General features: G+C 40.5%; 2 protein-coding genes and 1 long non-coding RNA gene across 3 annotated transcripts in view; 2 read left to right on the top strand and 1 right to left on the bottom strand.

Annotated features, from left to right (window-relative positions):
* Positions 1 to 28,772: 28,772 nt before the first annotated feature.
* Positions 28,773 to 89,266, top strand: LOC140211408 (uncharacterized). The gene is made up of 3 exons (XR_011889453.1): positions 28,773 to 28,892; positions 78,348 to 78,445; positions 89,189 to 89,266. It is a non-coding gene; the product is annotated as an uncharacterized lncRNA (long non-coding RNA).
* A 7,030-nt stretch (positions 89,267 to 96,296) lies between these two features.
* On the top strand, positions 96,297 to 123,824 carry LOC140211409 (spindlin-Z). The gene is made up of 5 exons (XM_072281091.1): positions 96,297 to 96,490; positions 113,086 to 113,134; positions 117,142 to 117,392; positions 117,512 to 117,748; positions 122,460 to 123,824. The coding sequence occupies exons 1-5, from the start codon at positions 96,436 to 96,438 to the stop codon at positions 122,660 to 122,662; spliced, it is 795 nt and encodes a 264-aa protein (XP_072137192.1). The 5' UTR covers positions 96,297 to 96,435; the 3' UTR covers positions 122,663 to 123,824.
* Positions 123,825 to 137,007: 13,183 nt separating this feature from the next.
* Positions 137,008 to 144,179, bottom strand: part of nxnl2 (nucleoredoxin like 2) — a 17,142-nt gene continuing 9,970 nt past the window's right edge. Inside the window, exon 2 of the mRNA XM_072281092.1 lies at positions 137,008 to 137,654. Within this exon, the coding sequence (XP_072137193.1) occupies positions 137,483 to 137,654 (172 nt within the window). The 3' untranslated portion in view covers positions 137,008 to 137,482. The remainder of the gene's footprint in view (positions 137,655 to 144,179) is intronic.

The raw sequence follows: 144,179 nt of genomic DNA on the forward strand, positions 1-144,179 counted from the left end.
GTAATCTAGAGATGATTTAAAGTATACAGGAGGATGTGCGTAGGTTTGGTGCGCCGCTGGGTCCTAAAGTCCACAACGCTGAGACAGGTTAAATAAGGGACTTGAGTATACGTGTTTTTTGGTATCGGGGGCGGGGGGGGGGGTTGAAATCCAAAAAATTCTGAATTCCAAAATGCAACTGGCCCCAAGGATCTTGGACAAGGGATTGTGGACCTGTACTACACTCTTATCCAACAGATGGATATTCACTAAGCCTATCCCTAAACTTTAGGAAGTCGCTGTCCTGGGTTAGGAGGCTTATTGCTAACTTCAGCTTGTTTTAGCGCAACAGAAGAAATTGTCTAAGGTTCAAGTGTTTATCGTTAAATAAGATGAATCGTTAACTAATACTTTTACCAATCCTCTTGAGAAACAATGTTGTTCATATTGATCTAACCAAAGAATCCAGTCACCTGACCTGATCAAAGGAGTTGTGAAAACATTAAATGTGATGAGATCATTGGTAGATGGCAAACAAAAACAAGTTATAAATATTAGAAGGCAGTGAGGATGGGGGGTGGGGTGGTAGGAGTGAAAGAGATGAACTCATTGAATCCATTCCTCAGATTTCTTTCAGAGCCTTCTTTTTGCAATGGATGACATGTTTGTCTGCAACTCAAAAACATGGCTTTCTAGTTTCTAAGATTGTCCTTGTGTTCGAAAATCCTTTCTAGAGTTATAATCTCTGTTTGAATTTACTATTCAAATAAATGCACCCTATTTAAAATAGATAACTGTGTTTTATCTACTTTATTAGCTGGAAATATCTACTCCTTAGTTGTGAGGGGAGACATAATGATTATTGACAGCTAAACCTCTACAGAAAAGAGAATAAAATAAACACAAAATACTCTGCAGATGCTGGGGTCAAAGCAACACTCACAACACGCTGGAGGAACTCAGCAGGTCGGGCAGCATCCGTGGAAACGATCAGTCAACGTTTCGGGCCGGAACCCTTCATCAGGACTGAAGAGGGAAGGGACAGAGGCCCTATAAAGAAGGTGGGGGGAGGGTGGGAAGGAGAAGGCTGGTAGGTTCCAGGTGAAAAACCAGTAAGGGGAAAGATAAAGGGGTGGGGGAGGGAAAGCAGGGAGGGGTTAGGCAGGAAAGGTGAAGAAGGAATAGGGGAAAGCACAATGGGTAGTAGAAGGAGGTGGAACCATGAGGGAGGTGATAGGTAACTGAGGGAGGGGGCAGAGTGAAACTGGGATGGGGGAAGGGAGGGGGAGGAGGGAATTACCGGAAGTTGGAGAATTCAATGTTCATACCAAGGGGCTGGAGACTACCCAGACAGTAAATAAGGTGTTACTCCTCCAACCTGAGTTTAGTCTCCAGCCCCTTGGTATGAAATGATGACTGTGGAGCTTTGGGGTGTGGAGGAGAACAGAGAGGATGAGTCAGGCTATGGTGCCGGAATGAGAGGCTGGGGAGATCTCAGCAGACAGAAGGCCTCTTTTCTCTACCTAGTGGTGCCATTTTCCCCAGATTCTGTGGGTATTTGATATATGTGTGTCGGCGCCTCTGCAGTAAGTTCTCAAGTTGTTTCTCCACCAACACTTTTGCTCTTAGGGGTTAAGGGAACTCTCTCTTACCTGCATGGGTTCAGGATGTGTTGATGATGTGGGTCTGCAGCTAAAATGGTTCCAGTAATGGAACAGTGGTTCTGGCGGATGATGCAGAAGGTTATTCCATAAGACGCTTATCATTTCAGAGGGCTAGAATGGTGAGGCTTTCGAGGTCAGAGGACATCTCGACAGTTCGTCTTTCAAGTGCTCTTAGAGGCCGTGATGGTAGTGCTTCCGCATTCCAGCTGCACTCCACTGCAAGGGCCCTGAATTCCATGCTGTAATCCAGCACTGAACATGAGCCTCGACGCAGGCAGCGTATCCGAGTCACTGCCCCCCTTCTCCTTCCCGGATGGTCAAAAACCTGACACATCTCAGTGGTGAATTCATCACGTTTATTGCAAATGGTGGGTTTATTGTCTCATTTAGCAGTGTCCCAGGTCAGAGCTCAGCCAGAGAATAGTGAAATGGCCTACAGAGATAACATACAGAGATGGCTGGAGCTTGATGCATGTCAGATGCACTAGGACAGGAAGTTGTGGCATCGGGATGGGATCCATTACTCAGGCACCGGAATTTGGGGTTCAGAATGAAGAGGTTGATTGCGACGGGGTTGCTCTTTTGGGGTGGAGAGAGCGGTGAGCAGATGGTCAATGGTTTCCTGTTGCTTCTGGATCACTGATCATGTCAACGGACGATTTCCTTTAGGTAAGCAAACTCTGCTGGGTCAATCAAAGGTTCACTTATCCTGCTGTGAAAGTAGAGGAGGCTTGAACCAAAAGCAGAGCAACAGAGATGATTTGGCGGTGAGCGATAGCTTTACTAATTAACTGCAAAATAACAAGCCAGGTGGGGCCACAGAACAAGAGAGAACAGATACTGAACTCACAGTCGACAAGGTAACCAAAGGCTAGGAGCAACTGGTTGAGGTTGGCTGGTTCAATGAGTGAACAAGGATTGTGGGTGAGAGCTGGGTTTAAATAGGAAGCAGATAATGAGTTGCAAACAAGTGGCTGGTGACTCCTTTTAGCTGGGAGGAGCCTGCATGTACAGGCCTGACAGGGAATGCCTATGAAGAAGGAGATTCCTGTGAAAAGTAACTGATTATGTGCTTTATTTTAGAGTATCCATATACAGTAGTGGATTGTACTAGGTTCTGAGGATACTGTGGTAAACTGTAAAAATATGTTGTAACTGGGATAACTGTCTGGACGTGCCCCTTTGTTGACTGCCCCTGTGGCTCCTCCCACAGATTCCTGTATAAAGGTGTTCCGCCTTGCCCCTCCCCCTCAGTCCGGGGGCAGACACTCACCGTGGAGGTCGCATTGTACAGCGAATAAAAGCCTTTCAGTATTTACCCAACTTCAGTCTTTTGGAGTTATTGAAGGTGCTTCAGGTACTTTACCACATTCACAAAAGTTGAGTTTCCTTCTCTATGAGTTATGTCTCTTTCAAGTGCCTGAAGGTGCAGAGGTGTTATCTCTCATGTTCTTGTTAATAGTCATGGGTGTCCAAATGTGCTCAGACCTTTCTTCCTGCAAGAATCTCGCCCAAGCAGTCAGGCACATCTTTTCTTTTATCTGCAGATAAGCAGCTTCAACAGAATAGCAGCTGCTTTTGAGAAATCTTCCGGAGCTCAGTTTTGTTCCATGCAAACCATCTTTGTGGTCATAGAGGCAAAACATAAACACAGAGAGTCTGCAGATGATGGGATGTGTGCTACAGCAGAACCAAAGTGCTGTCTTCCGGACGGGCTTACCAGTGTCATTGATATTCACTTTCTGGTAGTTATACCTGATGTTTATTTTATTTGCATCCTATGGTACAATATCCCAATGGGGTACTGCATGCTGCAAAGCTGATGCCAGTTAACACAGAATAAATACTTTTGACCCTGAACAAAGCAAAACCTGTGTTATCTGGAATTTAAGTAGCTCCACTTTACTACGAGTATGAGGAGATTTGGTATGTCACCAAAGACAAATTTCAGCAGATGTGTGGTGGAGAGCATTCCGACTGGTTGCATCACAGCCTGGAAGGTCTGATCAGCGAAGATGCATACATCGGGACTCTCTTCATTGACTACAGCTTGGCATTCAGTACCATCATCCTCTCAAAACTCATCAATAAGCCTCAGGTCCAAGGCCTCAGTACTACCTTGTGCAACTGGATCCTTGATTCCCTCACTTGCAGACCTCAGTCAGTTTAGGTCAGTAACAACATCTCCTCTACAATCTCCCCAGCATAGCTGCACCACAGACTTTGTGCTTAACCCCCTGCTCTACACACACTATATTTACGACTGTGAGGCTAAACTCAACTCCAATGCCATATTCAGTTTGCTGAGGACACCACTGTTATTGGCCAAATCAAAGATAGTGATGAACCAGCACATAGGAGAGAGATTGAAAACCTGTTTGAGTGGTGCCATAACAATAACCACTCACTCAATGTCAGAAAGACCAAGGAGATGATCATTGATTCAGGAGGAGAAACGGGAGATCCAAAAGCCAGTCCTCATTGGGCGATCAGAGCTGGAGAAGGTCAACAACTTTAAATTCCTCACTGTTATCACTTCAGAGGATCTGCCCTAACTCCAGCACATAAGTGCCATTAGGAAGAAAGCATGGCAGCATCTCTACTTTCTTAAAGTTTCTGAAGACTCTGCATGTCATCTAAAACTCTGACAAACTTTTATAGACGTGGTTGCATCATGGAACACCAATGCCCTTGTATAGAAAACTCTACAAGAAGTAGTAGGTATGGCTCTATCCATCACGGGTAAAGCCTTCCCCACCGTTGAGCACATCTACACGGAGCGCAATCTGAGTAAAGCAGCGTCCATCAGCAAGGATCCCCAGCATCCATCCATGCTCTCTTCTCACTGCTGCCATCAGGAAGAAGGCTCAGCAGCCTTAGAACCTACACCACCTATTTCAGGACAGTTATTATCCCTCAACCATCAGGCTCTGGAACCAACAGTTCAATAGTTTAATAGTTCCATTTAATATCAGAGAATGTATACAATATACAACCTGAGATTCTTACTCTCCACAGACATCCTCGAAACAGGAGAACCAGAGGGGATAACTTCATTCAATTTCACTTGCCTCATCACTGAACTGTTTCCAGAACCCATGGCTCACTTTCAAGGACAATTTATCTCATGTTCTCAATATTTATTGCTTATTTATTTATTATTATTACTTTTATTCTTTTTTTCTCTTTCTTTTGGTATTTGCCCAGTTTGTTGGATTTTTTTTGCACATTGGTTGTTGTCCATCCTGTTGGGTACATTGATTCTATCATGTTTTTTGTATTTACTGCGATTGCCCCCAAGAAAATGAATCTCAGGGTTGTATATGGTGACATATACGTACTTCAATAATAAATTTACTTTGAACTTTAAAAATGAATGACCAGTCGACATATTGGGGCAAGATCATTCACCAGGACTCGAAAGGAAGGGGGAAGACACCAAAGTAAAAAGCTGTGGTGTGGAAAGCTAGAAGGCGATAGCTGAAGCTGGGTGGATGGGAAATGTAAAGGGCTGGAGAAGAAGGAATCTAATAGGAGAGGAGAGACAACGATGGGAAAAATTTACCTGTGACCAATTTATCTATTCACAAGAGAAGCATAAATTAAACATAAATAGTACACAATTTTTGCAAGAGAATACGCAATTAGAATAGTACCATTAGATGGCATGGCCCAGATAATGGGTATTGCCTTCTTGAGACAATGTCTTATGTTGATTCTACCACTGGTGGAGAAAGTGCTCTATCCTTGTTTCCCTGCAAGAATTACCCAAAACAGACAGCTGTGTCTCCGTTCTTATCTGTGGTAAAACAACTTCAGCAAAACAGCCTACAGGAGGCCTTAAGAATTCAGTTTAAAATTCTGTTGGCTTCACAAGCATTTAGTAAATTTGCTGAACTTACATGAAACCATTTCTACATGTGTTCTTAATTCCACCAGGTTCTGGTTCTGAAACCTATAGTTTTCAAACACAATCATTTTCTACCACAGTGTAATGTGTATTCAGCTAAATATACGATTACAGATAATTTCCAGAAGATAATGAATAAGATAATTTGGGCTATGTGAACCCAAGAAACAATGTGTTTGAGACTATTTTACAGAATGCAATTGAATTCAGACAGTATTAGTGAGTAACTTATTATGCAGTTAACCAAATATCGCAGAAGACTTCAACTCATTTTTAATGCCTTTAACTTAAAATCATTTATTCCCTAGTTTGTTCACTAGTTTAAGCTTCAATTTCAGCTGGGTCATCTTGGTATAGTAAATTTCAGCAATGGGCACTATTTGTACAAAAAGACATTGCCCGGAACTAACAATCAGCAATGGTAGAGAGGGAACTTCAACCATCAACCATAAAGGTGATGTACAAAATGCCAGAGTGTGCATATGGTTGGCATGAAGCATCCTAGTCAAATGTGTTTCAAGTGTTTGGCGCAAGGTACTTAATACAATCCAGGGAACATTTTTCAGGAGTTTGACTGAGCAAAGTTGCTTTCGAGCTACATGTCAACAAGTCTCCTTCCTTTAAAACTAATTTTCTGCCAATTTGGAAGCAGCTGTGTGGCGGATACTAAGAACATACAGCATGCACAGATAACTTTGGACCTTGAGTAGACATGAACGGGTGATTGGATGCCTAGTCCATTAGTTGGTATACATTTCGGTACAATCTTCTTTAATCATCTTGGGTTATTTTATAGGTGAACAGTTACTTGAATGAATCAATTATTTTTGCAGCTGTCATGGCCTTTCTACAACAAAATCATTGTTGTTAATTTACCATGAAAATGAAGGCTTTCTGACCTTCATTTATTGGCTTATTGCCAAGCTTACAGTGCTGCACTCTACTTCGGAAAAGATACCTAGCCTTGATGATTTTTCTATGATTTGGCAGAAACTGGACAGTTTTCAATTCACCATCAACAAGTGCGAACTATATAATTTGTTATGGCTTCTAACCCCAAGGGTGATCCATCTGTTCATTGTTAGATTTGCTGTTACCAGTTGGGAAAGCCTGCAGTCTCAGCTACACCCTATGGATCAGGTAAATTTGATCAGAGCTCCTTTTAGTTTTCCACTTCATTTGTTGCCAATTAAGTACTTTCCTCTGGCATCAATTACACCCTGGTGCAGAACAGCTTACAGTCTGATTTTCTTCAATGTGTTCCTCTGAGAAAGATGTCTTGTTTTTTTCTTTAATGAATAATTTTCTGATATATTAGTCATATTGCAGGAGTTGCATCTTGCAGTCATGATATCATGACGAATTGTGATTAGTTCTAGTCTCACCAAACTCAAGGAAAGAAATCCTGAAGGATTTCTTCTTTAAAAACCTTGATTACGAATGCATTTCTTTTAATATCCCAAAGTGGAATTTTGGTATCGTTTGGCTCAGGTTCATTTTGATATTAGTTTTATTTAACCTTAAGGTATTGAAGATAATTAAGAAACTCGGTAAGTGACTATTTATTGTAGAAACTGTTTCTTTATAATTTTTTGCTATAGTTGTATGGGTTGTATTTACCAGAGTAATTTTGCTTTTCTCAATCTTGCCTGATCTCATTACATAGAATTCTGAACATAAGAAATTATCAAAATTAGAACAATGGAGACAATGTAGAGGGAAGCAAGATGAAATTCAGGAATATCTTTTCATGCTATTTGAATCTGAATAATTTTGAATAATAACTTATTTAAATTTGAATATATTTTCAGTACATTCATGATGGGAAGAAATAGCCCAATGTACTCTTTCACTGGCATAGCATCTGAATGGATGAGGAAGGCCATTTTAAATTTGAACTATGGAAATGGTATTTGATTTCTGACTATAATGAGTAAATTTTGGTACTCTTGATTGTATATAGAGCATGGGGAATTTTTCAACGTGCAGTTAGGGATATGTAGTACCTCACACTGTATGGGGAGAGGTGTCTGATTTCTGACTATTGTGAGTGGTCTATTTACTGTAAGCAAAATAATGTTTTAGCTCTGACCATTATGAGAAGTGTGCACTATTTCTGATTGCAGTGGGTGAGTGTCTGATTTATGACTGTTTAGTGAGGTGTTCTGTACTTCTGAATGTTTAGGGAGAGGTATCTAATTTTTGACCGGGGCAGAGGTATCTGATAGCTGATGGTTAGGAGGAATATGTTTTACTTCTGTCTATGTAAAGAGATAAATAATTTCTGACTATGGGGAGGGTTGTCTGATTTCTGATTTTATGGGGAGAGGTGTCTGATTTTTGATTGGATGGGTAGGGGTGTCTGATTTCTGACTGAAAGGGGAGGGGTGTCTGATTTCTGAATCCATGGGGATGGATGTCTGATTTCTGACTGGATAGGGAGAGGTGTCTGATTTCTGAATCCATGGGGATGGATGTCTGATTTCTGACTGGATAGGGAGAGGAGTCTGATTTCTGAATCCATGGGGATGGATGTCTGATTTCTGACTGGATAGGGAGAGGTGTCTGATTTCTGAATCCATGGGGATGGATGTCTGATTTCTGACTGTATAGGGAGAGGAGTCTGATTTCTGAATCTATGGGGAAAGGTGTCTGATTTCTGTTTGCACATTAGGCAGTTTCTAATTTCTATGTAGTGGTTAATGTCTGATTCCAGACAGTATAGGGATGGCTGATTTCAGACAGTATAATAAGGAGTGTCTGGTTTCTGACAGGATACTGAGGACTACCTTATTTTGGATTACCTTTCAAGGATAGTTTGATTTCTGACTGTAGATTGAGGATTTCTTCATTCCTCACTATGAAGGGTAAAATCAAGATGCCAGAAATACTCAGGCAAGATCTGTGCAGAAACAGAATTAATGATTGGTGTCCATGACCTCCTGTCTATTGCTCTCACCACTGACGCTGCATGACCTGATAATTATTTCCTGCATTTTCTCCTCTTATTTCAATTTCCAGCATCCACTTTCTTTATTTTTTCAATTAGTTTATAATGAAGTGTGTCCAACATCAAACTACATAAAATTACACAAGGTCAGACCACAGAGGCACACCATTTGGATCATCAAGTCATTTTCTGCTATTGTTTTTCCAGAGGGGATTTCAAGGCCAATCCTCCTCTCTCATACATTTCTGTATTCAATTATATCTTCTTAAGCGATTGTTTAATTCCCTTCAGAAGAATGGAAGGTTTTGTTTCAAAAGCAGGTTATATAATGAATTTAAACCTTTATGGTGATTAATATTTCATGCTGGCGACATTTTATTTTGTATTTTCAACATTTATTTGAGAATTGTGAGATGATCCTTGATGATGCAATTTAAGTTTGAACACTGGTCAAGGTGATGCTAGCGAACAATGTTTCCTCGGGCAACATCTTCCAGCCAGTCCATGAAATGGTTTGCCTCACTTCCTTTCCAACTTCTTTTTATCTTAAACATGTTTCTGGAACTGTTAGGGCCTGCGATTTACAGTTTGGAGAAATATTAAGTTTTGCTGTCTCTGAGAAAATTTCTGGAGGCAAGTGGCCTCAAGGCGCAAAAGATGCGGGTAGGGATGGGGTACGAGGCCTCGATTGACTCCATTTCTCGCCAATTAAAGCTTGGTGGAAGATTGAAATATTGAGGCAAATGTGGAAGGCGAACAAGTGTTCAGTGCCAACTACCTGCCTGTTGCTTGCTGCTGTGACAGATCTCTTGCTTGCTGCTCCCAAGTGAAGGCCTCTGTGTTTGAGTGGTCTCTCTCTCTCTCTCTCTCTCTCTCTCTCTCTCTCTCCCTCTCTCTCTCGCTCCCTCTCTCCTCCCCTCCCTCCCCCCCCCCGATGCTGTTACTGAAGTTCAGCAATTTATGGATTGTACTGTAGACTGTAGTTCAAATTGGGCTCTTGCAGTTTTATGTTTTTTTTATAGTCTGGGTTTTCACTTGTGCTTTCTTGTTGCCATTTGGTACGATTTGTTAGATTTTTTGTGCGGGGGTTGGGTTGGTGTTTGGCATTTGATGTTCTTGCCACCATTTGCACATTTTTTTCACATGAGGGGGCTTGATGATCATGTTGCCACTGGTGAGACTTCTGTGCACCAGGAGGGGTTGATGCTTTCCTTTGAATGACCTCCATGGTTTTCTTTGATTCGTGGCTATCTGGAGAAGACAAATCTCAAAGTTGTAAACTGCATACATACTTTGATAATAAATGAACCCTTGAACCTTTGAACCAATAGTAAAATAGTTCAAGTGACATCACTGCTACATTCACTTTTATCATAAAACATCAAGATCCCTACTTTTAACTAACATTAATAAAAATAATCCGGAATGGTGTAGGTAATCTTCAGATTTGAATCTTTGTCACCTCCTCGTTGGTTCCCCATGATTGGGCAAGCAACCCCTTCCGCTTTTCATCATCATCTTCACATCTTTCCATGGATTGTGGTCCCTTCCCCATGGATCTCCTCCACTGTATCTTCAACACTGGTCTCCTGTTTGTGAAGACTATATCATTTCCTGTGAAATAGAGAGGATTGTTTGACTTCTGATTGTGTGGTAAGCACCGTATTATTTCCAGTATGTAAAGTTGGAGAGGGTACAGAGAAGATTCACTAGAATGATTCCGGGAATGAGAGGGTTAACATATGAGGAACGTTTGTCCGCTCTTGGACTGTATTCCTTGGAGTTTAGAAGAATGAGGGGAGACCTCATAGAAACATTTCGAATGTTAAAAGGCATGGACAGAGTGGATGTGGCAAAGTTGTTTCCCATGATGGGGGAGTCTAGTACGAGAGGGCATGACTTCAGGATTGAAGGGCGCCCTTTCAGAACAGAAATGCGAAAAAATTTTTAGTCAGAGGGTGGTGAATCTATGGAATTTGTTGTCACGGGCAGCAGTGGAGGCCAAGTCATTGGGTGTATTTAAGGCAGAGATTGATAGGTATCTGAGTAGCCAGGGCATCAAAGGTTATGGTGAGAAGGCGGGGCAGTGGGACTAAATAGGATAAAATGGATCAGCTCATGATAAAATGGCGGAGCAGACTCGATGGGCCGAATGGCCTACTTCTGCTCCTTTGTCTTATGGTCTTATGGTCTTATGTTTTGATTTCTAACTGCGCAGTGTATGGTGTCTAATTCTGAATGGGGAGGATTTCTTCCTGTTGTGAGGGCTTATAAATGGTTAGTAATTCCTAAATATGGGAATAAGGACTATCAGAGTTTCAATTATGTATCGATGATTATCTGATTTCCTGCCAAATCATTGAAATTATTTGATCTAAATGAGATAACTGACTTGATTTCTGACTGTGTTATTTTAGTGTTGACTGTAAAATAGTAATGCGTTTGTTTGCTTGATTGTCATTTGCATAGTGATACCTGAAACGGAAAAAGATGTTAAGTGCTCAGCAGATCTGATTTATGACTCCAAGGTTTGTATAATTTAGGATATATAGAAGTTATTGTTTGATGATGCCTAATTAGTGAGAGCTGTTAGATACTTAAAATCACTTCTTCAGAACCTAACAATAACGATAAGAATTACAGTACAGAATTGTTGAATTTCAGCACTTGTTTGGAATATCTTTGCTGTAGAGTTACCAAAATATTTTAGACTAGTGACAGGCATGGTACTATAGTTGGCTCCAGAATCTGTGATGGACTTTAAAGGGTCTGAGAGGCTTATTGCTAGCCTCAGCTTTCTTGCACAACAGGTAGCTGGCTGCTAAGATGCTTGGTTTGCATAGTGAAGTGACAAGGAGGTTTCTTGTCTGCATTAGCCAACACACAAAACGACGGGGTTTTGTCGTTTAGTACATAAGACATGATTACAAGTTGCGATGTTTATGTACTCAAGGGGGTCACCACTTTTAGTGGATGTTTGGGTCTCTGTCACCAGAAGCTTTTAAGATCATCTGTGTGAGTTACTTTCTCCCAGCAAGGTATCTGGAAAGCATCACATGAGATAATGTCACCCAGCAAAAAATACTATAAATGTCAGAAGAATTGGCAATTCTTTGCAATGACAAGGAGAATGCCAGAAAGATGATGGTGACAGAGAGAAAAACTAGTATTCATTCCTCAACTTTTGGTTTCTGTGACAGATGACTCGTTCGTCTGCAACTTGTTGGTATGCTCTTCTAGTTTGTTAGGATTGTCCCTGTATTTGGAAATTCTTCGCAGTTTGTAAGTCTTCTGTAATTTGGAAATCTTTTATAGATCAGAGATCCTTTGTGAGTGTTGAGTGTGTGTTAAGAACTATTCATTCAAATTTAGGATGTTCATCATTAAAAATAAAATAACTGTGTATAAACCACTTCATTAGCTGGAATTCTCCTCCTTGGTAGGATGGGGGGGGCAGCTAAACCTCACTGTAGAGACCATTCAGGGAAGTAAGCTAGATCTCAAAGAGTAGGTGGATACAGTATAATCTCCCTATAGTAAGGGGACCCAGAGATATCTACTGTATATCATATAGACTTAAAATATTCTTTTGAGTTTCGGGCTTTGTGGACAGAGAACCCATCACTAGTCATATCAGGGATCCCTTTCAGCTTTTTTAATATAGGGAATCTTTCCTGCATGCATCAGAGGAGTGTGTAAAGAAATATCCTTCCCTGTGTCTTCATTGAATCTTGATGCTTCTTGTCTATGAACGAGTACTATAAAGCAACATTCTTAAACTCATTTTGACCATTGGTTGCAACCCAACTTATGCCATTACACCTTACTGTCATATCACACAGGGGTCAGCAAATCCTTATTGTAGAATTCTTTCTAGGGCAATCTTGCACATTGTCTTACTTTGAGTTTATCTCTCTGTGAAACATTATCTATGGTTAGAGTTGTGATGCCAAACCAAGCTATCGGACGATTAATGCTAATAAGAGAGATAAGAGAGACAATGGAGAAACATTCAAAATGCTAATAAGAGAGGAGAGAGGGATTAACGGAAAAGAAACAGAATTCAGAATATTGACAGACCGGTTGCTTTGAACCTGAACTGTTTGAAGTTTGATGGACAGGTGATACACCAGCAGGGGGATAAAAAGAGCAGGTTCGCTAAGGCATGGGACACCATGAGACCACGAGACAATGAGACCCTGGAAAGAGCGGTGTGCCCCCACAAGTGGTGGGAGCTTGGAGGTCCGGTTCGCGGGAACTGACCATAGGCTCACAGGGTGTAAATGTACGATTGGTGGGAACCTGGTGTGTGTGTCCACCCTTGCCTGGGTGCCGGGTTCACCATGGAAGAACGATCGTATCCGAAACGGAGGGGTCACAGTCGGTGACCACAGCGGGATAGAAAACATCAAAAAGGGTCTGCCCGAAACCAACTGTGAAGACACCAAAGGTCTGCCTGAACCAAATTGCATCCCCCTTCTCTCTCTCTCTCTCTCCAACGGTACAACAGCGATTACTGCAAACTGCACTAAGCTGAAATGAACTCTGCGTCACTGTAAGACTGATCATTTTACCCCTAGACTGCAATATAGCTTGGTTGATTCCTATTACCCTAGTTCTGTGAATAGGTGTGTATTATCATTGCTAACCTGTTACATTTATATCCTTACGATTAGACTACTATATTATTTGTTTCTTTAATAAAACTTTATTAGTTCCTAGTAATCCAGACTCCAATGAGTGTTCCATTTCTGCTGGTTTGGCAACCCAGTTACGGGGTACATACCAGAGTCCACTTGTCATCTCACTTTTCCTGAGTTTAAACATTATTGTCTGGGTCTGATCCTTTCCCACAACTGACAGTCAAAGAGCACTACAACACAGAAACAGGCCCTTTGGCCCATCTAATTTGTGCTGAACCATCAACCCCCACCTGGACCATAGTCCTCTATACCTGCCCCATCCATGTACTCACCAAACTTCTGTTAAGTGTTGTAATTAAACCCATATTCACCACATCCATTGGCAGCTGATTCCATACTCCCACCATCTTCTGAGTGAAAAAGGTCTTCCTCACTTTCCCCTTAAATATTTTATCTTTCACCCTTAACCTATGGCCCCTAGTTCTGGGCTCACCAATATGAATGAGAAAAGCCTGCTTGCACTCATCCTACATACGCCTCTCACCAAGTCTCCCCTCATTCTCCCAAGCTCCAGAGAAAAAAATGTTCTAAACTATTCAATATTTCCCTGTAACTCAGTTCCTCTGGTCCTGGCATCATCCTCGTAAATTTTCTCTTTGAACCTTATTGATATCTTGCCAGTAGGTAGTTGAACAGAACAGCACACAGTACTCCAAATTTGGCTTCACTACTTCAATTTAACATCTCAGTACTCTAATTTATGAAGGCCAATGTGCCAAAGCTCTCCTTATGACCCTATCTACCCGTGATATATCACTTTCAAGGAATTATGGATCTGTATTCCAAGATCCATGTATTCTACTGCATCCTCAATGGCCTATCATTCACTGTATATGTCCTAATATGGTTTGTCTTCCCAATGTGCAACAGCTTACATTTGTCCACATTAAATTCCATCTGCCATTCTTCCAGCTGGTACAGATCCCACTGCAAGTTTTGGTAGCCTTCCTTACTATGCCCAACACACATTACCATCCAAGTCATTAATTGCATCCCTGTTTTGTCATAATAGTTCAACTATTCCTTATATTGTTAGATACATTGAACAAATAATAAAACAACCAATTTAGAACATTTTTATTTACAAAGATAGGAAAGCATATGTATCAGTTAATTAACCTTTTATTTTCTCACAAAGGTGTCAATTCTGATGATATACGAGGGGTGATTGATAAGTTTGTGGCCTAAGGTAGAAGGAGTCAATTTTAGAAAACCTAGCACATTTATTTTTCGACATAATCCCTTCCTACATTTACAGACTTATTCCAGCGGCCGTGGAGCATACGGATCACTTCTTTGTAGAAGTTGGCGTCTTGGACCTCCAGAAAGTGGTCCACAGCAGGGATGATTGTATGTTCGTGGCCTAAGGTAGAAAGAGATGAGTTATTAACTTCAAACTTGCTGCATAATCACTCAAAGAGTGAACTGCACGTGCATGTAACAAGAGCTGTATAACTCATCGCCCTAGGCCACGAACTTATCAATCACCCCTGCTGTGGACCACTTTCTTGAGGTCCAAGACGCCGACTTCTACAAAGAAGGGATCTGTATGTTCCACGACCACTGGACTAAGTGTGTAAATGCAGGAGGGGACTATGTTGAAAAATAAATGTGCTAGGTTTTCCAAAATTGCCTCCTTCTACCTTAGGTCACGAGCTTATTAATCACCCCTCGTATTCCACAATGTCACAACCTTGGGTCATTGTTAGAGTATTCTGAGTGCTCTGAGGTTTTTTGCTGTTACTGTTGTATTTTCTGCATTTTCCTAATTATAAATATATGTATTATTGTGCTTCAGGTATTTTATGTGCTATAGTTAGGTCTTCCCTGGTTTACATTTAAGTTGCAATTGTCCTTGGATATTTCCAATTAATTCTCCTCGAGAGTATTGCAGATGTCCAATTAAGTATCCTTGGAATTTTGTCTCTTATCAGAATGGTTAAGCTTGTCAAGAGTCTGGAGTTTTAATTAGCTGGGCATGGATTTCTCTGTGCCCTAAAATATATTTAAAGGGTTTGGTGGTCCTTTTCTTGCCTTGTGAAGTTCTGGATGAGTTATGCGAGACCTTGTAAGTTCTACTTTTTTGTTTTGTCTCTTTTGTTAATAAAATTCCTAGTTTCCCTTCCCTTCTAAGTCTCTGTGTGATCCTGCGCTTGGGTCCGAAGATGCAGCTTGACAGTAATATGGGCATCTAAGATCTAATTGTGCAAGGTGAATATCTGAATTTTAATTAGGTAGAGAAGTCTTTTTAATTTTTTTGTATCTCCGTCTTTTCCAAATTTAAAACCTCTAAATCCAAATCCTGAATTTGTATGATGACTATTTTATATCTTTTTTTTGCTCTTTTAAATCTTTGTTGTTTCTTCGCAATATTAATTCTCTTCCTCTTGTCAATTAACATGCCAAACAAAGAACCATTCAAATCAATTATACTTTAAGGCTATTATTATAGCTTAATACTTACCTTAGATGCCTACAGGTATTTCCACAACTTAGACCCAGGTATTACATAATCTAGAGAAAATGACAGGCTGATTCCAAGAGCAAATAGCTTTTTCTGAGCTCTACACTTGGGGAGTGCTTTTTTACCATGAGTAGTCTCAAGTTGTTGCTTCTTGTATCTCTGCGGTCCTAGTTTTATACTGACAGTCCCTAGGCTGTGTCGGAGTTCTGTTTCTGGGAACTGCTCGTAACCTAATTTTTTTTGTAATTCAGAAATGAACTAAAGTAGTGTGTGGAAGAGGTTCACTCAGATAGTTCAGATATGAGAGCAAGCATGCGCAGGAAGAATGGTCATCAGCACCTCATTGTCAATGAGTCTTCTCCTGCCCTGTTTGACTCGACCCAGCCACTGTTTGTGGCAGCTTGAGGGTTTGGTGGTAGTGGAGGGGTGAAATGGGGGAGAGAAAGCACATGGGAATGCCCCATTCTCACCTGAAACAAGGTGCCTACAATCACGCAGAAGTCAGCATATCCTTCCCCATCTATCAGTCTTCCATCCATTCTGCCAGTTTTCCATCTATCCCACCCACATCCTAGATGCAGTGTGTCTTTAAGTTCAGCATTCGTAATTCGTGTCAGGCCTATATGTTTATTTCAGATTTCCAGACTCTGCAGCATTTTTGACTTTCGCTTCTACTTTTTTCCATCCTAAGAAGAACCTTATTGAATCAGAGTGGCAATTTTTTACATCAGCCTTAAGGCCAATTTATACTCGTGCATCAAATCGATGCCGTAGGTACGGCGTAGCTGCGTACCCTAGGCAGTACTCTACGCCGAACCCTATGCTGTAGCCTGACGCTCACCTCCCCAAAAATGTAACTATGTGTTGCGGCGACGCAGACCGCAACAACTGTGATTGATTTGCTTGGTAGCATCGCATTTCCTCCTACGCTGCAATAGCTTCCTATTGGGCGACTGAAGGGCAGGGAAGGAACTCTAGCTGCAATGCTTTCCATAAAGCTTCACAGACCTCTGAAATTACGGAGGACCCTGTGCTTGACGCTAGTGTGTAGCTAGCTGTTACAACCTGTTGACTTCCACCTGAAGCTAAAACTCGAATAGTGATTGTCAGTCTCTGAGTATACTGTGCATACACTGATGCGAAATAAATGGTTGGAGATGATGAACCAAATCGTCAAATCTACCTGCCGACATCCAAAAATATTTGAAATGCCTTTCCTCGTCCATGTCTCTTAGTGGCCGGACAAGCACAGAAAATTCACCCTCCTTCAGTTTCAGTCGCCATTGTTTGAAGTTTGAGTTTCTTTGTGTTGAGTTTCAACACGAAGAAACTCAACGCAGTGGCATAGAAACCCCACTGCAACTAGCGTTTTGGCGGTGAATTGCAGAGAGACGCAGACACACCAACGCACAAGTATAAATGCTCACAATGGTGTAGGCTACAGCGTAAGCTAGTACGTGCAAGTATAAATCAGCCTTTATTCTGGCCTGTCTGACTTTATGGACAGTAACATCTCTAGCATCCCTTGAGTCCATCTGGATCCAAACCCAGACACAAGCAGAAAAAGATCATCATGTGATAGATCTCTTTAACACTATTGAAATTGTTAAGGGCAAGATCCATTCAGTTTTGAACTAGTCTACTGAGAATTATATCTTTCTGATGAAAAACTGACATTTTTGGAGTGAAGCACAGATATCACTTGTGTAACGAAAATTATTTAAAAATTCGTTATGTGTCCTTTTCTGATTCAGCTCAGGGCATTCGCAAATGTGTTTGCAAACAAAGGGAGGAACTGCAGACATGTTGAAGGCCACAAGAAAATGCTTTATTAGAACTAGCACAAATGCAAAGCAGAAAGAAAACAAGGGTCTACAGTAGTAATACAGAAAACACAATAATACTTCTCATCCACTAAACAAGCCGATCTATTTTCGCACAGCCTTTCCTCTCTCTCTTTCTTTCTCCAACTCTGACTCAACATACGCAAAAGTTCTTGATGTAATTATCCCTATCTTCTCCTTCTCTTAGCACTTGCACTGGCCGTGATTAGCCTAAGACAAAGTTCTCCCTCTGCACCAAGAAATGCCCTTTTTTTATACCCGTCAAAACCCCTTACACTAATACTTTTCCATACATGTGGGGTGGGAAATTGCAACAGGTACTTCCATTTGTGAACTGGGTAAATGCACGTCAGATGGTCGATGCATCAGATATGACATTAAGTGCAATATTCAAATGGAGAGTTGCCGCAAAAAATGGGTCATATTCTCTTACTTTGGACAATTTGGTGACCATTTACAAAAAAAAATGCATACTTTCGGAGAGCAAACACAGGCTTGCATTCAGAGCTTGTAAATCTTCCCTTTTCTCACTGTTACCATCAAGTCGGAGGTATAGAAGTCTGAAGGCTCTCACTCAGGAATTCAGGAACATCTTCTTCCCCTCTGCCATCTGATTTCTAAGTGGACATTGAACCCTTGAACACTACCTCACTTTTAAAATATTTATTATTTGCCATTTTTGCACAATTTTTAATCTATTCAATATATGTATACTGTAATTGATTTACTTATTTATTATTATTATTATTATTTTTTCATTAGTATGTATTGCATTGAACTGCTGCTGCTAAGTTAACAAGTTTCATGACACATGCTGGTGATAACAAACCTGATTTTGATTCTCATTCTGATTCATGAATTGCAAGGATTGCCAGTTCTTGAACAAGCATGTTGATGCTGATCGTAATCCCTAGGCTCAGAGAGCCTGCATGAGATCTTTATTCTTATGAGGTCTGCTACTGATATTCTGAGGGAACAGGGCTGCCCTTCCATTTTTGACCTTCGACTCCTCTACCCAGAAAGGTGTGCTCCAGCAAGTTTCAATTCAGCCCTGATATAAAGATAGTGGAGATGCTATCATAACCACTGGATTCCTTGAGATGAGGAACACAATGAAATATTCTTCAGATAGTGCATCACACTGAAGACGATGAAAATAAACCCATTATAGCGCAGTGAGGTGGACAGTATGGGAGAGGATTCTTGGAGACAGGAATTTTGAGCATTTGGAGAAGCATAGTCTGATTAAGGATAGTCAACATGGCTTTGTGAGGGGCAGGTTGTGCCTCATGAGCCTGAATGAATTCTTTGAGGAAATGACAAAACAAATTGATGAAGGTAGAGCAGTGGATGTGGTGTATATGGATTTTAGTAAACCATTTGACAAGGTTTCCCATGATAGGCTCATTCAGGAAGACAGAAGACATAGGATCCGGGGAAACCAGGCTGTGTGGATTCAGAATTGGGGTGTCCACAGAAGGCAGAGGGTGGTAGTAGATGTAGTGTATTCTGTCTGGAGGTTGGCGACCAGTGATGTTCTGCAGGGATCTGTCCTGGGACTCCTACACTTAGAGATTTTGATAAATGACTTGGATGAGGAAGTGTAAGGGTGGGTTAGTAAATTTGCAGATGACATGAAGGTTGGTGATGTTTTGGATAGTGTAGAAGTTGGCCGTAATTAGAATGGGCATTGTTAGTATGCAGAGCTGGGCTGAGAAGTGGCAGATGGAGTTCAGTCCGGAAGTGAGAAGAAGTACATTTTGGTAAGTTGAACTTAAAGGCAGAGTACAAGGTTAATGGAAAGAATCTTAGCAGTGTGGAGAACAGAGGGATCTTGGGCTCCACATCCATAGATAGCTCAAAGTTGCCGCAGAAGTTGATAGGCTGGTTAAGAAGGCATATAATGTGTTCAAGAGCCAGAAGATAATGTTGCAGCTCTATAAAACTCTGCTTAGACCACACTTGGATATTGTGTTCAGTTCTGAGCCCTCATTCTAGGGAGGATGAGGAAGCTTTAGAGAGAGTGCTGAAGAAATTTACCAGGATGCTGCTTGGATTATTTTTATTTTTTTATTTAGAGGTACAGAGTGGAACAGGTCCTTCCAGCTCAGTGAGCCACATTGCCCAGCAACCAGGTATGTAACCCCAGCCTAATCACGGGACAATTTACAATGACCAATTAACCTACTAAACAGTAAATCTTTGGAATGCGGGAAAAAGCGGAGCACCCAGAAGAAACCCACGTGTTCACGAGGAGGATATACAAACCTTACAGGATGGCGCCAGAACTGAACTCTGATGCCCAGAACTATTATAGCATTGTGTTAACTGCCATGCCACCATGGTGCCCCCTAGGAGCATGTCTTTTAAGGACTAGTGAAGTGAACTATTTGGAGTGAAGGAGAATGAGAGGTGACTTGTTAGAGGTGTATAGAATAAAATTGCTAGCCACAATTGCAGATCAGCTTCTGCAGTGGGACAACACTTCCTGGCTTCCTACAGTTTATTAGTGACAAAAGGGAGACTCTCATATAGCTTAACATCAGCTAATTTCTACAACTAGTAATGGTAAATCTGAAAATGACAGACAGAATACTGAAACAATCAAAAGCAGCAATGATTACACAGATCTCTCAGTGTACAAAGAGGAATCATTCAATGTAGTGAAGTGGGATCATTAAGGATCCTTGCAGACAATAGCTGTTAATGAAATATAAATCCCTAAAGAACCATTATCAGTGATGTAATTGCAATCTAATTGAAACTAGAATTTGTGATAGCTTGGTTTACAGGTGCATTGAAGCCATGTATTTATTTTTTACCTGTTTTTAAGTTGCAGATTTGAGTCTGGAAGGATCTGTTACCTGAGGGACTAGTAAGGTGAAAACTTCACATTGCACTCCGAATCAGAATCAGGTTTCATATCAGAATTAGAATCAGGCATATGTTGTGAAATTTGTTGTTTTGCAGCAGCAGTACATTGCAATACATAATTTAAAAACTATAAATTACAATAAGAAATATATTTTTAAAAAATTAAATTAAGTAAGTAGAGCAAAAAGAAATTTTTAAAAAATAGTGAGTTCATTGTCCATTCATAAATCTGATGGCCGAGGGGAAGAAGATATTCCTGAAATGTTGAGTGTGTCTCTTCAGGCTCCTGGACCTCCTCCTCGTTGGTAGCAACAAAAAGAGGGCACATCCTGGGTGATAGAGGATAGGGTGATGGATGCCGCCTTTTTGAGGCATTGCTTTTTGAAGATGTCCTTTATGCTGGGGAAGGCTAGTGCCCACAATGGAGCTGGCTGAGTTTACAACTTATGCAGCTTTTTCTGATTCTGTGCAGTGGCCCCTCCGTACCAGATGATGATGCAACCAGTTAGAATGATTTCTATGGTACATCTGTAGAAATTTGCTAGAGTCTTTGGGTGACACACTAAGTTTCCACAAACTCCAAATGAAATATAGCCGCTGTCGTGCCTTCTTTGTAACTGCATAGATATGTTGGACCCAGGATAGACCTTCAGAGACGTTGCACCCAGGAACTTGAAACTGCTCGCCTTTTTCTACTGCTGATCCCGCTGAGCACTGGTGTGTGACCCTCGACTTCCCACAGAAACGTTAAGTTGTCACAGGCATAACACAAAGTCACCTTCATCATCAGAAACAATGCCGCACACCAGGGCAAACAGTGATGCCGGCAGAGCAGGTAATAAAAAGATGCACTTATCCAGCTTTGCAGATGACTTTGGAAAGGCAGTCAATGATGGTAATCCGGCACAGTCAGCATTGTATCAGCATTCATCCAAGGAAACCTTCAAACACATGGCTTAAAGCATCATTAACAGTCATTTCACAAAATGAGCTAAATGAACTGGAGCTCCAACCAGGTCTGGATTCTCAATAATTGTGCAGACATAATATGAGAAAGGATTGTTCCCTCTACACCATTTGTCTCAATTAATATGCAATTGAGTTATAAGGTCATAGAGCTTTGCAACAGGCATCAGGTCACAGTGTCAATGCTGGCCATCAAAAATACCTCACTGTACTAATTCCATTTCCCAGCATGCAGTCTGTTGCCTCCTATGCCTTGGCATTTGAAGTGTTTCTTAAGTACTTCCTAAATAGTTCTTAAATATGGAAGACCACGTCCAGCTTTCTCTCAGGGTGATTATTTCAAATTATCAACTAGTTCTTCCTCAAATCCCCTCTGAACCTCCTTCCACTTAAACCTACGTCCTCTGGTCGTGGGCAGATCTACAAAGTGGACATATTTCTCATTGTTTAGTTCGTCCATGCCCCTCAATTTTGTAGACTTCATTCAGGTCACCCACCGGCCTTCTCAGCTCCAAAGGGAAAAAAACCTACCTTATCCAGCTCTTCTCGTAGACAAAAAGTTCCATCCCAGGCCACATCCTGGTGAATCTCCTTCAAATCCTCTTCGTTATATTCAGATAAAGTATTGTAATTTAGCACAGAGCCAAGTAAACGTCACTGAGCAGTGAGCTGAACCGGTCTGTCCCTCGCCTCAGGCCCTGACCCCTGGCCCCTGACCTTTTCAATCTGGCCCTGCGCCTGAATCGATGTCCAAACATTGGGTTCAATTGCCTCGATACACTCTGGTGACTGGACCCCGATGCTCGATTCAGCCTGTACCCGACCTTTCTGATCTGGCATGGCACTTAAATCGATTGAACCTTGGTTCTTCATCATCCTCAGCATCGGGCCCTCTGCCTCACTGCGGTTCTGGAACATCTAGCTGCCTCCAAGTCCAAAGCGAATTACAGACTATTACTTGCGTCTGCCAGAAAATGTGTGATTAACAAAGTGCTTAGTCATTTTCCTTATTTCGTTAGCCACCGGACAGAAGTCGCTGCAATTCACCAGCACCATCTTAAAACCAGAAGTCCTCTCTAAATGTGACGTTTCACACATTTCAGGATTGAATTCCAGCTATCATTTCTCTACCATTTTACCAACTAATCAATATCATACTGTAACCAAAGACTGACTCCCAACCACCACTCCACTGCCAATGACACAGTCAACTGCCTGGATTCTCTTTTACAACTACAGTGACATTTCCTCAAGATCTCCATGAAATAACTGATCACAAATGACTTTCAACAGAATCCTCCGTAACTCCTCAGGGCAAAGGGAAGTCTGTTCAGCATGTGCTTCCCCTGAATGCTCTGAGCAAGTAACTGACCAACGGTGTGAAGAATAAGGGGGGGTATAGATTTTCATCACTCAGAATACCACACCAGGACTCTGCAGCTCCCTGTCTCTGGTAACAGGTCTGCCAGATGATTTGCACAATCCTGCATACTTCTATCTCACACATGGCAAAGGCAAAAGAAAGCTGCCTTTTCAACTGACACACTTTAAATTAATATGTTAACCGAAGCACGTATCAGCTTTCAAGAGCATAGAAGAAGAAATGATATAGATTCCACTTAAGGACAGCACTACATTATGTAATACTCTATAGTCTCCCCACTCACAGCACTTCTCATAGAATTCCTGACACATGACTGATTGAAATAAAAAGTTTTAATTCATAAACAATCAGTAAGAGAAAGGAAACTTACTACTTATACATTTATAATAGCCTTCATACTAATATTTCTCTTTATGCGTGCTTTCCAAATAGATTTATTGCACATACTACTACGACACTGTGCTCACAACTAAACTTTCTCCATTGCCCCCCACCCACATTTCAGTTGGATGGATTATAATGTCCAGAATGTACGAAGCTTCTCAGAACAAATGGCAGTGGCCTTGGGCAAGGCCAATGATAAGAGGAGAAAGTGAAGATATCCTGAGAGAGCATAGTCTTTCATGCCTCACAATGCCAGTGAAGATCTTGAAGCAGCGACCAAGCAACAAACTCTTGTGCTTGCTGCCGGTCACTGATCTCACAGCTGCTGTCAAGGCCTCTAAGCAGAGAGTTGTGGACAGAGCACAGCTCATCACCAAAACCAGCCTTCTCCCACGGACTCTGCCTATACTTCTCACTCCCTCAGTGAAGCAGACAGCATTATGAAAGACCCCACCCAACTTGACATTCTCTCTTCTCCACTCTCCCATCAGGCAGAAAATACAAAGGTCTGAAAGAATGTACCACAGACTCTTCTACCCTGCTGTTATAAGACTGTTGAATGGTTCCATAATGGACTCTTGACTTCACAATCTACGTCATTATAAACCTCCACCTTATTGTCTGCCTGCGCTGCACTTTCTCTGTAGCTGTTACACTTTATTCTGCATTTTCTTATTGTTTTGCCTTGTTCTGCCTCAATGCACTGTGTAAAGAATTGATCTGTATGAACAGTATGCAAGACAAACTTTTCACTCTATCTCAGTACAAGTGACAATAATAAAACAATTTCACTTCCAAGCTTCTGCCAGTAGCAAATGATCCCACCAAGGCAACAGTGTTTTCCCTGAATGGCAATCGTCTGCTCCTGATTGCTAGTTCCCTGATCTTTCAGAACAGGAGTCTACTCTCAGTTGGCAAAAATCTTTTCTAGGTTGGCACCATTCACTTGTTGAAGAAACAGAAATCTGTTTCTGGTTAACAACATGCTGTTCCTTGGTGGCATTTCTGTTCTTGCTGATCAATATCTATTCCAGAGAGACAGGTGGAGCTCTGATTGGAACAGCTTTGAAAATCCACTGAGTCACCAAGACCTTGGATAGCCTCCTCCTATGTTTCCATGGAAACTAGAACCCGCTCCGTCAGCTGGTGCAACAAGGAAATATTGTTGCTGGGTACCACAACAGTGTAAAGCTCTTTCAGAGTTGAAATGATACACCTGCCCCCAACCCCCCAATTCCATGTGAACATTTGTGCAAGGCTAGAGATGAATTCCTTCATACTTCTGATTATCTCTAGCATTCTGTTACACAGGATGGAAATGCTCCAAGTATGTGGACTTGTCTCATCAACACACTTTCTCCTTCACTACAAGGATTGGAAGGTTGTGTTAAGTAAAGTGGATCTCCCTCCTCCACTGAACCTTTCTTCCATAGTACAAAGCACTTGCCATAGTGTTGCAGCTTGTTTATATGCCTAATGCTTGGAGCTCTGTTGTTATAGAAAACCATAGAAACCATAGAAAAACTACAGCACAGAAACAGGCCTTTTGGCCCTTCTTGGCTGTGCCGAACCATTTTCTGCCTAGTCCCACTGACCTGCACACAGACCATATCCCTCCATACACCTCCCATCCATGTATCTATCCAATTTATTCTTAAATGTTAAAAAAGAACCCACATTTACCACCTCGTCTGGCAGCTCATTCCATACTCCCTCCACTCTCTGTGTGAAGAAGCCCCCCCTCAATGTTCCCTTTAAACTCCCCCCCCTCACCCTTAACCCATGTCCTCTGGTTTTTTTCTCCCCTTGCCTCAGTGGAAAAAGCCTGCTTGCATTCACTTTATCTATACCCATCATAATTTTATATACCTCTATCAAATCTCCCCTCTTTCTTCTACGCTCCAGGGAATAAAGTCCTAACCTATTCAACCTTTCTCTGTAACTGAGTTTCTCAAGTCCCGGCAACATCCTTGTAAACCTTCTCTGCACTCTTTCAACCTTATTTATATCCTTCCTGTAATTTGGTGCCCAAAACTGAACACAATACTCCAGATTCGGCCTCACCAATGCCTAATACAACCTCATCACAACATTCCAGCTCTTATACTCAATACTTTGATTGATAAAGGCCAATGTACCAAAAGCTCTCTTTACGACCCTATCTACCCATGACGCCACTTTTAGGGAATTTTGTATAGAAACCATAGAAAAACTACAGCACAGAAAATGCCTTATGTAGCATTTGAAAGTGTTGTTAGCTGTGCTTAAGTAGTAAAGGTCAGCAGCAGCTCGGGTTGCCATTGAATGAAGCATTTTTCACTGAAGCTACCTCCGAATGTTTTCATAACTGTGATTAAAAAGCACATTTTGGCTGCACTGGCATGATTAGGTATAAGTTAATTATTCCAAACTGGATAGATGCTTCTGTTTGGAATAATCCAATTTCTAGGCAGTCTTATTAGCGATTAGTGATTAGTGATTAGTGTGTGGAAATATCTTTAAAGGTGATCTGAATACACAAGTCCATTTCTTAAAGGTTGGCTATTTTTTTCCTTCTGTGATTTACGATTTTAAAATTTTAATGGCTAACATTTACAATGATGATGGTCAATATTAATGCTGGTAAAGTAAATATAAATGAATCTGAAATCAACCTTGAGCAGACCTGACACTTAACAAATCCAATTACGACAAAGTAGCAATCAATAAAACAAATTGAATGTTGAACTATGTGGTTAAGAAGTACATATTAAAGAAGATCATGGTTAAACCGTGCAATGGATGCCTTGAGTACCGTGTTCTACTTTGACTTCAGAGATGCAAGGAAAGCACTTAAGATATTATTTTTTATCTTTTGTGAAACTTGTCTGTGTTCAAATTACCCTCCACATTGGACTGCAAAACTGTGACTACACTTCAATTATAATTCACAATGGAACACCGTAAAATGTATTTCACATACTGTACATGCCCAACTTTCTTGGGGACATTGAAATAATGAGCCACCGGATGGATCCTTTGCCAGGTGAGATTGGAAAAATTGGGGATATTTTTGGCTTGAGATGAATGTAGCCAAACCTGCATCAAGTATGCATTTAACTAAACTTATCATAAAGGGATTGAATGGAATTTTGTAGCCCTTACATATAAAAATTGATCATGCTGAATATCCTCGCAGGCAAGGATTTGTTACAAATAAACTGTATGCTGAAAAGTAGCATTTGGGAATATTAATGCTCGGCTGACAGCCAGTGTGGAACCCATTCATTATTGACAAAACAAGAACCATCTTGATATCTTTGTGTGATAATAGCCAAACATAAATCACAATGATATTTCCTCAGTTCCAGTGGACTGGATAGCTCATAGAGTATGGTAGGGCACCATCTTAGTGTAGTGGTTAGCCCGAAGCTACTACAACTCTTGGCCTCAGAGTTCAGAGTTCATTTCTGGTGTCCTCTGTAAGGAAGGTTGCATGTTCTTTCTATGTGCACAAAAGCTTTCTCTAGGTGCTCTGGTTTCCTTCCACTGTCCAAAAATGTGCTGGTTAGTAGCGTAACAAGACAGCCAAGGATGGTGGTGAACCCAAGTGCAGAGTAAGGTCTAGAATTAGCACAGACTAGAAATAAACAAGACCACACAAATGAAATCCAAAGGTAAAATCACAAACACTGGTACGAGAAATGGGACTCTTATGGTTGAGCACTGAGTGCTCAGCATGAGGCCTTTAAGTACAGACTTTCCATGAAGGAATGTGGCAGACAATAATCTAAATCCCTGTCTGTTATTAATATAGGAGGTTTAATGGAGATAGTTGTCCTATTATACAATACCAAAACTTTTGTGCAGCATAGATAAGTATTTAATCTAAAATCTGATAGTTAATTTAGGTTGTATCCTTTGCACAGAATTTACAGAGTCCCCAAACTTATATGCATGGCTGCAGCTGAACATCACAGTGATTTTAATGGTGTACGATATATACAAACGTTTGTACTTTAATGTTATTTGCATAAAAATAATTTGCCCAGCTAAGATTTGTGAACATCACTGGTTTCTATCACACCAGACTATGTCATGCAATAGATCAGGGACATCATACCTCAACAACTTTTTCTTAGAATTTACTTCTGCTTTCTTCATTTCATTCTGGGCATTTTCATCTCCATCCTCCACCTCTTCCCACTTTTTTTTGTCTTGTTAGTCTCCCTTCTCACTGCATGACACCCATATGTCCCTTTATTAGGGACAGGAAGAGCCTGTGATATGTCAAATTGTTGGGTGAACAATTAGTTTTGCCGTATTGCAGATCATGGTCTTTCTTGCGGGTTTTGCTATTGCTAGCTTGGTGGGTGGTAGGTGCTGATGCTTTTTTGCTGAAGTAAGGGGGGGGGAGGATCGTTGCTCTGCTGTTGCTTGTCCTGGGGGGGGGAGAAGTAGGGGGCTTTGGGGTTCTAACAATTTTACTGTCACTCATTCTTTGGGGCGCTTCTATTTCCGTGGATGTCGGCGACAAAGAAGAATTTCAGGTTGGATATTGTACACATTCTCTGATAAAATGGAACCATTGAACTATTGACGCCTTGCTCCTCAGTGTGCTGACTTCAGATTCACCCACTAACATTTCAAGATCTGGCAAAGTAAGAAAAAATTTAAAATTATTAAAAAGCATCAAAATGCATAAAGCATTTTCACCATTAAATGCTATGCACAGTTCCAGTGAATAACAAAAATTACGATTTTTGAAACATAAAAGAAAGTAAACATCAAATGCAAATTTCTAGGCAATGTAGTAAGGTCAAAAAGATAATTTAAGAAACAGTAGGATTCCGTGTGGGACACTAGGTGGTAACTAAGTTTACATGACATTCATCAAAGACCATTAGATCCCTCAAGGCCCCTCTGCCATTCATTGAAATCTTCTGAACTTGGTTAATGCAATGCCTCCTCGCACATGGTAGAATTAGACTTAAAGAAGGACATGAGAAGAGAATCCTCATGTGGCGGTGCTGTGGTTCTTTTGTCACTATTCTAAATTTACTATAAACTGCAGCACACTGAAGAATTTGTTCAAGATCTTTGTCGTTGCTTTGGTTTTCAATTTTAACTGTAACACGTCTTGCTTTGGATCTTTGCAACAGGGCAAGTGTTGTACTTTTCTGACTTCTTCAAAAGTAACGTCGGGTTATTCTGGAATGATTCGAGCTTTTGCTCAAATCACGCTGCCTGCACCTGTATTACATCGATGATAAAGGGTAACTTGTAAGAGACTTTGATGGACGGCTGTATCACTTTAAAATAAAATAATTGCAATGGTTTGCGACGTTTCGAAACTGTTCTTTGCAGCAGACTGAAACAATTGTCCCCATTAAATTAACCGGGACAAGCGATTTCAAACCGAACAAAAGAAAACTCGGGGCTTTAAATTCCCGCGCGTGCGTACAAATGAGGAAAGTCATTTGTATCAATGCAGCGGCTCGTATGTGCATAATATTAGTGAAAGACGTGCAAGCATGCTCTTTTCGCGGCTGCTTCCCGAACAGAGAGCAATGTTAGAGACACTTTGTGGCAGGAAGTCGGTATTACCGGCTTCAGTTTAGCCTGAACTCCCGAGTGGGAGCTCACAATCTGGCAGAGAGGAAAGGGAGGGAGTGAATGAGATTCACCGCTGGCGCTGCTGCAGTGAGTGCTTGTGTGAGACCGTGAGGTGGAGTTTGTTTGCGCCCGGGACACGCACTAAGACTCCATAATTTTCTGTGTATAAAGAAAGGTAAAGGAAATTGATGTCTCTTTTTTCCTGGCTTAAGTTGTACGTAGTCGGTCTGGTTTTCAGAAATGGAGTGGCGCCGGGCGAGGTAACGGAATGGGAGAATACGAAGGGAGAAAATGCCGAAGCGTGAATGAATAAAGCGAAGAGCTGGAGAGAGCGGGCGGGCGGGCGGGCGACTGCAGCAGCAGTTCCTTTGTTTAAGCACGCACGATAGAAGGCGAGTCTAGTCGCTGCTGGTTCCACTGCTGCCGTGGAGGCAGATTGTGCGGCATCGGTGCTCTGCAGAACCCATGCCTCTATGCTGTTGTGATTTATAATAATTCTCTGATGCTGTGGGCGCTCAGCGACTTTACCGAAAGCGGGATTGTGCTTTACATATTTGATTTGCCAGACCGTGAAGGTTTATGTTGTACTTGCCTTCCCACATTCACTGAACCGTATTTACCGTGTCATTGAAGGTTTTGTCGAAACAGGAGGGGGAAAAATGCTCGTTTTCCGTAAATCGAATGCATCAGTAAATGTATGCCTTGGGAGGACGTTAATGTGTAATTTTGTTTGGCTGTATAACGGAATGTTAGATTAAGTCAGCTGGATTCGAGTTCTGTTTTTGGAGTCATATATTCCGAACTGCAGTTTCATTACAAAGGATGTAAATGTTCTGTTTACGGTCAAGCCTAAATATTTTTTATTTTTCCTGCAACTTGAAATCTCTGTGATTTTAGAACTGGCAGTTGATGGTGCCTCTACTGCAAATTAATACATCTTGGGGTATGATGTCAGTGTGATGGATATGGTGCATGGAGGAGAGGCGGCTGCACTGTTTCTGCTGTCATCAAGACAGACGTGTATAAACAAATTATTGAGGGATTATTTAAAAATTCAGATCACAGCATCAGCAGACCATGTACATAACCTATGCGTAACTTTGAAGGAATTGAAGGCTTCTAAACTTTGTATTTTGCGATCTGTAACTAAAATGATATATTTTAAATTGAACAGAACACCATAATATTATATGAAGTCCAGTTCTTTGAAGGGCTGCAGAAAGGTTGAAGGGTCTCGGCCCGAAACGTTGACTGTGCTCTTTTCTTTCCCCCATAGATGCTGCCTGCCCTGCTGAGTTCTTCCAGCATTTTGTGTGTGTTTCTTGGATTTCCAGCATCTCAGATTTTTTTTCTTGTTTTTGGCTGGGTAATAATCAGATTAAGTCCTCTCAACTAAATGTTGTAATGGATATATTGCCACATAGCCATATCGAATTGCACTTCAGGTTAAGCATATACACATTTCAAATCAAATGATTATTTGCACTTCTTGAAATATAATTAATGCAGTATTGAAATTCTATTTTCTAATTTCTCCTTCTGATGCCACTAGCCTGTTCAAGAATGTGGTTTCAAGGGATTGGTCACTTAGTAGGGTACCATTAAGCATTCTCTTTCCCATTTCTGGCTAGGTGAGGCAAGTCCAAGCCTGATCTTATACAGATGTCTGATTTCAAGTGAATTAGTGATGGGGAATCCTGATGATTGTTGTATCTTTCATCTGCCCCTCTCCACCCACAGTCCCAAGGCTGCTGGCAACAACTCTAATGGCCTTAAAGTTTCGGCTGAGATGAATTACCAAGCACATTGAGAATCAGATCTAATGTGTTATTAACCATTAGATCAGATGGAGTTTTTAATGACCAGCGAAAATATATAGCCTTGGATTTCTTGAAGTCAACCAATGAAGTTGCTCTCATAATCAAGACAGTTAATTTCCAAATGAGGTGTTTCATTAACATTGCATCTATTAGAAGAACTCTCCTTTGAAGTTCACCATCATGCCAGTCAATTGTTGTACCTCTTCAGGACATGAGCCAGAGTATAGTGATGAAAGCACTATTGGATTGGCGCATAATGATTGTTGAAAGATGAAGATGTTTTAATGGGCGTGCAAGGTGCCTAGAAGGGAAATGGATGTGTGATTGGATAAGTGTGTGATTGATGTTCTTTGTTGGTTGCAAGTTCAGGGAAACAGAAGTGGGAAGATTGGCTTGGAAGAGAAGTAAAACATGAGATAATAGAAACATTGGATAGACTTCAGAGTTTGTGGATTGGCAATAGTATTTGGTTTCTAGCATGTTTAACTTGAAATGTAGAACAATCTGAGGTATTGGACTAGCTTGCCAGAGATGACAAAATTTATTACCTTTGTACATTGCATTCCGTGCCATTCAGCTAATGCATGCACCTTAATGCTGCCTCTGCAATATTGTTTTAAGATTAACAAATTTCTGCAGATTTGCAGACTTGCAGTTGCTATGTTGCTGTCTTCCATTTGTGTAAGTCTGCAAGTTTTATGTGGATAGGTTGAGTAGATAAAACATGAAAGTGATAAATTGCTTTTATCTCACAAATTAGGATTGTGAAATGCTGACACCACATTAGACTGCTTGGCCAAATTTCAGAGCTGAGTTGGAAAAGCTTTGTATTGTTTTGGCAAAGTTCCACGAGTAATTCTGGGTTTCTTTCCACAGAGGAATTGCACTTGCCCCGCTTGGCTAGAGCCTTGGAAACCAAAAATTATTATTTTGAGAAAGTTGGCATTGGTGTAAAAGTGGTAGAATTCTTATCTTCAAGTGAGAAGGTCATGGGTTTAAGATGCCTAGAGACTTACTCTTGGTTTGGTAATACATTCCAGTACCTAGTGACTTTGGAATGAAATGGTAAATTGGTTTATTATTGTGACATGTACCAAGATACAATGGCAAAGCTTGTTTTGCATACTGTCCATACAGATCAATTCAGTACCACAGTGCATTGAGGTAGTACTAAGGGAAAAATTGTAACAGTATGCAGAATAAAATCTTGCAAAGAAAGTACAGTGCAGTTGGACAAAAAGGTGCAAGGTCATAATGAGGTAGATTGTGTGGTCAAATCCATTTTATCAATCTAAGGGGACTATTCAGTTGTCTTAGAACAGAAGGATAGCTACCCTTGAGCCTGGTGACATATGCTTTCAGACCTTTATCTTCTGCCCAATGGGAGGGGTGAGAAGAAAGAATATTTTGGGGTGGGGGGGGAGAAACTTCTTTGACTATGTTGGCTGCTTTACTGAGGCATAAAGAAGTATCTCAGTTTATGGCACAAGTTGCTGCATTATCCATTTCCAGGACAGTCAGCAGTAGGTAAATGCAGATCATGTAACACAAAAAATGCTGGAGGAATTCAGCAGGTCAGGCAGCATCTATGGAGGGAAATAGACAGTCAGCATTTCAGGTCAAGACCTTTCTTCATCTTAGCATCATATAATCTGTCAGCAGAAATTCCAATACAAATCGTGCTGTGCCTGAAGAACACGAACTTGAAGCACAGAAAGGATCCCAGATGAAGTGATGCTACAGAAGAGCGTCAAGATTTTGATATCTCTCTGTGCTCACAGAGTACCTTTCCAGGAGGGAGAGCGCTGATAGAAACAACAGCAAATGGGTTCACTATGATAGTATGTACATGGTCATATGATACTGATAAATTGGTTTGTTGTCACCTGTACAACGGTACAGTGAAAAACTTGCAAGGTTTTCATACAGATACATTCATTAATACGTCACTACGTCGCAAGGTAGAACAATAACAGTGCAGAATAAAGTGTTAGTTAGAGTGCAAGTGCAGTGTAGGTAAAAGGTGTAAGATCGAAACGAGGTAGATTGTGAGGTCAAGAGTAAGGAACCATTGAAAAATAGTCTATAACAGCAGGATAGAAGCTGTGCTGTGGTGCATAGGTAAAAATTGGCAAGGCTGAAAGGGGACGTGTCAAATATCTTTAGCCGCCTGAGGAAGATCAAGGTCATGTTAAAGTAAGTTAAATTGTGTGCATCTACCATCATCTCTTGGGCAAATATGATAAATCCGAAGATACTGTTTTTGAAGGAAAACAGTTTAGAGATATTGGCCCTGATATCAGGGTTAAATATTTAGTCTGAGTCAGTTTTACTGAATGCTGCATCATCGTTCTTTTATTGTCTGTAGACCATAGTTCTGTAAACTGTACCCAATAAAATTGTGGGACTACCCCACCAGAAAGGCTACAGCAGATAAAGAAGATATTTCACCCCTGCCTTATCAAGGATAATTTAGAGATTGGCTGATCTTCCTAATCAGGACTAGGACTGCAAGACCTGGTAACAGCTTCTTTGCTCAGGCTGTGACACTAATGAATACCTTGCCACCACTGCGGTTTCCTCACTAGGACAGCGAGATGTTAACTGTTTACCTGTTCTGAGCTTTGCTGTAGGTATTTTGAATTATATTTTAATTTATTTATAACATAAGATTTTGGTTTCTATGCTGTGTGGGTGCACTGTGGTCCAGAGGAATGTTGTTTCATTTGGTTGTATGTATGTACAGTTAGATGACAATAAATTTGATCTTGCCAGTAGTGAAAAGGAATTTCAAAAGTGTATACAATTTTATCTTGCCATCATCTCTCAATAGCTAACAGTACAAAGTTACTTTAATAGCTCTAAGATGCTTTGGAACATCCTTAGATTATGGAAGGCACTATATAAATGCAAATACAATCTTGAATCTCTGCCAGTATCTGAATTTGACAGCTGGGCATTACTCTCAATCGACTTGGCCTTTCTGGTTGTGTGTAATGGAAGGTCGAGTCTAGTACATTGTTTCATTTGTCCTTGCATGTTGTTCAGGCCACTCAGTTGGTGGGTTTCTCCTAAAACATAAAAACAAAAATTTGAAAAATGTTTTTAGTTAAAAATTTAGTTAAGAGACAATAGTTTAGAAAAATTTTAGCAAAATTATGACTAGCTTGAAAAGTTTAATTGTTCTGCAAACAGGAAAGGAATATATGGAGGGAATTGTTTATTTTGGGTCAACAATATTGTATTTTCCCTGAATATCTTGAGTAGCTTGGCAATGTTAGGTTTGTTATTTAAAGGGATCTGGCAGTGCCATTTATGGGATGATTATTTCAATATGTCTGAACGAGTATCTTGAGTGTGGGAGTGCTTGGTATTCATTCTGGGTACATGGATGTTACTGCCAGAGCCAGCATTTATTACCCACTTTTAATTGCTTTTGAACTGAGTACCTTGTTAGCCCATTTCAGAGAGCATTTAAGACTTGGCTAGGCTTGCAAACGATGGAATAATTTCCTCCTGTTAAAAAAAAAACTGGCACTCCACTTGGCACTCCCTGTGAATCGCTGATTGGATGTAGTGCTTGTCATCCTCCTGCCTGAAGCTCCACCATATGTGAAAATAAGCATCTACTATGTCTGACAGACCACCTGCAGACTACAATCTCTCTCATCACCTTCTGGAAGCTGCTATCTCCAGTCTTTATTTGGCTGCTCAACTTTCCCAAGCCTGGAGATTTTTTTCTATGATAACCGGCTTAATGGTGGGCAGCTTCCATCACATCTAGCAGGAGGTGTTGAGAGAGATTGTAGGTTCCATATGAGTAATCAACCACTGGCAGTCCTTGGCAATGGGTTGCGGTCAGCACGCTGGCCAGAGTGTAACAACAGCTCCACATCTCATCACTGGCTTTGACCCACTCAGCTCTCTTCACAAGCAGCCTCTCCATACAGAACAGTGTAATTCTGTGTGGTCACATTTCAATATTAGGCATCTATTCTCATAAGTTCACAGTTGAAGCACTTTTCATCTGGGAATGACCTGAATCTGCTGCAATCTCCCTACCGACACAATAGGCCAATAGTAGATGTCATTTAATTGGCTCTTCTCTCAGTTTTGGAACACTTGGCCAATGAAGATGCATAAATTAGGATGCTCTTCATTGGCTACAGCTTAGCAGTCAACACTATTATCCCCTCGAAACACGTCACTATCCAAGGCCTGGGCCTTGGTACTTCCCTGTGCAACTGAATTGTTGATTTCCTCACTGGCAGACCACAGTTAGTATGTGTTGTGTATATAATATTTCAGTAGCATTTTAGTAATATTGTACATATGTTGTTTGATTAAGCATTCTTTGTTTAAATAATCAATTACAGGTTTATACAAAAGTACACGAATCATCACACCACCATGTCATATTGCGCACATCTCACTAAAAGTAAAAATGAAACTAAGAAGTGTATCTCTCAAGCTCCCTTGTTTTAATTTCAATCAGTTTTATGTTTTGGAGTTGCTAAACATAACAGTGGCAATGAGGAAGTTTTAAACAAACCTGAAATAAGTATCCACCTGTTGAAGTACAGTGAAATGTTCCAGTTTTTAAAGTGCAACGGGACATTAGGTTTTTTGAACAAATGAATTTACGGGTTCATAAACTGAGTACTGGGTGATTTGTTTAAAAAAGAAAGCAGAAATGGCTGACTACATTAGAAAGATAGATGTGTTTGATTGCATAAGAGATAACTGTATATTGTATACTGAGTGAATTGAGCTGTAGTTTAAAACAAATGAATAGCAAACAATAAGTGAGTGCTAGCTTTGCTGAATGCATTGAGTTTAAAGGTATACAGTTTGCTTAGAAGTTTAACTGCTCCAATCAAACCAGCCAAAATGAGCTTTGCTGATATCATGAAAGTAATGCAGGAACATTTAGAATCAAAACCATTGTTGATTGCAGAATGCTTTAGGTCTCATCAGCAGAGTTAAAAAGAAGGGGAGTCCATTTCTGCATATGTGGCTGAATTGAAGAGATTGTCTGAGCATTGTCAGTTCATTGAAAAGTTTAATAATGCAATGTGATATCATTTAGTCCGTGGAATATTAAATGAAAGCATTCAAAATTGGCTCCTAACTGAAGCACAGATTACATTTAAAAGAGCAGTTGAAATTCCTGTATCAATGGAAACAGCAGCCAAAGACACAATTGAATTGCTATCAGGAATGAAAGTGATCTTGAACAAAATTGCAATGCCTAATCAGAACAAGCCTGGCTGAATAAATTATCGAAGGGACTCACATACACCAGTCTAACACAGACTTAAAAGCAAAACTTCCATAAAATGCAATAAAGTAAGGCACATACAAGGAACATGTTGAGCAGACAAAAATAAATGGACTGCTGTTGGAAGAGAAAAAGCTAAAAAATTGAAGTTGCAGTTTCAAAAAGAGTACTAATCTGCATGCTGTTGATTTAAAAAAAATAAAAAATCTGATAATTATAAGAATGATGCAGGATTGGGTAGCCTTGTGATTTACAATGTGAAAACTAAGAGAAGCAATATGGCTTACACCAGAAGTGAATGGCAAACTAATAAAATGGAATTGGACAGTAGCTTGGCTGTTTAAGTCATTCCATGAAATGAGTTGGAATGGCATTTCAAAAGTATTGAACTTAAGCCTCCAGATGGCCAACTAAGAACTTGTACTGGAGAAAAGATAAATCTTGTGGAAATGACATTTGTAACGATGAAACACAACAATCAACAAGCCACATTGGGCTTGTATATGTTTAAAAACAGAAGGGTCAGCAATGTGGAGCCATGATTGGCTGAGACAACTACAGCTTGATTGGAGATCCATCAGCCATTTGCATTTCACATCCCCTGTAATGGAATCAACTGAAAGCGAATTAGGCGCTGAATGATGCCACAGCAGTGTTCAGGAATGGCTTGGGAAAACTCAATGGCATCAAGGTAAATTGGTGTTAAATGAAAATGCCACACCCAAGTTTTGCAAAGTCTGTCCAGTTCCTTGTGCCATCCATGATATAGTAGCCAGTGAGTTATATCGCATTGAGACTCAAGGAATTCTTTCCAAGGTTGCGTGGAGCCAATGGATAACACTAGTGATCACAATAGCCAAAAAGAATGGGTCTGTCAGAATCTGGTGATTTTTTTTTTAATCAGGGCACCATCAAACCAGTACTGAAAGTAGATCAATACCCACTGCCCTGGATAGAGGGTATCTTTGCAAACCTTGCTGGAGAGAAACACTTCAGCAACATGGATGTAGCAGAGGCCTACGTACAGATGGAGATGGAAGAAGTCATCCAAAGTGTTTCTCACTATAAACACTCACAAGGGCTTTTTTGCTATAATAGGCTTATCTTTAGAGTCACATCTGCACCTGCCCTCTGGCAGAAAGCTATGGGCCAGATGCTGCAAGGCTTCCCAGGCACCTAGTATTGTCTGGATGATGACATTGCTACAGGAAAGGGTGACAACGGACATCTCCAAAGTCTCAAGGCATTGTTAAAAAGATTAGAAGATTATGGGCTTTAGAGCATGACACAACAAGTGTGAATTCTTTAAGCCAGCATCCCTTACTGTGGTCACAACATTGATACACTAGGTTGACACCTGAGAAAATTCAAGCATGTTAGATGCCCCAAGGCCAAGGATATGCCACAGTTGCAGTCCTTATTAGGATTTGTCAATTACTATAGCAGGTTCCTGCCAAACCTGGCTACTGTGCTCTACCTTTTGTACTACAGATCGGGAAGAAATGCAACGGACAAAGCAGTTTAATATGCCTTTCCAAAAGACAAAAGAAATGGTAACATCAGACACTGTTCTCACACATTATCATCCACATTGCCCAGTGAAGCTTGCCTGCGATGCCTCGCCTCATGGTAAAGGAATCTTGTTGAACTATAGTATCTCTGAATAACATTAATAAAAATTCCAGAATCATCCCCCTACTTTTAGTCAATGTAAAGCATAATTGCATAAATTATGCCCTAGTGGAATTGTAGCTTCTGAACTCAAGCACAATGTAGTGTCTACAGTGAACACTTTAAAAGATTTAATGGCAATGTCATGAACATTAGATGCAGATACAATTGGCCCTCCTTACCCGCGAGGGATTGGTTCCGGGATCCCTGGTGGATACCAAAAACAGCGGATGCTCAAATCCCTTATTCAACCTGTCTCAATGCGGTGGACCTTAGGACCCAGCGGAACCCCGGACCTTATTTAACCTCTCTCAGTGCAGTGGACATTAGGACCCGGTGGCAGAGCTCTGAATCCGCAGTGTTTCTGTTCACGAAAATAATCACGATTGAAAATAAAGTGGAAATAATAAAGCGATCAGAAAGAGGTGAAATGCCATCGGTCATTGGAAAAGCGTTAGGCTGCAGTCGGTCAACAATTGGAACAATTGTAAAGGATAAAGTGAGAAAGACCCTGCCCCGATGAACGCTACAATTATTACTAAGCAATGCAGTGGTTTAATTATTGGGTTTTGGGGTTTTGATCCTTCACATCAACCCGGCATGGATGGAGAGCGCGCTCGGGAGCGGTTTGTCATTGGATCAAACTCTGCGCTGAAATATACGTTTTTTAAGTGTTTTATATGTATAGAGAGGTAAAATATATACTATATACTAAGACAAATGTTTGACTAATTGACGCTAAATAATACCGGATGTACCTGTTCCGACTTACTTAGTAAGAGAACTTCCGGTTTTTTTTTGACCCTGATCTACGATAACCTACGCACATCCTCCTGTATACTTTAAATCATCTCTGTATTAGGTATTATAAGTAATCTAGTGTAAATGCTATGTAAAATAGTTACTATACGGCATTGTTTAGGGAATAATGACAAGAAAAAAACTCTGTACATGTTCAAATAACAAGTGCTGGAAGAACACTTCCGGGTTTTCTTGATTCGTGGTTGGTTGAATTCGCGCATGCGAAACTCGCGGATAAGGAGGGCTGACTGTATAGAGATATCCCAGGATAAGAGATAAATAAGGTAGATATGATAACGATTTCCTAAATCAGTGTTCTCAATCTTTTCCTCCTTGTGCCCCACATGAGGCTTTCATTTGCCTCCGTGGCCCCCACACTCTATAGTCTCCATTAGCTGCTAAAGCATTTTTTTGGTCAACTGTACTAATTATTCAAATATACAGTCAGTATTTATGTTCCAACAGGTTATAGGTATTGTATGTTAAATACATTGTTGCAGGTTTATATGAAAAATAAAACTCTCAAACCTCTGACTAGGATACTGTGTTTATAACATATACTGTATAATCTTCTAACCAGCATTGAAAGCGTTATATAAAAGTGAAATATTGTTACCTTGAGTATTTAGTGAGATCCTTATGCCTGTGTGAGAAACTAACAAGTTTTTGAACATCTATTTGTAACTTGGTTAAAGATAATTGAAAATCACTTTTCACAACATCAAGATGGTTACAAGCTTTTTGTAGCAGGTGAAGAGCTTGACTAAAACCATATTCGATGAGATAAGAGGTGGGAAATCCATTTTAAAAACAACTCTGCTTTCTCCCAGAGATGTGGAAACTTATTTTAAATATCACTAATTGTCTAGAAAGTTTGCTTGCTACATTTGAATTTTGCTTGAGCTAGTATATCACTCTGCAGCTCAATAAGACATTCTGGCGATGTGGTGTGAACATCATTCACACTCACCCCAAATGGATCCACCACCCAATCTGGAACATGCATCTCCAGCAGGTCTCTGAACCAAAATTCCATGTCAGTGTGCAGTTGTTTCAGGTGATCAAAAGATACAATCAGATCATCATCTTGTAAATTCTATTTTAAAAGTGGCCAGTAAATTGCATTAACTCGCAACATCCAATATTGCTGCTGAAAAGTTTGAATTTTCCAAGGAAAGCAGTAATAAATTCGTCGCATGATATGAGATTGCAGGTTCTTTTCCCCTTTGTTTGTATAATAAATTCAGTTGTTAAATTGTATCTGACAGGTAAAATATGTCAGACTTAGCAGTGACAATTTGTTCTCCAAGCTGCTTATCACATAAGAAATGGTGCAATACTTTCCCGACGTGCAACAAAGTGACAAAGATAATTACCTTTTGATAACCAGTGGACCTCTGTGTATATATTAGTTAACCGTTCAAAATCATCTTTGGTTTCCTCATAAATTTGTCAAAAAAAACTATCCTGTCGTGCATTTGATTTGATGAAGTTGGTGGCCATTATTACGGCAGTAAAGGTGTCAGGCAAACATCCTCCCTCTTTTTTTGCAACCAAATGCTGATGGTTGATGACCCAGTCTATGCAAAAAATGTCATCCAATTATGATAAGTATATTCTCATGTAGGAAAATTATCTGTATTGAATATACATGTATAAATAAAATTAGCTTTTTCAGGCTGCATTTTAAAAAATTGAATTTTTAAGCAAATATTTTTAAATGCGATTATATATGCAAATATATATTCAAAATATAACAGGGATTTATGGAGGTTGTAGTGGTTGATAGTGAGGCAGTGGTAGACTTCAAGTGTTCTTGTCTCTCTGCAGTTTATCCGTTCCTGGCAGATGATCCCACTGCAGTAACTGCAGCCTTCATGTCACATTTTAAGTATTATAACACGTAGGGGTTAGTGGAAGACAGATGGGACGTTCTTGCTGCAGACAGCCCCATCCCAGTTGCATTTTGTGATTTGGGGTGGATGTGGAGTGGGGCAAGCTTGGCACACACAGGCTAAACTGTTTTGTCTGCCTTATTTGCACCCTCTTGCATTTTCCCATTCAGTGCTCCTTTTAAATTTCATATTCATTTCTTTATATATTTTGGTAATATTTCATTAAAGCAGTAAACTTAACATGGCCCTTTAAGAAACTCCTATGGCCCCCAGAGTCTTGTATTTTTACTTGTGGCCCCTATGAAATCCAGCGTGGCCCTTGGGGGGCCATATGACCCATGTTGAGAACTACTGCCCTAAAACGTGCTGATTATATTCACATAAATAATTAATTCAAGATGATATGTGGGGGTCATGATCATCGTACATTTACGCCTCCCCTGAGTATAATAAATCATGGGCACAATGTCAAAATCGCCATTGCTGGATTGTGATAATGAACTTTGCTTAAGGAAGAGGGTGCATGTGTGTTCTGGGTCTGCAGGGATGTCTAGCATTGGTGAATATTTTGAAGGGTGCAGTATATATTGACATACTCAACAGCAAGAGATTATTATGAGTCATCTCAATTGGAACATTGCAAGTTGGGAAAATTGACAAAAATATAACAAATAGAATAAATTTTGTAATGTTCGGAAGCTGTTGACTTGCTTGATGTCTTCTATTTGGTTAGTGATTTGCTCACTATAGCACTGAGTCAGCGGTTACTAGCATACTAACCACAGTGCTTATTATCCTCATCGGGTACCACTTTGGCCTGTTTGTAGTAGCTGAAGTGTATTCAATTACTTCTACCTTCTGCTTTCACCAGCGAGTTAGTAATTAACAGCACTTGATAAGGGCCTTCCCATCGAGCGTCCGGTAGTTCCTTATGCAGTTTTCAGTCAGAATCCATTCACCAGGAATCAGATTGTGTCCTCCTCCTCCACTCAGAGCAGCAGAAAACTGTTAAGAAGCAGACTGTACAGCTTGGGTTAATTTCACACAATAGTTAACCAAACTATCAGTCATAATATGCATATTGGCCTCTGTGAGATCAAGAGGTCCCAGCAGTGACTTGGGATGCCCTGTTACAACCTCGAATGGACTTAGTTTAGTCTTGTTGGGGACTGCTTTGGTGCTTCAGACTATAGGAAGAGCTGTAGGCCATGGTGCCTGTTCCTCATGATACTTGGTCATTGCTTGATGATTTCATTTATTCGTTCAACTTGTCCTGATGACTCTGGGTGATGTGGACATTGGAAAGACCACTCAATGTTCATCACTTGACATAATTCCTGACAAACGCACCCAGTGAAATGTGTTGTTGGTCAGAGTCAATGTGACATGACAATCCCCATCTAGGAATATAGTCAGAATTTTTACTCTGTGTGTGGCAGTGGCTTTCCTTGCTGGAATAGCTTCGAGACATCTTGAAAATTTGTCTACTATTACCAGTCTGAGTATCGTTGATACGTTGAGCACTTAATTATGATAACTTTTCTGCTGCTCTAGGGTTCAATTTCTGGCAGGTCATAGATTTTTAAAATGTTTGTGGAGATTGTGCCTTGTACTTTGGATTTCACCATCACTGGAGGAATCTGCTGATCATCTTTTCCACGCCAGCATGTCCTAGGGAGTGTGGTATCTGTAAAGTTTGGGCCAAAACATCAACAGTGCTCTTTTCTATAGATGCTGCCTGACCTGTTGAGTTCCTCCAGCATTTTGTGTGTGTTGCTCGGATTTCCAGCACCTGCAGATTTTCTCTTGTTTGTAGATGTGAGGTGTTGAAGGGGTTGGGGGGTGGTTTTCGGACCCTTGTGTGGAGGGGTTGCTCGGACTTCTGTTCTGTGTTGTCTGCCTGTGTTGCTTTCAGACTAACAATTTTGCAGAAGTTATGTTTTGTGAATTGGGTTCTGCTTTTCTGTCTTTGTCTCATAAGCTAGTTCTATAAATACTCTAAGTTGGACAAAGATTCAATATGACCTTGCAATCCTTGTTTCACTTGCAGGACAAGATGTAGTAATTTAATTATTCTGTCTAAAAAATGTGGAACTGCGGTTGAAAAATGAGGAACTATCTCATCGTGCACATTGTTTGAGTTTGGCTTTGGCCTTTGAAGGTAACTAAGGGGTCTTTGTCTCAAAATACCACTGTTGCTGGGCTGTGACTATGAGGGTAGCTTAAAAAATTGTTTCTTGCTATGTGACAAAAAGGGTATAAAAAGACCCTGTATCTGTGTGCTGGTGGGGGGGGGGGGGAAGAGAGAGAGAGAGAGAGAGAGACACCCCACTGGTACGGGCCCTTGTGTGTGCCTAGGTGCTCTCTCTCCAGTAGTGAGCTACTAAATAAAAAAAAGCTGTTGCTTTATCTTCTGTAGTACTGTGTGTTCTTGCATCGGGTAACGGGTAATAATTAGAAGTAAGATTTAACAGATGGAGCTACTAGTCTAGACTAGTGCCATATCTCCATGCTCCATCACATTTCAGTAACCTTCCATCTTCCGTCCAGAACCACTTTTTTCTGGTTAGAGCCTTGAGCTTGCCTCTAGCAAATATCTTGTATGTTTGTCCATGATACAGAGTCCAACTTTGTTTCCATAACCCCAATTGCTGGTTTGTATGAATTTTAATTTGAGTACAATGTTAATTTCAGTGATGGTCCGATTCTTTTCAAAACCGCAACATATAATAGTTTTCCTTCACTTTTAACTTTCTACTAGATGGTGTGCTAATGTGACAACTAGGCAATGTTCTTGGAAATTTGGACATAAAAGGAAGCAAGGTCTCCCTCTTAAGTTTACGCAGAGAAAGCTCCCACTTCATCTGGGATTCTTCTGTGTCCTTATATTTTCACAACCATTTAAACAAAAATTGTTGAATTCTGATGTTTTTGATCAGAGGTTCTTCAGAAGTCAAGAATGAGGTATAAAACTCGGACACAGTCGCTTATTGAGTGCTAAAAGAACAGAAGGATTGGGAAAGGAGAGTAGTGAGAGAGAAGGCTAAGGCAGGAGAAGAAAAGAGAGCCAATGTGGTCTGCTTTTTTAAAGCCAGTTTGCTAATTCCATTGAATTTCCATAACAGATATTCCATTCAAACTTTATCAATAAGAGTTAGCCAATCAGTAGTCCATATTCAAATAATGAGATCCCCCAAGAAGCTCCCAGAATAATACAGAAGAGCTGTAACCATTTGGAGACGCATTGAACAATTGTATATACTTAGGTAATTAGATAAAAATACAAACAAGCATAGGATAGTTAAATTGCAAGGGAAATAACAATTATACAGTCTAACCCAACAGCTCCCAACAGAATTGATTATAAATTGACTCAAATGGTAGAGAAGCTATAAAATCAAGGTTTAAATTAAGACTGGCAGCCATAAAATTTTGCATTTTTCTAAATTATCTCATCTGGCAATGATTTGTTAGTTCAATGTGAATTTTATGTTGATGAGATGTGCCTTGATTTTTATTTATGCAGGCTTATTGAGCCTTGCTTTAATAGTACAATATTTACATAGATACTTTAAGCTAAGAGTAGAGGGATAGTTAAATGTGATGCTAGTTCAAGTTTATAGTTATTCAACCATACACGTGTAAGACGATGTTCCTCTGGACCAAAGCGCACAACACAGTACACACATAGCACATAAAGTAATATTACCACAGATAAATTCACAAATAATAAGGCGCATATGTGATACAAATGAATGAGTAAACAGTATAATGCTATTGGTGCTTCATACATGGGTGGTAGCAGGCAGCCTAGTAGTTTTACAGCCTGTATCAAGTAGACTTAGTGATAAGTTGAGTGCATAACAGGGATATTTTAAAGGAAATGATTTCAACATTTTACAATTTTAGTTTGGTGAATGAGCTGTTAAACTATGTAGATTGGTTGGTCTACTGAATGAGTTGTTTCTGTCCTGTGAAAGAGACTGTTTTGTGGTTGAACGCAGTAGGTTGTATCTGGTGTTGACCTGGCTGTGGGATTTTGTTGAACATGTCTGTTAAGTGAATTAGAGTGCAAAAGGGTATTGTAAAAAGTAAATATGGAGGCAAGGATTCTAGACGTGAAAATGCTGATGGAAGTTTAATAAAATAGCAATAATTGGATTGTGCAGTTTAATTTGAACTCTTAGTTTTTAATGTACTCTAAAATCCCACCATATTCATTTATTGATTAAGCATTTGAACTTTACTCTCAATTTTTTGACTTCTGGCACCTGATGTAGAAGGCAAATGATGTGGAACCAACTGCTAAAAGCAGCAGAAAATGTTAATAATTTTTTCTCTTCCATGGGTTGGAATAACTTGTTGCCTCCAAATTGAGATTAGCCAGTAATGTTGAGCATAATCCCAGTTGTAAAACTATCCTTTCCTTTTAATGTTATGATAGTATAACAACGGTACAGCTAGAGGTAGTTGTTAAGGGAAAAATAGGACAAAATTAGCACGATGATAGCTCTCGGAGATAGTTATGGAGACATGGATCTTGTAAGCCTGGTATGTTTTAATGGACAAAACAATGAAGTTTCTGTAAAAGTTTATTAACTACAAAATTCTATACTTGAAACAATTGATGGAGGATCTTGTAGAAGTTAGTCCCTAGAGCTCCTAAAATTATATCACTTGTGTCTTTTGGTCTGGTGTCCTCTTGGCTGTTTTCTCATGTGGTCTTTAAGTGTATGTGAATCTTTCTTCCGAGAAACAATCTACTAGATGATGCTACCTTTGTACAGTATGTTTTGGGTCCAATCAATGTGTCTGAGAAGTTAATTTATTAAGTAGGATATATAAAATATTTTATATATATTTAAAAAAAAGAAACAAGTACTCAGGAAAGAGCAATCCAATGGCAATCTTTAGATTACACTATCAAAGAAAATCACACAGGTCTTCACCATGAGAGAAATGGACAGGGTTGTCACACTTTTTCCACTATCAGAGGTCTATTTTGACAGGGAACGTACGTATTTCCTGTCATCAGAATCAGGTTTTTTTTATTGCTGACATATGTCATGAAATTCATTGTTTTGTGATAGTAGCCCTGATCATGACTTGTGACCCCAGTTTGAAGGAGAAGTTGGCTTAATCAATCCAGAAGCTGGAGAAAACAAACAAGAGGAAACAATGTCCTGCATTACTTCTGCTGTCAGAGTACCCTAGGAACAGCAAATAGGACACATACTCCATTGTCCTTAGCACCACTCTTGAACCTGCTCTAAGAAGGTGGAAATTTTCAGTGGAGGTTTTTCTGTATGCACTTTAGATCACATGACAAGTCACTAGCTTTGCCGGAATGTTAAGCACATTCTTGGCACAAAAATAACTATCACACTTGTGGATTTTACATGTTGCATAATGAATTAAGTAGGATGTACAATATCATTATTCTTAACTCATTACGAAGTTCTTGCCACCTTCTATATCTTGCTACAGAACTTGTGTTTGTACGTGTCTCTATGTACCAGAGAGCAGCTGCCCTTGTTCTTGCTGTATTCGATTGCTATCTAGTCCTTCGTCATACATGGCTCTTTCCTGTGATAATTGAATAGAGACCATTTTGATTTCATCACTCCCTTGTATTTTGGGAGTGGAGAGCTAGGAAATTGTAGACCACGGAATCGTTCAACTATCATTGATTCACTGGTGAATTGATTTATTAATATAGAACATAGAAAGTACAGCACTGGAATAGGCCCTTTGGCCTACAATGTAGTGCCAAACCAATTAAATTAGTAATCAAATGGCTAACTGAATTAATCTCCTCTCTGCCTAGGAATGTCCATATCCTTCCATATTCCTCAATTGTTGCATCTAGCTAAAAGTTTCTGATGTTTTTGCCTACACCACCAGCCCCTGCAGTGCATTCCAGGCACCCACCACTCTGTGTAGTAAAAAGAAACTTGTTTCTCACATTTTCTTTGAAATTACCACCTCTTGTCTTAAATGCATCCCCTCTGTTATTAAAGATGTCAAACACTGGAAAAATGTATTGTTTGTCTATTCTTTTTATCTATGCCTCTCATGATCTCAGGAACCTCTATCAGATCTCTGCTCAGCCTCCTCTGCTCCAGAGAAAACAGCCCAAGTTTGTCCAACCTCTCGTTATAGCACGCGCCTTCTAATTCAGACAATATCCTGATTAGACCTCTTCTGCACCCTCTCCAAACCTTCAATATCCTTCCTATAACGGGCCGACCAGAACTGTATAGAATATTCCAGTTACAGCCAAACTGGAGTTTTATAAAGCTGCAACATAACTTCCTGACTTTTGAACTCAATGCTTTGTCTAATAAAGGCAAGTATGCTGCTTTAACTGCCCTATCAGTTGTATAACTGTATATACTATAGTATATAATCAATGAAAAGATTAGGTTGGCTGTACATCAAAATATACAGTGATATTGGTTGTTTGTGTCAATGACCAAGAAAGTCCAAGGATGTGTTGGGACAGCCCACAAATGTCACCATGCTTACAGCATCAACATAGCATGCCCACAATTTACTAACCCAACCCGTGCGCCTCTTTGGAAAGTGGGAGGAAATGCACACAGTCATGGGGAGAATTCACAAACTCCTTACAGAAAACAGAGGGAGTTGAATCCCGATCTTCTGTTTGCTGGCACTGTAATGTGTTATGCTAACTGCTACGCTATAGTGCTGCCCACAAAGTGGTCCCTATTCTACAAAGTGCGCTATTTGTACAGAGGCCTTTGGACCGGTACTTGGAGCTACTGCTTTCAAACTCAAGAGGTGATAGTACTACATGCTGCGCTGTCGTTTGTGTCATCAGGAGAGAAGGTAGAAGTACTAGAAAGTCCTGAGAGCAGGAGAAAGTGTTGCACGACAGAGTAGCTGAGTATGTAAACTGACTGTGAAGAAACTGTTGTATCATTTTGTTTTTAAGAAGAGTGTGTGTTAAACAGAAGTCTAGACTATGGATGCTATTGGAAGAGATTACTAGATGGAAAGTTTAGAAATGAGCCGAGGGTTTTGGAAAGAAGTACCACGATGGTATGAACCAGTTGGGGAGTGGCAGCAAATCACAGTAAAGTGAGAAACACTTAATGTGCAGGTTCAGGATTGGAGGTAGGAGTGAAAATGTGTTTCGAATAGTGAGGTTTCATTAGTGTGGTACATGATGAAGGAGAAATAAAGTCAAGCTCCTTGGACTGTGCAAATACTGTTGTTTTGATTAGTGTTGGGATTTGAGGTTCACAGTAGTCTTGCCTCAGGTAAGTATTGCTTATATAATGGGGACCAAAGCTCTATATCTGGCAAGTTAAGGAGGAAGATGTAGAAAAAAAAAGAATTAAAGCGCAATTGGTAAGTTTATTGGCAGGATTCCATTTTGGTTTTGACTTAAACAATATTTTTTTGGAAATGTTTGGGAAGATGGTTTTGATTTTATCTTTCTCTAATAGAGCTTCATCATTGGAGAATTTGCTTCAGTGCAAGTAAAATTCAAATGTGCACATATATCACTGATCAATCTGCGGGACGCACAGGTTAGTTTCCTGATGGTAGTAGTAAATACTCAACTGAAAATTAGATGAGGTAACAAATGAATACATCATTATATAAAAGAACAGAAAGATTTGGAAGAAAATAATTGAGAAAAATGTGTGTTGTGATGCACTGCAAACATTAATAATTAAAGTGAGAACCTTTACCTTTTGAAAGCCCTAAAATGAATGGAAATCCAGCCAAGTATCCTCCATATATTCTCCGATGAAGTGAGCAAAAATTAGGACTGCTGTAATTAATAGTTGCTAGGAGAATTGTGAAAGTGTGCCATTCCCTGTCCAGCAAATTAACAAAAAAGTATTGACAGAACATCACACTCTGTTTACAGAGGCCAAAAGCTTGTCCATTTCTTGATTTACCATTTTGAACAATCAATATTTATTTTTGTGTGGAGAATGGGTGTGGAAGGACCAAAAGCGAAATACCAGGAACAAAGTTTAAAAACCAAAAGGTCAAAGCTCTACTTGTGTGTTAGTTTTAGTGTATTTTGTTTGAGTGTATTTTAACATGGAAAATGGATTGCAGGAAAGTGGAGGGTGAAGCAGTGTTGGTATATTTTTTGCTATACAGCCATTGACGCTTTAGGTAGGTACCTTAATTTATGAAGCTATTTGATTATAATGAATGCACTGGTATTAATAGGCGGAGATGGTCTAGGAGTCATTAATAATTCCTATTTTATAGCAAGAGACTATATTCTAATGTATTTTTGTGCATTACTGGTACAGTTTCATTTACTGCTGCTGCAGTAGTTTATTAGTGCACCTGCATCAACAAAGGTATCTCAGCTATGTTGACAGCTGCACTGAAGCAGAATGTAATTCCATCAAAAATCTTGCATTTAATAATTTTAAGAAGCAGGTGTTAAGAAACTGATTGGCATCTTGAAGATGACAGTCTTAGTATGGAGCACAGGTTTAGATAAGTATGATGCTAATCTTTGCTATAGAGAGCTGTGTTAGATCAAAGATCTATTTGGATGGAAGTCAAAGCTTTTTAAAGACTCACTGATGAACCATCTGGAAAAGGTAACAGGAAGAACCCTCACAATTAATATAACCTTCTTCGGTCTTTGATTCATCAGCATCTCCATCAGGTAAACACAAGTATTGCTGAGATAAATAATCGATTATTGAACAGTGAAACAGAAGCGAGGGTTGAAATGGCCTCCTGCTGCATTTGTTTCTTATTTACTGATGGGAACATTTATTATGGCAAAATTATTGGGGGATGGGTGTAAACATCTATGCTGCATGTGATTGGAAGGTTTACTAATGAATATATTTACATGCTTTTGTTGGTGAGCTAACAAATTTAATATAAGCAATTAGAACTGTTGTAGCGTGGATGAAATTACCGGAGAGACAGTCACTAGTAGATACAAAGCAGCTTCTTTATTCGACACAACAAGGTACAGTAGGCATCTTACGGATGGAGACGCTTTCCGCAAAAAAGTCTGCTAGCTAAATGTGGGCTCGATATTTATAAGCTAAACACAAAGACAATCGCTACTTAAAAAGTTACAAACAATGCATAGACGATGCTTCCTGTTGAAGCTACATACAAAATCTCACACCATCCTTTCCTCCCGACGCCAATGTGTCTGGGTTGGTATCTACAACCTTTAGGAAGTTAAGTCTACGATACATTTATTTGGCATTTCCCGTGCTAACATAGAAGACAATTAATACAATTAATATTTAAATGTATAGGTGATATTGCCTTCGAAACTACAGTGTCAGGTCAAACTACCAGAAGTATCTGGTATTTACACCTTTTAGGAAGCCCATTGTGGTGGACTCAATCCACAGTCCTTTGTCAAACAGTTAAAATAGAAGTCTGGTGGCCAGAGTCATTTAAGTGTTAAGAAATCATCTACCCAAAAAGAAATCCACTCTAACAGTCCCTCCTCTTGGCCCTCCTGGACAAATTAAATTTGTATCAGGAAAGGCCAACCTAGGAGGATCTGCTCAAATAGGGCAGCAAAAATGCCCTGTCTTGAAATTCCCCCCCCCTCCCCAATTTTACGTACCTCGATATCTATCCTAGCATTACCTTTGTTCCAAGTCTTTAGGAATGCGGCTCCTTTGTTGTGCCTGCTCTTTCCCTACAGGCTGACTGCAGCTTAAGTACATTCTTTTGTCTTCAGCCCTTTATCCTCTGGTCGCTGAAACTCTCCTTCCAGGAGCATCCACAGGCTCTCTCATCGACGTACAGGAAGGGGTTGGGGTGGCCTCTATGTAAATGTCTGCTAGGACCTCTCCCTGGTGGCACCCCCTTCTGAACTGTCCAGTCGATCACTGGCTCAACTGCTGAAAAGGGCCCAGCTCCTCAGACTCGGGGTGACTGCTTCCAGATGCCGTGTGCAGTCTGAAATGCCATCGAAGTGGTGGAACTTGCCATCTCTGCTTTAACTCAAAAATCCCTCCCCATCTATTTCCCAAATAATTTTCTATACTACGCTATAAAATTAATGATCTACCTTCAGCAACCAGCTTTCTTTACAGAGTACCATCGTCATCACACTTTAGCAGGCTATTCATGGTTTTCCCAACACGTTCTCGGTGTCTTCTGCCATACTCTCAGTGTTTTCTGCCTTTGCGTTTACTCTGGGTATGTTTTCATCAGCTGTGGTCAGGTCTGCAATGGCCGGCTGGTGTTCCTCTCTTAGATTCTCTGTAATTATATGGTTACTGGGTACACTTGGTTCCCCACTCCATCTGTGGGAGCAACAAGAGGGTGAGTTGTATGCTTTAACCTGAGTCCAGTGTTTCCACTGGCTGCCTCGCCGAGTCTGTACACAGACACACGTATCATTGGTTAAGAGTACCGTCTGTGCTCCTATCCACCTGGGGGCAAACCCCGGCCTTTCTGGCAGCACCCTCACCATAACATGGTTGCCGGGCTGTGGAAGAACTATCCCCTTTCCCTCTGGCTCTCTCTGATCAGCGATTCGCTGTTGTTGTTTCACTTGATCCTTTAATACTTTAAGTTGGTTACCAAGGTCTTTCACATATTGGGTCATTCTATCCCTGTAAGCCCCAGGCTCCCCGCAACCTGTAATTACCCCTTAAGGCAGTCGCATTGCTCGCCCCATCAATAATGCGTAGGGGCTGAGACCCAAAGTGCAGTTCGGGGTTGTGCTCAATCTCATCAAGATTCCTGGTAATACATCCACCCATGTCTTTCCTGTCTCAGCTATAGCTTTGGCTAACACATTCTTGATTGTTTGGTTCATCCTTTCTACCATCCCTGAACTCTGGGGGTGGTAGGGTACATGGAACCGTTGTCGAATCCCTAGTAGCTGGCACATTTCCTTCATCACTTTCCCCGTGAAATGTGCTCCCTGATCTGAATCCACCTGAATTGGGGTTCCCCACCTTGGGAGGATTTCCTGAACTAGGATTCATGCAGCGGTGCGGGCGGTGCAGTCCCTTGTTGGGAAAGCCTCTACTCACCGGGTGAAGTGATCCGTGATTACTAGACAGTAGCTATTCCCCCTGCTTTTTGGCAGGGGCCCTGTGAAGTCTATCTGGATGTTTTCCCAGGGTCCCCTCGGCTGTGGCTGATTTGCCAATTGTAGCTTTCTGCCGTTACCAGGGTTAGGCTGGGCACAAGTGATACAACGGCGGCAGAATTTCTCAATATCCCCGCCCATCCCTGGCCACCACCAGTCCTGCTGGAGGGTTGTGATCATGCTCTGCCTTCCCTGATGCATCTCCCCATGATATAACTTTAGTAGTATCTGTCTAATACGGGGGGGGGGGGGGCCACCGTGACTTGTTCATATTATTTCTCCCTTTCCTAAATCTATAACCGCTCCTGCTTCCCTTAAGATGTCTATTCCAAGGATCGTACCCTCATTGTTTGGACATACCCAGAAATACACTGGAAGCTGCACTCCCCCGATTTCTATATTTGCTTCTCACTTCTTTCTGCTTTTACTGTTTTCCCTCCTATGCTCCTGATATAGCTGGCCTGTCCAGTTGTTGGTAAGGGTAAGTGGTTATCGATACTGATGCCCCTGTGTGCACTAACATACTGCATTGCCGTCCCCCTAACAATGCCGTTATGTGCATCCGTGAGAGAGCAGCACTGCCAGTGGACCCCGCTGCCACATCTTTTTCTGCCTTAAGAGGCGCTGTCACTAACTCTTTGATCTGATCGACAGTCAGACTGGTTTCTGATGGGGTGAGTGACTGGGTGTCTGCTGTGACCTTTGCCTGGGTTTTCCCCCTCCCTTTTGGACACTGTCTCCAGCCATGTCCCGATAGGCCACAGCTGTAGCATATCAACTCCTTCACTGACTTATACCTGGTCCGGCAGTCCTTTGCTCAGTGCCCTGGCTGCCGGCAAGCAAAACAAACTCTCCGGGACATCACAGCAGCCGCATCCACTATACCCACTTTACGATTTCTCTTGCCTTTTCTTTGGTCTATCTCACTGGCCCATGAAACTATCTCAGAGTAGTTGGACCTTACCATTATGCCTAAATCTAAAATGTCCTGGTGGGCTGAGCTCAGCCCTTCCTTCAGCATTTTTAGGAAGACTGGGTCATCCCTCCCTGGGTTATCCAACCCGGAATACTCCTCGTACTTACGTTCTGCATAATCCATGGCTGTCTCGTCAGCCTATTGAATCACTGCCATTATCATTCCCCAGCTACTTTCACCTCCCTCCCGGGCGCTGCCTCACTTTCCCTTTAAAAGAGCGATATCTTTCTTCATCACTGCCGCTCCCGGTAGTTGCCCATGTACCATCCCGCACCCCCTGGGCCATCCTGTCCCACATATTCCTTGGGCCCTAGGCTTTCACTAACACATGTATATCTTTAGGGTGCATCTGGTGAATTTCAACCATTTCCTCGAGTTTGCGCCAGAACTCTGAATTCCCACAGGCGACTTTAAGTGAGGGCAACTCGGACAAAATGCTCCGTTTCTCCCCGGGGGTGAAGGGCTTATGAATAGTCGTAATCAAGGTCAAGGGCTGGCTTGGAACTTCAGGGTTCTCAACCTGACGTTGCCTGACTTCAATAGGTGCCATTCTGGTAGATCTACCTGGGTAAAACCTCTCCCTGAGATATCTCCATACGAATTCCCACACTACGCAAAATATAAAACCGCAGAGCATGTATTCCACAATCTGCCTATTTTGAGTACCTGAACTCATGATGCCTGCTGTATTCCCTTGCATCACACTTGCACACATATACACTAAAACGCAGCTCCCTGAACGAGTATACACGCCCCCATGCTGGCGTCTCGAACCGTTGGTTACCACCTTTCGCAACTGGTAGTCCAAGTTTAACATGCAAAGATTCCTCACTTACATAAACACACATGCACACGCACACACTACTTTAATATCTACCAGTCCAGCTCTCCACGTTCGTGATACCTCGTGTTCCTGTGTGTCCACCGACCAAACAGATCCAAGTGTGAGTGTTATTTTAGAAAAATACTCACCAACTTAGACTGCTAGGAACGCTGGCCACACGACGGGTCACAATGGTATCCCACTTCTGACACCAAATGTGGTAGCGTGGATGAAATTACCGGAGAGGCAATCACTGGTAGATACAAAGCAGCTTCTTTATTCGACACAACAAGGTACAGTAGGCATCTTACAGACAGAGATGCTTTCCACAGAAAAGTCTGCTAGCTAAATGTGGGCTCGATATTTATATGCTAAACACAAAGGCAATCGCTACTTAAAAAGCTACAGACAATACATAGACAATGCTTTCTATTGAAGCTATTTACAAAATCTCACACCATCCTTTCCTCCCGATGCCAATGTGTCTGGGTTGGTATCTACAACCTTTAGGAAGTTAAGTCTACAATACATTTATTTGGCATTTCCCGTGCTAACATAGAAGACAATTAATACAATTAATATTTACAATGTATAGGTGATACTGCCTTCGAAACTACAGTGTCAGGTCAAACTACCAGAAGTATCTGGTATTCACACCTTTTAGGAAGCCCATTGTGGTGGACTCAATCCACAGTCTTTTGTCAAACAGTTAAAATAGAAGTCTGGTGGCCAGAGTCATTCAAGTGTTAACAAATCATCTACCCAAAAAGAAATCCACTCTTAACAAGAACAACACACACAAAATGCTGGAGGAACTCAGCTGACCAGGCAGCATCTATGGAAAAGAGTAAACTGTCGACATTTTAGGCTGAGATCCTTCATTGGTTTTGGGGGGTAAAAAAGATGAGAAGAATCGCTAAACTCAACAGGTGGACATTTAGACTTATAGGAAAGGTTTGGAGAGATACCAGTCTACCTCAGTTAGGCATCTTGGTTGGCATGGGTTAAAGAGTCTGTTTTCTGTGCTGTATAGCTCCAAGTACAGTAACGTTTTCCCCAGATAAACATGCAAAGTTCTTCTCAGCATCTAGCGGCCGGGTGACTAAATTCGGAGAACTGTATTACAGGCTAGACATGCAACAGTCTGACATTGTCTCTAAGATATGATTTTTTGCTAATATAACAATATGCCATACTTCGCCAACACAATCATTGTACTTATCCTGTCACATGGACAGACCAATCAGATAATGGTAAATTGGTAAGCAAACTGCAAGGAGTAGCCTTAGACATCCTCAATATTGACTCCAGATCCTATTTAGTTTCACAATATTAAATCAAATATATGGGCACGGAAACCTAGTTTGTAGAGGGCATTGAAGTTGTTGGCCTTTTGGTCCCTCTGCCTTACTCTTCCAATCAATAAGATTCTCTGCACTTCCCCATATTCCCTTAGTCATCTAATATCCCAAAATCTATCAATCTCTACCTTGAAAATGCTTAGCAGCTGAACATCTACATACCCTCCCAGGTAAAGAATTGCTGTGTCCATGCTGTGTCGGAGGAGAGGCAGTGAGAGCAGAGGTGCAGGAATACCCGAGTTGTTATCAAGAACTGTCCACAATGGTAGAGGGGAAGCCATGGATCAAGAAGAAGGAAAGATATTCCAGAGACCTCCGCAGAATATCTTGTCATTGGAGCTAATATGACAGAGACAGGAACTGGAAGAGTGAAATGGAGGTTTTGTAGGAAGAAGGTTGGAAGGAAATTTGCTGAATGTGCGGTAGCTACACAGCTACTGCTCAGTCTGCTCTCAACCATCAGGTAAACGATGAAAGGTGTTGATAGTTCTATTTAGTATCAGAGAAGGTATGCAATATGCAACCCAAAATTCTTGTTCTTTGTAGACATCCATGAAAACAGAAGAGTGCCCCAAAGAATGAGTGACAGCAAAAACATTAGGATCCTGAAGCCCCGCTCCCGTGCACAAGCCTGCTCTACTCTCCCCTCCTGTGCACAAGCAGCAGCTAAGCAATGACCGTCCCCTTTCCTCACTAACTACAGCAAAAGGAGCATCAGCACCGTCCGCCCACCGAGCAAGCAATAGCAAAGCCCCCAAATGAGACTATGATCTGCAGTACAACAAGAACTATTGTTCACCCAACAACTTAACATAGCACAGGCTCTCTCTCTCTCCCTAGTAACAGTGAGAGGGGAGACCAACAAAGACAAACAACTCACTGATTGCGGTGTTAAAGTCTGCTGTGTTGCTTTTGTTCCAAGATCTCCGACTTGACAATCGGTAACAAACACTCCCGCACCAATGAGAGAAAGAGAGAGGGTGTGCGACTTGCCAAGTACAGAGCCCCCGATGGCCAGTCCGATGTTCTGTTTTCTCCTGCAACACTTCAGCCAGAAGCACTGGTGAAGAATCAGCTTGTCCACGGGGGCTGCGGGCTCGAAATCCCAAAGGAATGCTCGTCTTCTAGGCTGCGTCCTTGGGATATTGAAAAATGGCTGGTCACTAGCCCCAGGGAGTAGGTCTCATCGCCGCAAAGATCTAAATTTTGAGCGTAGCTCAAGGTCAGGATCTTCAACAGGACCCCATGCACCTTAACAATTAAGCGTTTTTGCAGGTGAGCTTGAAGGAGTCGCTGTCAAGCACCATCATCAACACTTTCTCACTTGAAACCTCATCAATGACATTTTTGGATTTTAGAAATGAAGAGCCCTGGTAAAATGGATGTTAATGCTCATCAAAGGAAAAATACTCCCACTACCACACCTACCTAAATTTACAATGGGCAGGAGTAAAACTCTTCTGGTTGTACAAGATTTTCTTCTGTGATATTCTATCTGTGTAAGAGAGAATGCAATAGCTTAATGCAATAGCAGACATTTCAAATCCTGGTCCCCTCTGTTTTATATAAATATGTAGCATAACTTTGCAAACAACAGGAATTCTGCAGATGCTGGAAATTCAAGCAACACACATCAAAGTTGCTGGTGAACGCAGCAGGCCAGGCAGCATCTCTAGGAAGAGGTGCAGTCGACGTTCAGGCAGAGACCCTTCGTCAGGACTAACTGAAGGAAGAGAGAGTAAGGGATTTGAAAGTGGGAGGGGGAGGGGGAGATCCAAAATGATAGGAGAAGACAGGAGGGGGAGGGATAGAGCCAAGAGCTAGACAGGTGATTGGCAAAAGGGGATACGAGAGGATCATGGGACAGGAGGTCCGGGAAGAAAGACAAGGGGGTGGGGACCCAGAGGATGGGCAAGAGGTATATTCAGAGGGACAGAAGGACAAAAAGGAGAGTGAGAGAAAGAATGTGTGCATAAAAATAAGTAACAGATGGGTACGAGGGGGAGGTGGGGCCTTAGTGGAAGTTAGAGAAGTCGATGTTCATACCATCAGGTTGGAGGCTTCCCAGACGGAATATAAGGTGTTGTTCCTCCAACCTCAGTGTGGCTTCATCTTTACAGTAGAGGAGGCCGTGGATAGACATGTCAGAATGGGAATGGGATGTGGAATTAAAATGTGTGCCCACTGGGAGATCCTGCTTTCTCTGGCGGACAGAGCGTAGATGTCCAGCAAAGCGGTCTCCCAGTCTGCGTCAGGTCTCGCCAATATATAAAAGGCCACATCGGGAGCACCAGACGCAGTATATCACCCCAGTCGACTCACAGGTGAAGTGTTGCCTCACCAGGAAGGACTGTTTGGGGCCCTGAATGGTGGTAAGAGAGGAAGTGTAAGGGCATGTGTAGCACTTGTTCCGCTTACACGGATAAGTGCCAGGAGGGAGATCAGTGGGGAGGGATGGGGGGGGACGAATGGACAAGGGAGTTGCGTAGGGAGCGATCCCTACAGAATGCAGAGAGAGGGGGGGAGGGAAAGATGTGCTTAGTGGTGGGATCCCGTTGGAGGTGGTGGAAGTTACGGAGAATAATATGTTGGACCCGGAGGCTGGTGGGGTGGTAGGTGAGGACCAGGGGAACCCTATTCCTAGTGGGGTGGCGGGAGGATGGAATGAGAGCAGATGTACGTGAAATGGGGGAGATGCATTTAAGAGCAGAGTTGATAGTGGAGGAAGGGAAGCCCCTTTCTTTAAAAAAGGAAGACATCTCCCTCATCCTAGAATGAAAAGCCTCATCCTGAGAGCAGATGTGGCGGAGACAGAGGAATTGCGAGAAGGGGATGGCGTTTTTTCAAGAGACGGTGAGAAGAGGAATAGTCCAGATAGCTGTGAGAGTCAGTAGGCTTATAGTAGACATCAGTGGATAAGCTGTCTCCAGAGACAGAAAGATCTAGAAAGGGGAGGGAGGTGTCGGAAATGGACCAAGTAAACTTGAGGGCAGGGTGAAAGTTGGAGGCAAAGTTAATGAAGTCAACGAGTCCTGCATGCGTGCAGGAAGCAGCGCCGATGCAGTCGTCGATGTAGCGAAGGAAAAGTGGGGGACAGATACCAGAATAGGCACGGAACATAGATTGTTCCACAAACCCAACAAAAAGGCAGGCATAGCTAGGACCCATATGGGTGCCCATAGCTACACCTTTAGTTTGGAGGAAGTGGGAGGAGCCAAAGGAGAAATTATTAAGAGTAAGGACTAATTCCGCTAGATGGAGCAGAGTGGTGGTAGAGGGGAACTGATTAGGTCTGGAATCCAAAAAGAAGCATAGAGCTTTGAGACCTTCCTGATGGGGGATGGAAGTATATAAGGACTGGACATCCATGGTGAAAATAAAGCGGTGGGGGCCAGGGAACTTAAAATCATCAAAGTTTAAGAGTGTGAGAAGTGTCACGAACATAGGTAGGAAGGGATTGAACAAGGGGGGATAAAACCGTGTCGAGGTATGCAGAAACGAGTTCGGTGGGGCAGGAGCAAGCTTTGCATGTCTTTTTGCTCAGAACAATGCTTATTGTGTTGAATAATTTTAAGTCTGTGTTTTTGTGAACTAGTCTATTGTCCAAAGGAAATGTAATTAAATTTGATGTTAAGTTACTATAACACTGATGATGTTTTGAAAGAGAAAAAAATCTGAATTAATTGCCATTCTAAAATAATGGTGGGCAAATGAGTTTACTCTAATGATGATTTTGATAAACCTGATCTTGTAGAACGATGGTTGTTAATTGCATCTTGGTTTGTGGTATGTCTGTCAACAAGGGTTCTGAGGTTAAGCAAATTGGTTAATTCTCTCCTTCACTCAGGCTGTTTTAAAATTTCATAACAGAAACCTCTATTTTTATTTTCTCTGCTATAGGCAGTGATACAAGGTTTGACCAATTTTGTTGTGTGGAAAGCCACAAAAACGGCTTTTAGCACTCAGCTTCCAGATGCTTTTAACTGATATTGCTAGGTGTATTTTGGTTGTGGGTTCAGCTTCACCCTGCACAGTTGAAGACTACCTTGGTCTTTTGGGGGTGGGGTCAGTCAAAAGCAGGTCTTGAAGAAATGATCATGCCTTTTTCATTATCAAAGATCATGTTTACATTGGGTCTGGAGGGGGGGATGTTTCCTAATGTTTGCACAACATTTATACAAGCTTAGCAAGTCAAATTCCTGCCTTTATGTATGGTACTATATACAGATATACTATCCCTTTTAAATCCACCTTCTGATAAGATGGCAGAGCGCTCGGACGCGGCGGCTTCTACAGGATCAACCAAAGGTGTTATTGTCCTTTGTGAATGTATCTTTCACGATCGCAACACCCTACTGGACATTAAAATGCTGCATGTCTACTCCATCAGTGAGTTGCTTGTTAATGGAGAAATTGAAGGAGGCGGACTTGTGTGGACCGTGATGCTGCATGAGACAGAGGCGTTGGTGCGTGAAAGAAGTGTGCAATCTAACAGTGAATGATGATCTTGGTTATTTTTCTTGTGATCGCAGGACCCTGTTGGACATAGGTGATGTGGAATGCTGCAAGTCCAATTCATTGGTTTATTAGCATACGGCGGGGGAAACTGTGTGGCCTCAGTTGTATTGAGGACTAACCTCAAACCAAGGTATTGTCTGTTTGCAGCTGCCCAGGTGGAGGCCTTGGAGCTGGGAGCTCCGTGGCATGCCAGAGACAGTGTAGTGCGGTGCCATTCTGGAGTCGGTGACTTGGACAATATTCTTTGCGCCATTGTATTTTACTGCTATCTTAAATGTACCATGTGTGCCTTGCGCTGTATGTGACTGTTGGTACTGTCTTTTGCACCTTGGCCTTGAAGTAACACTGGCTGTATTTATGAGAATTTATGTATAGTTGAATGATAATTAAACTTGATCTTGAAAAGCTCCAGTTTCTCTTAGCCATGTGTCCCTATATTTTCTTCATTTTTGAGATCTTGACACTGAGCAGATGTTGTTTCTGTATATGAATAACTAAAGATTGTTAAAGGCAGATCACTTTGGATCTCTGTATACGCATGACTGTGTGGCTAGTCATAGCTCAAATACCATCTACAGATTTGCTGACGATACAACCATTGTTGGTAGAATCTTGGGTGGTGACAAGAGGGCGTACAGGAGTGAGATATGCCAACTGGTAGAATTGGTGCCGCAGCAACAACCAGGCGCTTAATGTCAGTAAGATGAAAGAGCTGATTGTGGACTTAAGGAAGGGTAAGACGAAGGAACACATACCAATCCTCATAGGGGGATCAGAAGTGGAGAGAGTGAGCAGCTTCAAATTCCTGGGTGTCAAAATCTTTGAAGATCTAACCTGGTCCCAACATATTGCTGTAGTCATAAAGAAGGCAAGACAGCAGCTAAAATTTATTAGGAGTTTGAAGAGATTTGGTGTGTCAACAAATACCCTCAAAAACTTCTATAGTTGTACCGTGGAGAGCATTCTGACAGGCTGCATCACTGTCTGGTCTGGAGGGGCTACTGCACAGGACTGAAAGAAGCTGCAGAAGTTTGGAAACACGAGGAAATCTGCAGATGCTGGAATTTCAAGCAACACACAAAAAAAAGTTGCTGGTGAACGCAATTGTTCCGCTTACAAGGGTAAGTGCCGGGAGGGAGATCAGTGGGAAGGGGCTCCCTTGTCCACTCATTTTCCCCCCCCCTTCCCTTCCCACTGATCTCCCTCCCGGCACTTATCCTTGTAAGCGGAACAAGTGCTACACATGCCCTTACACTTCCTCCCTCACTACCATTCAGGGCCCCAGACGGTCCTTCCAGGTGAGGCGACACTTCACCTGTGAGTCGGCTGGGGCGATATACTGCGTCCGGTGCTCCCGATGCAGTCTTCCATATATTGGCGAGACCTGACGCAGGCTGGGAGACCATTTCGCTGAACACCTACACTCTGTCCGCCAGAGAAAGCAGGATCTCCCATTGGCCACGCATTTTAATTCCACGTCCCATTCCCATTCTGACATGTCTATCCACGGCCTCCTCTACTGTAAAGATGAAGCCACACTGAGGTTGGAGGAACAACACCTTATATTCGTCTGGGTAGCCTCCAACCTGATGGCATGAACATTGACTTCTCTAACTTCTGTTAATGCCCCACCTCCCCTCTGTACCCCATCTGTTATTTATTTATTTATTATTATTATTAATTTTTTTTTGTCCCTCTCACTATACTCCTTGTCCATCCTCTGGGCTTCTCCCTCCCCCCCCTTTTTCTCCCTGGGCCTCCTGTCCCATGATCCTCTCATATCCCTTTAGCCAATCAACTGTCCAGCTCTTGGTTCCATGCCTCCCCCTCCTGTCTTCTCCTATCATTTTGGATCTCCCCCTCACCCTCCCACTTTCAAATCTTTTACTATCTCTTCTTTCAGTTAGTCCTGACGGAGGGTCTCAGTCCGAAACATCGACTGTATCGCTTCCTATAGATGCTGCCTGGCCTGCTGTGTTCACCAGCAATTTTTATGTGTGAAGGTTGTAAATCTAGTTAGCTCCATCTTGGGTACTAGCCTACAAAGTACCCAGGACATCTTTAGGGAGTGGTGTCTCAGAAAGGCAGCATCCATTATTAAAGACCTCCAGCACCAAGGGCATGCCCTTTTCTCACTGTTCCCATCAGGTAGGAGATACAGAAGCCTGAAGGCACACACTCAGTGATTCAGGAACAGCTTCTTCCCCTCTGCCATCCGATTCCTAAATGGACTTTGAAGCTTTGGACACTACCTCACTTTTTTTAATAGGACAGTATTTCTGTTTTTGCACATTTTTAAATCTATTCAATATATGTAATTGATTTACTTTATTCTATTTTATTATTATTATTTTTCTCTCTCTGCTAGATTATGTATTGCATTAACTGCTGCTGCTCAGTTAACAAATTTCACGTCACATGCCGGTGATAATAAACCTGATTCTGATTCTGCTTCTGAAATGCCATGCATTTTCCCAAAAACAAAAGGAGCTAGAATAGATTGCAGAGGAGAACTATTCTTGATATTCCATGCATGCACGTCACCACTGACCCATGTTTGGATGTCTCAAAGCACTATTTCTTTGACCATAATAAACCATTTGAAGGGTTTTCACTTGCCTTTGTCATTTGATCAGGAGCCAATATGCAACTAGGTACTCCAAAGCAGCAAAGAAATTCAACTCCTGCTGCCTTTGGAAACCTTTCTCCCCTGAATCTCAGATATTTTAAAAATATAATGTTAATGTGCTAATAACAACGTTTGCATACCTCTACCTTCACCATGCCCAAAGGTACTTGGGTAGATTGGGAAAATGGGCAAAGTAGTGGCAGATGGGATATAATGTAGGGAAGTGTATGGTCATGCACTTTGGTAGAAGGAATAAAGATGTGGGCTATTTTCTAAACAGGGAAAACATACAAAATTCAGTGGTGCAGAGGGACTTGGAAGTGTTGTGCAGGATTCTGTAAAGGTTAAATTGCAGGTTGAGTCAGTGCTAATGAAATGTTAGCATTCATTTATAGAAGGCTAGAATATAAGATGAAAAGTGTGATGCTGAGGCTTTATAAAGCATTGGTCAGACTGCATTTAGAGTATTGTGAGCAGTTTTGGGCCCCTTATCCAATACAGGATAGCATTAGAGAGAGTCCAGAGGAGGTTCACGAGAATGATTCTGTGAATTAAATGGTTAACATATGAAGACAGCTTTTTCTGATGTTGTAGTATGTAGGTCTGTTAGTGGGTAATGTTTGTGAAGTGTCTGTGCAGAGTAAATACTGTAAGCCCGTTTAATGTCTGTAGAAAGTTTGTTGATAGTAGCTGGATTCTTTCTTGGATTACGTCCACACTATGCCGGATAATTTTGAAAACGCTGGTTTCGAGTAAAAACGATAGGCGTCCACACTAAGTGTTTTTCAAAATATCTCTGTCCACATTAGACGGATATTTGGGCGAATCTCCTCCTACTGGGAATGTGCAGGACACACAGAAAACAAGCGAAGAGGAAACAATATACTTAGTGCGCGTTTGTCCAGTTACGGAGTAGAAAAAGTTAAAAGGAATTGCTCTTGGCTCTCGCGCAGGAGGACTTAAAACTTAAATACTGGAGCGTATGGAGGCAAGCGACAGGGAGTTCACGGACAGTATGACCCGGCTGACGACGAACATTGAAAAACTGACTAACTCTGTTGCACTAATAAAGCACTTTTGTCTGCATCAGTGTTATCTTGTATTTCCATACAATGTTACATTAGGCTGTTTTCACCTATTGTCAGAGAAGTACTTGCATAAATAGGTAAACCAGCTTCCTCCAAAATATTTCGCATGGAATTTAAACTGGAGGTGGCGGAGGGTATTTTCTGTCCTGACCTTCATACAAGCAAGGACAGAAAACAGGGCAAAGTGAGTATACTTATTTATTCAGTAAGCTATGGGTCAAAGTATTTGGTGAGTACATTTCTAACCATGCTGGCTTCAGTCTCATTGCCGTCTGTTCTGAAATTATTAGGTTCTGCGAAACGCAGAATCAAATATTGCTGTGATGATTGTACGCTCTAGTATCAGTTGTTTGGAGACAATAAAGTAATAATAATAATAAAACAATGAAATGCCGGGCTGCCGCCATCTGTTCCGGCACGTCATGACAACTGTTTTAAAAAGCTCCGGTTACCCCATACACACTGCAAATGATATTAGGCGTTTTCAGATTTATTCAGTCTGGAGACTGTTTCTGAAAATCTCCGTTTTCGGGGTCTGAAAACGCCTTTTCAGTGTGGATGGAAGGTTAAAACAAAGAGAAAAAGCTTCGTTTTCAAAATTATCCGGCGTTGTGTGGATGTAGCCTTGGTTTCAGGCACCATCAAATGCCTATCAAGTGGTTTAATTGTTGGCTTAATGGAATCTTTTTGGATTTGGGCATATTGCTTAGCTGTAAACATTAATGTCCTTTTGTAAGTCCAAGGAATGCAAGGAATGACCACTACAAGGTCTAATTGATTTATGAGGACTGTTTTAATGGACACATGTTGAGTTTCAAAAACACTGGCTGTGTTGAAACAAAAAGTCAGAGTTTGTCTATCTTGGCATGTCTCTGTGCTTGTCAAACCTGTATTTATGGGAGTGCCTTCCTGGTTTCATTGGATTTCAACTGGGGCCAGAGATCGAGATTAGTGCCTAGGACCCGGGGTGGTTTTCGGAGTGAGTCAGAAATTGGACTTTCCTCGATAATAGCAAGTGGTGACTAAAAATTGTGAACCCTGAAGTTTTTGTACCTTGCAGATATCTTTGTGGAAATCTCTGTTACTTGCTATGTAGTCTTTTGTGTGGTTTATTTCTGCTTTCTATTTTTTTATGATAAATTAGGCTTAAGTTACTTTGTTGTGTTTGTATGCTTATTACCTCGTCTTCTGGAGACTCGAATTGTTGGGTGTGATGAATGCAACCCATTACTCTTTGGCACTGCAAGCAGGGTCCAGGAAAATGTGGCGGAAGACAAGCACGTGGAGTGATACTGTACCTGAGACTTATCAGTCCCTGGGTGGATGGATAACTTTGAGGGTTTTGAATCACTGGCTAATATTCTGAGTAAATGGGGTCCTCCCAGATGTTGGGAGAAGATATTTGATAAAGTGTCTGACATTAAAGCTTCCATGTGTAGTATCACAAAGCTTTAAACATGTAGCTTTTTTCTCTAAGAGGGACTCTCTGCCTCAAACAGGATGGATTTTTATGACTGCATTGTGGCGATTGAGTACTGTAAAAAGCTGAACTCTGAGGAAATCAAATGCCTGCAGTGTGAGTTTGAGTTCTCAGAACACCATTTTACGTGAAATGGCACGCGCAGTTTGAGAATGTGCTGAGCACTCTGAAGTTAAACAAGTTGCCGTGGCGTGTACATTGGCTACTGTGGTGCAAAAACATCACATGCAGTGCATCTGCATGATGGTGGATTCTTTAAAGGTCCAATCTGTGGTCCTGCAGGAGGACTGAGACCCAGACATTTGGGACTGGGATATCTGGTATGGTGATGATTCAGATGAGGACGGAAATAATGTAATCGAGATGCAGCCCCTCAGACATGTAAAAGTTAAAGAGGACCCCTGGAATGCTAATGAACAAAATCAAGCTGCAGTGCCTGTCCCTACTACCAATGACAACACTATTGATAATTAAATATACTACCATCAGGTTACAGGATTTAGCCCAAAGGCTGTGTCAGCAGCCAGGGGAATCCTTGCCCAGCTGGCTCATCCACCTATAGGGATTTAGGAACCTCTCAACTGTTTTTTCATGTGCATAAATTGATGTCGTTAGGGTCATTAACAATGGACTTATTAGTCCTGGCTGAAATGTGTGCTGGTCAGGCTAACAGAGCTGATTGCTCCTTGTGAGCAGTGGTCATATAGGCTGTTCGTGCTTGCTACCCTGCTTCTTTGCACTGGCATGAATCTCCTCATCTCTTGAAAATCCCTCAGAGGCTGTTTTAATGCCTCCGCGATGTGGCAACACAATCTGCCATTTGTAATAATAATGCACGTTTCCCTTTTCCCTTGGTAGGCTTACCTGATTGATGGAATGAGGACTCTCACGGTGGAGAGACATCTTGCTGGCTCTGTTAGGGCCAGGTGAGGGTTGGACTGTTGCAGAGTCTAGCAGTTTATTGGCCCTGACTTGAAGGGTCAGATGTAGATCAGGAACAAGTGCAAGGTAAGGCTGCTTTTAAGTTTTGCGAGCTCCAGGGGCATTCTGAGTGCATGATGAATGGAACTAGGAGTGCCCCTAAGCGGCCGATGATTGTGCCCCGGCTGTGTACCTACTGATGCTACTTTTGTCCTCTACGGTGAGCATTGTGACCCAGGTGGGTTGCATTCGATAGCCCAGACAAAGGGACTGGTTGAACTTCTGGCCCGTACCCCAGAATGTCATGTTAATCCCAAAAAGCAGGACATTCTCCGGTTATATCAGAACTTGGCTGAATTGGACCCTGGATGGCGGGTTACTCAACCTGCCGTCTAGGGGTACGGCCAGGGCTCCAATACTGCCACTGTTGCTCTAAAGGCAATGTGTATTACAGAGGGAGACCTGAGGCCATACATGCCTGTTACCCTTTGGTAGTCACATGGCAACAAACAGTGGGGAATCGCCCCGGTGGACACTGGGGCTGAGATTACGTTATTACATGGGAATCCAGATCTGTATACAGGGGAGCAAGTGTGTATTCAGGGATGTGAGTAATCGGTTACAGAGGTCCATCTTGCTACTGGCAAGGGACCTCGTCAGTCTGTCCCTGAGCTCGGTCTCTCAGGAACTTGTAAACATTTTGGGAATTGATTTGTTAATGGGAACCTCTTTCATGACACCATTTGGCAAATTTGCTTTTGGTATTTGGAAGGTATCTTTTCTAGTTCGGCAAAAGTAAAGTGGGAACCTGTTTTTATAATCTTGCCATTGCAAATAGAAGTTACCAAGCAATATTGTATCCCGGAAGGACATAAGGAAATCAAGGAGACAGTCGAGTCCCTCCTGAACCTGGAGGTTCATCATCCTGCCTCATCCCCCTATACCAGCCCTCTTTGGCCAGTTCAGAAACCTGATGGTTCGTGGCGTAAGACCATTGATTATCGTCGGTTAAATCGGTGTGCACCTCCAGACGTTGGTACCCTGATTGAGGACCTTTTTAAGCAGGACAGACAGTCATTATGTTGTTATTGGTTTGTCTAATGCTTTCTTCTCTGTCCCTATTGCTGAGCAGACCCAAGATCAGTTTGCTTTTACATGGCTTCCACAGGGACATATGTTCATAATCCGACTATTTGTCATAGCGTGGTGGAATGTGATTTTTAGTGAATGTGTCTCATCCCCCAGCATTAAATCGGCTCACTATATAGATGATGTGCTCTTGGGAATCTTCTGTAAAGGAAGTTTCTGAAGCCCTTAATACTTTGATCACTTGATTGTGGGGATGGGAAATTAACCTTGATAAAGTACAAGGCTCAGCTATGATCGTTCATATGGACCAAGGATTATAGGATAATTCCTGATAAGGTCAGAAATAAGATCCTAGACATAGCACTTCCTCCAACTAAACAATACCTTGTTGGTCTTTTGGGTTACTGGCAGCACCACATACCTCATTTGACTATACTCTTCCGAGCCTTGTTCACTGTGATTAGAAAGACATTCGGTTTTGTATGGGGCCCCAGGCAACAATCAGCTTTTGAGGCTGCAAAGGAGGCTGTCATCACGGCCTTACACCCATCTCCATGTTGAGAGGCCCTCTCCTTTGAACTGTAAGTTTCTGTTACAGATGATTTGACAGTCTGGAGCCTGTGGTAGAGGTATGGAGGAAAGAATATGCCTCTGGGGTGTCTGGTCCCAATGCTGCCACCAGATACACTGCATTTGAGAAACAGTTCATGCCTGCTGCTGGGCTTTGATAGAGACAGTGAGAGATTCTCTCATCTCTTTCCACCCTAACCTTTCCGTTACAGGATGAGTACTCTCTGACACACTCACCCATAAGGAAGGGCGTGCACAACAGAGTTCAGTTGTCAAGTGGTATATTTCTGAACCAGCATCAAAGGGACTGCATGGAATTAATAAAATACACAGACTGGTTGCTGATTCCCCTCAGGCTATGTCACCCACACTGGAAGCTACTTTGGTCAAAGTCTCAGCTGTGGCGTGGGGCATGCCTCTGATCTTCTGACTTCTGCTCAGCAACAGCTCGCCTGCTTCACCGATGGCTCTGCGATATGGAAGAATGGTCATCGTTGTTGGTGGACTGCTACCTTTTCATCCATTGAGTTCCAAAAAAGGAAGGCTCTGATGGGTCAAGTCAATATGCAGAACTTGCAGCAGTGCATACTGTCATTAGGCTTAAGACCAAAGAGGCCCATGTTCATATCGGTTGTTGGGTTGCTCTGGTGCAACCAGCAGGCCTGCACTGTTATTGAGTGCCCCTTATAAGGAATGGAGTTATGGAAGGACCTTTGGAACCAATCATCAAATGATACCATTACAATTTACCATGTCGATACCCATTTGAAAGATGACTTGTCGATGTGAAGATTTAACAACGTTGACAAACTCACTTACGTTTACACTGTAACATCTAGTCCCGGCCTCAAATACATTATTGCCACTTGTTTGATGTGCCCATGAGTCTTCTGGTCATCTGGGGTTACAGGGTACTGCAGAGTGGTCTAGGCAGTGAGGATTTTTCCTTCTCATTGATATAACTGGTACAGTAGTCGGGATTCATGGACTATATTTAGAAATTAAGGACAGATAGCTTTTAAAATGACCCTTAGCTGACATTTGCTGTGGACATGCCCCGCTTAGATTTGGCAATAGATTTATATTGGACCCTTTCCTTTACAGAAGTGATTTCCAGAGCTTCCTTACTATGGTGGACACTTATTCTAGTCTTTTGATGGTAATCCCTACTGTTAATGATAACTGGGTATCATAAGGTCATAAGAAATGGGAGCAGAATTAGGCTATTCAGCCCATCGAGTCTGCTCCGCCATTCCATCATGGCTGATCTCGGATCCCACTCAACCCCATACACCTGCCTTCTCACCATATCCTTTAGATGCTCTGACCGATCAGGAAACTATCAACTTCTGTCTTAAATATACCCACGGACTTGGCCTCCAGCGCAGTCTGTAGCAGAGCATTCCACAGATTCACTGCTCTCTGGCTTAAAAAAAATTCCTCCTTACCTCTGATCTAAAAAGTTGCCCCTCAATTTTGAGGCTGTGCTCTCTAGTTTTGGATACCCCCACCGTAGGAAACATCCTCTCCACAGCCACCTATTTTAGTCCTTTCAACATTCGGTAGGTATCAATGAGGTCCTCATGCATTCTTCTAAATTCCAGTGAGTACAGGCCCAAAATTGCCAAATACTCCTCATATGTCAACCCCTTCATTCCCGGAATCATCCTCATGAACCTCCTCTGGACTCTCTCCAATGACAATACATCCTTTTTGAGATATGGGGCTCAAAACTGTAGTCAATATTCCAGGTACGGCCTGACTAGTGTCTTAAAAAGCCTCAGCATTATCTCCTTACATTTGTATATTCTATTCCCCTTGAAATAAATGCCAACATTGCATTTGCCTTTCTGACCACATTCAGCCCAAGTCCCTCCGCACCTCTGTTTGAATCTTCTCCCATTTTATTTCATTTCATAATTCAATCTTCTTTTTCTATATGATTGATTTGGAATATGGGATACTGTGATCATTTTACTGTGATTTAAATGTTATGTAATTCTTATTACTTGTACCCTTATTTTAGACAATAGGTGCAGGAGTAGGCCATTCAGCCCTTCGAGCCAGCACCACCATTCACTGTGATCATGGCTGATCATCCGCATTCAGTACCCTTTTCCTGCCCTCTCCCCATATCCCTTCACTCCGCTATCTTTAAGAGCTCTACCTAACTCTTTCTTGAAAGAATCTAGAGAATTGGCCTCCACTGCCTTCTGAGGCAGAGCATTCCACAGAACCACAACCCTCTGTGTGAAAAAGTTTTTCCTCAACTCCGTTCTAATTTGTCTACCCTTTATTCTTAAACTGTAGCCTCTGGTTCTGGACTCTTCCCAACATCGGGAACCTGTTTCCTGCCTCTAGCGTGTCCAATCCCTTAATAATCTTATATGTTTCAATCAGATCCCTTCTCATCCTTCTAAATTCCAGTGTGTACATCCCCAGTCGCTCCAATCTTTCAACATATGACAGTCCCGTCATCCCGGGAATTAACCTCGTGAACCTACGCTGCACTCCCTCAATAGCTAGAATGTCCTTCCTCAAATTTGGAGACCAAAACTGTACACAATATTCCAGGTGTAGTCTCACCAGGGCCCTGTACAACTGCAGAAGGACCTCTTTGCTCCTATACTCAATTCCCTTTGTGATGAAGGCCAGCATGCCATTAGCTTTCTTCACTGCCTGCTATACCTGCATGCTTACTTTCAGTGACTGATGAACAAGGACACCTAGATCTTGTTGTACTTCCCCTTTTCCTAACTTGACACCATCCAGATAGTAATCTGCCTTTCTGTTCTTGCCACCAAAGTGGATAACCTCACATTTATCCACATTAAACTGCATCTGCCCACTCACCCAACCTGTCCGAGTCACACTGCACTCTCATAACATCCTCCTCACATTTCACACTGCCACCCAGCTTTGTGTCATCTGCAAACTTGCTGATGTTACTTTTAATCCCTTCATCTAAATCATTAATGTATATTGTAAATAGCTGCGGTCCCAGCACCGAGCCTTGCGGTACCCCACTAGTCACTGCCTGCCATTCTCAAAACGACCTATTAATCCCTACTCTTTGTTTCCTGTCTGCCAACCAAATTTCTATCCATGTCAGTACCCTACCCCCAATACCATTTGCTCTAATTTTGCACACTGACCTCCTATGTGGGACCTTATCAAAGGCTTTCTGAAAGTCTAGGTACACTACATCCACTGGCTTTCCCATGTCCATTTTCATAGTTACATTCTCAAAAAATTCCAGAAGATTAGTCAAGCATGATTTCCCCTTCGTAAATCCATGCTGACTCAGACCTATCCTGCCACTGCTATCCAAATATGCCGCTATTTCATCTTTTATAATTGATTCCAGCATCTTCCCCACTACTGATATCAGACTAACTGGTCTATAATTGCCTGTTTTCTCTCTTCCTCCTTTCTTAAAAAGTGGGATAACATTAGCTACCCTCCAATCCGCAGGAGCTGATCCTGAATCTATAGAACATTGGAAAATGATTACCAATGCTTCCATGATTTCTAGGTCCACCTCCTTAAGTACCCTGGGATGCAGACCATCAGGCCCTGGGGATTTATCAACCTTCAGTCCCATCAGTTTAACCACCATTTTGTGCCTAATGTGAATTTCCTTCTTGTTATTTCCTTTTGTATTTGTATTTATGCAATTTATATAATATTAATAAAAATATTGAAAGAGAATCTTCTCCCCATTTAGATAATAGTCCACACTAATGTTCTGCTTACCAAGGAGAAGGATATTGAATTGTGTAAGGTAAAGGAAACAAGTAGGGTAGTTATGGAAAGTGTGACAATTAAAGAAGAGGAAGTACTGGCACTTTTAAGGAATATAAAAGTGGATAAGTCTCTGTGTCCGGACAAGATATTCCCTAGGACTCTGAGGGAAGTTAATGTAGAAATAGCAGGGGCTCTGACAGAAATAATTCAAATATCATTAGAAACTGGAATGGTGCCGGAGGATTGGCGTATTGCTGATGTGGTTCCATTGTTTAAAAAGGGTTCTAAGAGTAAACCTGGCAATTATCGGCCTGTGCGTTTGACGTCAGTGGTGGGTAAATTGATGGAAAGTATTCTTAGAGGTGATATATATAATTTTCTGGATAGACGGGGTCTGATTAGGAACAGTCAATCTGGATTTGTGTGTGGAAGGTCATGTTTGACAAATCTTAATGAATTTTTTGAAGAGGTTACTAAGGAAGTTGACGAGGGTAAAATGGTGGATGTTGTCTATATGGACTTCAGTAAGGCCTTTGACAAGGTTCCACACGGAAGATTAGTTAGGAAGGTTCAATCGTTAGGCATTAGTATGGAAGTAGTAAAATGGATTCAGCAGTGGCTAGATGGGAGACGCCAGAGAGTAGTGGTGGATAACTGTGTGTCAGATTGGAGGTCGGTGTGTAGCAGTGTGCCTCAGGGATCTGTACTGGGTCCAATGTTGTTTGTAATATATATTAATGATCGAGATGATGAGATGGTAAATTGGAATAGTAAGTATGCAGATGATACTAAGATAGGTGGTGTTGTGGATGATGAGGTAAGTTTTCAAAACTTGCAGAGAGATTTAGGACAGTTAGAAACGTGGGCTGAAAGATGGCAGATGGAGTTTAATGCTGAAAAATGTGAGGTGCTACATTTTGGTAGAACTAATCAAAATAGGACATACATGGTAAATGGTAGGGCATTAAAGAATGCTTTAGAACAGAGGGATCTAGGATTAATGGTGCATAGTTCCCTGAAGATAGAATCTCATGTGGATAGGGTGGTGAAGAAAGCTTTTGGCTTGCTGGCCTTTATTAATCAGAGCATGGAGTATAGGAGTTGGGATGTAATGTTGAATTTGTATAAGGCATTGGTAAGGCCAAATCTGGAGTATTGTGTGCAGTTCTGGTCACCCAATTAAAGGAAAGATGTCAATAAAATTGAGAGAGTACAGAGGAGGTTTACTAAAATGTTGCCTGGGTTTCATCTCCTGAGTTACAGAGAAAGGTTGAACAAGTTAGGTCTTTATTCTTTGGAGCGTAGAAGGTTGAGGGGGGACTTGATAGAGGTGTTTAAAATTATGAGGGGGATTGATAGAGTTGACGTGGATAGGCTTTTTCCATTGAGAGTGGGGAAGATTCAAACAAGAGGACATGGGTTGAGAATTAGAGGACAAAAGTTTAGGGGTAACATGAGGGGGAACTTTACTCACGAGTGGTAGCTGTGTGGAATGAGCTTCCAGCAGAAGTGGTTGAGGCAGGTTCGATGTTGTCGTTTAAAGTTAAATTGGATAGATATATGGACAGGAAAGGAATGGAGGGTTATGGGCTGAGTGCAGGTCGGTGGGACTAGGATAAGGTAAGAGTTCGGCACAGACTAGAAGGGCCGAGATGGCCTGTTTCCGTGCTGTAATTGTTATATGGTTAACAAAATGCATTATCGTACATTTACCAACGCTATATTCCATCTGCCACTTTTTTGGCCATTCTTCCTATTTGTCCTAAGTCCTGCTGCAATGGCATTGCTTCCTCAACACTACCTATCTCTCCACCTGTCTTTGCTAGAAAACCGTCAATTCCACTATCCAAATCATTGACAAACTATGTGAAAAGTAGCAGTCCCAATACTGACCTCTGAGGAACACCACTAGTCACCGGCAGCCAACCAGAAAAGGCCCCCTTTATTCCCACTTGCTGCCCTTTGGTTGTCAGCCATTCCTCTATCCATGCCAGAACCTTTCCTTTAAAGCCATGGGATTTTTATCTTGATAAGCAGCCTCGTGTGTGGCACCTTATCAAATGCCTTCTGAAAATCCGAGTAAATGACATCCACTGCCTCTCCTTTGTCCACCCTGCTTGTTACTTCCTCAAAGGACTCTAACAGATTTGTCAGGCAAGATTTCCCTTCACAGAAACTATGCTAACTTTGAGTTATTTTGTCATTAGTCTCCAAGTACCCCAAAACCTCATCTTTAATAATAGACTCCAACACTTTCCCAGCCACTGATTGGCCTATAATTTCCTTTGTTTTGCCTTCCTCCCTTCTTAGAGTGGAGTGACATTTGCAATCATCCAGTCCTCTGGGGACCATGCCAGAATCACATGATTCTTGAAAGATCACGACTAATGCATCTGTTATCTCTTCACAACCTGTCTCAGGACTCTGGGATGTAGTCCATCTGGTCCAGGTGACTTATCCACCTTAAGACCTTTTGAGTTTGTTTAGCACCTTTTCCTTGTAATAGCAATGGCAATCACTCCTGCTCCCTGACACTCACAGATCTCTGGCACATTGCTAGTGTCTTCCACGGTAAAGACTGATGCAAAGTACCCATTAAGTTCACCTGTTTCTTTGCCCCCCATTACTATCTCACCAGCATCATTTTCCAGTGGTTCAATATCAACTCTCACCTCCCTTTTACTCTATGTAACTCAAAAAAATTTTTAGTATCCTGCCGATGTAATTAGGTAGTTTGCCCTCGTATTTCATCATTTCTGTTATAGCTTTCTAAATTGCCTGTTGTTGAATTGTAAAAGCTTGTCTGTCACATTTGCCTACCCCTATTAGCAAGATGTTAATGTTCCCCCCCCCCCCCACACTCCTTGGGGATAAGGACATATATTTTACTGTGAATATTGAGGTTAATCCTTGTATCTGTATAATTTTTCAGTTTTAATAATTGTGAAAATGTTACTTTTAAACATCTAAGGGATCTTGATATGTATTCTTCATTTTAAGCAGAAGGAAGAATTCTATGTGTCTTTAACCTGCCAGACATTCAAGGGGTGGAAGGTGTTATATTAGATTTTGTAAAACATTGGATGAATGTCTGGAGGATCAAAATAACAATTTAGCTCTTTCTGGTCTTGTAGCATATGTGGTCTGTTAGTAAGTAATGTTTGTAAAGTGTCTGTACAGAGGAAACACTGTAAGTTTGTTAATGTCTGTAGAATGTTTGCTGATAATAGCTGGATTCATTCTTGGTCTTGGGCATCATTAAAATGTGAATGCCAAGTTGTTTGATAGTTGGCTTGATGGATTCTTTTCAGATTCGGACTTGTCACTTATCTGCAAACTTTAATTCGCTTTTGTAAGTCCAAGGAATGCAAGGGGTGACTTTTACAGTGTTTAATTGATTCATGAGGACTGTATTAATGGACACAGGATGTGTTGGGAAAAAAAAACAGGCTGTGTTGAGTCAAAAGATCAAACAATCATCTCTGTGTGTCTCTACTTATGAAACTCATATTTATGGGGATGCATTTCCCAGTTTCAGTGGACTTCAACTAGGGCCAGAGATTGTGATCAGTGCCTAGGACCCAGAGATGGTTTCAGGAGCGAGTTGGAAACTGGAGTTACCCTGACAATGGCAACAATCAGGTAGTGACTAAGAATTGTGAGCTCTGAGATCTTTGTGCCTTGCAGAAATCTTAGTGACTTGCTATGTATTATTTTGTGTGGTTTATTTGTGCTTTCTATTTTATGATAAATTAGGCTTAAGTTATTTTTTCGTTGTTTGCATACTTATTACATCTCCTGGACACTTGAATAGTTGGGTCTGATTAATCTAGCCTATTACAACTCGCTGGAGCTCAGAAGAATGAGGAAGGATTTCACTGAAACTTATTGAATATTGAAACGCCTAGATAGAGTGGATGTGGAGAAGATGTTCATTATACTGGGTGAGTCTAGGACCAAAAGGCACAGCTTCAGTACAAAGGATCATTCATTTAGAAGAGGAGGTATTTCTTTAGTCAGAGCGTGGTGAATCTGGAATTCATTGTCACAGGCAGCTGTGGAGGCCAAGTAATTGAGTATATTGAACACAGAGGTTGATAGGTTCTTGGTTAGTCAGGGTCTCAAAGGTTATGGGGAAAAGGCAGGAGAATCAGTTGAGAGAGATTTAAAAAAAACCATGATGGAATAGCAGAGCAGACTCGATGGGCCTAATGGCCTAATTCTGATCTTGCATCTTATGGTCTTATAGACACTTCCTGTGCAAAAAGTAGTTGATGTTTCTTTCTTCTATAAGTTGTTTTTTGATGGCTATTCACTATCCAAGGTCTTTTTAGCACCACAGAAGAACCCCTTGAAGGTGCAAGATGTTCTTTGTTAATCTTTAACTAGCATTATTTATTCTTTCTTTTGAGGAACAATGCTGTCCAGGTTCAGGAAGAAAATTATTGACTTAACTGAGACTGCAACCTAATCAGAGTGGACAACGTTCAGTCAATCTAAGGCTCCTGCCTTCTCACTTGATCAATGAAGTTGTTAAAACATCACATGCAGATGCAGTCATCACTAGATGACTGGCAAAACAAAAGATATAAATATTAGAAGGCAGTAAGGGTGGAGCTGGAGATGAAGACATAGAACCTACTTCTCAGCTTTGACTTGAAAAGGATCTTTCCCAGACCCATCTTCTTGTGATAGACAACATGTTTGTCTGCAGCTCATTGTTATGGCTTTCTAGTTCATATTTGTGCTTGGAAATCCTTTGGAGAATCCTAATCTCTGTTAGAATTGTTTCTCAAAATAAATGTTCCATTTAAAATAAAATGGCTGTGTTTAGTCTGCTTTTATTTTAAGCAGGACGTGTCTCATTCTTGGTTGTGAGAGGAAAGCTCACCACTTGAAATAATGGTTATTGATAGCTAAACTCCTTCCGAAAAGAGACTAAGGTATTTCAGTAATTCGTCCTTGGTGGATATAGTATTATGTCCCAAAAGTGAGGGTATTTATAAACAGCTAAAACTGTAAGGCTAGGTTTAGGATTCTGGAAAGAATTGTAATGCATTAATTGAATTGTTAGCAAATTTAGTCATTTGTCAAAAACCCTTTGTTCTAAAAAATGACTTGCAAAAGAGGATATGAGAGGACAAACTTGGTTTCATTTTAGATGCATAGGATGAAACACAGAATAAAGTATAGCGTACAGCAGTCTAAGATGGTTGCACTTCAAACATTTCTTTTTGGAGAATGCCATTAGCAGGTAGAAACCAGATGGGCTGGGTCCATTTGTGGTGAAAGACTTTACTTCACAATAATGTAAAGTAGAGCTTGTTCCTAATATGCTGCATATTGAAGTCAAAGCCATAAACTTCCATATTTTTGTTATAATTTACCAATTTATTTATTGCCAATGTTCCATGTATAATGTATATACAGGTGTAATATGTCAAGGTATAGTTGGGTCACCTTTTGACTTGTGTTATATCGGATTTCCTTTTAAATTTGCTGTGTAAGTTTCTGTGCACAACATTCGCAAATCAAAATACTTCCATTTTTTTCAGGTTCATAGAATCTTCCAAGTGCTTTTATGGCCAAATAAGTTCTTTTGAATATTATTAGTGTTGTAATATAAGAAAAAAATATTGTCGAAAGGATAATTGTTAGCTTGATATGCTACAATGACTTTGCATGTCAGAGCATGAAACATAGTAGGGAATGAATCATGCAGTTCACTATTCACCTCATTTATGGCTGTGGTGGATCTGAAAACACAAATTGCCCTCAATGGCCACTTTATTCGGTACAGAAGTAGAACCCAGTGTGGTCTTCTGCAGCTCTATCCCATCCACTTCAAGGTTCAACATTTTGTGCATTCAGAGATGCTCTTCTGCACACCACAGATTTAACATGTTATTTGAGTTACTATAAGCTTAAACTAGTCTGGCCATTCTCCTCTGACTTCTCTCATTAACAAGGTGTTTTTGCCCACAGAGCTACTGCTCACTGGATTTTTGTTTTTTTTCTCTCTTCCCCCACACCATTCTCTATAGACTGTAGAGACTGCTGTGAATGAAAATTTCAGGAGATCTGCAGTTTTTGAGATGCTCAAACCACGCCATTTGGCATCAACAATTATTCCAAGGTCAAAGTCACTTGTATCATATTTCTTCTCCATTCTGATGTTTGGTCTGAACAGCAATTGATGTTCTTGACCATGTCTGCATGCTTTTATGCATTGTATTGCTGCCGCACGATTGGCTGATTAGATATTTGCAATATTGAGCATATATACAAGCTTACTTAATAAAGTGGTCACTGAGTGTAAAGCTTGCAGTTGGTGAACATTTTCAAGCAGAAAAAGCACTGCTGCCGTTCAGTAGGAGCAGATGAAACTTTTTTTTCCAGATGAGATTTTTTCCATTGATTTTGTTTTTAGAGATTTTATATGACTTCAGACAATAGGTAGTTGGGCTCTTAAAGAACAACTGTCTTTATACAAGAACAATTTATTACGTAAAGAAGAAAGAGCCATGTTGGCTGGCTCAATCCAAGAACTGTTCATACATTCCATTTTCTTTTTCAATATGTTTGGGTTTCCAACTTGTATTTGTACCAAGCCATTGACCATGTTCACGCCAATTTTTTTACCTCATTCGTGCAATCACCATAGGTTGCAGATCCATGTGCATCTACTACATTAACCAGTTTAAGAATGAAAGGCTTTGTATTCCACAAGGAGAATTTTGTATTATAATAAAATTCACCATTTTTCCTTTAAAATGAATAGTGTTAATAGCAGTGTAACTATGATAATACAGAGTACTATTTTTGGCAGTTTAAAATTGGCACAGTTAAAGGATGGAGGGAGAAGGCAGAGAAGAAGAATAACAATTGTATAATAAATTAAACCAGAGTTTGCTATTGATGTAAACTGAAGGTTGAATAGAATAAGGAAGAATTCTACTAAATTTTATGCTCTCTAGGAGCAAACAATAATATAAATTAGTTTTGTTATATTGAGGCTTCCTTCAGTCCTCTAGTAGTTTGTCATCCACTTTCTAACAGTTTTTTGGCACCCGAGATCTTAAGATTTGGTAAAACGAAATTAATCAGTCACTGATTTGAATGAATTAATGAACCAGTCATTATAACTCTGCAAGTTCTGGAACCTTTGATCTATTAGCTCTATTTCAGAGGCACAAGCATGCAGAAGAACCTAATGCTGGGCAGAAACAATTGATGGGCAGGAGTGTGGCTGTACAGAGATAGGTGACAAGTATATATAATGTTGATTGGATTGGATTCAAGAAAACATTGACTGGTCACTTGTGAATATCCCACCAAAGGGACAGTAAACAAGACCCTCAGTTCGCTCCATTTTGAAAGGGTTGGAAAGGAGATATTTGTCCTAGAAACCAATTTTTTTTGTGCTTTTGGTATGTTACAGGAAATGGGTTTAATGATATATGTGGGCCTGTTATTAATTTGAAGTTGGTGGGATCTCCATCATTTTGCAGCTTCAGCAATGAGTGTTTTAGGTTCAGAAATTTTCCAGGAAGCAAGATCCCTCCAAAGGTTATGAGAAGATGATCATATAGTGGCCTGGATTATGATGTCGTGGTACTCTTTCCCCAACCCATCCCACCCCATCCCTGTGTTGGTCGGTGTCAACTGCCCTTTCAGGGCAATCCCTGCATCAAATAATAGTGATGTTATCATACTAGTAGTGCAGCCAGTCACCTTGCAGGAGGTTAAAAGCACAATTTGAATAAATTTGGACTCTTAAATAATTGAAATAATATTGTAAATATTTTATCAATAAACCTGGAATTTTTATCAATTCATTGATAATTGTTTCTCCTTGATTGCAGTGGAGATGGCCACAGATCAGCACAAACTTTGGAAGAGGCTGAATCACTGACAGTGACTTCTGGATATCTGTGTTAATCTGCACATGTGACTCATTTGTGTGAGTAAATGGAACGGGGTATGGTTGTGAATGCATGGATAGGAGTAGGGAGGAGCATTAGAAAGGTGAATGCATAGAGCATTAAAGATGATATATGGGAGATATGTGGACAAGAATCCTTTATACTGCCTGAGAAAGTTTTTGTGTGGTTTGGGTGATGGGCTACGGTAGTGGTTGCCAACCGGTCGATCTTTGAGACTTCCCCAGTAGATCTCGGGGGAAAAAAAAAGAAAAATAAATAAATACACAATGTAATGTGAGCATTATAAAAATAAGTAATACTAATTAGGATAATGGTAATATAGCAATACTTCCACTACTGAAAGCTGTTTGTAAAGAGAGATTGTTTCCGGGTTGCAGGGTTTTAGTTCTGTTCTTTCTGCCCAGTGTGCATGTGTGTATAGCTCTCCGCCATGCACCGCGGTAGAAAAGACCGGAAGTAAAACCTGGCAACCTGGAAGCAGCCTCTCTTTACAAACAGCTTTCCATAGCCGCGTAGCTAAGGAATTGCTATATTACCATTATCCTAATTTGTATTAACTTTATAATTTTCCATTACAACACTTCTCCCCCTTTAAATTCCAACATTTCCCAAATGTAAATAACTGGGAAACAGAAAACAGTGGTGTCATTATCTTGCGTACCTCTGAAACTTATACTAGTGTCTCAGTAACAGCTTACCAATACAAAACACTTGAAAAATGTGGCAGATTCAACATTCAGTCTAACAAAGGAAACTGTCCATCCAAATATTCAGTCTGTCAAGAGGTTTGCGAGGGCACTGTGCTGCAACAGATGAAAATTATGAAATCTAAGTACAGGAGCTGTCTTACTGACAGACACCTCACAGACTGTCTCAAACTGGCTGTCTGTAGTTATGAGCCAAATTTCAGCGAACTAGCAGGAAGTATTCAGCCCCAGTCATCACACTGAGTGCAACAGTCAACTTTTATTCATTTATTTTTCGTGTTGAAATAAAATTAAATAATGAAACCTAGAATTAAAGGTGTTGTAATGTGAGCATTATAAAAATAAGTAATACTAATTAAGGTAATGGTAATATAGCAATACTCCAGCTACTGAAAGCTGCTTGTAAAGAGAGATTGTTTCCAGGTTGCGGGGTTTTACTTCTGGTCTTTTCTGCCTGGTGCGTATGCGTGTGACTAAACGATTTAGTAGGTCGATCTTGCCTTTCACTAAGGCTGAGGTAAGGGATCTTGGGCTTAAAAAGGTTGGAGACCACTAGGCTACGGCAAGAGAAATAATTCCAGTAATGAGCTCACAAACAACACTGTTATTCAAGCAGTGAAGTTCAAAGTAAATGTATTATCAAAATACGTATATGTTACCATGTACTACCCTGAGATTCATTTTCTTGCAGGCATTTGCAGGAAAAATGAAATACAAAAACTTTATGAAAAATCATACAAGAGCAGACAAAGATTGACCAACAGCTAATGTGCAAAAGCAGAAAACTGCAAATAAAAAATAATACTGAGAACACAAGTTGAGGAAAGTCCTTGAAAGTGAGTTTGTAGATCGTAGGATCATTTCAGAGTAGTGGTGATTGAAATTATCCACAACTGGTTCAGGGGTTTGATGGTTGTTGGGTGGTAACTGTTCCTGAACCTGATGGTATAGGAACTAAAGCTTAATGGTGGTAGTGAGGAGAATGCGCTTTCTCTGCAATCCAAGTCCATTTGAGCTTTTGTCAACAAAGTGCAGGATCATCAAAGAAGTTCTGCTTCTAAATAATTTCTGGACCACTTCTTGTTTTAACCACATGAGGTAATGTGTTTGTGCCGGAAATTGGGGGCGGTGGGGGGGGGGAGAGAAAAGAGAACAATTCTTGTTCAGTTTTATTTTTTCCTCAATTGAGAAGCTTGCAAGGCATGAAAAGTCAATGACATTGGTGGATCTGGAGTTAAATAGAGGTCAGTCTGAGTAAAATTAACAGATTCCTTTCTCTGTAGAACATTGCTGAACAGTGGGCTTTTAGAAACAAAAAGGTAGTTTCTTGGCTACCATAATAGATATTACCTTTTTATTCCAATTTATAATACTGCTTGAATGCTAAGTTCTCTGTACTTAGCTGCCTTGAGTGAGATTTGAACTGATGACTTCAGATAGTTGTCCAGACCTCTGGATGCTAGTCTAGGAATTTAACCATTATGCTACTGTATTCTTAATAACAGGTATGAACAGAAATGCTGCCATAGTTTCAGAAATACAGTGATCAGATTCTGAGGCTAGGGCTCAAATTGTCACTTAAACAAACTAAGTCTGTTCTTTTGAATATTCCAAGATGCTTTTAAGATATTTAATGTCTATATTTATCATCCTTCATTCTTGAAGCTAGTCTATTAATTGAGCAAAGCCTGTTTCATTAATGCTGAAGCATCATATTCCACCAGCTTTTCTAACCTCTTAATTGTATCTTGCTGAGACTGATGACAATTTCCCCAACACTTTTTTTCTTATTTTTTTATTTGTATAAGGTATTCCAAGTATTACACAAACTTTTTTACATATTAAAAACCTTTTCCATTTTTTATATATGTATAAATATTTATAGATTCACAAGTACATGTTCATATTTGCTCCAACCCACAGACATACTTATCCAATCCCTGTGTACTTATTTACTTCATTTTATCATTTTTTCCCAAATCTTTTTCTTTACTTGTATTAATTCCATGTTTTCCAGAAATAAAACAGTGAACATTCGAACCAAGAGAGCTTACAGTAACACTATTACTATATTGATGAGGAAAGCAGTATGAACCTTTAGGAGAGTCATCTAAAGTCTGCTCACATTGGGGTTATAAATTCAATCCATTTATTCCAAATTTGAAAAAAAAAATTTCTGTTTGAATTCTCAGAGTAAGTCGCCTTTTCTATTTTAAATATTTCCAAAATAATTTCATGCCGATCTTCTATTGTAGGTGATGTTGGATTTAGCCACGTTCTGGTGAATGATTTCTTACTTGCCACTAAAAGGGCCTGCAGCAGCTTTATATCTTTCTTCTGTTCCAAAAACAATACATGCCCCAAATAGAGAGTCTCCACATTCAGAGGTATCTGAGTCTTAAATACCTTAACTCATGTTCTGTGAATACCTTTCCAATATAAACTTAATTTAGGGCAATCCCAATAAATATGAAAGCGTCTTGCCTCCTTGGAGCCACACCTTCTCCAACACGCCACGTTTGTGTCTTTATATTTTTACTGGTATGGGGTCTTGAAGTATCTTATATTTTTCCAACAATGTTCTCTCCAAACCAAAGAATTAGTTGAAGACCACTGAAAGCTGCATATTTTCCCCCAAGCCCGCTGTGAAAGTATCAACCCCGCTTCTTTTTCCCACTTCTCTTCAATATACAATGTGTTTTCATTTTTGGCATGAGAGAGGGCATTATATTATCGACAGATTGATTTACTTGGTATTGAACTGTAAGCCATTTTCAGAACCTTGAAAAATTCTAATTCTGCTGTTGATAAGTATGTATATCTACAACTCTGGTTAAAGTAGTGTCGTACTTGAAGGTGCCTTAAAAAAAATAATTGTGTTCTAGGCTGTATTTATCCTGCAGGGATTGAAAACTTTGTAATGCACTTTTATGTGTGGATGACAAGTAGGATGTAAGACCTTTCTTTATCCACAGTTCAAATCTTTTCTCTCCTCTGCTGGGAAGGAATTCAGTATCATAAGCACACCATCTGAAAAGTTTTAACATGTTGTAGATTCCACGTGAACTTACCACTTTCTGCCATACTTTTAGTGTGAGATTTATCCAGCTGTTTTTAGTCTTTTCCAATTGTGCCATCTATCCTTTGTCTGCAATTGAGGCCTGTAGAGGAAAACTGTCAATCAATCCAAATTCTATTTCCTTCCATCTAGACTGGGCTATGGTCTGACAAGTCAATCGTTGCAAAGTTACACTCTTTTATCCTGAATCTATCTATGTTAAATATATTAAAAAAAAGTCTATCCTTGAATAAGGTGAATGAAGGGAAGAGTGATATCGTATAGTCTTTACTACTGGGGTGTAATTCTCTCCACACAGCTATTATTCCCAACTCCTCCATCAATGATTTCACTTCCCTAGTCAGAGGTTTGTTCTGAATCACTGTTCCTGAAGGATCTAATGCGGGGTTTAACCTCATATTAAAATCCCCTCCGCAGATTACTATTCCTTGAGAGCTGGTCATTAGGTCAAAAATGTGTCTATAGAATGACCATTCATTACCTGGTGGAGCAAAAACATTCAGCAATGTTATTTCAGTACCTTCTGTTCTTCCTGTAATCTTTACAAATTGTCCATCCTTGTCTTTAGTCTCTGAAATATGTTCATAGTTAAGAGCACTTGATATTAAATTAGCTACTCCTCTTTTGTGGCTCAGTTTATATGATGAATAAAATACATGCTTAAAGCCCATTCTTTTTAATTTTGCACATTCAGATTGGCTCGTGCGTTTCCTGAAGGAAAGCTACAGGTGTCCCCTGCTTTTTGAACGTTCGCTTTACGAAACTTCGCTGTTACGAAAGACCTACATTAGTTACCTGTTTTTGCTAACAGAAGGTGTTTTCACTGTTAAGAAAAAAGGCAGCCCACGCCCCGAGCAGCCAAGCTCCTCCCCCGGAGCTGCATTCTAGCCGGCATTGCTTAAACATGTGCCTGTGAGCATCTGTGCATTATGTCGATTTATTTTGAGCGTCCGTTAGCAAGATGAGTTCTAAGATATTGGAAAAGCCTAAAAGAGCTTGTAAGGGTGTTACACTTAGCGTAAAACTAGACATAATTAAGCATTTCGATCATGGTGAACGAAGTAAGGACAAAGTGAGTTTGGCTTGTGGAAGTTGACGAAGATGATGTTGAAGAGGTTTTGGCATCCCATGATCAAGAACTGATAGATGAAGAGCTGATGCAATTGGAAGAGGAAAGGATAACAATTGAAACCGAATGCAGTAGGGAACGGACAGAAAGTGAAGTCATCCAGGAACTGAACGTGAAGCAATTGCATAAGATTTTCGCTGCAATGATTGCAGAAAAGTACGACTTTAATTTTGAAAGGGTACGTAGGTTTAGGGCATATTTGCAGGATGTTTTGAGTGCTTACAAAGAACTGTATGATAGAAAAATGCGCGAGGCTAAGCAGTCAAGCATACTGTTGTTTGTCAAGCCTTCCACATCGGCCACAGAAGACGACGAACGTCGACCTTCGACATCAAGGCAGGCAGACGTAGAAGAAGGTGACCTGCCTGCCCTGATGGAAACAGACGACGACGAGATGACACTCCAGTGTCCCACCGCCCCAACTTCCGGGCTGCGGACGGATATCGGGCTGCAAAGAATGCAGCGGTGCAGTGGGAGCCAGGATGCACCCAGCACATCATTAAGCAAAAAGCTGAAATAAACAAGCTAATTCATTAGGTGCCGCCCGGCACATAAATGTCGACCCAGATCCGAGACGATTGCCGATTGCGTCGCTTCTGATCTGGGCCGACATTTACATGCCGGACGGCACCTAATTAATTAGTTTGTTTATTTTGGCTTTTTTCTTAAAGATGTGCTGGGTGTGTCCTGGATACCGCTGCACCACTGCATGCTTTGCGGCAATGTATCGGTCCGCGGCCTGGAGGTTGGGGTCCACTGCACCACCCCAACCTCCAACGACTCAGCCTAACACACCATCATCAGTGTGCTTGGCAAGCTGTCTTCCCGATTCCGGTAAGTGATAATACACTGTACATACATTATTTCTACTTTATATAGGCTGTGTATTTTTATGTGTTATTTGGTATGATTTGGCAGCTTCATAGCTTAAAGGTCACTGGAGAGAGTGTTTCTGCCGAGAGCATTTGCATGAGATTTTCAATATGGTGGACAATTCGGCAATGATTGTAGAAAAGTATTTCTACTTGATATAGGCTGTGTATTTATCATATAATTCCTGCTTTTGCTATATGTTACTGTTATTTTAGGTTTTATGTGTTATTTGGCATGATTTGGTAGGTTATTTTTTGGGTCTGTGAACGCTCACAAATTTTTCCCATGTAAATAAATGGTAATTGCTTCTTCACTTTACAACATTCCGGTTTAGAAACCATTTCATAGGAACGCTCTACCTTCGGATGGTGGGGGAAACCTGCATTTGTGCCCTTTCTTTTTTTCAATTTAGACGTAATCTTATTTCTCGTAATTGGATTCAAAACCCCATTAACATTATAGGAGATTAGTTTTACAGGTTCAATTTGCATTGACGAGGAGGGAGGCGAAGATGGCGGCGCGACGCAGCGCACACAGCTGCTACGGAATGATATCGGTATTTGTTAAGTAGGTACCGTGCACAATCCTGATTTGATGGAGACAGACGTGAGAAGCATGGAGGAACATCTGGAGAAACTTCTCAAATGCCCACTATCGCTGCTGTTGCTACTGTGCGATTGAGAATCTCCGGAGGGGAAGGCCCCAAATCCTCAGCTTTGCCTGTTGCTTAGCGGCCGGGGTCGAAGCGCTCAGCAGAGATGGTGCTCCGTGTCGGAGGGCTGGTTAGAGGCCCGAAGTTTTTGGACGGACTCGAGTAGGCTGTGGTCGGGTGTTTCCAGGATGCTGCATCGGCAAGTTTGCGGCGCTGGAGGTTCATGGCAGGGAGGGCTTTTTTCCTTCAACCGTCTGCGTGAGACGATGGGACTTTTGGGAGACTTTGAGACTTTTTTTTACCTTGCCCATGGTCTGTTCTTTATCAAATTACGGTCTTGCTTTGCACTGTTGTAACTATATGTTATAATTATGTGGTTTTTGTCAGTTTTTCAGTCTTGGTCTATCTTGTGTTTCTGTGATATCATACTGGAGGAACATTGTATCATTTCTTAATGCATGCATTACTGAATGACAATAAAAGAGGACTGCGTGTCGTCATAATCTAATCTAGTCTAATTTTTCTCTAATAGAAAAAAAACACTCTCCTTTTCTAAGCAAACAGTAAACAATCCCTTCTCAACAGTAAACCCAAACACAAAACCAAACCCTAGGCATTTTTGAATATAGAACATTTGAAAATTTTCCCCGTCTTCCAACAGTGAGGCCTGAGCACTGACTTGCCTCAGTGCAGAGGGATAACCTCTATCTTCACCCTGTGTCAGAGGGCCCTCTGCAGTGTGAACAATCATGGAGAATTCTCTCCTTTTTGTGCCTTGACTATATTGTTATCATTCAAGTTATTCTGTCTGGTTTATTTTCAGTTTCCAGCTCTAATTTTACCTTTAAGTCCGATTTACTCTTTTCAGTCATTTCTCTTAATTAATCTGTACTCTCTGTACGTTTGCGTCTGAATACTTGCAGCTTTTCCTTGTAGCCTGACACTTTGGGTCATGTGGAGCGTCCTCACTGCACTGGCTGCCGTGACCACTGCCGAATGCTCTCCAGTAACGACTCCAGTTGAGTGATAACTTTTATGGGTAGTCCCCGGTCTGCCAGGTCCGACGTTGCCTCCTCCACTGTAGCGTAGGCTTTTGTCCCTTCATCATAAAAGACTCTTAGCTGAGTAGGACACAGGGTCTGGAATCTGATGTTGTTTTCCTTCAGGACCCTCTGTGCTTCCGCATATTCCTTCCGTCTGGCAAGGATCCCCGGTACGTAATCGTGGTCAAAGCTGACTTTACAATCGCTCCACATAAAGCCTTTCTTTTGCCATGCCAGTTTAAGCACTTCTTCCTTCATTCTGTAGCTAAGGAATCTGACTAGAATCGATCTGGGCTGGGCGCCTGCCGGAGGCTGCGGTGCTAAGGCCTGGTAGGCCCTTTCTGTGTGTAGGTCTTTTGCGTATGGTATGTCAAGGTTCTCTCTAAGCAGCTTCTCCACGAAGGGAATCACCAATCCGAGTTTACCTTCAGCTCCTTCGGGAACTCCATAGATCCCCACATTTTCCCTTCTTGAGCGGCCTTCTTGGTCTATTAGCTTCCACTGGAGCTACTCTTGTAGCTTTAGCATTTCTGCTGTCGCTTCCTCTGCGTTTTGCAGCCTCTCAGTCCCTGCAATCCTCGCTTCGGCTTCCTCTAACCTCAAATTAGTTTTCACTAGTTCTCCTTTAATATCTTCCAGCTGCTTGTTGTTATCTTGTCGGAAATCACGGTTCTCTTTGAGAATCAAAGTCGGGTTTACCGACTCTTCCTTGTTATCTCCATCCTGGCTAGCCGTGGGGAAGCTAGCCCCATCGTGTTGCTGCGACTTGTATTTATCAGCATTCTGAGCGGACTTTTTATTCTTATACTTAGACGTCATCCTTGCCCCTTTTGTTGATATAGTTATATAATACTGAATATTTGTCTAATTTCGGCTTTGGGGCAGTTTATATTCTTTTTTTGTTGAGAGACCTTTCCCAACGCTGCCGTTGCCTTGGTGACCCGAAAGCAGAACCCGGCAATTCCTCCAACACTCAAAAATGCCAGATGTATTTTCTTACCAAACCAGATGTATTAGCCATTAACAACAGTTTGCAACAGCTATTTTGATTGTTGTTACCTGAGCTTAGACAACTGGAAAAACAGTTAAGAGGCTATTTTGTGGAATTGTACATCTTTATAGATGGTTTGATCTTCTTCATCCATCTGATATCTGGCCTGGTTTTTCCTAAAAGCTCTGATAAGATATATTTTTATAGATACATTGAGTTCAATAGCTTTAATTATTACTTTCAAATCCATCTGCTTAAGTTACCTATCCAAGTAATGTCTAAGACAGTTTTGATCAGCCTATTGAGGAAATGAATGTATTGATGTCTTGAGGATTTGTCAGTATTATATCTGAATAGATTGCTAAGTCTCCAAACTATTGAGTGGTATTCAAGCAAAAACAAACCTAAAGATTGCTTGACTTTTACAGTAGTGATAATTATTGAAGCTACATTTTTGGTTATGTTTCAGCTAATATGACAAATTCTTGCTGGCTGAATTTTATTTTTTTTTTGTTTCCCACACAAGGTGTATAAATCCGGTGAGAGCAAGAGATTGTTATTCTTCGACCTCTAGGATCTGCTATTATATATTATTCATAAGCAAGACAGAATGAGTAAAAAGCGATGATATTACTGTGCCTAAGAAAGTATCAAAGTTTATTTTCAAATTTGATTTGCAAATTTCTAAAAGGCTGCTTCTGTTACTTAATTGGCACCTTGTCAAAAAGGCTTCTACCATAATGTACAATTATAGAATACTAAGAATGTTTAATCAAGTTTATCTCCAGAAATTAAAGGTTGTTTCAGATCAATTGATATAATTGCATCATAGTCAAAGTGTATGATGGAAATAAATTTCCATGGACAGCCAGGTTTGAGAGGAGAGTTCCATATTGTGTTCTGATGGAACCAGTGGTTTTGATGAGGTCAGAAAAGGCCTTGCGTTGGTGTTGCTCCCTTGTATTTTTCTTGTGGGGTGAAGATCGTGTCTACCTTGTTGTGATTTGGGGAGCAATTGTTCATAAGAAGTGGTTGAAGAAGGGTGTCAAATACAGCCATGTCAATGTCCCAACAGTTTCTCTGCCTTTATTACCACAATGTTTCTGTTCACCTTAAACTTCCAGCAGGAGTGAAGCTAATCCTCAGAGCTAATGGGAACCTGTTCTATTATAGCCTAGAGTCAAGCTTACCCAAGTCTCAGTAGAGAGGCTTCTGTAGAGGCAGAACTTCAAGCATCATCACCACTTGAAATCTAGACCTGCCAAACCTGATGATTTGAGTAGGCTTAGTGCTTTATGGTTTCACAGAATGTCATCAGTAAATATAACAGTGCCTTTTGTTTTTTTTTAAGCAGGGGTTGACATTTGAGTTTTTTAATCTGTACAATTTCTAAATTAACAAGACTACAAGGGAATGTGTAAAAGTAACGCCCATCTTGCTGTGGTGATTAAGCAATTCTGAAAACTCTTGTCAGGGAGTTGGTAGTAAATTTGTAAGCCTGTCTCATACCACCTAAGCAACACACACAAAAAGTTGCTGGTGAACACAGCAGGCCAGGCAACACCTCTAGGAAGAGGTACAGTCGACGTTTTGGGCCGAGACCCTTCATCAAGACTAACGAAGTTAGTCCTAAATTGGGTTCGGGTCACAAATTCAGAGATATTCCAGGATATGCCTTATTTATTGGGAATGATTGACAAAAGAATGGGGTTTAGCTAAAGCAGAAGACCAGGTAGAACAAGTTGCCTCACTATTGATACCCCAAAGCAAACAACTGCAGATGCTGAAAATCTGAAATAAATTCAGAGTGAATATTTATCAGGTCAGGCGGTATCTGTAGAGATGCTATCGGACTCTTTTATCAGAATTGGAAAAGTAAAAAGTCAGTCATATTTTAAGTTGCAGAAAATATGGAGGCTGCAGACAACAGAGGGGATTTCTGTGAAAGATGCAATTCAGGCTGGGGTTGAGTTTGACAATCCATTGTACCTGATCTATACTTGGATAGGAGGTGCTAGATTATCTAAGCCACATTGACCATAAGAGTAATGATTTGTTAGCTGTGGAACATTGCTACTCCAACATGTGGACTGTGAGTTATTTCATATCCTGACTGTCTAATAAATGTAATTGTCTTCTTGGCTATCAAATGGAAGAAACTCAAATTCCAGTTGCTGCATTGATAAATACTTAATGTTCATTGATGCACTGAGCTGATGGCATTAACTCTGGGGCGTACTTTGAAAACTAATTACGTCTATTAATTGTTGCTGTTCAAATTGCTAGGTAAATTGACTCCAACCATTTTCATACTTCTTGCAAGCGCTTCTTGTGCAGTTAAGCAACCATGGTCATCAAACAAGGTAAGAGTACTATGCTAAAAGAAAAATTAACAGCTATGAAAGTAGAAATCCGGTAGGGTAAGAAAGCCATTAAAATATGAATGCACTAATATGTGGGAAAAATCCTTTATGATGTATGAATATCATTGGAAAAGCCAGTGTTTCTGTTTGAACATCCTACTCTGAAGGGATGTTTAATGAAACAGGTGGGTTTTTAAATAGAAGTAAACAAGGGTAGCATTTAGTCAAATTCCTGATTTTATTAATTTGCATTGCCCAGATGGTGGGATTTGAGCTGTAATAACTCAGCCCCAAGCAAGCATGCTCCCTTTATTCTGAAAGACCTGATGTTCCCTAGTGATCTGTACTGGGAATTTCAGACTTTCAACATGTATATTCTTAAGGTTACATGAGGGAATAGCATAATCAGTACCTAGTTACAAAGCAAACACCAAGTTAGGAAGCACAATAGTTGTATGGCTACAAGTAGGAATCCTGGTTAACTGGTGCCTTGGGAGATGGAGATGAATGTGAGGAAGTCTTTGAGGTAAATCAGTTGGATTGAAATATCTTGATGCTGTTTGTGATAGATGTAATTCCTAGGTAGCTTCCTTGACACATGTTCTGGTCTTGTCCTCTTCTAGAAAAATATTGGAAAGGTATTTTTGATATTATTTCAGTAGTTCTGCGTATTGATTTACAACCTCATCCTATTACTGCAATTTTTGGACTCCCAGTGATAGATTCTAGTCGTTTATCCTTGTCAGCTTGCTGTCTAATTGCATTTGTTACAATTAATAGCTGGAAGATCCATTTTATTTAAATGAAAAGATTCTAATCCCCCCCCCCCCCAATACATTTCAATGGTTTTCCCAAACGATAGTATGCCTAAACTTGGAAAAAATTAAGAGTGGTACTATGGATCCTTTGGTTAAATTTGAAGGGACTTGGAGGCCATTTATTCAATATTTTCATATGATGTAAGTTGACCCTTTCTGAATCCTTTGTAGTAATTTTTTTGTTCATGTATGGAGGAGCGGAGTTAACGACAAATAATAATTTTAGCCTATGTAATATGACAGCCCAAGCTTTGTTTCTTTTTGGTTTGATTTTCTTTAGTTTAGGGTTTTTTTTCTCTTTATAAAACATCTTTTTCATGGTCAGTTACTTGAGATTGGGGGGCTAAACTATACTTGTTACTTGGAATCTCTACTTGTTCATGTTAACTGTTATTATTGTAATTCATTATCTCTATGTATCATTACTATTATTATGTTTAATTTTGAAACTTAATAAAAAGATTGAAAAAGAAAGAATGAAATATCTTGATGCCAACGGACAAGGAAGCGTGGAGGAGCAAAAGAATTTGGGTATCTGGGTCAATTGATTACAAATACACACCTAATCAAATGGATAGACAATTCAAGAATGTGAAATGATGCCATTTTGCTATTAACGCAAGATGCTACAGTTACAGTGGCACAACTTTTCACATGGTTAAAACAGTAATCTATTTTGGTTAGTTCATCTGCTGCCGAAGTGAGTTTACTAATGAGATTTGAGCAATGTTTAGATGTAGTGTGCCAAAGTACCAATTTAGGAATGTATGTGGAAGTTTGAAAGTAATGTGCCTGTTGTTTTGAATGGATGTAGGAAAATTAAGTGCTTTTCCCAATTAACCTGTCTCAAATGAATAGCATAACACAACAAGATAAACAGTGAATGTGCTGTATATTGCTGTAATTTGCAATGAGTCCACCTAAATACACGTTCATGTTTTTTGCATCAATTATATTATCAAGTAAACCAATGTTCCAGTATTGGAGAGTTCTTACTGAAAGGGTGATTTGAAAATAGTCTAGGCTTTAATAGGGAAACTATGCTTGGGTAACTGTACATTGTGGATGTAATATCATCAATTTACAATTCCATTGTTGTTGTGCAATGCTGCAATTAATTATGGCTTTGTACTTTTTAATGGGTCCAATGGGAAATTAAAAAAACTTGCATAACATTGGAGAAGCAGTTGCATCTTGTCACAAATACATGGAGGAACCTGTTTAAGTGCTACAGAATATTGTTACTTGTCTCTGCCCTACTTTATACTTCCCTGAAGATCATTTGAAACATGGCATGTGTGCTATATGCCTGTTTGTGTCCTGTCTAATGCAGCTGTATATCCGTAGCATTTGGTTATTCACTCTTAAATTTCAGAATGTGCACTGTCATGAGTACTTATGTTCTAAATTTTAACATGTTCTTATCATGTTCTTGGATTTCTTTTCAAGTGATTATGGATTTTTCTCTTACAAATATTTAAAGGCCATCAGTCCTTGGGTGTGATACTCTATTTTTCTGAGATCGTAAATCTTGCCGGTTTGAATTTTTTTAAGTTGAGGCTTTTCCTTCACAGTCTGCATGTCTTCCATTTACCATTTTAAGTGAAATAGTTCATTTCAGAAAAATAGCCATCCAAGATTTTTACGTCTAGGATTAACAAAGACCGAATATGTATTAACAAAAACTGAAAACAATGTGCTTTGGAGTTTTATTAATCCCCTGTAATTAAGATTTTCTTTTCTGCCTGTTCCATAATGAAGAAGATGATAATTGGATCACACTTAATTTACCCAACAATAATCCATCTATCATTCACAGTTCAATCTATTCCAAAGTGTAGATGGTCTAGGAAAAAAATTATCAATTTGCTTAAAATCTTCTGTATTATATATTAATGCCGCTTTAAAATGTAGAAATTTACAAATAAGAATATTACTTGTATTGAATGGCTTCTCCTTCCTCAGCTCTGTTTAGCTACTCATCAACCACACCCTAACCCCCAAAATAAACTAACTTGTCTCATTAAACAGTTTGCCAAAGGTACCCAATCCCTTCTTGTCAGTGCTATTTCTAAAAACTGCCAGAAGCAGCTGCCACAAAGCAATGCAGTCAGGGCTGCTAACCTAGCCTGACTCCCTGATATTTTTCACAGATAAGTACGTGGTTTTGTGGCTGTTGAACAGTGCCACGTGGAAACTGTAGCTGGGAGTTACAGGAGGTCTTTATATTATTTCTCCTCTCCTGGCATAATTTTTTTTTGCCAGATTGGAGGACTGCTTTGTCAAATACCTCTGCTCTGTCTGCCGCAAAAGGTAGAATCCCCCAGTGGCTACCTACTTTAATTCAAGTCCTCATTCTCAATCTGACATGTCTGTCCTTGCCACCTCTATTGCCATAATGAGGCTAAACTCAGGTTTGGAGGAGCAACATCTTGTATTCCGTCTGGAATAGCCTCCAACCTGATGCTACCAACGTTGATTTATCCAGTTTCGAGTAATTTCCCCTCCCCTTTTTCCTTTTTTCATTCCCCATTACTCTATCACCCCTTCTCACCTCCTCACCTACCCATCCCCTCCCTCTGGTCCCCCTCCTCCTTCCTTCTCTGTTAAATTCTTCAGCCCTCTACCTCTTCCACTTAACCCCTCCCACCACCTTTCTTCATACTTCGTTCCCCACCCACACACCTTCCCCTTTACCTGCTTTTTTCTATTACATGCCAGCTTGTACTTTTGTCTCCCCCCCCATCTTCTTATTCTGGCTGCTGCTCCCTTCCTTTCTAGTCTTGGATAAAGAGTCTCGGCCCGAACATTTGACTGTTTATTCTCCTCCATAAGATGTTGCCTGACTCTTTTGAGTTCCTCCAGCTCTGTGTCTGTGTATTGCACAATGTTTTATACTTTCTAAATGCAAAGATAATATATGATTAACTATAATTTCAATGGCCAGAAATACCTGTTTTTAAGTTGTTGAACATGGACTGGTAACTTTGCAGAATTGCAGATTTACAGTGGTAGGTAGCACATCCCAATAACAGTGCTTCTTTGAGTATCAAATACTGATGACTGCCCAGAGCTTCTGATACGTCTTTTGTTAAAGCGTTGAATATACAAATGGCAGAATAAGAGGCAAAACATACAGTACATGTCTTGAACCGTGTACTAAGTGACAGGAATGTGCCTTTAACAATGTGTTAATGTCCCACATCCCAATGATTCACAAACAAGAGAAAATCTGCAGGTGCCAGAAATTCGAGCAACACACACAAAATGCTGGAGGAACTCAGCAGGCCAGGCAGCATCTATGGAAAAAAGTACAGTGGATGTTTCGGGCTGGAGAAAAAAGGCTGAGGAGTAGATGTGGGAGGAGGGGAGAGAGAAACAGAAGGAGATAGGTGAAACCTGCCCCTGCACCTCCTCCCTCACTACCATTCAGGGCCCTAAATTTAAGTTGGTGGAACAACACTTTGTATTTCGTTTGGGTAGCATCTGACCTGATGGCATGAACATTGATTTTTCAAACTTTTGGTAATGCCCCTAACCCCCCCCCCCCCACCTTTAGCATTTCCCATCCCCTTTTCCCTCCCTTACCTTATCTCATTGCCCGCTCATCACCTCCCTCTGGTGTTTCCCCCATCCCCCGCCATTTTCTTTCTTCCATGGCCACCTGTCTCTTTTATCAATCAACTTCCCAGCTCTTTACTTCATCCCTCCCCCTCCAGGTTTCACCTATCACCTTGTGTTTCTCTCTCCCTTCCCCCACCTTTTAAATCTATTCATCAGCTTTTTTCCTTCAGTCCTGCCGAAGGGTTTCAGCCCAAAACGTGGACTGTATTTTTTTCCATAGATGCTGCCTGGCTGCTGACACCCCAATGATTAGTTGTGATGGTCTTAAAGTATCAGTTGAAACTAAAATGTGAACAGGTTTTTATTTGCTGAAGGCAGATTGTCATTTTAATCAATATCTGCGTTCCATAATTTCGTAACTCCAGAGTAATCCCTTACAAATGGAAAACTTCAAAATGGATGACTTGATTTTTATTTGCTTCTCACATAAAATTCTTCCTTCATGTCTGCTTTCTAATTGAGCCATGTTTGTTGTCTAGGTTAAATTGTCTTTTAGACATCTTGAGAAAATTTCTGCAAGGGAGCATTTAAAATATTTTCTACATTCTGCCAGTTGGTTATTTTAGTGTTTTTAAAGTCTTACTAACTGATCTTTGATTATTGCCAGTAAAGTTCTTGATTTTGGTTAAGAGATGAATATTGGCTTGGATATGGGGATACTTCTTCTGTTCTACGTGTGATCTTATACATCCATTGAGGGCAGTTTGGGCTTAGCTTTGTCTAATGAGAGAGTACCTTACAAAGTGACAGTGCTTTTTGTGCTCAAGTTTCTGAAATGAGATTTGAATCTAGAAACATCTGGCTCAGAAGCAGAATGAACTTGGACGCAATTGGCACTGCAATATAAAATACGAAGCAAATTACGACTAGTTTGATCTAGATTAGAACTGATCAGTAATGAATGGCATGCAAGGCACATTTTTCACTGTACCTCAGTATATGTGACAATAATAAACCAATTTAGTTATTGAACTGGTTATCTGCATTAATGGAATTTGATGAAAACCTGTAGTTTCAATTTTAAGTCCATCAATATCTAAGTCTGTGGAATGAAATTCTTAAAAATATTGGTGCTGACAATAATGATCCATCATGGTTGTATTGACTTGTAGCTATGGCAGTAGGAGAGTTGATATGGTTTGTCAAAAATTGCAATTTATTGGAAGGTTGAATTACTGTTCCAAAGTTCATTTCGCCTGTTGAATTGAGAAATATTGGAAATGCATGTTTCCAGATTTTTACCTGTACTTAAAGGCCTTTAGGATTTTGCTCTCAAGAGATCCATAGGGGTTGGACATAGTAGGTAGCCACACTTCAGCAGTTCATTCTCAATTGTTGCTACTTATTCTTTTCAATTAACTTTTAACTTCTAGAAAAAGAAACGAGCTGATGCCTTTTATAATAGTTTACCTTAATGCTTTGAACCCACTTTGAAACTCATGACATGCCATTTCTACCTGCCTTTGCCATTTTGATTTCTTCATTTAGAGGATTATTTGCCCAAGAATTTTGGATATGAGTTTATTTCCTTAGTTGGAAATTTCCTTAAAAATCATTGACCTGGCTCATGAAATTTGTTGTTTTGTAGCAGCAGTACAGTGCAAGACACAAAAAATTACTGTAAATCACAATTTAAAATAGTGCAAAAGAGGAATAGTGATGTAGTGTTTGTGGGTTCGTGGACTGTTCAGATATCTGATGGCAGAGAGGAAGAAGCTGTTCAGAAAATGTTGAGTGTTTTTTTTCAACTCCTGCACCTCCTCCCAGATGGTAGTAATGAGAAGAGGAGATGCGATAGATGCTGCCTTCTTGAGGCACTGCCTTTTGAAGGTGCCTGTGATGGAGATGGCCGAATCCACAACCCTCTGCAGTCTCTTTTGATCCTGTGTATTGGAGCTCCATTCCAGACGGAGATACAACTAGTCTGTGTTCTCCTGACTTCCCCTTCCATAAATCCTCATCCATTCCTTGGTCATACTGTACTGATTCTGGGTGGAACATTATTGTTGTAACACCACTCAACCAGTCAGCCTGTCTCACTCCTGCCTGCCTCCTCTTCACCTTCTGAGATTCGGCAAACAACAGTGGTGTCATTGGCGAATTTATAGATGGTGTTTGAGCTGTGCTTAGCTGCACAGTCATGAGTGTAGAGGGAGAGTAGAGGTAAGAGCTAAATACATATACTTGTTCTTGTGGAACTGCAATCTGGTGCACAGTCAGCAGATGGATTACCCTTGTATATCAGGAGGAGCTCTGCAGGATTGTGCTTGAAGTTGTCCAAAACAGTGAAGTAATCATTACGATAACCTTGCTAGAAACTTCTCTGTTGGCAGTAAAGTAATGCACTTGCTGATGCTGTTAGGAAGTAAATACTGGCAATTCCATGGGAGCTACCTTTCCCAGTCAGTGTTGGCACTATCAGTTCATTTACTTTTCAAAGGCAAAGCAACTATTCTTGAATTATGTACACACAAAAAATAATATCAGTAGTTTAGAAATTTGTTTAAAGTTTTTGTTAGGCAGGTGTTTTTCAGCAATAATGGCCTGTCTCTTTTTTTAAAACAGGTTTACTGGATTGCTGCATACTAATCCTGGCTCCATGTAACCCTTAGTACTAGCGCTGGGTGCTGCTTCAGCAGTTGTGTGCATAGCTTGGGGTTCTTTATATCACACTGAAGGCATCACTTAAGCTTCAACTTACCAAAAGCTGTGCACCCTATACAGATGAATGAAGACCCCATTTGGGAAACGATCCAGTCAGAGGTTATCAATTGATGCAGCAGGTAAGAGTTGATAAAGTCAAAATATGTATTTGTTTGATTTGTGGTTTCTACAGCTTCCAGGATTGTTTTTAAAATAGAAAAACTCTTAATGCTATGGATGATAATTGACACTGCCCCTTAGGTCCTGGTACCAAACTAACTTCTCTGAATTTACGTTAAATCAATTTTGCTCTTTTATGATTTTGAATGCTTTGATCTGATCAAACATTCTAAAGTTAAGTAAATGCACTTGGTATTTGTGCAATCTGACTTGACAATTTCACTCTGGAATCCCAGGGTATTCCAGAGCATCTGTGTTGTATTCCCATAAAGGCACAGAATTCTCAAAGTACTTCTGTGCAGATTGAATGGAATTGGACCTAATGTCAACATCTGAGCCATCACTCCCTCACCCTGAAATTCTAATATGCTTTGAGATTATGGGTTTTTAAGACATTTTGACAACTGTTCATATCTGAGCATCAACCATTATTGAAGAAGGGTACATGTACCTTTGACGCTGAACAGTTCCAAATGCAACTGGATGACCCCATATTTCCTCACATCTGAACTCAGTTGCTCCCAACTTGTTTGTACTGTCTTTTGTCAGGTGTCCAGCAGCAATGGATATGAATTGAGTCAGGATTTATAAACAATGATATTTATTAACCTCTGCTCAAAACATCGAAAAGTTAACGAACGACTAACTTAACTGGAAGTTAACAGTTAGGCGACTATATCGAACAAACAGTCAAACTTATAAACTTCTTAATGAGTTCTCATCTGAGCACAGACTTAAGGTGGTAAGTTCAGTCATTAAGGAGACTTCCCCAAAACAACGATTCCTTTGAAGTAATGACGAATCTGCCGATCACAGCCGAGAGATGCCTTGTCCAAAGGAATCACGAAGAAATACAGGAACTGACCTTTTGACTGGAGGGTGGTCACTGCACAAACCTTCCCAACCTTGCGGGGGTTTTACTCAAATGTGCATGCCACAATTCCAGAACGAAGATGAAAAAGGTTGATCATTCCCACGAAGCTGAAGGACATTAACTTTGCTCGGATAACTCTGCTAACTCTCCAATACTGGACTGTAAACGTAAAACAAGTGTGCAACAAACAAAAACTGGCAGCGATTGGCGAAACTACCGGCAACAACGTTACACACAAAATAAAAATGAGGACTGCGTCACCATGGCGGGTTTTTTCTTTTATATCATGCCATCACGTGACATAACATCACCCCATTATCACAAGACCATTACATCATTCCAATAGCATGAGACTATTACATCATGCTCACGGGATATGTAACACTTTGTCCTTTGAACAGCTTACTCCAATATATGTATAGGGTTAACTGAACTTCGAAACTTAGTTCGAATTCTAAATTTGGATCTTAACATGTCCTTTTATTCAACATCATAATAGATACAGAGAAAACCATTGTTCCTAGTCCTGACATCAAGATTGTTCTTGGATCTGTTTGGCTCTTGCCCCTCGGCTGAGCTCTGCCCCTACCAATGCTCATTGTTACATCTGCCCCTAAACCACCTCCCTCACTATCATTCAGAGTCCTAAACAATCCTTCCAAGTGAGGCAGCCCTTAACATGAGAATTGATTGGTGTCATTTATTGCATCTGGTGCTCCTGGTGTGGCCTCCTCTACATTGGTGAGACCCAAGAGACTGGCGGATTGCTTTATCGAACACCTTTGCAACCTCCCCAGTACCAGCTGGGATCTTCTGGTTGCCAGCCATTTTAATTCCCCTACCCATTCCCACATTGGCTTGTCTTTCCATGGTCACCTCTATTGGCAAGTTGATACAGATTGGAGGTACACCACCTTGGATTCTGAAGGTATGAATATTGATCTCTCTCACGTTCTTCCCCACGCTTTTGTTCTGCCCATCACCCACACATTCCTCCCACTTAGTTCACTTCTTTCTCATCCTATCAGATTCTATCTTCTTAAGTCACTTCCACCTATCTCCTCCCAGTTTCTTGTATTATTCCCATTCATTTTGACCCCTCCCCATAGCCTATTGTATGCTATATCAATTACTAGTTCTCGCTCCCCCCCCCCCCCCACCGCCCAGTGTTGATGAAGGGTCTCAACCTGAAACTTTGACAGTGCACTTCCCTCCATAGATGCTGGTGACCTGAATTCCTCTGGTTTTTGTGTGTTGCTTGGGAGCAATAATCAATTCCTTTTGACAGTGTTGTGGTTTCTCGTTTCTCACAAACGACAAGGAGACGCAGAAAACTCGTCAAGACGTTTTAAACTAAGTTGCAAATCAAAGCTGAGACAATCAGAAAGCTAGTAGCTGACTGCCCATCGAGGCTTCTATACAACATTTTTAATAGCAATTTCCTATCCTAGCTACATTATCATATCCAGTCGGCCTGTGATTACATATCATCAATATACCCGCTTTCGACTTTCCACTATTGTTTTACTCCTCAACTTAATTATGTCCTAGTTTACATTTTAGACCAGGTGTCCTCTCATCCCTAACCACAGTTGTTTCTTAATTAGTCTTGTGTTGACATACTGCCACATATTTCATCACCTTACTCGCCACCGTTATCTTTCTACTTGGTTTCATTCTAGTTCTCTTCATGAATTAATAGTGAACAGGTCAAAAGTCATGGCTACATAGTGAATACCTTCTATTCAGCTAGCAGTGGGTACATAGTAAATATAGAAAATACAATGTGTGCATTTGAGTAAATACTGAAATACTGTTAAGTAAATACTGTAATACATAGAAAATACAATGTATGCGTTTACATTTCCCAATAACAGTCAGTCTTGCTTGTGGAAGGAGGGTACTGTTCACCCTATTTGTATACAGCCATCACTTGCTGTAATTGAGTACTGTAAGAACAATGTCAAATTTTAGCTGGCTCCATTTGTCCATTTGATGTTTGTTTAGAGAGAGGAAAAAAACTTAGATCTATTTACACTGTACATAAGTTTTTTTTAATACAATTATTGCTGAAAATAATTTTGATCCTAGTTAAGGTTCACAAAAGCTTGGGTTGCTAGAAATACTAGGAAATCACATCGCTGCATGGAGAGCTAATATTTCAGAGCAATAAACAGTTTTAAGGTGCAGAGGAAGGAGAAATGATATATAGCAAAGTTATAGAAGGTGCAGGGCAAGGGAGACTCTGACAGAAAAGAAGATGGTGCAAGTCAGAGGAGTGAAAATGCAGAATGTTTATTTGAAATTAGTGAAGAAATTATTTAGCAGTGCTGGAAATTTGAATGAAGATGTTGCAATGCAGACAGTCTGAAATTGTTAAACTCTTGTGTTGAGTCTCAGGCCAGCCATATTGTGCCGAAGTGAGGGTCATTGCTATTGCTACGGAGAAGGTGCTTGGGAAGCTGAACAGTCTGAAGGTAGATAAGTCACCTGGACCAGATGGTCTACATTCCGGGGTTCTGAAAGAGGTGGCTGGAGGCATTAGTAGTGACCTTTCCAAGAATCACTAGATTCTGCAATGGTTCCTGAGGACTGGAAAATTGCAAATGTCACTCCAAGAAGGGAGAGAGGAAGAAGAAAGGAAATTATAGGCAAGTTAGCCTGACTTCAATGGTTGGAAAGATGTTGGAGTCTATTATTAAGGATGAGGTTTTGGGGTGTTGGAGGTTCTTGATAAAATAGGCATGGTCAGCATGGTTTTCTAAAGGTGGAATTCTGCCTGACAAATACTTTGGAATTCTTTGAGGAATTAACAGGCAGGATAGACAAAAGAGTGTCAGTAGATGTTGCTTATTTGGATTTTCAGAAGGCCTTTAACAAGGTGCCACACATGAGGTTGCTGAACAAAATAAGAGCCCATGATATTAAGAGAATTATACTAGAATGCATAAAAGATGGGCTGACTGACAGAAGGCAAAGAGTGGGAATAAAGGGGGCCTTTTCTGGATGACTGCCAATAACCAGTGGTGTGCCGCAGGGGTTGGTGTTCAGACTGCTTTTCACGTTGTATGCAAATGATTTGGATGAAGGAATTGATAGCTTTGTGGCCAAGTTTGCAGATGATAAGGTAGGTGGAAGGGCAGGTTGTATTGGGGAAACAGGATGTCTGCAGAAGCATTGGGGGAATGGCAAAGAAGTGGCAGATGGAATATAGTATAGGGAAGTGTGTGGTCTTGCACTTTGCAAGAAGAAATTAAGGTGTGAATTATTTTGTGAATGGGGAGAAAATTCAAAAATCAGGTGCAGAAGGACATGGGAGTCCTCGTGCAGTTTTCCCAAAAGGTTAACTTGCAGGTTGAGCCCATGGTAAGGAAAGCAAATGCAATGTTAGCATTCATCTCAAGAGGACTAGAGTACAAAAGCAAGGATGTAATGCTGAGGATTTATAAGGAATTGGTCCGACCACACTTGGAATATTGTGCGCAGTTTTGGGCATCTTATCTAAGAAAGGATGTGCTGGCATTGGAGAGAATCCAGAGGAGGTTTGCAAGAATGATCTCAGGAATGAAAGGATTAACAGATAAGCATTTGATGGTTGATGGCTCTGGGCCTGTATTCTAGAATTTAGATCAATGAGGGGGCATCTCATTGGAACTGATTGAATATTGAAAGATCTGGATACAATACACTAGTCAACAAGTGTAGTGACCAGTCTTGATCATACTTGGGGTATCCAGCTGTCGATGGAAAGAATTCTTAGAGTCCAGGGTTTACCTTCAGAACAACTTTCTCTTTATTACAAGCTGACATCAACAGGGGAAGAAACGCTCACCGATACGAAGTTTTCATTATACTTGTACTATTCTTTAATCTACTTTCCTCTACCCTGCATGCACTGTGCATACAGTACATAGCACGAAGTAAGCTTTCTGCGGTGTCAAACTTCAGTGCCTATGTATCTGCTATGTGAGCTGTGTGCAGTTCCCCTTCTAGCGGTTACTCGAAAACAAACGAAAGCCACTGACTGACTGAGTACAGGAGTTGGCTCTGTATGACGTGCTTCCAGAATAACTGAGTTCCAAGCTTTAAAAAAAATACATTCAATCCTTATTATGAAAGCAGCAAAGACGAGTGATCTTAGCAATATTAGAAATCATCAAAATTAAATTAGTAATGTAGTGAAATAAGAGTAATTAGTATTCAAATTAAGTGAAGATTGTAAATAAGTGTAATTAGCGGTCAACAAAAAAAGTCATTCCCTGGCCGCCTCCAATTAACTAGACTAACTAAAACAAAGTGTGAGTACGTAACTATACTCATTTGCTTCTACTACACCCCAACCCACATGACAAGTTACCCATAATAAGTGCACAACACAAAATAGAATACAAACAGAAAATAGATACATGGCTACTTCAAATACACACAAAATGCTGGAGGAACTCAGCAGGCCTGATGAAGTGTCTCGGCCTGAAACAGTGACTGTTTACTCTTTTCCATAGATGCTGCCAGGACTGCTGAGTTCCTCCAGGATTTTGTGTGTGTTGCTTGGATTTCCAGCATCTGCAGATTTTGTCCTGTTGTGACGTGGTTGCTACACTCCTTTTACCTTATATGTACAATGGCAAGCCTCCATCCTGGAGTTTAATGAAACCATTGCTAGGCCAGTAGCCAGACATGAGTTCACAGTAGTTCACTTTAGTTTAGTTTGTGGCTCAGGCCATTTGAGCCTGTTACAGACTTTCACTGCTTTGAATCCTAACCATAGGGGTCCCCTTGCTCCCTCTACTACATGCTGACCTCCTAACTCTGCTGTGCTATGGAATCTAGAATTCACTATTCCCTACTATTGAATTTATGATCTCCTCCTACATGGAGATCTGGATCATGGACTTGTGATCTCTCCTTGTGCAGTCGCAGGTTTTCCTATCATTCCTGGTATGATGAGTTAAATCCTGTTGCCAGGACTCGTGCCCATCTTATTCTTTCTATTCTCCAAAGAGACTATTCCACTTTGTCAATTCAGCACAAGTTGAATTTTGATTCCCTGTGTCCCATTTGCTACAATGCTACCATCAGAGAAGCCTGGAATTGATTGCTCATGGCAGTTCATGTAAGGACCCCATTTCTCCACATGCGTCTCATAACCAGACCTCACATCTTGGGTATTTATTTCTCTGTCTTAACTTAGCTCTTGTTATCTCTGTTATTATAAGGATGGCCAGCCCCTCTGCCTGATGTAGAAGTCTTAGAGTGGACATCTCAATACAGCCAGTTGGGCATAATCTCATGTTCTGTATCTAGTCTAGTTAAACTGAAGTAATGATATGGGGGGGGGGGGGGGGGGAGGGGAGAAGGGTGATTGTCCACTATGCCAGTATAATTTCAGCCTATAGTTATATCTATTACACAGTGTTAATTGCCACAGATGGCTTCTGAAAATAATTGCTGATTCAGAATCCTCATCCTGGAGACCTGTAGTCTCTTTTTACTTACCATTTTCAGAATTTCACAGATTATTAACCACCCCTGTATTTAGTAACCTCCAAATGTTAAAATTTAAGACATTGGTAATTTTTTTTTGTTTAGTGATTGTTATTTTTTGATTCTTTGATTTCTGCATTACTGACTATAACAAAAATAAATCAATATTTGCAGGCCTGAGGGGAAGGAAAAGCATGTCACCAATAGTTAAATTATGGACAGGCTTCCAATGCTGCAAAATCAACTGCCTTTTACAATAATGGTGCAGATGCCTTTTCTTTTGTTCTGTACGAAAGCCAAATTCCTGCCTGGATATACTGGGACTATCTGACAGGGAAACTGGCTAGAATTCTATGGTCAGTGGCAAGTACGGCTAATGAAAATTTTAAAAAACTGAAGATGCTAGAAATCTGAAATAAAAACAGAAAATGTTGCATCTTTTCCCATGACTACTGCTAGTTTCCCACTCACCCCTGATATTAATTTAAAAAGTACATTGGAATTTCCAGGAACTGTCAGGTACTTCCTGGCCAACCAAAGTAGCCCCTACTTGTGCAGAGTAATACATAGAAAATGCTGGAGGAACTCAGCAGGTCAGGCAGTACCTATGAAAAGAGTAAACAGTCGACGTTCCAGGCTGAGACCCTTCATCAGGACTGGAAAAAGCTGAGAAGTCAGAGTAAGAAGGTGGGGGGAGGGGAGGAAGAAGTACAAGATAGTAAGTGATAGGTGAAACTGGGAGGGGGAGGAGTGAAGTAAAGAGCAGGGAAGTCAATTGGTGAAAGAGATAAAGGGCTGGAGAAGGGGGAATCTGATAGACAGAAGGCCATGGAAGAAAGGGAAGGGGGAGGAGCATCAACGAGAGGTGATGGGCAGGTAAGGAGATGAGGTGAGGAGTAATGAGAATTAGGAATGCTGAAGGAGGGAGGGGAGACAATTGTTGGAAGTTTGAGAAATTGATATTTATGCCATCCGGTTGGAGGTGACCCAGACAGAATATAAGGTGTTGCTCCACCAATTTGAGTGTGGCCTCATCAGAGCAGTAGAGGAATCCATGGGCTGATATGTTGGAATAGGAATGGGAAGTGCAATTAAAATGGGCGGCCACCGGGAGATTCCAGTTTTTCTACGCTACATTCATCAGATACTCAGTGAAGCGGTCTCCTAATCTATGTCAGGTCTTACCGATATACAGGAGGCCACACTGGGAACAACGGATACTGTATATGACCCCAACAGACTCGAAGGTAAAGTGTTGCCTCACCTGGAAGGATGGTTTGGGGCCTTGGATGGTAGTGAGGGATGAGGTGTAGGGGCATGTGTGGCACTTGTTCCGATTACAAGGATAAGTACCCGGAGGGAGATCAGTGGGGAGGGACGAATGAGCAAGGGAGTTGATTAGGGAGCAATCCCTGTGGAAAGCAGTAAGTGGGGGTGAGGAAAAGATGGGCTTGGCGGTGGAATCCTTTTGGAGATGGCGGAATTACGTCCTGGACGCAGAGGCTATAGGGGTGGGAGGTGAGGAGAAGAGGAACATTGCCCCTGGTAGGGTGGCAGATGGCTTCGGTGAGGGCAGACGAGCGTGAAACGGAAGAGATGCGAGCTAGGGCAGTGTAGATGTTTTTTTTTCCCCTCTCGCCCTCTTCCCCCCCCCCCCAATACTTGTGCTGAACCCAGCCCCGACCTGCCCTTTATATTTAAAGTACAAAGCTAGCATCTCTAATGAACGCAGGTTTTAAGCAAGAGGAAATCTGCAGATGCCGGAAATCAAAGTAATACACACAAAATGCTGGGGAACTCAGCAGGCCAGGCAGCATCTATGGAAGAGATTAAGCAGTTGATGTTTCAAGCCTAGATTCTTCTTCAGACTGAAAAAAAGAGATTAGGTTTTAAGCAATGTGAGAAGGTAGGAACAAAAGAAATGTCTGAATTCAGTGTCAAGCAAGAGTGATTAAAAGATCCTAGTACAAAGCAGAGTGATAATGGGGTCCTAAAGGCAACAAAAGATGGTTATAGAGGTGCTGCAGATAAGAAAAGCAGCACAGTACCATTTTCTAAAGCTGTTAAATACAGTTCTGAGCTTCAAAAGCTTTAAGGTATTTTATGGAACACACATCAAAGTTGCTGGTGAACGCAGCAGGCCAGGCAGTATCTCTAGGAAGAGGTACAGTTGACGTTTCAGGCTGAGACCCTTCGTCAGGTAAGGTATTTTATGGTATAGCGGAGGAATTGTCAATGGAGCATAATTCTGATAAATGTCACATTGAGACATTGCATTTTGGGAAGAGGAATGAAGGTAGAATTTTCACAGTAAAAGGTAGGGCCCCAGGGAGTGATGTAGAACAAACAGATCAAAGAGTACAAAAACACAGTTCCCTGAAAATGATGTTATGGCTACAATAGGATTGTGAAGAGGCTTTTGGCTCTCTGGCCTTCATCATTCAGGACAGTGAGTATAGAAGTTGGAATGTTACCAGACATGGCACCTCTCTCGGACGTTCCGGGAATCTCCCACATATTAATAATGGCTCCCTGATGCCCGCAAATTATATTCAATATCACGGAAATCAATTTTTTTTGAGAGCGAGTGAAAGAGCGCGCAAGAGCGACCTCGAGAGGGGGAGGGAGAGAGTGAGAGCACCATGGGAGAGTGTTCCAAAAAAAGAAAATATAAAATGTACATCACCCCAGCTACCCTAAAGTGTACCTCTGCTAAAGGGGTCAAAAATAATGACGGTGTTGCTCGCTGCACTTTTCTATTGCCATGGTGGGTTAAGACTGTAAAAGACATGTTGAGGTGAGCTTAACATGTGTCATTCGTTCATTAGCATAGCTAACGTTACTTAAACTAGCTGGCTCGCTGCTAAGGAGCTATTCTATTGCAGACATCCCACCTTTCCCGGAAGTTTCAGGAGTCTCCTGCAAATTGATGGTGCTACTTCCCTGAAATGAGTTCTTGCAGGGTGGGATGTCTGTGTTACGTTGTATTAGATGTTGATGTGGCCACATTTGGATTATTCTGCACAACTTCCGCCGTCTTCAATGGGACCCCGTCACTGAACATATCTTTACCTCCACACCACCCCCACCCCTCACTTTCTTCCTTCCACAGGGATCACTCACTCTGTGATTCCTTTGTCCACTTGTTCCTCCCCATTAATCTCCCTCCTGGCACTTATCCCTGCAAGTGGTGATACCTGGCCATTCACCTCCATTCAGGGCCCCAGACAGTCCTTTCAGGTGAGACAACACTTCACTTGCAAATATTTTGGGGACACTTACTGTATCTGGTGCCCCTCCCCCTTCCCTTCAATACCCCACTCAGGCCCCCCTCTAAATTTTTCTCTTCTCACCTGCCTATCACCTCCCCCTGGTGTTCCTCCTCCTTCCCGTTCTCCCATGGTCCACTCTCCTCTCCTGTCAGATTTCTCCTTCAGCCCTTCTGGTAAGATGGCAGTGCGTTCAATTGCCGCGACTGCTGTGGGCTCAACCAAAGGTGTTGATGTCCTTTTTAAACATTTTTTCTGAACGCAAGGTCCTGCTGGACACTTAGAACTTAAAAGTACTGCAGGTCGACGCTATCAGCAAGTTGCTCGTTGGCAGAGAAACTGAAGGATCTGGACTTGGTGTGACTTGTGTCACTGCCTGTGTCAAAGAGGTGTCGGTGGGTGAACACGGTGTACAGTCTTAACAGCAAGTGGTCATCTTGGTCGCTTTTCTTGTGATTGCAAAACCCTGTTGGGCATTGCAAATGTGGAATGCTGTGTTCGAATCACTGGTTTATTGGGGGTGGGGGGGGGGTGACGGTGCTCCATGACCTTAGTCATAGTGGGGACTTGGCCTCAAATTGTGGTGTTGCTTGTTTACAGTCATTGGAGTCTCTGCGCTCCACTGCAGACTGTGTAGTACAGCGTCCAAGTCAGTGGATTCTTGTAAGATGGTGCCAGTGATCATTGGCAACTTTCTACGGGTTGCAGAAAACTGTTCCAGATTAACTCTTAAATCTACTTTTTACAGTAGATCAAGACTACTGCATCAGAGTTAGATGAGGCAGATCTCAATTGTTTTCTGTATCAAGACTCGGTTATGTGCTGACATGAAAGACGCACTAGTCAGGCTATAAGGATTTACAGTTTTCAGGATGGATCGACCTGGAGATTCTGGTAAGGCAAAGGGAGGTGGCTTATGTTTTGTGCTCAATTCTTGTTGGTGCTCCGACATGGCGATTATGTTGAACTTGTGTTTCCCTTGACTTGGAACACCTATCGATCAAATGTAGACCATTCTATTTGCCTCGGGAGTTCTCACCTCTCGTCTGTGAACCTGACCACAGTTTATATATCACCAGTGTCCAACTATAAGCAAGCACTCGCAACACTGCACAATGTCGTTTGTGGACAAGAAACAACCCATCCCAACGCATTTCAAGTTACAGTCAAAGACTTCAAGCAGGCCTGATGAAGAAAACCCTGCCCAATTATCATCAGTGTATAACAAGTAACTCCAGAGTTCCCAACATACTGAATCATTGCTACACTATGATAAGGATTGCTTATTGTTCCTTACCTAGACCACATTTTGGTAAATTGGAACACTTGGTTGTCTTCCTGCCATCTGTATATAGGCAGAGCCTAAAACAACTAAGAGGTGGTCATGGGATGTGGAGGAACGGTTACAGGATTGCCTTGAGTCAATGGACTGGGCTGTGTTCAAGCACTAATCTGAGGATCTACACCAGGGTTATAACAGACTTTATTGAAACAGCTGTAGATAAGTTTGTCCCCACGAAATTGTTCAGAGTCTTCCTCAATCAGAAGCCCTGGATGAACAATGAAATCCAAAATTTTCCGAGGGCCAGATCAGAGGCGTTCAGGTCTGGAGGAGTAAGCTCCTGAAAGCCGTCTCCTGGGTAAAGTGGCGATTCCGGACCGAACTGGTGACAACAAGAGATGCTAGACAGCTGTGGCAGGGTTTGAATACTATAAACCTCCTACAAAGTTAAATCAAGCGACATGGGGGATAGCAGGGCTTTGCTTCCAGATGAGCTCAATGTCTTCTATGCTGGCTTTGACTGTCAGATCTGGGAGGAACCATCATGACCCCTACATAAGACCATAAGATACAGTTGAAGAATTAGGCCATTTGGCTCATCGAGTCTGCTCCGCCATTTCATAATGGCTGATCCACTTTTCCTCTCAGCCCCAATCTCCTGCCTTCTCCCTGTATCCCTTCATGCCCTGACCAATCAAGAATCTACCAACCTCTGCCTTAAATATGCATAAAGACTTGGCCTCCACAGCTGCTTGTGGCAAAGAATTCCACAGATTCACCACCTTGTCGCCAAAGTTGTTCCTCCTCATCTCTGTTCTAAGGGGACACCCCTCTATTCTGAGGTTGTGTCCTCTGGTCTTAGACTCTCCCACCAGAGGAAACATCCTCTCCACATCCACTCTTATCAAGGCCTTTCACCATTCGATAGGTTTCAATGAGGTCACCCCTCATTCTTCTGAATTCTAGTGATTAAAGGCCCAGAGCCATCACATGCTCTTCATGTGACAAGCCGTTCAATCCTGGAATCATTTTCATGAAACTCCTTTGAACCTTCTCCAGTTTTAGCACATTTTTTCTAAGATAAGGAGCCAAAACCTGCTCATAATGCTCCAAGTGAGGCCTCACCAGTGCTTTATAATGTTTCAATATTACATCCTTGATTTTAGATTGTCTTGAAATGAATGCGAACATTGCATTTGCCTTTTTCACCACAGACTCAACCTGCAAATTAACTTTTAGGGAATCCTGCATAAGGACTCCCAAGTCCCTTTCCTTCTCAGTTTTTGTGCATTTTTTCTCCACTTAGAAAATAGTTAATCCTTTAATTAACAAGACAAACGAGAAAATCTGCAGTTTTCTGAGCTCCACACACAAAATGCTGGTGGAACTCAGCAGGGCCAGGCAGCATCTATGGAAAAAAGTACAGTCGATGTTTCGGGTTGAAACGTTGACTGTGTGTTTTTCCATAGATGGTGCCTGGCCTGCTGAGTTCCTCCAGCATTTTGTGTGTATTGCTCACTCCTTTAATTTCTTCTACCGAGTGCATGACCATACACTTCCCAGCACTGTATTCCATCTGCCATTTCTTTGCCCATTCTCCTAATCTAAGTCCTTCTGTAGCTACCTGCCCCTCTACCTGTCTTCATATCATTTGCAAACTTTGCAACAAAGCCATCAATTCCATCATCTAAATCATTGACATATAACGTCTGATGATCCTTTGGTCTCGGTATCTGAAGCTGATATGCGTGCTGTTTTCAGGAGGGTGAATCCAAGGAAAGCATCCAGACCGGACGGGGTACTTGACTGAGTACTAAAGACCTGTGCTGACCAGCTGGCTGGTGTGTTCACTGATATCTTCAGCTTCTCGCTTTGGCGGTGTGTAGTACCCACCTGTTTCAAGCAGGCCCAAGAAGAGTGTGGTGACCTGCCTCAATGACTATCGCCCAGTTGCACTTACATCCAAGTGATCATGTATGTTGAGAGGCTGGTGATGAAATATATCAGCTTCTGCATGGGAGGTAGCTTGGATCCGCTCCTATTTGCCTACTGGAGCGACAGATCCACAGCAGATGCCATCTCATTGGCTTGTCACACAACCCTGAAACATCTGGATGCTTTTAATAAATTACAGCTCAACATTTAATACCATCATCCCCTGCAAATTTTTTTTTAGATTATGAGAACACTCAGTCCTCTTTTGTTGTCATTTAGAAATGCGTACATGCATTAAGAAATGATGCAATGTTTCTCCGGTGTGATATCACAGAAAACAGGACAAACCAAAGACTAACACTGACAGAACCACATAATTATAACATATAGTTACAGCAGTGCAAAGCAATACCATAATTTGATGAAGAACAAACCTTGAGCACGGTAAAAAAAAGTCTCAAAGTCCCTGAGTCAATCGACTCCCAAGTCCCTGATAGCAGGCGGCAAAAGGGAGAAACTCCCTGCCATAAACCTTCAGGCACTGCCAACTTGCCGATGCCTTGGAAGCAGCCGACCACAGCTGACACAGAGTCTGTCCGTCAGAAAACTTCGAGCCTCCGACCAGCCCCTCCGATACAGCCTCCCGAGCGCCATCCTCTGCCGAGCGCCTTCGACCTCGCCCCGGCCGCTGAAACAAGCAAAGCCGAGGATTCGGGGCCTTCTGCTCCAGTGATTCCGGTTACCACACAGTAGCAGCGGCAGCAAAGCGGGCATTTCAAAGTTTTCCAGATGTTCCTCCGTACCCTCACATCCGTCTCCATCAAATCAGAATTGTGCACGGTCCCCTACTTGACAGATTACAGATATCATTCACCAGAGAGGCCTGGAGATTATTGGGTTTATTAATCAATAAACTCCAAGACTTGGGCCTCAAAACCTCCTTGTGCATTTGGATCCTGGATTTTCTCATTTGCAGTTCCCAGTCTGTTCGGATTAGCAAAACAATTTCCACGATCTCCATCAGCACAGGTGTACCACAGGGCTGTGTGCTTAGCCCCTGCTCTACTAGCTTTACACCAATGGCACCTCCAACACCATGTTCAGTTTTGCTGTTGCGGGCCATATCCAGCATGCAGGAGGGAGACTGAAAATTTGGGTGAGTGGTGTTATAACAGCAATCTCTCATTCAGTGTCAGCAGGAACAAGGGACTGATCGGACACTTCAGGAGAGGGAAACCAGCTGTCCATAAGCCAGTCATCATCAGAGGATCATGGATGGCGAAGGGTCAGTAACTTTAAATTCCTGGGTGTTACTGTCTCAGAAGACCTATCCTGCACCCATCATGTAAATGTCATTGCAAAGAAAGCATGACAGTGCCTCCACTTCCTTCGGAGTCTGGAGATTCGGTGTGACATCAAAACTTTGCCAGACTTCCATAGATGTGTAGTGAAGAATGTTTTGACTGACTGCATCATGGCCTAGTATTGGAACACCAATGCCTTTGAATGGAAAATCTTACAAAGTTAGTGGATTCGGCCCAGTAGATCACAGGTAAAGCGCTCCCAATCATTGAACGCATCCACATGGAATGCCATTGCTCATCCGTAAGGCCAGTGATGTGTGGATGGAACTGGACTCTCTCATGGTGGTGTCTGAAAAGAGGATGCTGTCTAAGTTGCATGCCATCTTGGTCAATGTCTCCCATCCACTACATAATGTACTGGGTGGATACAGGAGTACATTCAGCCAGAGACTCATTCCACTGAGATGCAGCACAGAGCGTCATAGGAAGTCATTCCTGCCTGTGGCCATCAAACTTTACAACTCCTCCCTTGGAGGGTCAGACACCTTGAGCCAATAGGCTGGTCCTGGACTTATTTCATAATTTACTGGCATAATTTGCATATTACTATTTAACTATTTATGGTTCTACTATTTATTACTTATGGTGCAACTGTAACGAAAACCAATTTCCCCCGGGATCAATAAAGTATGACTATGACTATTGGAGGAAAGCAGCATCCATCATCCAAGATCCTGGTCATCCAGGACAAGCTCTTTTTCCCACTGCTGCTATCGCGCAGAAGGTACAAGAGCCTCAGGTTTAAGAACTGTTACTACCTCTCAACCGTCAGGCTCTTGAACCAAAAGGGAATAACCACACTTATCTGTTGAGATGTTTGCACCACCAATGATCTCACTTTAAGGATGCTTTATCATGTTATTTCATGTTCTCATTACTTACTGCTATTTATATTTGCAGTTGCAGTTTGTTGTCTTTACGCTCTACGTTCATTGATACTGTTATAGTTACTATTCTATAGATTTGCTCACTATGCCCGCAGGAAAAAGAATCCCAGGGTCGTATGTGGTGACATGTATGTACTCTTGATAATAAAATTTAATTTGAACTTTGCTGCCCCCCAGTGTTTGTACAGCAGAAGACAAGCTGTATTATGGTTGACTGCAGACTTCAGCAGTGTTCATTGATGGACTCAGGGTCTTGAACTACATTTTCTATTTTACTGATATCTTGTATATGCCTTGCGCAGTGTGTGACTGTTCGTTTTGCACCTTGGTCCTGGAGTAATGCTGTCTTGTTTGACTGTACTCATGGGTATTCATGTACAGTTGAATGACAATTTTTAACTTTTCCACCTACACCTCTTAGCTTTTTAACTTCATCCCATTCCCTCTACCTTCTTATTCTGGCTTTCTCCCCATTCCTTTCCCATCCCAATGAAGAGTTTCAGTCTAAAATATTGGCTGTTTATTCACTTTCAGAGATGCTTCTTGATCCGCTGAGTTCCTCCAGCATTTTGTGTGCATTGCTTTGAGTTTCCAGCAACTGCAGAATCTCTTGTGCTTTGGATTACTGTATTCGGTTTTGGTTGCCCTCCTATAGGAAAGATTCTATTAGACTAAGAGGAGTGGAGGGCAGATTTACAAAGATGTTCCTGGGACTTGAGGGACTGAGTTTTGGAGAGAGGTTGAGTAGGTTGGGACTTTTTTATGGAAGTGTAGGAGAATGAGGGGTATATAAAAGTGTGGGGCATAGTTAGGGTTTGGAAAATCAAGAACCTAGAGGTCATAAGTTTAAGGTGAGAAGGGAGAGTTGTGTTTTTTTTAAGGAACTTGAGGGGCAACTTTTTCCACCGGAGAGTGGTGAGTATATGTAATGAGGAAGTGATGGAGGCAAGTACTTTAACAATATTTAACAGATACTTGGACAGTCACATGGATAGGAAAGACTTAGAGGGATATGGGTCAAATGCAGGCAAATTGGACTAGCTTAAATGGGAATCTCAGTTGGCATGGACCGGTTGGGCCTGTTTCCATGCTCTCAATGATGAGAGGTTTGAATCTGGAATGCATGTACTTGAATGCTGTGCATGAAACTGAAAAGCCAAGAGTTTCATTCACGTTGTGCCAGGTTCACACTATTGTGTTGTATTCTGTGCAAGCATGTGGGATGCTAGGGCAATTTTGCCATGATTTTCAGATGGATCTGTGTAGGCCATGGGTCCTTGCCAACGTCAGTAAGAAGAGTGTCGGGGCAGAGCTCAGAGGTGGAGAGGAGAATTGATTACAGGTAGTTGGAAGTTTTGGGTGACACAGCACTGAATAGAACCTTTTCATCTGATTAATTTTAAGTGTGATTCAAACTTGTGCATTTCTGATTAAAAGTAATTACCTTCTGTTTTCTCTAGGTCTTCCTGGTGTGTCTGGTAATATGATGAAGAAGAAAAGTAATCACAGGTGTGTCTGAAGGAATAGCAGTTATGAACTGAGTTAGGTCGTCCTAAAATCATCTGTCTCTTGGACTGTTGAGAGTGAAGCTGGCAGGCAAATTATATGACCTATATTATCTTATAAGTTGTTTTAATAATTAAAATTCACTTTTTATAAAAATTCTAGCATGGGAAGAAAAGGAAATTTAGTTGAGTCAAACTATCCATGAGGTAATGAAGCATCCATTGTTTATTGATTGGCATAGAAACTGAGAATCAGAATACTTTCTAAAACAGAGGCACCTAACCTTTTTTTTAATGTAATGAACCAATATCAAGGAGTCTGTGAACCCCAGGTTGGGAACCCCTGTTCTAAAACATAGTGTTGGATCTGGACAAAATATTGCCCAGAAGGTTCTTCAGAAGTCAAGAATGAGTTGTAAATCTTGTGGTTATTGCCATTTTATTAAATGTTCATAAACAATGAAATAACAGCAACCATCTCTACTATAAGTAAGAAAAAACAACAAAAGAACCAAGAATGCCCAAATCTTGTCTTGTGGTTGTCTTAATACTGAAAACAAGCTCAAACTAGACAGATAAGAAAATTTGTTTGATAAGAACAGCCTATGAGACAGCTTTATTTTTTGCTGGTGTGTGACATGCTTGCAGACAAAGTACAAATATAGCAGAACCAGCAATATTACTAATCATGGAAAAATCTATTGAACATTTAAAGAGAAATGGGTATTATACAAACATCTAAGCAAGCATGAAGTTAAACTATAAGAAAAATAACAATTTAGACTCTAATCCAACAATAGGTTGGTACACAACTGGGGTATTATGTCTAATTCTGGTTATCTCAAATGCATTGGGAAGAGTGGGAGAGTTTAGAAAAGATGCAGAAAAGTTGAGCTATGGTAGTTGTGGTCTAGATTTGTTTCCCTTGAAGCAAAGAAGACTGAGTGGAAATATAAAATATAAATCACAATGGCTTAATTAGGATAACTGGAGATGAGCTGTTTCCATTATAGTATTGTTCAAGGGCTAAATGTAATTAATAATGGGTGAGTGGGAATGTGAAGGAAAACTTTTTACAGAATGTGACAGCAATCTAGAACTTCTGCCTGTAGGAATATTGGAAATTAAGACAAAGTGCTGATAACACTTTGCAGTATCTGTGGAGACAAAAACTTGGGTTAATATGTGAGGACTTTGACAAACAGATCCATGTAGCCAGTCCTCTCCTGGTAGCATTTTTCATATCACCATCTCAATTCTTATGGTCAGTTTTATCCCAGAAGGATACTACTCTCTGAATATCAAATGCATTTAAGGCAACTACAATGCAACTCTGTTTTGGTATATGTTTGTTCGTTCTAGAAAACCATAATTTGCCTCTGTCACTAGTGAGGATACTAAAGTGAAATCAGATAATCAGGACTGAAGCAGCTAATTGGACAAATGGTTAATATTTGATTGACATTGAAGATGGCCCCCTTGTTTGGATTACGCTTTGTATACAGTGAATTGCTTATAGTCAAATATCCAACCAGAATATAAGAAACTTGTTGGGAGACATTTTAACAAACAATTGCTTCAGAACTTGGGCTTGTGAAATCTGAAACGTTCACCACAGATTCACCTCTTTACATTTTCTTTCTGACTGGAGATAATCGCCCTGAAGGTCAGGAATGCTTCAGTTGATCTCCAGCTTTCTGTGGTAGCCAGCCTGGCTTCTCACTTCCAAAGGACAGAAATGGAGATGGGAACAGGCTCAACTGTCCAGTTTCACCCCAGTAACAGAATGTACTGCCAAGACCTGCTGTTTGGATTTCCGTGCAAACTTTTACTACAAGGCATTAGAGTGTGTTGGGAGTTATTAATCCTGTTTCCTGTTCATGCCAATATGTTAGACAAAGGGAGGCAGTACACTAGGTGAGAAAGGATGTTTTTGAGAATGCCCAGTCAAATTTTCTTTTCATTGTTTTTCAAGTATTTTTAACTGTTCTGTAGTTAAGTAAAAAAAAAATCTCTAGTTTGAATATGCATAATCTGCAAATTCGTGAAATTCAGAAGTTTTTAAGGTCCCTCTGATCTGAATTATGGGTCTCTATCATATGCTACCACCTTGAAACTGAGGCATTTGTGCTTATCATTTATGGTATGTGGCAAAACATCCGAACAACACTGATTATGCTAGAGTGAAGAGAAATTATAGAATTCCTCCATTCATGTGGAATGTTCGAAAATCTATAGAAACTAGGAAAGAATGACTTGGAGCAAACCCCAAGATGTTTATTTGAGTGGCAGCACAGAAAGTTGTGCCGTTTTGCAGCGAGAGTGATTCAAATCAGGAGATTGCAGAATACAGGACCATATACTAACCTACGTCAGCTGACTTCATTAAACTTGTTTATGAATGACTTGGAGTGTCACAACAAAGGAATTGTCCTGTTGTTGGATCACCTGCACAAAAAGGCCAAATCATTTCAACAGGGATTGAAAATTAGTGAACATTGAGATTTTGACTTGCTGGTTTGAAAAACATCCACTTCATGAAAATGAGAGGCAAGAGATTTAGTGAAGTACATTGATTTATTTGCAAGTGGCTTTGAGAAATGGTCACCAATAGTAAATTTAATAATGTTTTTTTTCTATTCTAACTGGTATAAATTTTATTTGTAAAGCATATAGCCCACATAAGGGGCACAAAATGTCATTGCTTAATATTGTGACTAACAATAACTAATACTGTTTAGTATTATCAGTGATCAATGTTTATAATTGAAATTTATCTGCAATTTAAATATTGTGCATTTGCAAGTGATTAGATTGAAACCTTCCACTGTGCACTTAGGTTTGTATTTATGTATTTTGAAAGCTTTTGTATATTAAAAGTTCATGAAAAGTGGGAATATATAATATACATTGCTGAAGTGACTGATTATCCTAATATACATGATCTCTATGGAAAGAATGTATTACCATATCAGACTGATAGCATTGATAAGTTTATTTATTATTTTCTGTGTGTGTATGTATGAGGTTGTGGTGGAAATCAGACTGCATACCAAAGGGAAAGAAATAAACTACTGCAAATACTGGCAATCCAAAACAAAAGTAGATCAATCTGGAAATATTATTAATGTTGCCAAATCCTTGAGGTAAATCTGGACAGCTAGGGTTGCAATGGCCAATACTGGATGACATCTTTTTAAGACGAGTGGAGAAAAATTCAGGGGAGAAATCAGAGGTAGTGTTTTTTAAATCTAGAAATTGGTGGTTGCCTGGATAGCACTGCTGGGGTTGGTGATGGAGGCTGATACAATAGAGACATTTAAAAAAAAAAAAATACTTAGATAGGCAGATGGATCTCAGAAAAATGTAAGGTAATGAACTGTGTAGGAGAGTAGGGTTAGGTTGATCATGGAGTAGGTGTATAATGCAGTTTGGGACAATATCATGGGCTTGACAGGCCCATACTGTGCTGTACTGTTCTGTGTTCGAGGTGAGAGGACGATGAAATTAATGTTTCATCTAGAAAGCATTTTGTTTCCCTTGGTTGGAATTAATATTCTTACTGGCCAGTAGTGTACTAATGCACTGTTCATCAGTCCTCTAGGGTGAGGCTCCAGACTGCCTTCTATTTTTTTTATATAGCTTATTGTGAAGGCTGAGAATTTAAATGATTACAGTATTACAAAATTTCCATTATCGTTTATGTGTGCCTGATTGACATTTTGATAGCACTAGAAAAGCTTATTGGTATTTTACTTTATGCCTATATCATATATTTACATATATGAATCATTTGCCAGGTTACATATTACTTTTATAGAGGATAACTATTTTGGAGGAAATGGCTGTTTGTCTGCATAATCTTATATGTATGTTGTTGCTTTTTTTTTGTGTATATGCACTGCAATTTGACCAGCTATTTTATACCGATATTCTGTAAAAACAAATAGAAGATTTAATTTTTTTCCCCCCACTTGCGTTTACATTGCAAACCGTTTTTCTCTTGTATAGGAAACATCGTAGCAATGTGGGACCAAGCAAAACTGTAACTCATTCACGGCGAAATATTGTGGGTTGCAGAATTGAACATGGGTGGAAAGAACAAGGTGGAATTACACAATGGAAAGGCACAGTTTTGGATCAAGTTCCAGTAAATCCAGCACTTTACCTTATCAAATACGATGGATTTGACTGTGTATATGGACTTGAACTTCACAAAGATGAAAGGGTGTTAGGATTTCGGGTCCTCCCAGATAGAGTTTGTGAGTGATGATACGATTTCATAATCACTAATGACACAAAATTACATGATCAACTAACATTTTTGCCAGCATAATTTCATCAGTTGCTCAGTATTTTGTGCATTGTCTTTTGCTTTTAGCCGCTTCTCGAATCAGTGACGTAGATCTGGCAGAAATGATGATAGGCAAAGCAGTTGAGCACATGTTTGAGAAAGATGATGATGGGGCTAAAGATGAATGGCGGGGAATGGTGCTGGCACGTGCTCCAATCATGAATACCTGGTTTTATATTACCTATGAAAAGGATCCCGTCTTGTACATGTACCAGCTTTTAGAAGACTACAAAGAAGGAGATTTACGAATTATGCCTGACTCAAGTAAGTACCAAGTGAAGCTATTATTTTTGTAAATAATGAGATAAGACAGAACATAGAAGCACAATTAGGCCATCTGGCCCATTGAGTCTGCTCCATCATGGCTTGATCCAATTTTCCTCTCAGCCCCAATCTCCTGCCTTCTCCCTGTATCCTTTCATGCCCTGACCAATCAAGAATTTATCAGCCTCTGCCTTAAATATAGATAAAGACTTGGCTTCCATGGCTGCCTGTGGCAAAGAATTCCACAGAGTCACCACTCTGTGCCGAAAGGAGTTCTTCCTCATCTCCTTTCTAAAAGGACGCCCCTCTATTCTGAGGCTGTGTCCTCTGGTCTTAGACTCTCCCACTGCGGGAAACATCTTCTCCACATCCACTCTGTCAAGGCCTTCCACCATTCAATAGGTTTCAATGAGGTCACCTATCGTTCTTCTGAATTACAGTGAGTACACACCTTGAGCCATCAAACACTCTTCTTATGACAAGCCATTCATTCTTGGAATCATTTTCGTGAACTTTCTTTGAACCTTCTCCAGTTTCAGCACATCCTTTCTAAGATAAGGGGCGCAAAACTGCTCACAGTGCTCCAAATGAGGCCTCACCAGATCTTTAAAAAGTTTCAACATTACATCCTTGCTTTTATATTCTAGTCCTCTTGAGATGAATGCTAACATCGCATTTGTCTTCCTCACCACAGATTCAACCTGCAAATCAAACTTTAGGGAATCCTGCACAAGGACTCCCAAGATCCGTTTGCACCTCGGTTTTTGTATTTCCTCTCCATTTAGAAAATGGTCAACCTTTTCACTTTTTCTTCCAAAGTGCTTGACCATACACTTCACAACACTGTATTCCATCTGCGATTTCTTTGCCCATTCTCCAAATCTGTCTAAGTACCTTCTGTAGCCTCTCTACTTCCTCAAACTGCCTGCCCCTCCACCTTTCTTTCATTTTTAAATTCTTTTTATTGATATATAATCTTCTACAGCTATAAAATACAAAAGTTCAACAAATTAGCTGAAGGAGAAAGAACTTGTATATGCTAATAAAAAATTTATATAAGAAACAGAAGGAAAAAAGAGAACCCCAACTAACTTTTTTAAAAAAAAAAAACCCCACTAACTACAAAAGGAAAAAAAAACCATTAGGAGCCAACTCCCGGAGCAATACATTTTACAATTTTTTATTTTTATATTTATATATATATATATATATATATATATATATATACACAACAACTGCCAAATCACATTTATATAACCTAAAATTGGAAGGAAACTATATAAATTAATTCAAATTAAATGATAATATTTGGCAAAAGAGCCCCACCTTCTCTCAAAATCGAATTGGGGATCAAAAGTTCTACTTCTAACTTTTTCCGAACTAAGCTGTAACATTACTTGGGAAAACCATTGAATTAGTGTAGGGGCAGAAGTATCTTTCCACTTCAATAAAATAGCCCTTCTTGCCAACAATGTAACAAATGCAATTACATGTTGGTTTGAAAATGAAATACCCTGAATATGATGCGGAACTATTCCAAATAGAACAGTCAATGTATTGGATTGTAAATTTATTTTCAAAGCTTTAGAAATTGTAGAAAATAAAGATTTCCACAAAGATTTCAATGAGGAACATGACAAGAACATATGTGACAAAGTAGCTGCTTCATTTTTACACCTATCACAATAGTTGTCTATATTAGGAAATATTTTGGATAGCCTCTCCTTTGTTAAATAATAACAGTGAACAGTTTTAAATTGAATTAAACAATGGCACATATTGAAGAAGAATTAACCATTTTCAGAACTTGCAACCAATCTTCATTAACAAAAGTCATATTAAGTTCTCTCTCCCAATCTTGTTTAATCCTTAGTGAGAGGTTATCTTTTTGTAGTAAAAATATATTATAAATTCTACCAATGGAACCTCTCACTAAAGGATTCATATTCAAAATAGTATCCAACAAATCAGATTCTTGCATATATGGAAACGTAGAAACATATTTTTGTAAGAGGGTTTTGTGTACAGGAGCAAGGACATTATATTACGATTATACAGGACCTTTCTTTATATTATCTGCAAAGTTTGCAACAAAGCCATCAATTCCTTCATCCAAATCAATGACATATAACGTAAAAAGAATTGGCCCTAACACAGCGCACTGTGGAACACCACTAGTCACCGGCAGACAGCCAGAAAAGGGTCCCTTTATTCCCACTCTTTGCCTCCTATCAATCAGCCAGCACTTTATCCAAGCTAGAATCTTACCTGTATTACCATGGGCTTGTAGCTTGTTAAGCAACCTCATGTGTGGCACCTTGTCAAAGGCCTTCTGAAAATCCAAGTACACAACATCAACAGATTCCCCTTGTCTATCCTGCTTGTTATTTTTTCAAAGAATTCCAACAGACTTGTCAGGCAAGATTTTCCCATGCTGACCACAGCCTATTTTATCATGTGTCTCCAAGTATCCTGAGACCTCATCCTTAATAATTGGCTCGAGCATCTTCCCAACCACTGAGGTCAGACAACTGGCCTATAGTTTCCTTTCATCTGCCTTTTTTCTTGCTTGAAGAATGGCATTTGCAATTTTCCAGTCTTCCAGGACTATCCCAGAACTTAGTGATTCTCAAAAGATCATTACTAACACAGCTCCATGATCTCTTCAGCCGTCTCTTTCAGAATTCTTGGATGTACACCATCTGATCCAGGTGACTTATCTAACTTCAGACCTTTAAGCTTCCCAAGAAATAATGTTCTTTCTCTGACTATTTGCTGTAGGTAAATACAACTAATGACAATGTATCCTAATTGGATGTTTGTGATGTAATGTTCGATTTCTGCAAGACCATACAGCTCAGGAGGTGAACCTGTGGCACACATTTCATTTTGGGATGCGCAAAATTTTTGTTGGCATGTGGCATGCAGTGCTGTCCCTTGATTCTTTACACCCCACCAGCAATAAAAATATACAAAATGATTCTCTTTACTACCAAATGAAAGGGCAAATGATTTTTACAATCCGAGAGCGGTGAGATATTTTCACAAGAAAAGTCTCACACTGGCTTGGAATCCTTGTAGACCTAATGTACATATCAGTATCTGGATAGTAAACAGTTACAATAAAAATTATTTAGAAATTATATTTTTCAATTATCTTTTTAAAAATTTAATAAAATTTTTTCTAAAACTCCATTTATTGCAATTTTATGCTTTAATAGTAAAACAGTGAATAACAAATAAATAACAAATTGGTGATAATCTTCCAAAAAATTCTCTCGCATACCATGGTGATTTTGAGCAGAGATTATCATTGATTAATTTTTAATCAATTATAACAATAATTCTGGACTTCACTGAGGGAAAATGACGCAAGTGTTTTCCTTAATAAGGTTGATAATTATTGTTAATACTTAATTAATCAATGATAATCTCTGCTCAAAATCACCATGGCACACAAGAGAATTTCTTGGAAGATTATTGCTAATTTGGGCACATGCTTTCAGAAGGGTTCACCATCCCTGCCATAGAAGCAATCTCATTATGTGGACTGGAATCATTGCTCTTTCTTATATCTCTTAAAAGTAATTATCTACTGGGCTCAACCAGTTTCAGCTGAGCATTTTGAGAAGCTCTATCAATATTTTCCCATTGGAAAGCAACTCCTGATGAACGTTGATATACAAAGGGAACTGGACATCTTGTCCACCGATTATCGAAAATAAACAAGCAGGTGAAGCAAGCAGTTAGTAAGTCAAATAGTACTCTGGCATTCATTGCAGAGGGTTTTGTGTACAGGAGCAAGGACATTAGATTACGATTATACAGGACCTTATTGAGACTATACTTGCAGTACTAATTGGTTTCTTAACTAAAGGAGATACCCAATTTAGAGTAAGTGTAATGAATATTTAATAGGCACTGTCTTGGAGAGGCAACGCTGCTGAGTGAATCGGTCAGGTACGTAGCCTCAAGATTCGGAAGTAGATTTAGGATGGAGATAAGGAGGGGGAATTGCTTTTCCCAGACAGTGGTGAATCTGTGGAATTCTCTGCCCAATGAACCATTGGAGGCTACCTCAGTAAATATATTTAAGACAAGGTTGAATAGATGTTTGCATAGTAGGGGAATTAAGGGTTATGGGGAAAAGGCAGATAGGTGGAGATAAGTCCATGGCCAGATCATCCATGATCTTATTGAATGGTGGAGCAGGCTCGATGGGCCAGATGGCCTACTCATGCTCCAATTTCTTGTGTTCTTGTGTAGGTAGCCTGTATTCACTAAATTGCAGAAAAATGTGGGAAAATACCATTGAAGTGTACAAAATACTGATAGACCTTGACAGGCTGAATGTAGGAACAGCGTTTCTTCTGGACTGAGGATTCTAGAACTGGGGGGTGGGGGCTTCAATCTTGGGACATTTTAAACTGAGAAGAGTAGCAGTTTCTTCACTTAGAGGGTAGTAAATCAGTTGATTTTTTTTCCCACTGAAACAGTGATATCACCGAATGTACCTAAGGCATTAGTATATTTCTTGTCACAAAGGCATCAAAAAATGGTATTAAGATAGAGGATCAGCCATAATCGTATTGAATGGTGGAGAGGATTGAAGGGTAAGTGGTCTACTTTATATTAAAAAAAGTGCTGAAGTAAGAATGATCTACAGACTCCTAGTTTTGCTGATGGTTAAAATTTCTGATTGATTCTACAGATAACGATTCTCCACCAGCTGAGAGAGAACCAGGAGAAGTAGTAGACAGCTTGGTGGGTAAACAAGTGGAATACGCCAAAGAAGATGGCTCAAAGAGGACTGGCATGGTCATCCACCAAGTAGAAGCCAAACCATCAGTGTATTTTATCAAGTTCGATGATGATTTTCACATTTATGTTTACGATTTAGTAAAAACTTCTTAGATGCACTCCATAATATAATGGGAAGGCCATATTGGCCTGTACATGAACTAATTCCATATGTGGACTTTGATAAACTAGGCTTCTAGAAGTCCAGTAAGATGTGTAAGCTGATAATCTCTGCCAACAGAAGTTTGAATCAGATAAATGGTTCTATAAATATTTCCATTTATGATGGTATGAACGCAAGATGGTTTTTTGCAGAAAGAAGTCTTAAACCAGTATTTAAAAGAAATGGAAACAAGATTTCCAGTGCACTTTGTCACAAATGTGCTAGAAGATAATAAACATCAGCAAGGGTTTGGCAATAGAGTGAGTAAATATAGTAGCATAAATTTCAACTTGACTTAGCAAAACAATCATCTGAATTGGGGGGAAAAACAGTGGTGAAGGAAGAGAGGAGTGGACTGGTCATTGTCTTATAGCTCGTTTCAATTTAACATCACATTTGAAGATTGTGACTCTTGAAGTTGAGCACATCTTTGGGCTCAGAGTAAGCAGCAAATTTATTAATATTTTACTGTATAGAATTAGATCTCCTTTATGGCCTGTTGCAGTAATATTAAGAAGTGGAGTTCAATATTTTTCATAAAGCCTTTTGTTTCAAAATGAGCATAATAAATGTCTTAAATTAGCCATAATTTGTTATGTGGTAAACAGTGCATATGTCAGAAGAAATTAATATGAGATAAAGGAGTAAGGGGAATAGAATAATTTGCTAATATCTTTGGGAAAGCTTGACTAGTATGTCATTGAAGTAGTAATTTTAAGTTTTTTTGTGATATAATCATCGTGGTATTTATTATCCATCCTAGTTGCCCTGAAAAGATGGCATACTGTTGACTTAAACTGCTGCCTTCCACATGTTGAATATCAGCAGTTTGATTCAAGTCAATGCCTTCACAAGACAACTTGGTGAAGTGTGCTGTTGAATATAAACCAGCCAATCTGGATAAGGTTTACAGGTTCCTGCTCTAAAGAACATTTTATGACCATGTAACAACTTTGGGTTTACTTTAAGCAAAATTGGTTTCAAATTTAACACAATCCGAGTAGCATCAAGAAATAATCTAAAATCACCCAATGTTACTTTGTAAATTATAACCTGTACAGTTTTTCTTGTTTTACATAGCTAATTTTTGGTATTCATTTTATCAACAGTGGAAAAGGATACATTTTTACCCTAAAATGGTAGTTAGTTGACTGCATATTGTAAACATTTTCATTCAAGTGTAATAATTTGTCAATTTAATAACTATAATTTATATTCTGCAGCTTTGTTACTGTTCTATTTATTTTTCTCTACCTTTTCTCAAATCTTCACTCCAGTCCATCACATCTCCTTTATTTTCTGCATGTGTGCACTCCTAAACCCAAATTCCAAAATCCAACCCTTCAGCACTCTTCACCACCTAATTCTTCAATGTGTCCTAGGCTTCACTGCATTTCCATAATCCCACACAATTTCTCTGCCTCTCTTGGTGTTCTCCAAAGAGACTGACTAGACTAATTGATTTCTGTGTAATTGCCAAAAACTGTGTGGCCTACAGGAACTATTCTTTCGTCCTGTTTCCTGTCCCACTGGCTCTTCCAAAGATAACTTTAGGGCTTTGCCAATAAACTAATTATCACCATCCAATTTTACATTTCACCTGAGAATGTTTGCCCACTTGTGAATAAGTTTGTTAACATTTGTGAGTTTAATGAGAATGGATGTATTGACATCATGATTTTGATGGCTGAGGGGGTGATCACAGTTCCCCTTAAATCTCTGCCAAACTTAGCTTTCCACAGATGGCATCAACCAAACTCTTTCTGGTGACCACTAATTTATACGATGGTCATCTTGCTCTCTAGCATCTCCTCCAACTTTTAAGCATCTTGCCACCTTCTCCCTGTCTTTGATTTTGTTCCTCCCCTGAAAAAGACTATATCCCAGTTACAGCTCTATTTGAAAATCTTCAATCCGTACAGCTTTTTGTCCAACTTTTACCACCACACTTCTGCAGTTATTCACCTGTTTAACTTGTATCCACTTTCTTTACTGTTCTAAGTTGTCTTCCTGTCAGGTGACAACACACTATTGACTTCTCAATTTTGAATCCCTTTCCTGTTGTTTTCTATGTAGCCTAAAGCAGGGGTCCCCAACCTTTCTTGCATTGCAGACCGGTTTAATATTGACAATATTCTTGCAGAACAGCCAACGGGGGGGGGGGGGGGGCGCGGGGATGGTGTTCAAGTTCAACAGTGCATGACGGAATGAGGAAAGGTGTAGCTGACTCATGTCGTTTCATATTGCCAAATCGTATCATTTCCTTGCAGCCCGGTAGCACGTGCTTTGCGGTCCAGTGGTTGGGGACCACTGGCCTAGAGGTATCTGCCCACCTCCAGTTCTAAGATCTTGTTCATTTCTGCTTGTTAATCTCCAGCCATTGGTTACTGTGGCTCTCCCTCCCCACCCCACCAAATGTCTCCAGGTTTCTTTTTCCATTAGGGTTTCACTTAAGAAGTACCTTTTTGACTCCCTGTCCAATAGTTTTGTTATGAATTGGTGTCAGTTTTATTTGATAGCAATCTGCAATGCTCCTGAGATGTTTGAAATTGCTTAAAGTGCTAAAACTTGCTTCTGTTGTTACTGCACAGTATAGCTGAAGTAATTCCTATAAGTATCAGAAGCTGATTTGCCTCTAGCTAGATGAATATTGATCATCAAATTTGAATAATTTATGTAATTTATATAACACATCAAGGTAAGAGTTTAAAAATAAGAACCCTTTAACAACTCTAAACAGTATGTGAAACTTCTGCATCATGTTTGTACTTTGTATAATACACTTCATCTTAAACCTTGAATTCTGTCATTGTACAGTAGGAGACAGTCTTGTAGATATTACTAAGAATGACTTAAACTGCAGTTCAAATGGCAGCATTAGAAGTTGCTGCTTAGACCTTGCTTATGGGTCTTCAGTAATTGTGTACTTTCATTCAGTCAAAGGAAATTGCAAGAGGTTGAGTATGTTGTCATTGGTTGGAGGAGCAGTCAGAAGTATTCTCCCTTGAGATTCATTGAACACCTCATCAGAGGAATGCAGGAAAGTTATCTATGCTAAGACTATGAAAGTTTACTGTGCAGTAAGAAAGGCAGTGTGACAAAAGATTATTTTTTATCCCAGTAAGGATACTTAGTGTTACAATATCTGATGGCATAACAAATAGTCGATAAATTCAAATTTTTGTATTGCCACTGAGTAACTATTTTTGAAATATTACCAATGTTACAATCATGAGAGGTAAACAGGCTAGACACTATATGATTTTACAAAAAAATGGATTAAAATCTATTTTAATAAGAAATGCATGGTCAAGTTTATTAATTTGCAATAGTATTTTCTTTTTATTTTCTCCTTTAAAATTGATCAGATTGAGAACATTTATAGTCAGTGTTGCTCTCAAAAGAATATTATTAGCAAATGGGAGATATTTCATAGCACTCCCAGATCTATCATCTGCCTGTGTTTAATCTCAATAATTTTAAATATTAATGCCAGTGTTCCTAAATTTAATAGTGGATAAGCCAACAATTTTAGTTTCCTTAGGTATTTTGGAAACATTGCATAGGTTACCTATACCATGGCAGTGGAAATTGGAATATTTAGCCTCTACCATTGGAGGTATCATTGGATATCCCTGCTGAAGTATTTCAAATTGTGTATTTTATCCTATAACAGTATTGCCAATCATATGACGTGAAAACTTTTTATTTACTGTTCCAATTTTTTCTTCAGCTTTTATTGACAGCTGTTAATTACACCAGAATATAATTCCATGAGCACTGCTGGAAATCCAATAGTTTCTCCAAGTGATAATTAGATTTAAAATGCATTAATATTGGCTGGATATTGAACTATAAAGAGGCATAATCTAAACATTCAAATCAGCTGCCAAGGAATGAACATTTGCCATATCTGGCTCTGTATTAGTCCCTCAATTGAAACTTACTGCAAAATGCTTGTAGTGATTTTTACAATTGGTTTTAGCAAACAGTAGATTAACCTAGAGCTTTCCTGGTGTGTACACCATTAGTCGTTGTAAGATTCTCCAAAATAAAACTGGCACCAATTTGTGTGCCTAAATACTTCTCAAGCATCATAAACACCATGCTGGAACTAGTCCCATGTTTGTTGCTCCTTCTGGGATATGAAGCAAAATATGATTCAGTGTTAACTTTTGATTTGCCAATTCCAATAATCTGAGCCGTAGATTTTACTTGACTATATATAGTTTTGGCAGCACAATGCCTGTTTGGTTAATTCTTAGTGCACAATGTATTTCCATAGTTTCTGATGTAAATAGAACTGCCTTTTTTGATTCAAAGTTGTTAATACAATGATACATCAGTTGTAATTTAAAGATGGTTGACTTGTATTGACTATATTAAGTTACTGGATTTTAGAACACTGAAATAAGCCACTTAAATCTGATAATATGATAAAAGATGCTTTTTCAAAACCCTCATTCACAGTGTTTGTTCTCAAAACGGGCAAAAGCAGCTACCTTGCTTTTGCTGTTAAACTAGCAGTCATTTTCAAGAACTTATGATATATTTTCCGTGAATTCTGCCTTTCAAGTACAACATTCTTTGGGTTTTCTGAACCAGGATGATAATTTTTATTTAAAAGAACATGTTAACCATCTTCCTGAGTGTTTGCTTTATTTATTCGTTATTTTTTTCTCTTTAGTCTTGCGCTTAAACACATTACAATTTTATTCTTCAGTCATCAATGTGCAGGTACTGTGATTCAACCAGTATTCTAATATGAGCAACCAAAGGCAGATCTTATTTTCCTTTTAGATTATTTATGTAGTAAATAGTTTCTTGTGTACTTTTTTTTTAATGAACCACTCCTTAACCCAACTCAAGTCTGTTTTGTTAATATATGTAAACAATTTCATACTACAGTGTTGGCAGAGTTTCTGCAAATTTTGTCACTTTGTAAATTTATTAGAATGAAACCTGTAAGATTTTAGGTCTAACCCCTGTTTACAGTTGAAACAAATGTGACTTATTTGAAGTCCTTCCTAAGACAAATCGGGCAGAGATCTTTAAATCTGAAAGTGAAGTAATGAGTGACAAATTGACTTACAGATTTAGATGCAGTGCAGACATGACCCTGGTTAACAGTCTTTTTCTGGGAGCCAACAGTGCTAAAATTTTCTTGGGGCTTGTGATTATAAGTGACACAATCTTGGATATGTAATAAAAATAGTTGATCATTTAACTTGGGCTATATACTATGTGAAGTACAGCTTCTATATTGTGATCTTTTAAATGCAACGTGTTTTTCTGCATGTTCTGAAGTTAGAGCCATTTCACATAACCAGCTTTGCATGTAGAACTATATTTTAGTTTGTCTGTTTGCTTATTGTATTGTCTGATTGTAAGCTAGGCTGAAATGTACTGGTTTTAGAACAGTGCCAATTGTGGTGGCTTATGTCGTAAAAAGGACCATACTTTTTTATTTTCTGAGTGGTGGGTTCTTGGGTGAGGGCAAGTTGTGGTAGGGAAAATTTACCAAGGGTTGCTTGTTGTGAATTAATAAATATCAAAAGAACCTAGGTTTATTCATTAAAACACGCGACCCTTCTTGGAATGTATCCTGGACATATTGAAGTGTCAAGTTTTCAAAGAAATAGACTTGAAATATCACTCATTGGCATTTAAGCAAATATGAGCCTTTTGTTACTAATTGCAATTCACAGAATGAGCATTTATTGATACCTTTGCCATGAGCAATTGTTTTATTTAATATAGACTCAGCAAATTTAACACAATGCAACCTTCTTAGTTTAGAAGGAGGCATAACGTGTGTGTGTGTGTGTGTGTGTGTGTGTGTGTGTGTGTGTGTGTGTGTGTATATACACATTTATACAAGGGTAAGTTTGATAATGGGCCTCCCGATATGACTTGATTTTACAAATCAAAGTCCGATATTTCCACAATTACATTTTGGAAATATTCTTTAATGAGGTGGGGGGAGGGGAGCACCACCATTAGAGTACAATGTACAATTACAAATGTATGGTCCTTCATTAGTTAGTGTTTTTTTTCAAAAAAACTACTCAGCATAAATGTACAATTGAAATGTAATATTGATGTTTGCTTCTGGAATTAGGCAAATTTTCAAATGTATAGACATTGTAGATCATGTTGCTGTAAGCCATTAGTTCTATAAACATCTTTAAAATCTTGTGCAAGTTTTTTTATAATGTTGTATAATTATAAAAATAAAAAAGTGCAATTAAAATGTGTATCATACTATTTCAAACACAAACAAGAGAAAATCTGCAGATGCTGGAAATCCAAGCCCCACACACACAATGCTGGAGGAACTCAGCTGGCCAGGCAGCATCTATGGGGCGGGGAAAAAAAAAGTACAGTCGATGTTTCGGGCCGAGACCCTTCGGCAGGACTGGAGAAAAAAGATGAGTAGATTTAACAGGGGAGGGGAGAGAGAAACACAAGTTGATAGGTGAAACTGTGAGGGGGAGGGATGAAGCTGGGAAATTAATTGGTGAAAGAGATGCAAGGCTGGAGAGGGGGGAAATCTAATAGGAGAAAACAAGGCCATGCAAGAAAGAAAAGGGGGGAGGAGATCGGCAGGCAAGGAGGTAAGGTGAGAGAGGGAAAAGGGGATGGGGAATGATGAAGGGGAGGAGCATTACTTGAAGTTCAAGAAACCGATGTTCATGGAGGTTACCCAGATACAATACAAGGTGTTGTTCCTCCAACCTGAGTGTGGCCTCATCACGATAGTAGAGGAGGCCATGGATTGACGTAAGGGAATGGGAAGTGGAATTAAAATGGATGGCCACTGGAAGATCCTGCTTCTTCTGGCAGACGGAGCATAGGTGCTCAGCGAGGCGGTCTCCTAATCTACGTCAGGTCTCACCAATATAACTTAAACTGAACTCAAATTCTTATTTAGCTTGTAGGCCATTAACACTGAATAAGAATTACATTCCAGTATTTACAATTTTGTTACTTTTCTGTATTATTTTTACTTTGATTAGATCATGTGTTACTCTGATGCTTATATATTTAAAAAAAACTATGGTCATGTAGACACAGGCTCATCCTCAAGTAATTGAGTTTTACATTCCTTCCAACAGAAATTTAAAACGTAAGTAATGAGAGAAAAGCTGTAGTTTGTAGTTTGAAAACATTGTAGTGTTTTCTTGTTTCATATGCCAAGCACCAGTCACAATTAATGAATAGAGTATAAGAGTAACAAAAACTTTAATTAAGATAAGGAAATAGGCAAGAAATGTTGTTCATGAACTACAGCTAACTGATTAATGTTACAATGGAAGTAAAACTTGTTGGGGAAAAAGGATAGAATTGCTGTTAAAAGGGTCTAGTGGAGTAGATAAACTAGACAAATTTGGGACAGCAGTATAGTAACTAAGTGGGAAAAGCCTTTGAAAGATAATTAAGTACTGGTTAAATGTTTAGATGCAAAATTAAATTGCAAAAATGATTGGGAAGGAAGATGAAAAATAAAAAAATCAGAGCAGCAGAGTTGCATGTGTGGGGGGAGGTGGAGGAATGACAAGCATTTGAGATCATTGTTTGTACACAACTTGTATCACTCATTATTTGTCAAGTGGAACCAATTTCTTGATTGCTTTAAGTTATGAGGTCGAGTTCAAATGGTGAAATGTGGCTTTTTTGTGAAATCAATTAAATCTATATGTACTGTGGTTCCAGTAAATTCTGATCCCATTTATTTATATGTACATTGAACTGTACCAGATTTTTCCAAATAGTCTGAAATACAGAGAAAAAACAATTTAGATTCTTGTTGAATTTTCAGATTCAAACTATTTAAGTATAATGTTAATCAGATTCAAAACTCTGACATTGCTCTAGATAGGCCAATTTGGTAATGGAACATTTCAACTAACTAACAATGACCTATACATACTATACTGTAAATATGTATGTCAAGACCATGTTCACCATTTGTCAAAACAGTTTCACCCTGTCTCCAAATGTGACTGCTCTATTCCCTGAAGAATGGGCTGGAATGTGTCATGTCTGAATCTGATGGCCTCATTTATTTTAGTTGGTCCTTCCCATTTTAATATCGTGCAATGTAAATCACAATGTATTATACTGCTAAAACTGTAGATGCACTTGTAAGACAAATTTACACATTTAACTTCCGCTTTTTTTTTCTCCTCCACAATCTCCGCTCAAATTACTTTTCCCTCCCACAATACCTGTGTAATACTCAAAACTGGAAATAATTGGACAGTAGAGATAACCATTTTGCTTTAGCCAAAATTCACCTCTTCAGCAAAAATAGAGTTCTGCATAGGTACGTTCCAATGAGACAGGGAAGTTATGTTAGGGTACAGGAACTGTGGTGTACAAAGACTGTAATAAATCTAGTCAAGAAGAAAAGCTTACAAAAGCTTCAGAGAGCTAGGTGATGTTAGAGATCTAGAAGATTATAAGGCTAACAGGAAGGAGCTTGAGAAGGAAATTAGGAGAGCCAGAAGGGGCCATGAGAAGGCCTTGGCGGGCAGGATTAAGCAAAACCCCAAGGCGTTCTACAAGTAAGAAGAGGATAAGACGTGAAAGAATAGAACCTATCAAGTGTGACAGTGGGGAAGTGTGTATGGAACCAGAGGAAATAGCAGAGTTACTTAATGAATATTTTAGTATACACTTTGGAAAAGGATCTTGGTGATTGTAGGGATGACTTGCAGTGGACTGAAAAGCTTGAGCATGTAGATATTAAGAAAGAGGACGTGCTGGAGCTTTTGGAAAGCATCAAGTTGGACAAGCTGCCGGGACCGGATGAGATGTACCCCAGGCTACTGTGGGGTGCGAGGGAGGAGATTGCTGAGCCCCTGGTGATGATCTTTGAATCATCAATGGGGATGGGGGAGGTTCTGGAGGATTGCGGATGTTGTTCTTTTATTCAAGAAAGGGAGTAGAGATAGTCCAGGAAATTATAGACCAGTGAGTCTTACTTCAGTGGTTGGTAAGTTGATGGAGAAAATCCTGAGAGGCAGGATTTATGAACATTTGGAGAGGTATAACATGATTAGGAGTAGTCAGCATGGCTCTGTCAAGGGCAGGTTATGCCTTACGAGCCTGATTGAATTTTTTGAGGCTGTGACTAAATACATTGATGAAGGAGGAGCAGTAGATATAGTGTATATGGATTTCAGCAAGGCATTTGATAAGGTACCCCATGCAAGGCTTATTGAGAAAGTAAGGAGGCATAGGATCCAAGGGGACATTGCTTTGTGGATCCAGAACTGGCTTGCCCACAGAAGCAAAGAGTGGTTGTAAACGGGTCATATTCTGCATGGAGGTGGGTCACCACTGGAGTGCTTCAGGGATCTGTTCCGGAACCCTTACTCTGTGATTTTTATAAATGACCTGGATGAGGAAGTGGAGGGATCGGTTAGTAAGTTTGCTGATGACACAAAGGTGGGAGGTGGTGTGGATAGTGTGGATGGCTGTCAGAGGTTACAGTGGGATATTGATAGGATGCAAAGCTGGGTTGAGAAGTGGCAGATGGAATTCAACCCAGATAAGTGTGAAGTGGTTCTCTTTGGTAGGTCAAATATGTATTAATGGTAAGACAGTTGGCAGCGTGGAGGATCAGAGGGATCTTGGGGCCTGAGTCCATAGGACACTCAAAGCAGCTGCACAGGTTGATTCTGTGGTTAAGAAGGCGTACGGTGTATTGGCCTTCATCGATCGTGGAATTGAAATTAGGAGCCGAGAGGTAATGTTGCAGCTATATAGGACCCTGGTCAGACCCCACTTGGAGTACTGTGCTCAGTTCTGGTTGCCTCACTACAGGAAGGATGTGGAAGCCGTAGAAAGGGTGCAGAGGAGATTTACAAGGATGTTGCCTGGATTGGGGAGCATGTCTTATGAGAATAGTTGAGTGAACTCGGCCTTTTATCCTTGGAGCGACAGGGGATGAGAGGTGACCTGATAGAGGTGTATAAGATGATGAGAGGCATTGATCGTGTGGAGAGTCAGAGGCTTTTTCCCAGGGCTGAAATGGTTGCCACAAGAGGACACAGGTTTAAGGTGCTAGGGAGTAGGTACAGAGGAGATGTCAGGGGTAAGTTTTTTACTTAGAGAATGGTGAGTGCGTGGAATGGGTTGCTGGCGACGGTGGTGGAGGCAGATATGATAGGGTCTTTTAAGAGACTTTTAGGTAGGTACATGGAGCTTAGTAAAATAGAGGGCTATATGTAAGCCTAGTAATTTCTAAGGTAGGGACATGTTCAGCATAACTCTGTGGGCCGAAGGGCCTGTATTGTGCTGTAGGTTTTCTATGTTCTAATAGCCAATATTGATTGTTCCTTTGTTTAAGAAGTACAATAAAGACAAACTGGGAAGTTATTGGCAAGTATTTTTCAAGATTAGGTTTGCATTTATCTAGAAAAGCTTGGACCTATTAGGGATGATTAGCATCGCTTTTTACGGGGTAGTCATGAATTATAAACTTGATTAGCTTTGAAGAGGTGGCAAAGATGAATAATGAAGGTGGGGCAGTTAATGTGGTCTTTAGTAAAGCATTTGGCAAGGTATGTGGTAATGTGGTCATAAGTTGACTGATCCATAAGATTAAGGTACGTGAGATCCACGGGCTATGTGGATGGATTCAAAATTGACGTCCATAGATGACAAACACTAGTGCTTGAGTGGTGCTATGATGACTGCAGATCTGTGTCTAGTGGTGTCCCACAAGGATTAGTGCTGAGATCTCTGATATAAACACTTGGATAAAGATACACATGTGTTGATTAGTAAGTCTGCAGATGACAAATGGTCATTGGGATACAGTCCAGTTGGAAATTTGCAGAAAGAAATGACAGATGATACTTAATTTGGATAAGTGTGAGGTGTTACACTTTAGAAGGTAGTACTTACTTTATTGTTGCCGAACAACTGATACTGGAGCATACAATCATCACAGTGATACTTGATTCTGTGCATTGCACTCCCTGGAGTACAAATCAACAGTAAATAGTGAAAATTTAAATTATAAATCCTAAATAGAAAATGGAAAGTAAGGTACTACAAAAAAACCAAGAGGCAGGTCCGGATATTTGGAGGGTATGGCCCAGATCCGGGTCAGGATCCATTCAGCAGTTTACGATCTTCTGCAGTTTCTTCCTGTCTTGGACAGGACAACTTACATACCAGGTTGTGATGCACCCTAGAAGAATGCTTTCTACAGTGCATATATAAAAATTAGTGAGGGTTTTAGGGGATAGGCCAAATTTCTTCAGCTGTCTCAGGAAGTAAAGGTGCTGGTGGGCCTTCTTCACAGTGGACTCTGCTTGGTTGGACCAAGTCAGGTCATTTGTGATATTGACCCCGAGGAACTTAAAGCTTTTGACCTGTTCCACTTGCGCACCACCGATATAAATTGGGTCATGTGGTCTGCTACTCCTTCTGAAGTCAACAACCAATTCTTTAGTGTATAGTAAATGCAAAACCCCTAGGTGCACCGATGTATAGAGAGATCTTGGGTTGGAAGTCCATAAGCTCTCTGAAAGTAACAACACAAGTAGACAGTGATAAATGAGGTGGATGGTATACTTTATATTTGGCACATGGTGTACTTTATTAGTCAGGGCATTGAGTATAAAAGTTGTTAAGTCACTTTGCAGCTATATAAAACTTTGGTTAGGCCACATTGGGAGTATTTTATCCAGTCATGTTCACTGTATTACAAGAAGGATGTTACGGCTTTGCAGAGGGTGTGAAAGTAGTTTATCATGACATTGCCTGCATCATGAGGAGATGTTGGATAAATTTAAGATTGATTTCTCTGGAGCTTCAAGGGCTGAATGACATGATAAAACTATAAGTGGCATAGATAGAAGCTTATACCTAAAATGGAAATTTCAAATAGTAGAGGGCACAGATTTAAGGGGAGAGGTGGAAAGTTTAAAGATTTGTAGGGCAAGTTTATTTTTTTTTAAACTCAGAGCAGTAGGTGTTTGGAATGCTGTACCAGGAAGGTGGAGGAAGCAAATACATTAGCAATGTTTTAAGAGGCATGTGAAGGGATATAGAATATATGCAGACATGGGATGAGTTTAAATTGTTATTATAGTCGGCATGAATATTATGAGCTGAAAGGCATGTTCCTGTGCTGGACTATATATGCAAGAAAGAGTTTGTGAACCCTTTATAGTTACCTGGTTTTCTGCATTAATTGCTCATAAAATGTGGTCTGATCTTCATCTAAGTCACAATAATAGACACGCAATCTGCCTAAACTAATAGCACACAACATTGTACTTGTCAATATGCAGTACACCATTTAAACAATCACAATCTAGGTTCAAAAAAGTATGTGAACCTCTGGGGTAGTGCCTTCTACAAAAGCTATTTGGAGTTGGGTGTTCCAGTGAATGAGGAGATTAGAGGTGCAGGTTGTAGAGGTGCTTTGCTCTATATAAAAGACACGCAAAGGTTACTGACAGAGCCTGCTTTTCTCAAGAGATCTGTTTATGAGCAGAATGCCTCAATCAAATCAACTTCCAGAGGACCTTAGAAAAAGAATTGTAGAGATGCATGAAGCTAGAAAAGGCTACAAAAATATTTCTAAATACCTGTGTGTTCATCAGTCCACAGTAAGTGAAATTGTCTACAAATAGAGGAATTTCAGTACTGTTGCTACTCTTCCTAGGAGAGGGCATTCTGCAAAGATCATACCAATAGACAACGTGAAATGCTGAAGCAGATGAAAAAGAACCCAAGGGTAACAGCAAAAGACCTGCAGAAATCTCTATAACTTGAAGTCCTTGTTCATGTGTCCACTGTAAGAAAAACACTGAACAAGAATGATGTTCATAGGACACCAAGGAGGAAACCACTGTTCTTAAAAAAAATTATAGCTGCACACCTCAAGATTGCAAAAGATCACCTAGATATTCCACAATGTTTCTGGGACAATATTCTGTGGACACATGAGACAAAAGTTGAACTTTTTGGCAGAAATGCACACTATCTTTGGAGGAAGGAGCATCATGGTTTAGGGATGCTTTGCTGTCCCAGGGCCTTATCACCTTGCATTCCTTGAGGGAACAATAAATTCAAACTTGTATCAAGACATTTTACAAGAGGATGTTAGGGTAGAGGTCCGTCACTTGAAGCTTAATAGAAGTTGGATGATGGAACAAGACAATGATCCAAAACAAAGGTGTAAATTAACAATAGAATGGTTTAAAAAGAAAGTCTGTGTTTTGGAATGGCTAAGTCAGGCTCCAGACCTTAACCCAATTGAGATGCTATGGCATATCCTAAAGAGGGCTGTTCATGCAAAGCATCCCAGAAATACTGATGAACTGAAACAGTTTTGTATGGAGGAATGGTCTAAAATTCCTCCTCACTGTTGTGCAAGTCTGATCAGGAAATGTTTGGTGGGGGTTATTGCTGCTAAAGGATGTCTACCAGTTACTAAATACAAGGGTTCACATACTTTTTCCAGTCTGGACTGTGAATGATTAAACAATGTGTTCAATAAAGACATGAAAAGTACAATTGTTTGTGTTATTAGTTTACGGAGATTCAACGTGTCCATTATTGTGACTTGGATGAAGATCAGATCACATTTTATGAGTAATGAATGCAGAAAGCCAGGTAATTGCAAAGGGTTCACAAATTTCTTACAACTGTACCTCATGTACCTAATAAGTTGTCCACCGAGTGTATGTTCATGGTGTTCTACTGCTGCAGCCCATCCACTTCAAGGTTTGACTTGTTGTGCATTCAGGAATGCTCTTCTGCACACCACTATTGTAACAAATGGTTACTGGAGTTGCTGTTGGCTTCCTGTCAGCTTGGAGCAGTCTGGCCATTCTCCTCTGACCCCTCTCTTGTTAACAAGGTTATTTTTTTCCTCCAGAATTTCCCTTCACTGGTATTTCTTGTTTTTTTTTGGTACCATTTTCTGTAAACTTTAGAGACTGTTGTGCATGAAAACCTGAGCAGTTTCCTGTTTGGCACCAACAACCATTCCACAGTCAACGTCACTTCAATTACATTTCTTCTCCATTGTGATGTTTTGTTTGAACAACAACTGAACCTCTTGACTATCTACACAAGGTTTTATGCATTGAGTTGCTTGCCAAATGATTGGCTGATCAGATAATTGCATTAAAGAGCAGGTGTACCTAATAAAGCAGCCACTGAGTGTATATAATAGCTGCAGCCCTATTCCCTGTAATACAATTAGTTGATCCACTTATTCATCAGAAGGATCCAACTACTACTTTCACTCATTGTCCAGTAACTTTTATTTTCAATATCTGTTTCATGGCAGTTTTTCCACTTAAGACACTCCCAGAAGGCAACTACTTGTTCATTCAATTTTAGAACGAATCCATTCAGTAAAATATTTGGTTCTACTGAATACCACAGAGACTAAAGTTACAAAATCCTGACAATCACACTTAAGCAGTCTGATTTTATGCAGTAAAATTTTACCTAGTAAAATCTTAGTTTGTTAAAAGTGCAGAGTTAAAACATTAGTAATATTTTATTAAAAGCATTAAACCTAATTTACAGTATAAATGTCATTTCTCTGCTATATTTTATAAACATTGTGCAAATTGCTTAATTGCATAGTTGACTATTTAGTTACAGAGCTATTTAAAATAATGTACACAAGCTTTTTCATTTCAAACACATTTAAATTAAAAAAATGTACATTCAAATTGATAGGTTTCCCTAATATCCAGAAAAGGTTGATTTCAAGATAACTTTCAATTAGCTGAAAAATTCTGGAAAACCTCCGCTACTTCAATCCAGTTCCTGAAGCACGCCAAACCATAATCTCGTATCTGTTTACGTCCTTTGTCAGTGATGACGTCTCCATTTTGTTTCACAATTACCAGCTTTGGTATTGCTGTAATGCAGTATTTCTTCTTCAACTCTCTAATGCACAAAGAATAGTATTAGTAAAGCATTGCATAATAAAACAGACATTTCACTATCTAATAAAGGGTCATTGATGTGAAACATGAACTGATTCTTTCTCCATAAATGTTCTCTCACCTGTTAAGTATGCCTGACATTTTTATTTCAACTGTGCATTTTTTGCCATGTACTACTTTTCCTCTATTACTCCAGGTTCAAAAATTTATAGTTAGTGTTTTACCTTCAAAAATAGGTTGTGCAGGTACTGTGGCAATGAAAGGTAACTTAAAGGAAATAAGTTAGTCATTTGAGCAGGATAATGTGTGAAGTCCAATCCTGTTAAAATTTTCCACAGTGAGATATTTGTCAATCTTAATAGATTGTATCAACCAAAGGAGAAAAAAATTTGTCTAAAACTGAATAATCGCAATTGGATCATTTCTTTTCACATAAAAATAAGAATTGGGCAGAGTTGTCATGGATTTATGAAAGAAATCACATTTGATAAATAAATTCCAACTTGCTGCATTTAAGAATTCATCCCCAATGAATATCTGGGAACTGGTCTCCAAATGGAGAGAACTGACTCAATCATTAATCACACACAACCTGGCAGGGACTGAGAAAGAGTCTTCAAGGTTGCTTGTGGATATGACTGTTGTGTCATACCTGGACAAAGAAACCACAGCATTAGCAATATGATGTTAAACAGATAAGAGGAAGTTTGATTACTACTAAATATCCTTCCTTGGACGGCGAGTTAATGAACATCACGTTGAACAGCTGTTGGAAAACAGAGTAGCTAGAGCACAGAATGTATTCTGTGTGGCTGTTTTAATATCCTCCATTAAGAATGGCTCAGAACATCATTGCTGGCAATGTTCTGAAGGACTTCGGTACTAAAATGAGTCTTCAGTTGGCAATGGGTGAAGAGAACAGTAACCATGCAAACAATTTACAACACACATAAAAGTTGCTGGTGAACGCAGCAGGCCAGGCAGCATCTCTAGGAAGAGGTGCAGTCGACGTTTCAGGCCGAGACCCTTCGTCAATTTACAAAGCTGGGTGGCAGTGTGAAATGTGAGGAGGATGTTATGAGAATGCGGGGTGACTTGGACAGGTTGGGTGAGTGGGCAGATGCAGTTTAATGTGGATAAATGTGAGGTTATCCACTTTGGTGGCAAGAACAGGAAGGTAGGTTACTATCTGAATGGTGCCAAGTTAGGAAAAGGGGAAGTACAACGAGATCTAGGTGTCCTTGTTCATCAGTCACAAAGTAAGCATGCAGGTACAGCAGGCAGTGAAGAAAGCTAATGGCATGTTGGCCTTCATCACAAGGGGAATTGAGTATAGGAGCAAATAGGTCCTTCTGCAGTTGTACAGGGCCCTGGTGAGACCACACCTGGAGTATTGTGTACAGTTTTGGTCTCTAAATTTGAGGAAGGACATTCTAGCTATTGAGGGAGTGCAGCGCAGGTTCACGAGTTTAATTCCCAGGATGGCCGGACTGTCATATGTTGAAAGATTGGAGTGACTGGGGTTGTATACACTGGAATTTAGAAGGATGAGAAGGGATCTGATTGAAACATATAAGATTATTAAGGGATTGGACACGCTGGAGGCAGGAAACATGTTCCCGATGTTGGGGGAGTCCAGAACCAGAGGCTACAGTTTAAGAATAAGGGGTAGACAATTTAGAATGGAGTTGAGGAAAAACTTTTTCACACAGAGGGTTGTGGTTCTGTGGAATGCTCTGTCTCAGAAGGCAGTGGAGGCCAATTCTCTGGATTCTTTCAAAAAAGAGTTAGATAGAGCTCTTAATGATAGCGTAGTGAAGGGATATGGGGAGAAGGCAGGAAAATGGTACTGATTGTGGATGATCAGCCATGATCACAGTGAATAGTGATGCTGGCTCAAAGGGCTGAATGGCCTACTCCTGCACCTATTGTCTATATCAAATAGGTCTATCTATGACAAGGAGTGACCAGTGCACTGTCCTCATGAATGCAGAGTGCATGCCTTCATGCAGGGTACATCCACCATGGTTGTATGAACAAAATACCATGTTCAATGGACCAGCAGCATCTCTACAGAGAAACAGTATGTTTCAACTTGTCTATCATTCATCAGAACTAAATTGACTTAATAATTAACCATTTCTTTCAGCACAGATGATGCTTGACATAGGTACAAGATCATGGCTCATCCAATTTTCCTCTCAGTCCCAATCTCCTGCCTTCTCCCTGTATCCCTTCATGCCCTGACCAATCAAGAATCTAAACCTCTGCCTTAAATATACTGTACATAAAGACTTGGCCTTCATGGCTGCCTGAAGCAAAGAATTCCACAGATTCACCACCCACTAGCTAAACAAATTCTTCTTCATCTCCACTCTAAAAGGACACCCCTCTATTCTGAGGCTGTGTCCTCTGGTCTTAGACTCTTCCACCATAGGAAACATCCTCTCCACATCCGCTCACTTTTCTGAATTCTAGCAAATACAGGCCCAGAGCCATGAAACACTCTTCATATGACAAGCCATTCAATCCTGGAATCATTTTGTGAATCTCCTTTGAATCCTCTCCATTTCAGCACATCCTTTCTAAGATAAGTGGCCCAAACCTGCTCACTATACTCCAAGTGAGGCCTCACCAGTGCTTCATAAAGTTTCAACATTACATCCTTGCTTTAATATTCTAGTCTTCTTGAAATTAATGCCAACATTGCATTTGCCTTCCCCACTACAGACTCAATTTTCAAAATAAACCTTTTGGGAATCCCGCACAAGGACTCCCATGTACCTTTGCGCCTCAGTTTTTGTACTTTCTCTCCACTTAGGAAATAGCCAACCCTTTCATTTCTACTATGAAAATACCCTTTTCAATTTTGTCTGCCTTTTTCATTGCAACTCATCCTGCTGATTGCCATTTTGTCCAGTCAACAGTCTCTTCTTACTACACATTGCCTCTGTAAAGTAGCTACCTCATCTTCAGCACTATTACTCTGCTTCCCATACCTCTCCCAAAGAACTCTAGCCAACCTGCCCACAGGCATACTGGACCAGGTGTAACCTGTCCCTTTTGTCTGGGTTGCATCTTCCCCAGAAGAGATTCCAATGATCCATAAATCTGAACCAGTTCCTCAGCCATGCATTCACCTGCCAAATCATCCTATTCCTAATCACACTGGCACGTGGCAGAGGCAGCAATCCAGATATTACCTGGAAGTCCTGTTTCTCAGGTTTCTACCTAGCTCTTCAGGACTTCCTCACCTTGTCTACCTATATCATTGGTGCCAATATGCACCAGAACTTCTGTGTGCTCACCCTCACCCTTGAGAATGCCATAGATCCGATCCTGGCACCAGTGAGGAAACATACCATCTGGGTGTCTCTATCATGCCCACAGAACTTAGTCTCTGTTCCTCTGACTGGGGAATCCCCTAGCAACACTGCACTTCTGAGCCACGTCACCAGACTCAGTGCCAGAGACCTGGTCCCTGTGGCTCTCCCCAGTAGTTCATCCTCCATAATAGTATCAAAAGTTGTATACTTATGATTGAGGGGAATGGCCACAGATGTACTCTGCACTGGCTGTGCATTTCCCTTCCTTCTCCTGACAGTCACTCAATTACCTATCACCTCATTCTCCCGTATAAGTCAAAGGACATCGAGTTGCAGCTCCATTTCCTTAATACATTCTCTCAGGAGCTGCAGCTCAGTGCACCTGGTGCAAAAGTATTTATCTGGGAGACTGGAGGTCTCCCAGACTTCCCACATCTCCCGCATACAGTACAAACATTGCCCCGGAGCCATTTTCACTAAACTACTATGCCCTAACAGACAAGGCATGAACAAATAAGAACAGAAAAAGAGAAATCTACCAAGTACTTTTACATCACGAAAGCCTGATCTCACCTAAGCATGATGAGCCAAAGCCACTCTAAACACTGGAACACACTAAAGAATGGCCACTCTGCTTGCACCTGTGCTATTTTTATTGGCCCTTTCCTCTTGCTGGTTGGTTGCTCCTCAACTTAGAGGAACTGCCTTTAAAATCTCCATCACCTTCCTGATTGAAAGTTAGCTTTTTCTATGCACTCCCTGATGTTGATTGTCCAACTCAGAAAACCGCCATGAAGCTCTGCTTATTAAATCTTGAACGTGGGCCTGACTGAAAGGTAGCTCTGAAGCTACTTTTAACATTTTGTATTTTCATTGAATTTTCACATCTGCAAGTTTTTTATTTTTGGGCTAAACAAGGTAGATGCCATCAAAAGCAGAATTTAATTCCTTCAAAATGTGAAACCTCATGGCCCAGCATATTCCTCGCTCCATTACAATTAAGGAAAAAGATTAACCCTGGCTCAACAGTAAGAACAGAAGGGATGCCAAGCCCAGCAACAAGTGTCCCTAAAAATAAAGTTGTAACCTGACAACATAGAAACATAGAAAATAGGTGCAGGAGTGGGCCATTCGGCCCTTTGAGCCTGCACCACCATTCAGTATGATCATGACTGATCATCCAACTCAGAACACTGTACCTGCCTTCTCTCCATACCCCCTGATCCCTTTAGCACAAGGGCCATATCTAACTCCCTCATAAATATAGCCAATGAACTGGCCTCAACTGTTTCCTGTGGCAGAGAATTCCACAGATTCACCACTCTCTGTGTGAAGAAGTTTTTCTGCATCTCGGTCCTAAAAGGCTTCCCCTTTATCCTCAAACTGTGACCCCTCGTTCTGGACTTCCCCAACATCGGGAACAATTTTCCTGCATCTAGCCTGTCCAATCCCTTTAGAATTTTATACATTTCAATCAGATTCCCCCCCTCAGTCTTCTAAATTCCAGCGAGTATAAGCCTAGTCGATTCAGTCTTTCAAAATATGAAAGTCCTGCCATTCCAGAAATCAATCTGGTGAACCTTCTTTGTACTCCCTCTATGGCAAGAATGTCTTTCCTCAGATTAGGGGACTAAAACTGCACACAATACTCCAGGTGTGGTCTCACCAAGGCCTTGTACAACTGCAGTAGTACCTCCCTGCTCCTGTACTCGAATCCTCTTGCTATGAATGCCAGCATACCATTCGCCTTTTTCACCGCCTGCTGCACCTGCATGCCCACTTTCAATGACTGGTGTACAATGACACCCAGGTCTCGTTGCACCACCCCTTTTCCTAATTGGCCACCATTCAGATAATAATCTGTTTTCCTGTTCTTGCCACCAAACTGGATAACCTCACATTTATCCACATTAAATTGCATCTGTCCATTCACCTAACCTATCCAAGTCACCCTGCATCCTCTTAGCATTCTCCTCACAGCTAACACTGCCGCCCAGCATCATGTCATCCGCAAACTTGGAGATGCTGCATTTAATTCCCTTGTCTAAGTCATTAATATATATTGTAAACAACTGGAGTCCCAGCACTGAGCCTTGTGGTACCCCACTAGTCACTGCCTGCAATTCTGAAAAGGCCCCATTTATTCCCACTCTTTGCTTCCTGTCTGCCAACCAATTCTCTATCCACATCAATACCATACCCCCAATATCGTGTGCTTTAAGTTTGCACACTAACCTCCTGTGTGGGACCTTGTCAAAAGCCTTTTGAAAATCCAAATATACCACATCCACTGGTTCTCCCCTATCCACTCTATTAGTTACATCCTCAAAAAATTCCATGAGATTCGTCAGACATGATTTTCCTTTCACAAACCCATGCTGACTTTGTCCGATGATTTCACCGCTTTCCAAATGTGCTGTTATCACATCTTTGATAACTGACTCTAGCATTTTCCCCACCACCGATGTTAGGCTAACTGGTCTATAATTCCCTGGTTTCTCTCTCCCTCCTTTTTTAAAAAGCAGGGTTACATTAGCTATCCTCCAATCCTCAGGAACTAGTCCAGAATCTAAAGAGTTTTGAAAAATTATCACCAATGCATCCACTATTTCTTGGGCTACTTCCTTAAGAACTCTGGGATGCAGACCATCTGGCCCTGGGGATTTATCTGCCTTTAATCCCTTCAATTTACCTAATACCACTTCCCTACTAACATGTATTTCCCTCAGTTCCTCCATCTCACTAGACCCTCAGTCACCTACTATTTCCGGAAGATTATTTATATCCTCCTTAGTGAAGACAGAACCAAAGTAGTTATTCAATTGGTCTGCCATGTCCTTGTTCCCCATGATCAATTCACCTGTTTCTGACTAAGGGACCTACATTTGTCTTAACCAATCTTTTTGTTTTCACATATCTATAAAAGTTTTTATAGTCAGTTTTTATGTTCCCTGCCAGTTTTCTCTCATAATCTTTTTCCCTTTCCTAATTAAGCCCTTTGTCTTCCTCTGCTGGACTCTGAATTTCTCCCAGTCCTCAGGTGTGCTGCTTTTTCTGGCTAATTTGTATGTTTCTTCTTTGGAATTGATACTATCCCTAATTTCCCTTGTCAGCCACGGGTGCACTACCTTCCCTGGCTTATTCTTTTGCCAAACTGGGGTGAACAATTGTTGTAATTCATCCATGCGATCTTTAAATGC

This window comes from Mobula birostris, chromosome 17 (genome assembly GCF_030028105.1).
Source record: "Mobula birostris isolate sMobBir1 chromosome 17, sMobBir1.hap1, whole genome shotgun sequence".
Taxonomy (NCBI): domain Eukaryota; kingdom Metazoa; phylum Chordata; class Chondrichthyes; order Myliobatiformes; family Myliobatidae; genus Mobula; species Mobula birostris.

Coding starts and splice junctions, on each gene's coding strand:
- LOC140211409 (XM_072281091.1), top strand. CDS start 96,436: ATGAAGACCCCATTTGGGAAACGATCCAGTCAGAGGTTATCAATTGAT. Junction 96,491..113,085: donor GTTATCAATTGATGCAGCAG/GTAAGAGTTGAT, acceptor TGTTTTCTCTAG/GTCTTCCTGGTGTGTCTGGT. Junction 113,135..117,141: donor AAGAAGAAAAGTAATCACAG/GTGTGTCTGAAG, acceptor TCTCTTGTATAG/GAAACATCGTAGCAATGTGG.